This window comes from Manis javanica, chromosome 7, assembly GCF_040802235.1.
Source record: "Manis javanica isolate MJ-LG chromosome 7, MJ_LKY, whole genome shotgun sequence".
In the NCBI taxonomy this organism is placed as follows: domain Eukaryota; kingdom Metazoa; phylum Chordata; class Mammalia; order Pholidota; family Manidae; genus Manis; species Manis javanica.
In genome coordinates, this window is record NC_133162.1 from 12,828,555 (window position 1) to 12,962,826 (window position 134,272).

At 41.6% G+C, this 134,272-nt stretch overlaps 2 protein-coding genes across 7 annotated transcripts; one reads left to right on the forward strand and one right to left on the reverse strand.

The window, feature by feature from the left end:
* Positions 1-20,802: 20,802 nt before the first annotated feature.
* On the forward strand, positions 20,803-86,574 carry PDZD8 (PDZ domain containing 8). 3 transcript variants are annotated; one of them, XR_005059370.2, is made up of 6 exons: positions 20,805-21,971; positions 43,026-43,151; positions 52,573-52,675; positions 74,779-74,941; positions 79,062-81,405; positions 86,458-86,574. XR_005059370.2 is itself a non-coding variant. In XM_017639758.3 (5 exons), exons 1-5 carry the CDS (start codon positions 21,100-21,102, stop codon positions 81,263-81,265), a joined length of 3,468 nt encoding a protein of 1,155 aa, XP_017495247.3. In that variant the 5' UTR covers positions 20,805-21,099; the 3' UTR covers positions 81,266-81,567. The 3 variants fall into 3 exon arrangements, 2 of the variants coding, with proteins under 2 accessions (XP_017495326.3, XP_017495247.3); XM_017639758.3 differs by lacking the exon at positions 86,458-86,574 and having other exon boundaries at positions 79,062-81,567; XM_017639837.3 differs by lacking the exons at positions 43,026-43,151; positions 86,458-86,574 and having other exon boundaries at positions 20,803-21,971; positions 79,062-81,567.
* Positions 86,575-86,676: 102 nt separating this feature from the next.
* Positions 86,677-118,463, reverse strand: SLC18A2 (solute carrier family 18 member A2). Of its 4 annotated transcripts, XM_037011095.2 has the most exons (15): positions 118,211-118,463; positions 116,458-116,809; positions 108,572-108,630; positions 108,218-108,301; positions 107,818-107,910; positions 106,970-107,059; positions 106,833-106,876; positions 106,698-106,758; positions 104,117-104,212; positions 95,636-95,714; positions 95,396-95,447; positions 94,681-94,744; positions 92,901-93,020; positions 92,627-92,760; positions 86,677-87,003 (listed from the first exon to the last, which is right to left on the reverse strand). In XM_037011095.2, the coding sequence occupies exons 1-15, from the start codon at positions 118,329-118,331 to the stop codon at positions 86,899-86,901; spliced, it is 1,554 nt and encodes a 517-aa protein (XP_036866990.1). In that variant the 5' UTR covers positions 118,332-118,463; the 3' UTR covers positions 86,677-86,898. The 4 variants fall into 4 exon arrangements, with proteins under 4 accessions (XP_036866990.1, XP_073096430.1, XP_073096432.1 ...); XM_073240329.1 differs by lacking the exon at positions 106,970-107,059; XM_073240331.1 differs by lacking the exon at positions 92,627-92,760.
* Positions 118,464-134,272: the final 15,809 nt, after the last annotated feature.

The window sequence follows — 134,272 nt, forward strand, 5'->3', positions numbered from 1 at the left end:
CCCTGCCCTCAAGAGTTACTGTCTAGTTAGAGAGACAGACATATTAGCAAAGGACTCTGGAGTCAGAGTCAAGAATGGAATTATGTACTAGAACAGTGAGGTCCAAGGAAGGAGTGTCAGAGCTCTTAGGAAGATGATACAGAATCTTCAAGAATAAGGGGGAGTCTGGCAGGAAGGCAAGGGCATTCCATTATGAAAACTGCTTATGCCAAGGCCCTGTAGCATAAAGTCTCAGTATTCAGGGAACTGCTGATGTAACGTTAGGCATGGTGAGTATAAGAGCAGAGAGGGAAGACATGTAAGATGAAGGGGAGGAAATATAGGGAGAGGTCAGATCTCACTCATTAATTCAGATAGTATTCCTGAGAACCTGTTATGTTCCAGGCAGGGGGTGTTTGATACAGCAGTGAACGAGACAGATACTGTTCCTGCCCTCATGGAGTTTTCAGTCTGGTAGAAGAGACAGAGAAAAACAAATTAATAAACATAATTTCAGATAGTGATGAGTGCTATGAAAGAAATAATCAGGGAGGTAAGACAGAGAAATGGCTTTGGAGAGCACCTTCGAAACCATGGTGTGGGAAGGCCACTCTGAGATAATAGCTTTTGAAGACCTGAAGGATGAAAAGGCCAGAGATGAGGACTGAGGGCCAAAATCTGGAGGTTCCTATCATTTAGGGGACAGAGAGGAAAAGAGGAGGCAGAAAAGAAAACCAAAATAAATAGAGATTTAAGATATAAGTTGGGAGAAGACAGAGTAATGGCATCCAAAGCAAAAAGGAATCTGAGAAGACATCCATTCACCTTTTTATCTGGTATTTTTTAAATAGATGGTTACCGATTCCCAAGTAATGATAGTGGATGAATAGTCTAAGATTCTAATTCTCCCTCCCTTAAAACCTCACTTAAAACTACATTAAGGGAATTTTTTGTAAGACCTAAACCCACAAGGACTGGGAAACTAGGGTAGGAAACAGTATCAAAAGTCTAGAAAGCGGATGGATGAGTGTTAATTGATTTAAAAGACACAAGGAAGCCAAATCCTAAACTGGCAATGGGGAAAGGTGAGAGCCAACATGATGTAGTGGGATGTGGAGAAAATTCAAGAGTCAGGACGTGGAGGCACCAAGTACCTTTAAAATGAGGGAGGAGGGAAGAGATGGAAATGAGGCCTGGTTGAAAGCTGTTTGTGAAATAGATCACCTTCTCCCACTCCACATCACCAGTGACTGCCCCTCTCTCCCCCTGGCAGAAGATGAGAAGTTCAATCCACAAAATTGCTTCGCTGAGCAAGTGCTTCTTTTTCCATGTTCTTTAGTCACCTCAAACATCTGGGCTGGATCCCTTTCTTAAGGAGCCAGTTGTCTTTGACCAAGGACAATTTCCCGCCATGACATTTCATATTCCATTCATGTACTGTAATAAACAAAACAGCTGAGGGCAGAAGTGCTGCAGCAAAAACATGGAAAATTCATAAACGTATGCCTACCAGTGTATGAGATCCTTCCTGATTTCTGTCCTCATACAGTTTCCAGAACCCTGACATTCTGGTCTTTACCTTCAAGGCAGGAGAATCAAAGGCATTCTGTGATAAATCTGACTTGCTCAAGAGGAAATATCTAAAGGTACAATATAAGCAATTACCCTAAGACTCAGACCATTCTACAGCAAAGCTCAAAATCTACAAGCCCACCAACATACAGAAAGATCCCATTTGGGGGCTCTTTTAGTGGATTTCTTATGATTTTGGCCCGCCTCTCTTAAATATGTGCAGATAACTGACTACTTTCATATAAAAGTAGAGACCAAAACAAAATCAGTAAAGAAGCAGCTGAGAAGAAACTATGCAGAGAGAAGACAATTTCAAAAATTATCCTAACTCAGAGACTTAGCAGATACTGAATCCATGATACAAGAACCGGATTCTGTTAAAGTGGTGGAGGAGGAACATTCCAAGAACAAAAAAAGAAAATCTCTCGGAAATTAAAAGCATTGCATCAGAAATTAAAAACTTAGCAGAATGTAAAATAAAATTTTAAGGAACAACTCCTAGGACACAAAGCAAAAAAAAAAAAATGGAAAGTTATAAAAAAGGGGGAAGAAAATTAGCAGAGTAAACAAGGTGATCCAACCTCGGATTAATAGGAGTGCCAGGAAGAGAAACAGAAGGTCAAGAAGCAGCCAACTGAAGGCTATGCTTTTGTTTGAAAGCCTATGAGTAATGAGCACAGGGTGAAAACAGACTCTTACTGAGGACCATCACTGTGACATTCCAGAACTTCAGGAACAATGAGAGGATACTACAAGCTAGTAAGGGGGGCATGCAGGCCACATGACCTCAGACTTCCAAATATCACTACAAGGCAGTGGAGCAATATCTTCAAAATTCTGAAGGAATATTTCTCTACCCAGTGGAATTATTAATCAAGTATGAGAACAAAATAAGGACATTTTCATACAATCAAGTGCTCAAAATTTTTACCTCCCACACACTCTTTTTTGGAAGATACTAGAAAATGCTTCATCAAAATGGGGGAATAAATAGGAAAAAGGAAGACATGAAAGATAGGGAAAAGGAGATCCAAAGTAGGAAAGAGGTGAAGGGATTCCAAGATGGTGGTGGAGGGAGGATCTGGATACCCAAGTACCAGAGGCAGTGAGTGACTAGTTCAGATCAGAGGTCATCAGAAGACTCTGGAGGAGATACTTGCAAGGAGACAATGGGAATGAATGTATTGAGAGGCAATGGAGACAACTGGCAGGGAGACTGGGGTTGTATTAGTATTAAACGCTTAGAAAACCAAGAAAATGATAAAACAAAGACCTCTAAAAACATAAAAGTTATACAGAAAAGGAAAAATGATCTTAGTTTACTACACAACTCTGAACACACATTATCTCAGTAATATTAAAACTGAATATTGACCTAATCAAAAGTAGAGTATGACTTTAATGTGTCAATAGGAATGTGGGGGAAGAAAAGAGCTAACTCCTCTTCTTGCATATTAAGACCTTAAAGGATAATGCCTAACTGAAAAAATTAAAAGTAGCAGTATAAACACATTCCTAGAGATATGGAAGTGAATACTAAAGGTTTAAACACACTAGTAATAGAAATTAACTTCCTCAGTCTGATAAAGGGAAGCTACCAAAAACCCACAACTAACATACTTAATGGGGAACGACTAACTGCTTTCTCCAAAGATCAGAAAGAAAAAAAGGATGCCTGCTCTTGTCACATCTATTCAACAGTGTACTAGATATTCTAGCCCAAGCAAGTAGGCAACAAAAAGTAATAAAAGCCATCAAGACTGGAAAGGAAGAAGTAAAACTATCCCTATTTGCAACTGACATGATTGCATATATAGCAAATCACAATGAATCTACTAAAAACCATTTGAATTAATAAACAAGTTCATCAGTATAGGAGGATACAAAATCAATATAGAAAAATCAGAAGACACCATCATTGGGATAGTAGTACAGCACAGAGAATACAGCTAATGACTCTATAACACTTTAACATCCCGTGCTCATGGATAGGAGGAATACTATTGTCAAAATAGCCATCCTCCCCAAAGCAATCTACAGATTCAGTGCAATCCCCATCAAAATACCAACAGCATTCTTCAATGAACTAGAACAAATAGTTCTAAAATTCTTGTGGAACCACAAAAGATCCCAAATAGCCAAAGCAATCCTGAGAAAGAAGAACAAAGTTGGGGCTGGGGGTGGGCAAAGTAATTGAATAGACATTTTTCCAAAGAAGATCATCATTAGATATTAGGGAAATGCATATCAACACCACACTGAGATACTACTTCACACCCATTAGGATGACTAAAATCAAGACAAGTGTTGGCGAACAAATGGAAAAATTGGAACCCTCATACACTGCTGTTGGGAATGTAAAATGGTGCAACTGCTTTGAAACAACTCTAGCAGTTTCCTCAAAAGGTTAAACATGAGTTACCTCCCTGACTTCAAGCACTGCTACAAAGCCACCGTAATCAAAACAATTTGGCACTGGCACAAGAAGAGGCCCATAGATAATGAAACAGAATAGAGAGCCCAAATATAAACCCACATATATATGGTTAATTAATATACAATAAAAGAGCCATGAATACACAATGGGGAAATGACAGCCTCTTCAACAACTGGTGTTGGCAAAACTGGACAGCTACATGTAAGAGAATGAAACTGGATTATTGTCTAACTCCATGTACAAAAGTAAACTCAAAATGGATTAAAGACATGAATGTAAGTCATGAAACCATAAAAAACATAGGCAAAAATCTCTTGAATATAAACATGAGCAACTTTTTCCTGAACACATCTCTTTGGGCAAGGGAAACAAAATTAAAAATGAATTAAGTGGTGCTATGTCAAACTAAAAAGTTTCTTCTGTACAGCAAAGGACACCATTAGCAGGACAAAAAGGCATCCTACAGAATGGGAGAATATATTTGTCAACGATTTATCTGATAAGGGGTTAACATCTAAAATATATAAAGAATTCATATGCCTCAACACCCAAAAAACAAATAACCCAATTAAAATATGGGCAGAGGACCTGAACTTCTCCAAAGAACAAATACGGATGGCCATCAGACACATGAAAAGATGCTCCACATCACTAATCATCAGGGAAATGCAAATTAAAACCACAATGAGGGTCACACCTGTTAGTATGGCCATTTTCCAAAAGACCAGAAACAACAAATACCATTGAGGATGCAGAGAAAAGGGAACCCTCCTACACTGTTGGTGGGAATGTAAATTAGTTCAACCATTGTGGAAAGCAACATGGAAGTTCCTCAAAAAACTAAAAATAGAAATAACATTTGACCCAGGTATTCCACGCCTAGGAATTTACCCAAAGAAAACAAGATCTCTGATTTGAAAAGACATATGCACCCCTATGTTTATTGCTGTGCTACTTACAATAGCCAAGATATGGAAGCAACCTAAATGCCCATCAGTAGAGGAATAGATAAAGAAGATGTGGTACATATACAAAATGGGATATTATTCAGCCATAAAAAGAAAATAAATCCTGCCATTTACAACAGCATAGATGGATCTAGAGGGTATTGTGCTCAGTGAAATAAGTCAGGTAGAGAAAGACAAATACCAAATGATTTCACTCATTTGTGGAGAATAAAAACAAAGTGAAACAGGAGGGATGAAAAAAGCAGTAGACTCATAGACACCAAGAAGGGACTAGTGGTTACCAAAGGGGAAGGGTTGGGGAGGATGGCTGGAGAGGGAAAAGTGGATTAAGAGGCACTATAATTCGCAATCACAACACAGGCTGGTCATTGGGATGGTAGTACAACACAGAGAATACAGCCAGTGACTCTATAACATTGATAGATAGCGACCGCAATGGAGGGGGTGAAGTCTTGATAATATGGGTGAATGTTGAACCACTGCTTTGTGTATGTGAAACCATCATAAAATTGTGTATCAATGATACTACAATAAAAAAAAATCAGTTGTATCTCTGTATGCTAGTAATGAGTAACCTCAAAGTAAAATAAAGAAAACAATTCCATTTATAATAGCACAGAAGTAATATAATACTTAGGAAAATTTTAACAAAGAACAAGACTCATACCCTGAAAAGTACAAAGCATTACTGAAATAAATCAAAGATCTAAATAAATGGGAAACCATCCCATATCCATGGATCAATAGACTTAACATTGAAAAGGTGTCAATTCTCCCCAAATTGATCTACAAATTCAGTGAAATCCCTATCAAGATCCCAGTTGCCTTTTTGGCAGAAATTGACAAGCCAATCCTAAAATTCACATGAAAATGCCAGGGACCCAGAATAACCAAAACGATCTTGAAAGAGATCAAAGCTGGAGGACTCACACTTCTGATTTCAAAATCTACTGCAAAGCTACAGTAATTAAGACAGGGTAGTATGAGCATAAGGATGGACAAATAGATTGATAGAATAGAATTTAGAGTCCAGAAATAAATTCACACATTTGTAGTCAATTGATTTTTGAAGTGAGCAAAAGAGAATTCTGTGGTAAAGGACAATCTTTTCAACAAATGGTCTGACAATTGGATATCTGCATGCAAAAGAACAAAGTTGTCACACCATACACAAAAATCAATTCAAGATGGATTGTAGACCTAAACTAAGAGCTCAAACTATAAATTCATGGAAGAAAACAAGTGTAAGTCTTTATGAACTTGGGTTAGACAATGGTTTCTTAGCTATGACACCAAAAGCACAAGCAACAAAAGAAAAACAGATACATTTGACTTCATCAAAATTAAAAACTTTTGTGCTTCAAAAGACACCATCAAGAAAGTGAAAAGACAACTCACAGAATGGGAGAAAATACTTGCAAATCATATACCTGAGAAAGGACTTTGGAATATACAAAGAACACTTAGAATTTAGTAATAAAAAGACAAATGGCCCAATTTGAAAATAGGCAAAGTAATTGAATAGACATTTCTCCAAAGAAGATCATCATTAGATATTAGGGAAATGCACATCAAAACCACACTGAGATACTACTTCACACCCATTATGATGACTAAAATTAAGACGAGTGTTGGTAAACAAATGGAAAAATTGGAACCCTCATACACTACTGTTGGGAATGTAAAAAGGTGCAACTGCTTTGAAACAACTCTAGCAGTTTCCTCAAAAGGTTAAACACGAGTTACCACATGACCCAGCAATTGTACACCTAGATATATATCCAAGAGAAGTGAAAACATATGTCCACATGAAAACTTGTACACAAATGTTCATAGCAGCAATATTCATCATAGCTAAAAAGTGGAAACCACCTAAATGTCTAACACTGATAAAGGCATAAACAAATTATAGATCCATACGATAGAACATCATTTGGCCACAAACAAGTACTGATACATATTATAACATGGATGAACCTGGAAAACATGCAACGTGCAAGAAGCCAGTAACAAAAGATCACATATTATGTGATTCTTTTTACACAAACTATCCAGATAGGGCAAATACAGAGACAGACAGTGATCAGTGCTTACCTGAGGCAGGGTGGGAGGAAATGGGGAGCGACTGCTAATGGGTATGGGTTTCTTTTTAGGGTGATTAAAATTAGACGGTGATACCACTTCAGCATTTTATTAAAAATAAAAATAATAATAATAATAGGAGAAATGTGGGATCAACATATAAATCAAGTACAAAAATCAAATGAATATTCATATTTGACCTGATGGTTTATAGGTCATATTGCATGATCAAAACCGAAAGTTTCTGTGATGAATGCCCTTGTACTGTTCACCATGTAAGAATTTATTCACTCTGTAAGAATTCATTCACCATGTAAGAACTTGTTCGTTATGCTTCAGAAGATTGGAGACTGACGAGAATTAGGCTTGAGATGGATTAATGATTGTACATTGAGCATTGACCCCCCTATACTGAATTTTATTGTTGTTAACAACCATTTGATCAATAAATATGAGAGATGCCCTCTCAAAAAAAAAAAAAAAAATTAATATAATATGTAAATTGTAAAAAAAAAAAAAAAAAAAAAATTAGACGGTGATGATGGTGACACAACTTTGAATATATTAAAAACTAGTCAACAGTATACTTTTTTTAATGTTATGGAATGGAATGGAGTGAAATTTTATGGCGTGTGAAAAATATCTCAATAAATTCTTAAAAAATCTCATTAATTGTAAAGACATTCACAAAACAAAGATATTGCCAGTATCTTCATAGCACTACGATATGTTGTGTCAAAGCCCTGCTGGCACTTTTTCAGCTTGCAATAACCTTGTAAAACTTTTTCGTCTTCAAAAGTAAGATGAAGCAAGTCTGCATTTCGTAATTAGGGGGAAGAAGGACTCCGAAGTTCAGTGGTCAGGCTTTTACCCAATAGGAAGTGGTAGGTCAGTAAGTGTTGCTTTGCAACATCTTATAACCCAAGACTTAACACATGCTTATTAACTGCACAGTTTTAATAAGGCTTGTATTTTGGAGGAGCCTGAGGAGTAAGAAGAAGAAAGATGTTCAGCCAGGGATCCTACTAAGTTTTTCTTTGCTAATGTTGAATATATGGTTCTCTGGATATGAGGTGGCAGGAAGCAAAGGGCCAGTAAGCCATGGTGCTCACCAGGTCAGAATCTGGACACAGATGAACCTGGCTTGGAATACACACTACTTAGCAGCTATGTAACCTTGTGCAAGCTGCTTAGCCTTTCTGTGCCTCCAATTCCTCTCTGTAAAATGGGAATTTTATACCTGCCTCCATTTTTATTTGAGGGCTTATCCCATAATAGGGTGCCCATTAATTATACCTCTATTTTAAAAAGAGGTAACACTTATGAGCAATATATCCTGGTGATATTTTTCCTGATGTTTAAAGAATAGTGTTGGCATTTTCTGCAGTTCTGTATCTTATTCTTCTTTCATTATTCTGTTTTATTTTGATATGTTTATTGTCAGGTTACTTGGCAAAGTATGTCCCTGAAACTCTGCTATCAATTGGGAAATAAAGAATTAAAATATTTGATTGCTAAGTATTTTGTTATTTAACGATTATGGTTGTACCGCTGCTTAGCAAAAGTGTGTAGTCAGAATGCATATGTCTAGCTAAGGAATCTCACTCTTTTGATGAAGGGACAGTATAGTAAAGAGGCGTTGTACATTTCCTCAGCTCAAAATTGCCTTCCAAGTTCCCATTCATCCCAGGGATTACTTGGGAGTTAAGCAGAAGTTCATGTCACAGTGCAAATACCCCAATTAAGCATCAGTCAACCATACAGGGACTTCTTTCCATACTGTTCTTAGACCTGGGGGAGCGAAGAGAGTCCCCTGCCCTAGAGGACCTCACATTATCACGTGTGTGTGTGTGTGTGTGTTTGTGCATGTGCACACACACACATTAACGAACACATGTGCCTCTGTCACTTGAGATCTGATGCTCAGCACTGGCATATCACTACCCCTAATCTTAAATATCCACTCTTGGGACCAACACTGCTCAGGTCCCAGGGAAATCTTTTCCACATTTTTTTTTTTTTTTTGCCTTTTATCCTCAAACTGAAGACTATGGGTCCCAAATGCATGAAGGTTTCTAAGTTGCTGCTGTCAACATCAGAGATGGACACTGCTTCAGAGCGCAGAGAGGACTGAAGCGGTAGGAGCCCTTAGGAACAGAAAAGGTGAGTTAATTAACTTGTCAATTCCTGCTCAACATGAATTGGATTTTTGTATAGCACAGCACCATTCCTTCTAATGCTGAGCATCTTTTTTCTTTGTGCTCCATTTCTAGCTCCTAAGGTACTCATAAATCAGCATAATTATTTTAAAAAAGTACACATGGGCAGTGAGAAACACCCTATAATATTAAACAACTCTTACTATCTTAAATGTATTTATAAGTCTAGGCATAACATGTGTTAACATTCTTCATGCTTTAAAAAGTAAATTTTCTATGGCAGCAGCCTCAGAGACTCCAAGAAGGAACTAGTGGTTACCACAGGGGAGGGGTGTGGGAGGGCGGGGGGTAGGGAGAAGGGGACGGAGGGGTATTATGTTTAGTACACACAGTGTGAGGGGTCACGGGGAGAACAGTGTAGCACAGAGAAGGGACATAGCGCATCTCTGGCAACTTGCTGCACTGATGGACAGTGACTGCATTGGGGTGTGGGGGGGACTTGATAATATAGATAACTGCAGTAACCACATTGTTTTTTCATGTGAAACCTCCATAAGAGTGTATATCAATCATACCTTAATAAAAAAAATTTCTAATGGGCCATTGTAAGACCACCTGTGTAAATGAAGTGAAAGCTACAAAAAAAAAAAAAAAAGTAAATTTTCTTCTGAAATAGTCCATTCTTAATTTATACATTTACTTCCATTTACATTTTTGAAGGACCTATATTCAAGTTTGATATTCTTTGAATATGATTACATGTTATTTTTAACCCTTTAGATCATTATTATCAGTGGCACATAAATTATATGTACGTTTTGATTATAATCACATAACTGGTGGTTTTTTGCTGGCATGAAAGCAAAAAAATAAATTTTATGGAATATATGATAATTTATAACATAAGCCTTTATTTTGTCACTCATCCAAATGTTTCCGGGCCATCAGTAGCACATGCACAATAATAATTAAATTCAATTGTCTTTGATATTTTGCCAATTTTCAGTCATAAAAGGCTATAGTTTTCCAATTTAAAACATTTTTGCCATTAAGAAGCTACATTTGTCAGTGCAGAGGCAGAAGACAAATTTCGTTTAACATCTTCATTTATAATTTTTAAACATTTAGACTGTACTCTGGCTCTGACCCCACATATCTTAAGCTTCTGCAGCCCTTGAACTAGGGCCTCACCATTTCAAGAACCATCTCTCTGTTCACTTCTCATCTTTTCTTGATTCTGCTTAGGGTCCTACACAAACAAGCATTCTCCACTGGGCAACTCCAGATTCATGCTCTCCCAAGGTTAACCACTCCAGCAGAAAGACAGTCTGCTTCCTACAGTCCATATATTCTTCTTGGGGTTAGATTCTGATGCACCCTATTCAGTGTCATGTCTGCTCTTTCTAGAACAATCATTGTTGTCAAAACTATTGGTTACTATAAATTGGCCAGGCAGGGGTCACACGCATATCTGTGAGGCTTGGGGTTGGCACCTGGAATTGAAAACCCCAGGAGAATAACTTAGAGGGGGAGTTCCCAAAAGAAAGGAGTGGTAGGCAGACAAAAACTCCCAACAACCTCTTAGGCCTGCTTTACCTGCCAGGCTAATACCCACAGCTTTTCAGGGGATGCCATCTCTGGGCTCATGGTGGCCGTCAGAGCTGACCGGAGCAGCTATCAGTCCCAGAGCAGCCTAGAGCACATATCAGCTGGACACAAGGGAGGCTAAGCAGCTCTGAGGTGACTCAGTGCAGATGTCCCATGAAGGCCCTCCACTGAGTGACTGAAAGCTAACCAATCAAACTTTCTCATTTGGAAACATAAATGCCAGGTCAGCAAGGAATGGGAGGCCGTCTACACTCAGATTGATGTTGCCAACAGTGCTTAGCAGTGTGTCCAGGTTTGGGTGTGGCTTGCTCTACCACCGAAGTTATAAACAGGAATCCAAAGAGTAAATCTCCTTGATGAAGGAAAGCCAGGCCTGTTCTTCCCCCTGAGGAATTTGCCTGTCTTGATCAGTACAATCAATGTCCTGGAAATTTCTGCCTCTGCCTTTTAAAGGGAAAATGTTCCTGTCATTGTGTTTTACACGTCAAGAAACAAGCTACTCTTCTGGGATGGAATAATGTGGTCAACATGAAGTTCTGTCATTGGAAGGGAATTTAAACACTCTGGTAGGTGGCCAGATTTAACCACAAGACTTTATTGGGGAAGAAGCTGAAGGGAGAGCTCAGCACTAGAGAAATAGGAACCTACTGGTAGCCAGGGGGCAGAAGGCCTGAATTCAAGTCCCTGCTGGAGGGTCAGGGACAAGTCACCTCTCTTCTCTTCCATCTGGAAAATTCAGTTTTAAAATCATGCATTCATTCTACAAACCTGTGTGGCTGAAGCAGGGGAGTGATGTGGCTGAAGAGTGAATGAGGAGAAAGTGGGAATGAGGCCTGAGAAGTAACAGGCCATTTGGAACCTTGTACTTCACTGTTGGACTTTGGCTTTTGTCTTGCCTAAGAAGAGGACCTGCATTAGTCTCTGTGGCTTCTATAACAAATTACAAATTACCAAATTTAATTACTTAGTGGCTTAAAAACAACACACATTTATTATCCTACAGTTCTGGAGGTCAAAAGCCCAACTTCTAGCAGATCTTACTAGATTGAAATCAAGGTGTTGGCAGGGCTGCATGCCTTTCTAGAAACTCTAGGGGAAAATTCATCTCTTGGCCTTCACCAGCTTCTAGAGGCTGCCCACATTACTTGCTCTTAGCCCCTCCATCTTCAGAGCCTGCACCAGTGGGTTGAGTCTTTCTCACATCGCATCTCTATGATCATCCTTTGCCTTCCTCCTCCACTTTTAAGTACTCTAGTACCTGTATTGGACACAACTGGATCCAGAATAATCTTCCTATCTTAAGGTCAGTTGATTAGCGACCTTATATCCATCTGCAATATTAATCCCGCTCTGCCATGAAACGTAACATACTCACAGGTTCTGGGGATTAGGACGTGGACATCTTGGGATGGGGACACTATTCTGCCCTCCACAGGAACCCCTGGTGGTTTTGCGCAGATGACTGACATGATCAGACTTGTGCTTTTACACAACCTCTGTGGTTTCTGTGCCAGAAAAGACATTGTGGCAGCAAGGACAGAAGCAGACAGGCTACTTAAGAGACCATTCAACTAATCCAGGCCGAAACAGGATGGTGAATGTGGTAAGAAGTAAACTCCAAATATATTTAAAACATAGAGACAATGGGATTTGTTGATAGAATGAATGTAGATAAGAGAGAAAGGAAGGAGTCAAGGACAGAACAAGCAACTGGAAGACCAGAGGTGCCATTAACTAATGCAGAGAACTGCCCTGGAAACTAGGGAGGGGCGAATATCAGCTCAGTTTTGACCATGGTTACGTCCTTTTACACCCAAGTGGAGGCGTCTGATCAGTTGTTGGATATATGGGTTTCCTGGAGGAGTTCAGGGGAGAGGTCCAGACTGAATACATTTGGAAGCATAAGCATGTGGATAAAATTTAAAGCCATGAGGCTCGATTAGATCACCTAAGAAGTGTGTATAAATGGAGAAGAGAAGTGGTGAGTGTGCCCTGAGACCCCAACAGATAACTGATGTCCACAGAGTAGGTCCAGATCACTAGCAGATCTTACTGTTTCCAAGCCCCTTGCTGCTGAAATTTGTTATTCTCCCCCACACTTACCTTTCCCTGCTTCACTGGGAGCACAGACAACAGGAGCGCCTCTTCCCCCAGCCCAGGGCATTCTGGCGCCAGCTCTCCCTCTTCCCTAGGCTCTTCAAACATGTAATTGCAAAGGTTCAGGAGAAGAATAAGGTGCCTCTTTCTCATCAAAAGTGGAGAATATATTATGTAAATATATTCATTCATGGAATAAATTTCAGTTGGGTTTACTATGTGCCAAGACCTGTGCTGAGGACTGAGAAACACTGTAGTTTACAAGACACACGTTGTTCAAGTAATGACAAAAAGTGTGATGAATATATATATCAGGACTGCATTTGGCTGCTAGTAACAGAGACCTGAGAAATAGCTTGACAGCTTAAGAGACATTTTTCTCTAATGTAAAATAACTCCAGAGGTAGGGATTGCAAGGTTGTGGGCACCTACAATGTCATCAGCATCCCAAGCTTCTTTTTCTAAATAACCATCTTTATTGTGTGATATCTATCCTCAATATTACCACATGATTATAAGATGGCCAGTGTAGCTCCAGCAATCACATCTGTATTCCAGGAAGAGAGGAGGGTGAGGCAAGGACAACAAAGAAATAGAGCATGATAAGAATCCTTTAGAGAGCTCCCACACAACAACTTCCACTTATATTTCATTGGCGACTCTCATCTGCAAGTCTGGTTGGGAAATGTTGCTTTTCTTTAGGCTCAAGAACTTGCTTTTCTCAGATTCTTCTGAAGGATAGTGGTTGCTGCAAAGAGAAGGCAGGGGGAATTTCAAGTGGAAGAAATAGCAGGTGCACAGGTCTGAAGATAAGAGAAATAGGAACCCAAAGGAGGAACCATAAGAAGTTCAGGAAGCTTGGAGCTCAGCCATGAGCAGCAAGAGCATTGAATGATGGAGTGAGAGTTAGGCAAGGGTTAGATGTCACAGGCGGAGGGATTGTGCTAAGGAATTAGCACTTTATTCACAAGCCAATGGGATAAGATTTCAAGCAGGAAGTGGCTTAATTTGCCTTGGCTGCAGAGTGGTGAAAAGTAAGAAGAGGAAAGTTGGAGGTGGTTAGACTAGTTAGGAGGCAGTGGCAGGAATTAGTAAGAGATGACATTGGAGACTAGAGTAAGGTCAGGGTAAAGAGGAAGTGGAATGGCTTAGAGAACAATTCTGGAGGAATGGAAATGCTAATTAAGGCCTCACCTGTCTAGTTAGAATCAGATATCGGTATCCTCTACCTTCTTTGGGTCAATGCCCAGGGGCGGGTGATGGGCCTACAGTTTGCCTTCTTCTCTTTGTTCACAGAACCCCTCTCTGCAAAGCCTCAGTTGCCTTTGAGTTCTTCACCATCCATTTAATTTCCAACACATTTCATTGATTTTTTTCCTCTAAATATCTCTTAAATCCAACCTACAGCCACTGCCTTAGTTTAGTCCCTGAGCAGCTCTTGCCTGGATTCTAGCAATTTCCTTAGAAGTCTCGCTCTTCTTCTCTGCAGACTCCCTTTGCAGTTGACTGCCTTAACACAGGTCTCATCCACTCCTCCATCCAGCCATCCTATGCACACGCTCCCTAGCAGGTGCTTTGGGGACTGAGGAATCAGACAAGAAAGCCATGGTCTTTGCTGTCGAAGAGCTCTTAGGACTTGTGATTCAGAGAAAGTAACAGAGAACCTTAGCACATGGTAAGAAATGCTATTTCCAAGGTGACCTGAGAGGTCCCAGAGAACAATGGAGAAGCTCCTAACCCATGCTTAGAGGAGGTCAGGAGAGACAAGGGCATGGACAGTCAGGGGAAGCTTCCTGGTAGAGGTGACACTCCAGTCTTTAAAAAAAAACTAGTAGCAGTTCAGGCCATGATGGGGGGAGGGGGAGGGACCAAAGGGTGTCAAGGTCTGAAGGAAAGCATTCATTAACAAAAATCCACAGATATTTATGGAGTACCCACCATGTGCTAGGCAAGAATGACAAAAACAAGGAAAGTAAGACAGCTCATTTTGTGTTCAGGGAGCTGCAAATGGTTCCATATGGTTGATGGGCAGAGCTGGGATTAGGGTAAAGTGAGTGAGGCCCTTACCCTGGGCACAAAATTTAAGGGGGCGCCAAAAGCCCCATTATCAAAACAACATTTAATGTAACATATAAAAAAATTAACATAAAATATATGATACACAAAATATCAAGATTTTAAACAAAGACAGGTTCTGACAGTGCCATGCCAAGAAATATTGGAACCTGAGACAGAAAGGAACACTGAATCCCTATATCTACATTTTAATATTTTTTAGTGCCTAATTTATTTCAGAACATTAAGGCAGTTGAAAATTTGAAAAATAAGTACATTAAAGTTCACCTTTAGTTTAAATATTTTTTGTATCCCAAATAGGGTTTATTGTAATTTTACTTCCCTGGTTTTAATAGGAGCAAATCATCAATAATTATCATCAAAATCTCCTTCTGGAGTAGTGAGAGAAGAGGCTGAATTGTAAGCAAAGCCCAGATCACAAAAGGTATAGTTTGTCATGATTAGCAGTTTGGATGGTATCTTAAAGGAATATTGTTCTGAAATGAGAGGCTTTGGGGTTAGAGCTTTTTCAATGGCTGCTCCTTCACTTATTAACTCAGTGGCCTGTGGCAAGTTATTTATCTGCATTAAATGTCTATTTCCTTATCTATAAAATGGAGAGGATAGTACCTACCCCAAAGGACAACTGTGAGAATGTAAATGCTTCTCAAGTGCTTACCACAGCGCTTCCCATTGGGCTCTTGATGTATGATAGCCATTATTATTGATAGAGTTGTGGGTGCCACTGAAGAATTTTTAGCAATGAAGCGACAAGATCAGATTTGTACTAAAGAAAGATCACTCCATCAACAGTGTGGAGAATGATAATAGAGGCAAGACAGGCAGGGTGACTAGGTAGGAGATAACTGAAGATTTAAGTCATTGCAAGAGAAAAGAAGAGGGCCTGAAATAAGGCTTTAAGTGATAGGGATAGCATTAAAAGAATGTGGAGAAGTAAGGAGGGCAAGCAAAGTTTGGAGAGCTGGGAGAACAATTGGGAATACAGAGAGGAGGAGCCAGTTTGATAAGGATGGTTGTACAGTGAAACAATTAGGATTAGATTTGACTGAATATACCAGAAAACCCAGGACTCCTAATGGTAGCTCTAAGAAGTCATCAGGGATCCAGGTGTCTGTCTGTTCTGCCATCCTCAGCATATGACTTCCATCATCAAAGTTACTTCAAAGCCCAAAATAGCTGCTGGAGCTCCAAAAATCTGGACTGTATTCCAGACAGCTGGAAGGAGGAACAAGAGGGGAGAGCAAAATAGTGTAGCTGCCAGCTGAGTCCATTTCCTTTAACAGACTTTCTAAAGGTCTTATACAGTACTTCTTATAAATCAGAAAGCCATCATGTGGACTCACCTAAGCATAAGGGAGACTGGAGAATAAGAGTATTTTATCTAGGTTCATTGCTGTTTGTGACAAAATGGGAGTTCTCTTATTAAGGAAGAAGGTGAGAATGCTGGAGAGGTGTGTGTTGAAGCCTTTGGAATGGATGTCATTATCCAGGTAAAGGATGTAAAGTAAAAAAAGAGAAGGGCCAAGAATCATGGGATCACTCCAAGTTGTATGGGCTAGTAGAGGAATACTAGCCAGAAAAAACAAGTAAAAACAAGAAAGGGAAGCACAAAGAATAAACTGTTTTAATACTGTTTAGTTACTTAGGCATACAAAATAATGTAGAGATTTGTAGAGATTAATCAGTAACATTCCTCTTCCTTATCTGAGTTCTAAACCAATTAAGAGAGCATTGGCATCAGTAGATACTGGCTATGGTGATGAAGAAAAATGTTTCTCCTTGAGGGCCCAAATGAAAACAAAGACCATGAATTTATAAAAGCAGAAGGGAGGAGGTAGATAGCTGGACTCATCCAGGGCTTAGGTTTTGTAGGAGGTGTTAATGGAAGCAAAAGGGTTAATGCCATGCCTGGTCTTGGCTTAAAAACCTTTGGAGGCTCTACAACAACTACAAAATAGAATCCAAACGTGCCTAGACATTCAGACCCTCCTTTGAGGGTGTGAATTCAAGCCTACTTTATTGCCTTCCCTTCATCTCTCTTACCTCCTCCCTGCACTGACCCTATTTATACCACCTTTATGTCATCCTAGTTCCCTCATATTTCGGTAAACTATTAGATTTCCAACTTCTAAGCTTTGGCCTCCTCCTAGAATGCTGTTCTAATCATCAAAGGCCAATGAAAAATTGCTTTTGCCCCAAGAAGCTTCCAGCCTTCTCCAGTCAGAATTAACCCTTCAGGTCCTGTTGAACTAGAATTGGCCATCTATGCTCTTTCTCAATCGTCTCCCCTTCCTTGGAGAGGTTGCCTCACTCACTAACAGCCACAAGAGGCAAGCTCTTTGGGCGCACATGATTAGATTAGTTGAGTCGGTCCTGGGTTTCTCTCCCAGCACTTGCAATTGAAATAGTAGGTCACATTAGGCCCCAGAAACATGGGACTCGAGATATGGGTGCAGAGCTGATGCCTTCCAAAGCCGCCTGCATGCTGAGGTTACAGGGGGATAGGAACCAAGAGTCTTATGGAGGAAAATGGCAGTTTGGCAGAGAGAGGTAGTAACAGGATACTGGGTGGGAGCAGGGCCAGAGGGAATGAGAAACAGTCCCCCCAGTTACAGGTTTCTGAAAGTTCCGCAGCTGAATGTTAGCTGAGTTCCTGGAGATAGCCCAGTGTCCTTAACATGAGTCCAATTTCAGTTAAATTCACTTGAAGCAGTTTCTGTTCCTTGCAATCAACTGTCCCTGCCCCCAAACAGGCTCTGTTCCCACAGTACATCAGGTATTATCTTAACATCAATCACGTAGGTATGTGTCTGTCTCCACCTGTGCCTGGCACTCCTGAGGGCAGGAACTGTGCTATTCATTCAGTATCTCTGGAGCCTGGCACACACTGGATGCTCAAAACTAGTTGCTGGACCTGAATTCTGACAATTCACAAAAAAGGCAATCATTCTAAACTTCTCCCTACTTTTCCCCATATTTTGTGATATTTGCATCATTGCATATAATTTTTACCAAATTTGTTTCATGGTACTCACAAACTCTCCAAATTCACATGGCTTTTGGCTTTCTCATCTTATCTGGTGATCACCAAGAAAGATTCAGACTTTAACTGCAGAAGTGATCCATGCCTCTCTCTGGTTGGTGAGAATGCTAGTCTTACATGCACCCCATCTTCCAGTAGTTAACTGTCTTTTCCTTTGAAATGGGTACTTCCCATGAAGACTGTTGGGGCAGCTTAATTTTGATGATGTCACTTAAAACTCATTAAGAGGTCAACAGGCAGGCTAAGTACAACTTCTTCCTTCTGAAACCTTGCAAAATCATGCATTTTCATAGTTGGGGTCAAAGGTTCACAGACTTTTGAGTTTCTATGAAGCAGCACTAATAATTTTTTAAAGGTTGCTAAATTTATATTCCTCCAGGAAATGCCATTAAAAACGACAAGCTTCTATTAACACAGAATCACCCCCTGCAGTGCACAGCCTCCCCCCACCCCCCACCCCCATATCAAGGAATTTTCCAACTCCAAGTGGCTATAGTGCTGAGGAAGAAGCCTGGGTTAGCTCAGTGACCCAGAGAAAGGCAGAAGAAGCAAATCCCCCCAGGCCCAGGGATATTTGCAGGTTGAAACTCAGAGTGAATTGGCCAAGGGGGCTGTGATGGGGTCAGCCAGCTGGGGGCTGGAATGGCTACCCCAGGCCTGGGCAAGGTGGAGGGACAGAACTAACACGAACATTTTGGTTTTTAAATGGGATAAGGCACCCAAAATGCTTAACACTGTGCCTGGCACATAATCAATTCTCTCTAAATATTATTGTTATTATTGTAAGTGTTCAATAAATGTTAGCCATTTTTAACATAAGGGAAAATATTTTTATCTTCCCAAAAAGGTGTGCCGGTCATCTTTCATGGATTTGGGGTGTGTGGCTGAAAGGATGGGCTTTTCTAGGGAACCGAAGGACTGTATAATGAATTGAGAAGATTTGCGATGCCTAGAGTGATCTGAGGAGTAGGGAAAAGGCATGAGGACAGCCCCAGAGGGAGGGGGCCTCAAAGTGGAGCATGACACTGAGGACTCACTCCCCTAAAGATCACTCTTCCTTGTGGGGAGGAGAGTTGGTTGAACATTATTTTAAGAGAAAGGATGGGTCAATATACAGTTTGAGGAATTGTACTAGTAATGTGAGGAACTATTCCTTTGCTGCACCTCACTTCCAGCTTCTGTGACATATACTATAATGGTGCATGCGAGTTATGTAAAGGTTTTTGGGGAAAATTCAGAAAGGCTCTCCATTTCCCATTTGGGTTGAAATAGTGTGGAACTGAGCCCCAGAAGCAGAGGCCAGGAGCCAGAGGGGATCACAAGAAAAATTTCCAGGATTGCCAGAAATCCTGGCTGGGCTTTGGTCTTCCACAGGATGTAGAATATGGGATTTGAGCCTGGTTCCTCAGTAGGCATCTGTCTAACGTTTTCATAAGACAGGTCCATTCTGGTCTGGGCATGAGTAAGTAAGATCAGATAGACCTGGTTGCAAAGTTCTGCACCTGCTCCAGGAGGGTCAGAATGGGGCCGAACTGTTTTTGTTCTAGAATCACCCAGATTCAAGACAATCATTGGTTTGCAGGTCTTTCAGGGCTAAAGACGAGCCCTGCCTTGGTCCCTTAGGGCCAGCCAGAATCAGCCTGACTTTGACTTGGGGAATATGTGACCTCTGTAATGCTGGGGACAGAACTGTTGTGGTGTCCATGTGGTTGATGGGACATAAGCATTTATGATGTATCAACCAAGTATCAAGAGGGCATGAGGAGTAGCATTGTTGCTGGGCAGCCTGGCCTACTCAATGCTATAGCTTTGGTTAAAGTGCTACCCTGTGCAAAATTCCCTGAAGTCTTTCCTGACTGCCCTTTCCAACTCCTCTTTCTTGTGCACCAGGGCACCAGTAGGCCCCCTTCCAACTCTAGCAATCTAGGTATCATGGTACAGGGCAGTGACCCAGAGCTTGGGGCTTCGTTTTAGACAAATCAGGCTCCACGGTGTGACCCTAGACAACTTCCTTTGCCTCTCTGCGCCACTGTTTGCATCTGTAAAATGGGTGGGAGCTAACAATAACTGCCTTTCAGACGTTATGTGGTAATACAGGGGCTTAACTCACTTAAGAGTTTTGACAGTGAGCCACTATTCATCTTAGGATCATTTGGCAAATTCATTTCACTCATCAATCCTTGACCCGGCTCTTTTACTTACTTCTCATTTAAATCTCGAATACCCACGTAGGTGGTAAAGTTAGTCCGCATTTTGACGCCTTTTTTCTCTGTACCTCCTTCCCAGGGCCCACCCTCCGCGGAAGCAGAGCCTCTGTCTGTCGGATGGATGGTCGGCAACGGCGGTCTCTTTGGCAGTTCAGTCCTGTCTCAGCTTGGGAAGTCACCGAACGGCCAGCTCTTGTCCTCTGCCTCGCTGCCCCGCGGGGAAAGCCGCCGCCCGCCCATCTCTCGGGGGCGCGGTGGAGGAGCCACACTGCAGCAGAGGTAACAAACGCCGACGGCGGCCAGTGAGGGCGGGTGGGCTCACTAGAAGGTAACGGGATGACTGGGATCAAGAACGCGCCACGCTATCTCCTCCCGGTGTCCCCAGTTATCCTCCCAGATCCCAACAGAAGTGACAGCCACGTGGACCGCCGGGGAGTGGAATATAGGCGTGGGGGGCGGGGCTGGAAGGGCGCCCAGGACGTGAATGAGGACCCGCGTACTCGCGCTCGGGCCTCGGCTGCCAGGCGTCGCCGCCGGGAGCGAGTACGCTCGTGACGTCACTCGCCGTTCGCCCAATGAGCGAAGGCCAGAGTGAGTGAGAGACGCGCTGTTCCGCCCCCTCGGCCGCCGCCGCCGCCGCTGCCGCCACAGCAGCTACCTTCGCGATTGTCGGTGCAGCCTCGGGCCGCCGCAGGCTCCTGTGCCGCATCGAGCCGGCCGGAGCAGCCAGACCAGGCCCGGGGTGCCGCTCGCCGTGATCCCGTCGCCCGATGTCCTCAAGATGGAGGCAGCGGAGGCGACGGCGTGAAGAAAGCGGCGCCGTAGGCTAGGGTGCAGGGGTCGGGGCGGCCCGGGCGGAGGCGGTGGCGGGATGGGGCTGCTGCTCATGATCCTGGCGTCGGCGGTGCTGGGTTCCTTCCTCACGCTCCTCGCCCAGTTCTTGCTGCTCTACCGCAAACAGCCGGAGCCCCCGCTAGAAGAGGCAGCCAGCTCGGGCGACGACTTCCGCTACATCGAGCCGGTGCCGGGCCTGGCGCTGAGGGAGTACCTTTATGGCGGAGGCGGGGGTGAGGAGCCCTCCGGCGGGTCCCCCGAGGGCGGCGCGACTCCGACCCCGGCCCCCGAGACCCCCGCCCCGCCGACGCGGGAGACCTGCTACTTCCTCAACGCCACCATCCTGTTCCTGTTCCGGGAGCTGCGGGACACCGCGCTGGCCCGCCGCTGGGTCACCAAGAAGATCAAGGTGGAATTCGAGGAGCTGCTGCAGACCAAGACGGCCGGGCGCCTGCTGGAGGGGCTGAGCCTGCGGGACGTGTTCCTGGGCGAGGCTGTGCCCTTTATCAAGACCGTCCGGCTCGTTCGGCCGGTGGTGCCCTCGGCCAACGGGGAGCCCGACGGCCCCGAGGGGGAGGCGCTGCCCGCCACCTCCCCGGAGGAGCTGGCCTTCGAGGCGGAGGTGGAATACAACGGGGGCTTCCACTTGGCCATAGACGTGGACTTGGTCTTCGGCAAGTCCGCCTACCTGTTCGTCAAGCTGTCCCGGGTGGTGGGGAGGCTGCGTTTGGTCTTCACTCGTGTGCCCTTCACCCACTGGTTCTTCTCCTTCGTGGAGGACCCGCTGATTGACTTCGAAGTGCGCTCCCAGTTTGAAGGACGACCCATGCCCCAGCTCACCTCCATCATTGTCAACCAGCTCAAGAAAGTCATCAAGCGCAAGCACACCCTTCCGAGTTACAAGATCAGGTGAGAGGGAGGTGGGGGAAGGGTATCCCACAGGCGCAGGGGCCTAGGTGCTGGGAATCCGGGCCTGGGCGGGATGCTGCAGCCTGCGTGGAGTGGGGAAGGGCAAAGGCTTATCCCCAGCCCCCGCTTGTCCAGGGCTCTCCCAACCCTGGACAGGGCTCTAGATACAGGCAAGTAGTGCACACCTTCTTTGCTTCCAAAGGGCATTAACATGAGCTACAAACCTTTTCGTGTGTTGGGGGCTCTCACGGTGCTGTCAGCCTGGGTAGAAACCGCATTGAAAATGGAAGGGAAGTCCACACTAATCCCCAGCAGACGGCTCTGGGACTGTTGGGAAACTATTCCTACATATGGTTGCTGCATTGAGGACAGCTTTGCCGCATCACCTTGGCCACGGTGAGAAATTGTTCCTGAACTCAAAGTACAGGCATGGAAAGTGCTAATAGCCCAAAGCTGTTCTGTTTCGCAGCTGCCGGCCACTTTTGCTGTGTTGCCTTGGCAACTTTCAGGGCACAGTTTATATCTGTTGCAGAGGAATACTTCTCCACAGCAAAGTATTAAGTATAAAGGGAAGGAGTTGGGAGCCTATACATACTGTAGTTCTCTATACATTTTGTGTTAATGTCATCTGCCCTTTGGGGGCAGGTTCTGTAGCACAGCCCCAGACCATGTGCCTCATGTGTCAACCCTCTGTGGCTGTAAGGTCATCGCACAGTACCTGAAATCGCCCTGCAAATAGTATTTTAATGATATGTACTGTTTTGATTAATACAGGATTTTTTTTTAATATCACAGAAGAAGTGGAAAGGGAAAGGAAAGGCTAGAGGCATCAGCCACTTTGATCTGGGAAGACTTGTTGCAGTGGAAAGGGTCATACATGGCTATTTCTTCTAAAACAGCTGAATTTTTAACTTCACTTCCCTGCCTGCTTTTAATTTTGTGTTCCTTAAAATGTTTGACCCTTTTGAATTTTGTCCTTTATTATAAAATTATGTCACTCTGGTATTTGCCTTACCTAGTGCCCTTTAGTGGAAGTTGTTTATTTCTAGATCACTCTTTTCTACCACAGTCTCAGGCATCAGTGACCCAGATAATCCAGAAATACTTTACATTTGGATTTGGGATGGATTATTGACTTGGGTATGTGGCAGATTTACCTTCCTAATTATGTTTCATTTAAGCTAACAGCACAGAGTGACAGCTTAAAACTGCTGAGTGGCAGGAGAATTTTACTTTATAATGGAAATATTTCCATAGATTTGCAGAGGATGATGACCTGGTTGTTCACTGTGTTTGGTTTCCTGTTCTGTGAAGTAGAACATACTTTATGAAACCTACTATTTAAGCTCTGGACTATAAGTGACTAAATTATAAGTGAGATCCAGTGTTTTAGCAGTGAGATATTTATTTATAGTGTGTTAGAAAGTCATGAAAAAAAGTTGTTACAGATTTTGATATTCTGTCGTAACTTCAATTCTGATGTTTTTGGGGTAACTTTCAGATTTAAAAAAGGTGGCCAAGTTAATTTGGAGGCGTTGTTTGCAAAATAGCTAGTGGCACTTTGAGAGTTTTTTTTTTAAATGTAGACTTGGAATTCAGGTAAATCTGAACGAAAGCATGCGTAGGAGTTATGGAGGAATTAATAGGTTTATTTCTTTGAAGGAACTTTATCATCTGTATCACTGACCATCACCACCATTTAAAATACAGCAAAATTGCTTTCATTTACTATATACCAAGGAATTTTTTAAATAACATAGCATGGGTTTATGTGTGCTATTTCAGCCTTTTAACCTTAAACATAAATGATGACCTCTATAAATGTACACATTTGTGCTCTTTATATTAGAAGGCATTTCAGTGATCGGTCAGTAAATATTTCACACAATGTAGCACTCAATCTTCAAATATCTGTTGTACACCTACTATGTGCTTATCATCCTTCTGTGCTTTGGAGCTTCAATACTAACAGTCCTAACCCTCTTGGACCTTAGAGTGCAGTGAGAATTGAGTTACCTGTACTTAGTAAAATTTAAACTAGGATGTCGTCAGTGGGATTGACGTAAATAGGAAGCTGATTTTAGTTTAGTGGTGGAAATGCGAGGATGAAAAGGGCTGCTTTGCAAAGTGTTGAGTTCTCTTGTCAGTGTAGCTACACTGACAAGAGAGTTTTAAACTACTGAAGTTTTAAACTACTGAGTTTAAACCACAAGAGTTTTAAACTACTGAAGTTGTAGGGTAGATTCAGGTTTCAGCTAAGAGAGTGAATTTAAGATGTATCAACAATTCTCATAAAGAGAAAGTAGTTTACCCTTTTTTATAGAAGAGGGAGTAGTGCTCAGAGGAGTTAAATAACTTGCTTAATGTCACACAGCTCTCAAGTGGTTAAATACTGCTCTGATAAAGCCAGGCTAGCCTTTTTCTTAAACTATACCTCGTTCTTAAGGGATTTTTTTTTTAAGTATGCCATCGATATAAATATATATATATATATATATATATATATATATATATATATATATATATGTGTGTGTGTGTGTGTGTGTGGAGTTATCTTTCCAAATTAACTGAGAGTCCAAATTAACTGAGAGTCAGAACTCTGAGAAGAATGTGACTAGACAGATTTTTTTTTTCTTAAATTGGGAATTGTGAGAGAGGATCCTTTAAAGTTAAATCATAAGGTTAAATCTTTCGGTGCTGCCTTCCATAGCATTTCATTTTTAATCCAGCAGATTGTGTTCCCTAGTAGGTCTTGTTAATTTGTCCCTTTTAGCCATCTATGCTACTTAGTAGGACAAAAGCAGTAAAGAAAATTGTACTGAGTCTTGGGATCCTTTGGCACTTTTGATTATTATATAACAAATATTTTGCCAATTTACATTGTCACTTCCTTCTCCCTTCATTTGTTTTTCCATTTTCTTGTTGCTAAAATGAAGGTGAGCAGTCAGGACTGCCTGATGTCTCATCTAGAGATTTGCAGGAGTTCAGCTGTTTGCTTTCTAAGGATCCAGCTGACTGACATTTCATTTTCTCCAATGAACACAGTTTGTAAAAAACATTACAATATATTTTTTAAATGAAGTATAATATGTATGCATTTTCTACATATTATTATTCTAATTTTACTAATGTAATTCTAAATTTGGCCACCTCAGGGTTGTTTTGATTTTTTTCTTAAAATGTATACTTTAAAATAGTAAACTAAGAGTATTTTTAAAAATTTAGCCCCAAAATTAGTCTCCAAGAGTAGCACTAATGTTATTGACTACATGGAGAATCCATCTTCAGCATGAAATGTATTTAATAGTCCTGGTGGGTTAGGTTTGAGACTCTTACTAACCCTGCTGTCTCTGGAGTGTATACTGATGTGTAGCTAGCACTGGTTACAAACTCAAAGGCCAAATTCAGTTTGCAGGTACTTTTTATTTGGCCTGCACTGTGGGTTGTTCTTTTGTTTGTTTGTCTTTTAGCTGCCAACATTTAAAACAGAAGATTTTGCATGATTTGGGTTTCTGACTTCTTTTAGGAAAAATTGGAAGATCTTGTATTACCAGGCCTGCATTTCTTCATAGCAGTGATAGGATGAAGAGATGGAGTCTAGTAGCAGCTGCAGGAAGCTCTTAGGCATAGTTTATAGTCTGCATCTACTTGCTACACTTCCTAATGGTATTTGCCTGTCTGGCAGCATATGAATTTCAGAGACCTTTACTATGTGGGGAACATTACTGTAATCATTGAAAATAGGAAGAGTTAATAGCTGGATAGTAGAGGGTGATAATTTTTAAACCTCTTTAAACATTGTATTCCTTGAAGGGACTTTCATTAAGCAACTTTATTTTATGAAAGACATTGTCAAGATAACATTGAATTTTACAAAAACATTCTTTACCAGAAAAATTTTAAAAATCCCTTGGAATGTTTTCCATTTCTCTGCAGTATAGTGATAGTAAGTAAATAGTGGCTGCGTTCCACTTCAGTTTGGTGGATTTTTGCTTTAGTGTGAGGTGGGTCATTAATTAACTGAACATTTACTTCTCTCATCTGCAAATAAGGGATCATCTGCTTATTGACACTATTTGAATTTATGAGTGAGTATGGGAATATTTGGGGGAAAGTTCACTTTTCAGTTTCATGGAATGTCTTCTGAACATGACTATTTTTGTCATAACTGTTTTATTCTTTTACTCCTGAAAAACATTCTTATATATATTCATGGAGATTTTCAAATATTATTAGTGCCTGGAGATCAAGGAGGATCACACTATTCCTACTAAGGTCAAGGACAGGGATGTATCTAGTTAGGTAGAGCCTTTTAGCATCTTCATGTTTATCTCTATCTTTTCTAGATATACCATTAATTTCAGAAAACTAACTTAGGCTTTGTCTGGAAAATCTCATACTCTATACTGTGGTTTGTGAGTGAGTTATTTCTTCCTTGGTCTTCTGAGATGAGAGATGGAATTTAACATTTACTCGTAATGTTAATTATATTATAGCTTTTTAATTTTACTGATTATTTGAGGTAAAGATGGTTTTGAGTAATCCATGTCTTAAAAACTTTAAAAGTAAATTTGCTGAAAGGTGACAAAATCAGTTGTAAAGTTAAATGTAATACACTGTATTCACTTATTTTTTTTTATACTTCTCTTTCTATACGTGGACATCTTTTAAAAGATGTCTTTACTTAGCTGGGAAATACTTTAAAAGAGCTACTAGAATTCCTTAGTGACGGTAGGAATCAGTTTGACTTACTAATGTTAGTAAGAAATGTAACCTTTGATACTTCAGGAGAGTAGAGACAGGGACATTAGTGTATGTCTCTAGCTGTTTTGGAGTAACAATGTAATAAAGTAGCTAAGATAAATAAGTTATTTTTTAAATAGTCATTTATTTTCAATAACTGTTTTCTGAAGACTGTCATCCCTAGTCTTGTGGAAGCATGGTGAAGGTGATAAAAATACTTATAACATAGTTCAAGCTGCTTCATCTTTCTGGGGAAGAACAGTTAAAACTCATTATATGGCATTTGGATATATTAAAACCAGTTTTGTGAGAAGCAGGAAAAAAGAGATCAGTATATCTGCCAAGGCAAACACCTGATTACTTTGTGTTGTGTAGCATTTTTGACCTTAGGTTCCTTGGTACACTTAAGTATACTCCAGTTTAGTGCTAGTTCTATTTCAAGTTGGGTTTTCTTACGCTGCTTTGAATTACTGTGGTTTGGCATTTAAAACACTTTAGATGTGTTGGTAAATTAAACTTTTGCTCTAGAAATTCAGTTTACATATTGAAGGGAGAAGAATCCAATTATGAGGAGACTGTTAAGATTCCTTTTTTTTTAAGGTGTATTTTTTTACCGAAGTATAGTTGATACATAATATTATATTGGTTTCAAGTATACAACACAGTGGTTCAGCAATTACCCACCCACCCCAACCACTTCTGCATGGTAACCACCAGTCACTTCTCAATGTTTGTGAGTCTGCTGCTATTTTGTTTTTAGTTTCCACATATAAGTGAAATTATATGGTATTTCTTTCTTCACCTGACTTATTTCACCTAGCTTAATACTCTGTAGGTCCGTCCGTGTTGTTACAAATGACAAGAATTCTTTTTTTGCGGCCGAATAATATTCCATTGTGTATATGTATCACATCTTCTTTTTCTATTCATTTATTGCTGGACATTTTGGTTGTTTCCATATCTTGGCTATTGTGAACAATATGGCAGTAAACGTAGGGGTGCATATATCTTTTCAAATTATTGATTCTGTTTTCTTTGGGTAAATTCCTTGAAGTGGAATTACTGGATTGTATGGTATTTCTGTTTTTAGTTTTTGAGGAACCTCCATACTGCTTTCCACAGTGGCTACACCAATTTACATTCCCATCAACAGTACAGAGGGTTCCCTTTTCTCCACATCCTCACCAACACTTGTTATTTCTTGTCTTTTGCATAGTGGCCATTCTGACTGGTATGAGGTGATATCTCATTGTGGTTTTCATTTGCATTTTCGTGATGATTAACAGTGTGGAGCATCTTTTCATCTGCCTGTTGGCCATCTATATTTCTTTTTTTGGAAAAATGTCTATTTGGATCCTCTGCCTGTTTATTAATTGGGTTGTTTTTTGGTGTTGAGGTGTATGAGTTCTTTATATATTTTGGATGTTAACCCCTTATTGGATAAATCATTTATAAACATATTTTCCCACACTGTAACTTGCCTTTTTTGTTTTGTTGATTGTGTCCTTTGCTGTACAGAAGCTTTTTAGTTTGATGCAATCCCACTAGTTCATGTTTTTTGTTTCCCTTGCCAGGGCAGATATCCAGAAAACAATTGCTCGTGCTTATGGTCTAGAGATTTTTGCCTCTCTTTTCTTCTAAGAGTTTTATGGTTTCATGTCTTAGATTTAGGTATTTAATCCATTTCGAGTTTACTTTTATATGTGGAGTTAAACAGTGATCCAATTTCATTCTCTTGCATGTAGCTGTCCAGTTTTCCTAACACCGTTTATTGAAGAGATTGTCTTTTCCCCATTGTATATTCATGGCTCCTTTGTCATTATTTATTTACACTTATATTGCTTTATGTTCATTTTTATTTATATAAATTGACCATATGTGTGTGAGCTTATTTCTGAGCTCTCTGTTCTGTTCCATTTATCTATGGGTCTGTTCTTGTGCCAGAGACTGTTAGATTCTAATCAGTAATGTACAGGTCTGTTGGCTGTCAGGGAGAGACCCAGTTTGTTACTGGAAATAGCCAAAGCAGATCATTATAATGTAGATTGTATTGGAGGAGCATGCCTGATCAAACACTTAATATTGACTTACAGATACTAACGATGTATCATATGAGGCAGAGGCAAGGATAATAAACTCAGTTTGCTGACTATATATGCCAGGTACTGTATGGGCAGTTCCATACACTTGCTATTTCACTTAATGGTTAAAACTATTGTGTGGGAGAGGTTGGCATCTCATTGTTGCATATGTGAAAACTTGAGATTCAGAGGGGGTTAGTCAGTTTGTCAAAGTCCTTAAAAAAAACCAAAAAACTCCCAAAGCCTATGCTGTGTTATTTCTGCAGAGATAAACCAACTATTACTCTAACCCAGGGGTTTGCAAACAAGCTGGTATCCATCCTATAATATAAGAATGGTTTTTATATTTTTAAACTTTAAGGTTGTTAAAAAAAATATGCAGCACACCATATGCATCCACAGATTCTAAAGTATTTATTATCTGTCCCATTATAAAAAAGGCTTGCTAGCCCCTGCTCTAAACTGTTAAATAAAAAAACAAAAAACTATGCTTAAATGCCTACCAAAAAAGGAGCATGTATAAATTTACATTGAAAGTACTTCTAAACCTTCTTTGAGGGTCTTATCTTTTTTGAAAGCTATGCAGAAAAATGCGTGAACAAATTTTCCTTTAGTTTCTTGAAATTTGCAGTCCCCTCAAAACCCTTCTTAGAGTCCTTAAACTCCAGATTGACTAGTAAACACAGACAGAAGGATACAACTTTGTTGCCATAAATATAACTAATCCTAATATGCTAAAATAAATATTAAGTGGTTTATAATGTTGCTGGCCTTCTTAGAATGTATGTAGGATTTGCATGTCTCAAAGACATTTCTAAAAAACCTCTCGTAACCTATCTCTCTCTTCCTCTCTCTTTTTCTTTTAGTAAGATTCCCTACAGCAGGCTGAGATTTACTGAATCTGTTGTTCACTAATATCTGACATTTCAAGTTAGAGTTTCTACCACTAAATATATTGTTTAGAAGTTAAATACTGACCCAACATTTCTTCTCATCATGGGCTCCATTTTCTCAGAAAACAGTGGCCCTAGGAAACAAGTGCTCTTAAATCCCTTTTTTCCTTCTTAGAGTCATATGACCTCCGAGTGCTTTTGGTATGACTTTAAAAGACATCATACTTCACTGCAAAGTCATAAAGCAACTACCTGGTAGTTAGCATAGGTTTTATAGGGTGGTCTCAAAATCTCTCATGCCAAATAACTCAGACTTGAATAAAACCACATACTTACTATATTTGTCCCAGGGAAAAAGGAGATATGTGTTAATTAATATATCTTTAGATTAGTAGAATTGTAGGTGCTAAGCAGAGCTTCCCAGTTTCCATATCTGTAAAATGGAACTGGAAGTATTATCTATTTAATAGGAGGTAATAAATGTCACATATATGATACCTATTGAATAAATATATCTTTACTTTGGTAACTAATTGAATATGCACGCTTATTGATTATCTTACAATTAGACATTTTGCTAGAGTTATGTCACATACTTTACTAGATGTATGTCAGACATTTGCTCGGTGACCCAATAAAAATTTTAAGCCTTTCACATGATCAGTAAGCTCATTTTAAAAATTCAAACAAAATATGAAATATCAAAGTGAAAAATCTCCTGTAATATCTTTTTCTTACAGAAAAGTGTTAAATTTGGGAACTATTCTTTCATTTTTTTTTCCTAAATGTATTCATGTTATTTATAAGAACAGGATCATAGGTGGTTACCCCTCTGTTAGCATCTTGTTTTTTTTGCTTTTGCTTACTATATCTTCTCTGGAGTGTCCAAGAAGGTTTTTAATTTCACATGGAAAGGTCAGTATCAATCAACTAGATTATCCTTTTCCTTGGACTGAAATAGAAAACATTAAAACTTAATCTCACTGATCTGGTGCATAATTAACAATTTTTGTGAAATCAGCAGAGTGCTTTAGAACATGTGTTTCTTTCTTCTCTAACCAGCACATTGGATATTTATGCCCATGAATTCTTCATGTATTGTAGGGAGAATGGAGCAGATGATATGGTGGGTGGAGTACTGATATATCTGTGCTTTGATTTGCATAACTTAACAAAAGAGCTAGAAAATTTCCCATTGGGCAGCACAATTAGTTCTAGTTGGTATGTACTGAACAACAAAAATGCTGTGATTAGCACAGTAAAAATGTTTTAGTTGGGTTCTTTTGTGTTAAGTACCTGTTAAGTGTACTTGGTTCATTAGTAAGGTACGTGCCAGTTAAACAAGAATTTGTGGTCTAAGTATGTTTAGAAATGGTGTTTCTGCTAGGATCAACTCCATAGCCTACCTGTATAATCTGCAATTATAACTGACTCTTATTTTTTGTGGCAAATTTTTAAGTAGCAATAATATTTCTTAAGGTACCAATTTCTGCTTACTAGCTGGCTGCAAGAATCTGTTATTTTGAAAAATGACTGTTCTGTTTATAGATTTGACTGTTTCATGCAGACATCAGTATCTACTAAATAGTGCATCTGGAGTTTGTGTTATATGCGAACTTGTCCTTTTCACATAATAGTCCTTCATGCATACTAGATTATATCATACTTATTACTGAGGAAGATTGTGATTGCTGACTACAGTGTCTTCCTACCCTCGTTATTTGGGCAAGCAAATAAATAATTCACAATTTTCAGTTCTGTGAAACTTTGTAGGGCTGAAATAAGAGCTGTTCTGTTATAGTTAATTTCATTGTATGGTAATTATTTTTATAATGCAATAAAAATCTTATGTTTGTCTCACCATTATTAAGTATAATTGTGGAAAATCTAGGACAGGTGATGTCTGGTCTTTTAATATTTGGAGATGTTATTGTTCTCAGTATTTAACTTTGGATTTTAATCAGGACTAGATTTGCAAACTTGACATGGGAAGAGTTTAAATGTTTGTATCAAAATATATGTCCATTTGTTTACCAATGTTGAAGTTGTAGATAGTACAGATGAAATTAGTTTAGATATTTTGAGATGAGTGAAGTGTAATTCATGACAGTGTTAGTCTGTGCATAAAGCCCATGAATATGATTTATCTAAATTATAGGCCAATTTTAAGTAAATTGCTTACTTAAAATATTTGAGTAAATTATTCAAAATATTTGAATTTTTTCTGTAGAGTTAGAATTTGGACTCAGTTATTCTGATAATTCATACCAGCCAACACGCATGGGTTAAACCAGACTCTATAGTAATAGTTTTTGCAGCCTTGGGGATACTCTATGCTCATAAGGTTTCTCTTGAAAGTAACTCAGCCTCTTGCCCTGAAATAATACGATTAAATGGTGAGGAATTTTTCTTATTTTTGGAATTATTATTGCTTTGTTGATTTAGTATATCCTTGGGTAAGTCATGTAAATTGTTATTTTTGAAACTGAGTGAAATAAAAATTAAAGTTTTTAAAGTTCTTGGAAAAGAATTATGTAAATGTAAGGTAGCATTATTATTCACTTCTCTGCATAGACCTAAAACCTAATGTAGGGATTTCTTTCAAATGTGCAGGCATAAATCATCTTGAAAATATTTTCATTTAATACGTTCCAGTTTCAGTTAAGTAATTATGAACTGAGAGAAGCAGAGACACACATAATATTAAAATAATTTAAACTTAAGATACATTGTTCCTTTTATCTGGGTAGAGAAAAATGAGAAAGCTAGACAGTTACAACCTTAAAGTATTAACTTTCTCCTTATTTCTCTTGTTCATGATCTTTTGCTGTTCCTTACTTTGCGTGTGCTGTGGATTTTTTTGTCTGTCTAATATATCTAACCGATTATCCTTTTCCGTGGACTGAAATAGAAAATATTAAAACTTAATCTCACTGATCTGGTGCATAATTAACAATTATAGACCAGACCTCTGTATTATATATTCCCTTGTTAGCTCTTTACCGTAGTAGGGAGGTGATGATTTTGCCTTAAGATATTTTCTCTTCCCCCATCCACTAGACCTCAGAAGAGATTCAGTTTACTCAGTAAATGTTTGATGCCATCTCTGACCAGGGCACTATGTACTGCAAAGAGAATTAGTGCTAAGAGGGAATAAATAATAAAAGTCCTTCATTCAAGATTTTTGAAATTTCATAGTGAGAAAGAGTGTGCTTAGAGTAAAATAATGGGTTACAACTTAGAATTTTTAAATTGCCATGAGATTTGTTATTGTCTAACTCAGTTTTCAAAATGTGATTTGGGGATTCCTTTGAATCTCCAAGACGCTTGGAGGATGTATCTACCAAGTCAAAACTATTTTCAAAATATTACAGAAATGTTATTTGCCTTTTTCACTCTCATTGTCTCATGCATATATAATGGTGTTTTCCTGGAGTTACATGATGTGTGATGACATCACCACCCTGGCTGTTAAAGAAATGTGAGCTCCTGTATTCTTCTGTATAAAAGTGTTACCATTTTTAATCTCTAACATGGTAACTATCAATAGATATAACACACATAACCAACAACTCTTTGGAGTCCTTAGTGACTTTTAAAAATGTATAGGGGTCCTATGAACAAAACATTTGAGAACTGCTTGTCTAACCTGGAGTTTATTTATTTTTGCCACATGTAAAGGAGGTAACCCTATTGCCTCACTTTCTGAGTCAACTTTATTGAATATCAGATACATACATTATTTACAGTTGATTTATAGTATTGCTTGTACACCTTGGTGTTGTAAGGGGCATAGGGTTAAGTGGATATGTTGCAGTTTTGATTGTACCATTTACCATGTGATCATAGATAGCCACTTGAACTTACTCATCCTTGATTCTTCATGTATACAATAAGATTTAATAATGACATACATGGTTTTGAGTCATGAGAGTCAAGGATGTATATGAAAGTATTATGTAATTTACAGATGTGCTAGAAACATATAAAGTAATTTTTATATTCTCTTATTCAAAGGCATGTATTGGGGGAACTGGTAGAGAGGAATAGGTGTTAGGATTTGTGGATAGCTTAAACTGTTTTTTTTTTTAAGCTTTGTAGAAGTTGAGAATTTCAGTTCGATTGATTATAGGCCTCTTACAATATAAGGGACTTCGTGTTGTGAGTTGTGATGAACATAGAAAGATAAGAGATTTATTCGACACGGTCAAGATTGTACTTTGGTTCCTAGAGCATCTTGTCTTATTCGATACTTTCTCTCTGAGTGTATCAATTAACATTGACTCACCTTTGAGTCACCAGCTATTGAGTTCTATTATGAAGGGCATGCAACCTCTGCTATCACTCTTCTGTTCAGTGGATATACAGAACTGCTTCAGAAAACCATGAAGCATTTTAGATCTTGATTATTCTATGCAGAATTAGGGGTTTAGATAAAAGTGAACATTTCATATTAGGTAGAGGGCATATAGATGAGGATGAAAGTTTGTTAACAGTATTGGTTATTCTTATTCTTTTTAGTAACTATTCAGGAGTCCTTTTTTCTCCTTTGGAATACAGAAATTAAAATCATTTTCTCAAGGATAGACTTTGTCAGCATAGTGCATACCAAGGAATTCCATAAACAGAACAATTCTCTATGGGTTTCCTTAGGTCAGTTTCTTATTTTATTCAGTTTAATGCAAACCTTAGTTATAAAGCTTAATGACGCAGACAGGTAGAAAAGTGATACCTAAGGTAGAGAGGCATACTCTGCTCTAAAGCACACCGCTCTACTACCTGTCATGTGTATTCTTTTCCTCAGGCAACTCACAATTTAGTTGGGAGAAAGGCATGGTGTGGGGAGAACTAGAGAGAGACAGCTATGTAAACAGCGTGATTAGTGGCATAATAGCAATATGTATAAAGAGCTTTATACATATTCCCAGATGAGGAAGGAATACCAGATGGTGGAGGAAGGGGAACAGGTTAGAGAGGAGGTGACTTTGCGGTAGAACTTGAATAGTGAGAAGGAACTTAACCAGGTGGGGCTGCTTCTGAGATCAGAACATTACCAGCAGGCTCTCAGGAGAAATAATAAGGCATTACTAACCTTGGTTAAGTGTGGAGGAGCTTGGTGAATGAATTGTCTTTTTAATGTAATACTAATTGGTTTGAGTAAAATTGAAAATTTGAAATTTAGGTTCATGGTTCACCAATATAGAAAATTAAGATGACATTTGAGGTGACAGCTAAAGGGCTGTGTGGCTTTAGACGCAGGGGGATGAGAAGGAAGTACAGAATAGGTAGAAAAAGTAGTAAAGGAACAGAACTAGGACATTACATTGTGTGATATCTTGAGGGATTCAATGAGGAAGCCAGTTTGGTAAGATTTGATTGTACAGAGGAAGCAAATCACCATGTGTGTGCCTATTACATTCCAGGAAATCTACTAGGTGCTTCACACATGCAAATTCCCTCTATCTTTGTAATAGTCCTGAGAGGTAACTTTTTATTAAAGAAAAAACAAGACGGAGGCTTTTTTCATTTAAAGACTCTTCTTGAGGAAACTATTTCAGAAATCACAGCACTCTCATAATCAATGAAAACCTGAGCCAGGCCAATAGAGAACACAGAAGAACAGAAAAAGAGACTTTTTGCACTATGATGGAGGGGAATGAAGGTAGGACTGACAGCTTATGGGAAGGGGAGGCATAAAAGGTTAACTTTGGGTTCCAAGTGTCTGTGAAATTGGTGGTGCCAATAAGAGAATACAGGAGAGGAGGAGCCAGTTTGAAGAAAAGGTGTTTAATTTACTTTAGGCATCAATATATGGGACTTGCAGAAGCAGTGAGAGCAAATGATGTTGCTAAAGAAAGTATAGAAGAGAAAGGAAACAGGAAGAGAGAACCGAAGTTGTTTTTGTAGAGAACAAACCTCTTCTAATTCTTCATTAGGGAAAATTTCAAACTTACTCTGAAGAGAATAGTCAGTGAACCCCCATTATCTGTAGCCAGACAATCATTAACTTGTGGCCACTTTTGAGCATCTCTGTCTCCCCACACTCCCCTCTGCTGATAATTTTGAAACAGATCTCTAGGAATTGGGATAATCTGTATAATTCTCAATTTTGTGTTCTTTTTACAAAACTACCCTTTCCTTGACAAAGCCTCACCTAACCTCTGCCTGAGTATTTGTACAGGTAGAGGGCAATGACTGAGATGGCTATGTCCTTTTTTTTACTACATGTAATTGTTAGAAAGCTTTCCCTTTCATTGCTGAAAACTCTAGCGGATGTATTACTTTGTTGACAACACATAAGCCAGTGCTGAAGTCAAGAGTACATTTTGACTCAGAATATTTTTCCATTGGGTTTGTAGTAAACCCTTTTTCTCTAAAGATCACAGTGTTTGCAAACAGTTTTACTGCTGTCATGTGATAGAGATGTCACCAACTGGCATTCAGGGTGCTTATAGAGCAGTCTTGAAGAAACATCTCAGTCAGAGCAAAACATATTTTAGATGCTAAAAAAGATTTGCTCAGATCCACATATGAGAAGAAGGCTTGGCTTCTCTTGTAGGTGTGAAATTTAAATATATCTATTTAAAATATTACCAAAGTAATGCACATTTTTAAGTTAAACATTTTTTTAAAGCTTCTACCAAATATAACTCACCACTTAAAAAGTGCACAAAGCATAAAAATTCAGTTCAGTGAATTTTTACAAAGTGACAGAACAGCATTCAGAACAAGCAATAGAATACCAGCAACAAGGAAGTCCCTTTTGTGCCACCCAGTCACCACCCTCCCTGCTCTGAATAACAGTAACTACCATCCTGACTTCTACCACCATTGTGTTTTGGGAATTTTTGCCCTTCTTTGAACTTTGTATAAATTGAGCCATACAGTATGACACTCATTGTTTTGGCTTAACAGTGTGTTTGTGAGATTAATCCATGTTACTGTGTATAGTTGTAGTTCATCGTGTTTGCTGTGGAATATTCCACCATGTGAACATACCTCATTTATCCCTTCTATTGATGGGCAGTTGGATAGTGCTGTTATGAATATTCTTACACATGTCTTTTGGTGAATGCTTATGCACATTTCTATTGGATACATCTAAGACTAGGATTGCTAGGTCATAGATTACACATCTGTTCAGGTTTAGTAAATACTGAGGTAACACCATAATTTATTAGCATAGCTTGATTGTGTTCTTACCCTGTAAAAGGCATTACATTTATTAATTCTAACAGTTCTATGAGATAGGTACTGTAATTAATCTCCATTTTGAAGATGGGGAAACTGAGACACAGAGAGGTTAAATAACTTGCTCAGGTTAACAGCTTAGTTAAGTGGTAGACCCAAGATAAGAATCTAAACTGTCAGTCTCCAAAATGTGTTCTTAATCACTGCCTCTTAAAAATGGTTAAAAGCAAGGATTTATAAATGGTCACACAGTTTTCAAAGTAATTATAATAGTCCACACTAGTAGTTTTATATCCTCTTCAATATTTGATATTGTCTGTCTTTTCATTTTAGTTAATGTACATAATTTAAAAATCAACTATAACATTTTAGTGAAAATTAGCAGTTACTTCCCTAGACCTTCTACTTTCCTCCCATAAGTCACACTCTTCAGAAGCAACCATTTATAAATCCTTGCTTTTAATCATTTTTAAGAGGCAGTGATTAAGAACACAAATTTTGGAGACTAACAGTTTAGATTCTTGGGTCTACCACTTAACTAAGCTGTTAACCTGAGCAAGTTATTTAACCTCTCTGTGTCTACCTATCTCATAGAATTGTTAGAATTAATAAATGTAATGCCTTTTACAGGGTAAGAACACAATCAAGCTATGCTAATAAATTATGGTGTTACCTCTGTATTTCTCAACAGTGTCCTACAGCTATCTGTTCTTGATTCAGCTATTTTACATATCATTTATTGATGACTTCCTACTCAACTAGATGAGGCTTTAGCAAAGTGATACCTTCTCTCACTTTACCTTTTGCTTTTTCTCAATCTCTCTCAATCTCCCTATATCACTTTCAATCCATTCATTGAACTACTTCCTTATTTATATATAATTGATAACATTCATGTTCTATTCAGAGTTAAGTCTTCCTTGATTGGTCTGTGTATTTACATTGTTATTATGTATACATATTTTTTTTTATTGCAGAGCTCCCTAATATGCAGGTTTATGTTTCCTTCTCTAGAATCTAGTTTCAAAATTTTTGTGCCATTCAAAGCAGTATGTCCCTAGAGTCAAGTTTGAATTATTATTTATTTGCTTACCTAGTTGCCTTAACCAAATTTTCAAGATTTAATTGAAAAATTACCTCTCCCTTCTCATTCCTTATGCTTATCCTATTACCTTATTTCTTGGAGATCTCCTCTTTCATCACCTGCTCCAAACTGGACCCCTCTCTTGGCTTGCCACACACCTGTATTGCCTCTGTGACTTGAATCCACTATTTTCTGGCTCCCTTTTTCTTTCTTGCTTTATGCCTATTTTGTTGGCATATATCTCCATGTGACTGTGTAATAACGGATGCAGTCTCCAACAGGCTGTTTGTTATCTTTGAACTTATTTCCTTATCTGTGTGAAATGAATTGTGTGAAAATAAAATTCATTTTTTGACCACCCAGTCTGTGGTATTCTGTTATGGCAGCCCCAGCAGACTAACACAGGTTCCAATTTTGGCTTCAGTTTATACTACTTGTGAGACTTCTAAAACTGTCTACATATGGTGTGCTAATGCCCAGTTTTGGGGTTATTCTAAGTATTACAAAAACAAAGAAGTGCTTTATAGTCATGTTAAAAACAAAATTTAACAGAAAATTTGAAGATCTAATTGGCTTTATTAAGGGATTCATGAATCTACCCAGCATCCCACCTAGCAAGTAGAGAGATGCCACAAGGAGTTGCAGAAAATGGAAGATTTTTGTAGGCTGGAGAGTTGGGGAAGGAATATTATTAGCAAAAGAAAACAAAGGATTGTTTCAGGCCTAGTCACCTTCCCTTAGGGGGAAGAGCAAGTGGTTTTATCATGAGAATTATCTCATCTTCTTTTTAGGGTGGGGGGTGCAGGATGGAGAAGGGCCCATGTGACAGAGTACCTCATTGGTACTGACCAGAAAATTCCTGACTGACCTGTTACGACTGCATTTCTGAGAGAGGTGGAAGAAAACCCTCTATACCCTTCTATCATCTTCCTAATCCATGTACTGCCTCCAAACCCAAGCAGCAGCCACTAATCTACTTTGTCTCTGTGCATTTCTCTATTCTGGATATCTTAAGAATAGAATCAGATAATTTGTGATTTGGGGGTTTCAATTATTTCTTTGAATATTTTTCTGCTCCTTTTTCCTCTCATCCCCTCTTTCTCCTCCCACTGACTTTCCCATTATGTGTGTGTTGGTAAACATAAGAATCCCACGTTTCTCTAAGGCTCAGTTCATTTTTCTTCATTCTTTTTCCTGTCTGTTTTTTTTGGCTGGCATGACCTCTGTTACTCTGTCTTCAAAAATTCACTAACTCTTTTCTTCTGCTGTTTCCTACCTACAGTTGAGAGCCCTTTTGGTGAATTTCTTATTTCAGTTATACTTTTCAACTACAGAATTCCCACTTGGTTCTCTTTTTATAATCCTGTATCTTTACCCTTATTCTCAATTTGATATGACATTACCATAATACCTCCTTTTACTTCTTTAATCATGCTTTTAAACAGTTTTTGTGAATATATTGATAATGGCTATTTTAAAATCTGTTCTGTTAAATCGGCGCCTGGTCACTCTCACTGGCAGCATGCTGCCTGCTTTCTTTCTGCTCTTTGGGTCATGCTTTCCTGTTTCTTTCTGTCACTCATAATTTTTGTTGGAATCCAGATATTTTAGATAATATATGGTAACTCTGGTTACTCGTCCCCCTCTCCCAGGGCTTATTATTTTTTTGTTTTTTAGTGATTGTCCAGATTATTTCAGTGAAGTCTACCTCCCTGACATTGTATCTGTGGTTTTCAGCAAGTCCCTGGGGCCCATATTGTTCTCCCAACTATTCCAATTAAATTATGGCTCATTTTGAAGGAAGAGTTTCTGAAGTCAGTGTTTAATATTTGTTCTAACCCCAGGAGAGCTCCTCCCACTTGCCTTATGTCCTGGTTCTCTGTTGTAAACTAGGCTGCCTTTATTGTAGGCTGTGTCTTCATCATATCATGACTCTCCTCCAGTTGGCTTCTAGCACGACCTCCACTGTTCCGGAGAGCACCCTTGGATTTGAGCTTCTCATATTCTATTGTAAATGAAGTTAATTCCTTTGAGAAGAGATTAGGGGCTGTTTTATGGCCTGACTTTTCCTCTCTTTCCACCCTCTTAACAAAATCTTTGAGCCAGGGCTAGGGGTGGGGACATTGGCTAGCTTCTCTGTGAGTCACTCCTACTCCGGGAGCTGGGCAGTAGGTGGGATAGGAAGTGGCAGCAGCGTGAGGTCCTCTTGGCTTGCCTCTCTTGGTATAGAACCGCTGCACCATGAGCCAGGATGATCCGGGCCCCGGGATTCTAGTTCTCTGTGCCCAAGTTTCCACGAGTGGGGGCTGGGAGTTCTCATCTCTTGACTGCACTTACCCAGAATTTAGACTCTGATGGGTAGCTGAGGGCTGAATGACAAACACTGATGTCCTTTTCCTCCCAAGGAAAAAAACCCCTCTGACTGGGAACTGAGAGTAAGGCAGCCGGTGTTCCTAGAAGCAGCAGGCTGGAGTGAAATCTCTTCCTTGGTGACCTTGCTGGAGGGAGTGATCTTGGTTCACATACCACAGACTCTTACCTTTCTTACCAAATGTTTATAGATTTTCTTGATTAGAAGTTTCTTCATATGCTGTTTGTCCTTAGGACCATTTCACAAGCTTTAAATGTTGTATTTCTGTTTTGTTTTTGTTCTAATATTTTTCACCAGCTTCCCCACGGAGTGTGGATCAGTGGAGTTCCTCATGCTGTCATCCTAGAATTCAATCTTCCTGGATTGGTTTTTTTTAAGTTTTCTATGGTTGAAAGTACAGGTAGCTTGTTAAAGAAGCCTAGTTTTCTGGGAATTTGAATGAGAAAACATAACATTTCTAAGTTGATAGGCTAGCAGAAGGTAAAGGCTAATAAATTCTGAGGAAGGATAATGTGGTAGGACAGGAAGATAAAAGGAAGGGATAAAAATACACTGCATTGTTTGGATTCATTTATGGGTTGGGGATACTTAAAGGCTTGGATTTGGAAGTTTTGAAAAACCAAGTGTTCTTAGAGAATGTGAATGTGTGGGTTCTATTTATTAGTTTGCTGAACAAATAGCTTTATCCCTGTTTCATGTGTTAGTTTTCAATGGAACACATTTTTCTGATTTTAAGATATTTTTGGGCATAAACACTTTTAGCAACCTCCCTTCAAAGCATTAATAACCCAAGTTAGATCTGTTCCATAACGTGGAAGTCACACACCTGTGAGACTTTTTTTTAGTGAATTTTAACTTTATACTTAACAGGAGTTGATCAGAGAGCAGCTGTGATTTAGCAAACTTAGATTCTTCTTCTCAAAGTTGCTTGTATATATAGTATAGTGATATTTGTAATTTTTTACAGAGTGACAGTTACATATTCTTCAGGAGCCATAAGGGTGTGTCTGTTATAAGCACTCAGCTACAACATTGTATTAGCATGACAGATTTATTTCCTAATTTTTTCTTTTCAAAAATGTGGTGCCAATTTGTCTGAAATCAAATGACTTTAAATACAAACTAAGGAACTGAAGGGGGCTTTCTGTTTTCCATCTAGTTCAGAAGCTGGAAAAAGCAGTGAGTATTGTCTGTATATCTGCTGATCTTTCCCTAAAGGTTTTTCCTTTCATCCTGTTCACTGGGAAACCAAAAACAGTATTTCTGTCTATTAGTATAAATTGTAGTTGGCTGTTAGTATTTTCTAAGTGATTATTTCATTTTTAGTGTTGAATTTTTATAAATCATCTCAACACATACTTCAGTCCTGTTAGTGTGTGAGAGGGGTTCAGTCAGTTGTGGGACCTAGTCACATTTGAGATTTCAAAAGCATACATGCACAGGAATTTAAGTGACTGCAAGATAAAGAAGAGTGAAAGCAGTGTGTGTGGTCTGCTATGATCTAGGACCTAAAGTCGAATATGGAAAGTGTTCAGGATTTGGGTTGGCTTTGAGGAGTAGGGTAAACCTCCAATTGGTGCAAAAGGCCTGAAAGCAGGAACATGCATGGTATCTTCTTGGTACATGAGGTGACTGTGTATACATCTTAGGAAGGTTTCTGACAAAAAAATACCATTGAAAAATTAATTATGGTGGACCTTAATGTGAAATCAAGAATTTATGACTGTCTTTTTGTGTGTGTGGTTAGTGAGAAGCCTTTAAAGCTCTTTGAGCAGACAAATGTTATGTCTAGTGACAGACAGTATATACTATGAATTGAAAACTGTAGGCCTTCAGGCCCAATTTTCTCTCATTTTCTTTGTCCTTTGCTTTAATGGAAGATATGAATTGTGGCTCATATTAAAACTTTTTAAAGCTTGCAGTTGATAGTCAGCGCAAGCTTTTCTATGAAAACCAGGGTATTAACGATGAGCACATAAAGGCCTGAATAATTCATAGGTAACCAAAGTGTTATGTAGTTTGGGCTTTGATGGAGTCAAACTATGTTGAATTCAGGTTTTGCCGCTCACTGTGTCAAGTTAAACAAATTCTTTAACATTTCTAAGCCTCATTCTCTTAATCTGGAAAGGGAAGCTAGTAAATACTACCCTCTCAGGATTGTGAGCATTAAATACTACAAAGCGGTATAAACCTTTCAGCACACTGTCCAGCAAAAAGTAAATAACTCTGATGAATATTTGCTGATGTTAATTGTTATTGATGTTAGTGCTATTGTTATTATTATCATTATCATGCCCTAATCACTGTCAATTAGATTGTTTCCATAAAAAGTACATCTGCATTTGATCTTGTACTGTAGGAACACTCTTTCCCATATTGTCCAGAAAGATTGTGTGTCCTGCCCCACCCGTTTCAGGGCATACTTGTGGTCTCCAGGTTTTCGTTTTCTTTGTTCTAAGTGTCCTGTCTTGTCAGGGAGGGCATGCCAAAAAAACAGGAGGTGTGGGTGTCATAGAGAAGGTGCCATTTGCTGCCAGTCATGGGGGAGTGTGGTAAGCTTTGGTTGTATAGGGCACATGCAGTATTAGGTGTTTTTGTTTTGTGGTGTTTTTCTATAGCTAATTTTGTTATTATGCTTTAAGCTATGTTGCTTATTATTCATAAATTTAGACTTATTTTTACTTTTGTTAGGTTTAAGCCATTTTTTCCATTCCAAACCTTGCACGGATTTGAAGAAGATGAAGAAGAACATATCCATATACAACAATGGGCACTTACTGAAGGTCGCCTTAAAGTTACGTTGTTAGAATGTAGCAGGTATGTTCTTTGTTTTTTTCATTACTACATTATGGGAAAGAAAGTGCAGTGAAGCACACTCAATCAGTATTTGTGTGTGTTCTCACTTTGTGTTAATTTATATTGTTCTGTAAGTTTTTTAATAGTAAATTTCATAAAATAGTTCTTTCCAGCTTGCAAAACATTCTAATGGTGGGGATGGGGTGTGTGCATGTGTATGCTTGTGTGAGATTTACTTCAGTGATTCCCAAACTTTTTAGATGCATGATGTTCTGTTGGGCATATTTCTGATTTACTGCCTATTAGAGAGATGTTCATATCATACAACATTTTTGAGAATTGTTTGTGGTAATTGGAAATAACTGGAAAGTTGCAAAACCAGGCTTGGAAACCCCTGTGGTTCTTCAGATTTTAGAGCTGGAAAGGACCTCAGAAATCATATTGCCCATCCTCCTCATTTAGTTTGCCAGCCCCCCATAGTCTAAGCTGTGTTCATACTTTCCTTGAACTACTTACTTACCTCCTAAAACTGTTACCAATATAACAACCATAATGAGCTTTTCAAACTGCAAATCTATTTGTCACTTTCCTAGCCTACTCTAAATTCTTTAAGGGCCTTCCCATTACTCTTAGGACCCAAATCCTTGCTATGGCTACATGCCACTCTTACCTCTCTAGCTTCTTTCTCGGTCCAGCCCCTCACTCACAGTGCTTCAGCCACTTAGGCCTTCATAAGGGAAGAAGCTGGCAAACTCTCTCTGAAGGGCCAGATAGTAAATGTTTCAGGCTTTATGAATCACATCATCTCCATTGCAGCTACTCAACTCTGTCGCCTAGTGTGAAGGCAATTGTAGATAGACAATAGGTAAATGAATGGGCATGGCTATGTGCCCATAAAACTTAGACAATATGAATTTCATAATTTTCCTGTGTCATGAAATATTCTTCTTTTTATTTTTTTCAACTATTTAAAAATGTAAAAACTATCAGTGGCTGATGGGTCATACAGAAACAAGCAGTGGGCTGGATTTGGACCATGGACCACAGTTCACCATTCCCTACCTTAACTATGTTAAAGTACCAAGCTCTTCGTGTTTACTACCCACTGTTTTCCAGGCTGAAGGCCCTATCCCATTTTCTGCTCCTGAAACCCAGCCTTCTGGTTTACCTCAAAAGCTACCTCTTTAACATGCCTCATCATCATTCCAAGTACAAGGATATTGTCCTTGGGCTTCATTTCTGCGACACTTGTTTGTACCACTTATTAGGTACTTATCATTTCTAGCTCATAATAAAAGTTCTGAAGTAGACAGGTTATATATTATACCTAATATATTTGTGTCTTTGCTAATAGGTTAATTTTGAGTATATTAATAATATGATAAATATTTTTTTAAGTCTTGGAGTGACTCAATATTGTGCACCATTATGTCAGAAAGTCTGGTTGAAAAGGAATTATTTTATCAAAGAAAGATTAAATGTACTATAAATTTTGTAGAAGGTATTGTCCAGTAAAATGACATATAAAATAAAACATGGCTCTACACAAGTATAAATTTGACATGGCTAAGCTAATATGCTATGGTAAACATGAGTATTAAATATCTAATTATAATTTGGGCTTGTCATGTTAATATTCAGAAGGATATTTTTCAGATGGCCTGTGTCTAAGGAAATCTTGAACTGATGCTTTCTTTCTTTCTTTCAGTGAATTTTTTTTGTAGATTCACAGGTATCAGAATCATGCTGTTGAATTGCCTTTTCCAAAATAATCATAGCAACTTTCAAACCTTTGAAGGGCAGCTTTGGGCAAAATTTCTTGACTCTCCTCTTGTTAATTCCTATCCACCTATTCATCCATTCATCCCCAAACCTGCAAAGGTAGCCTTGAGAGAGATTCATTGATTCATTCCTTCAACAGATATTTGTTTAATAGGATGTTTATGATGTTAATAAAGAGGTACTTGTGCTAGGAATTTTAAAAACTAATTATTTTGCCTTAGTGTTGCTGGTGAGGCTATGTATTTGATTATATGTCTGTCTTTTCTAATTATCTGAAATACAATTTTGAATCTCCCAGTTAAAAGCTTAGCGGTGAAGACATGATTTCATTTTTAAAAATTGGTTCTAACACTTTTCTTTTGTCACATTTTTTAAAAACACAGTCATTCTGGACAGTTGCATTTTCTTTTGCATTGACTAAAGCTGATTTTTTAACCACGGATGAACTCAATTGCTGTATTTGTAGTACTGCCATTAAAAGCCTAAATCATTTCACATTAGTGTTGCAAACACATTAAGATTATTATTTTTAAATTTATATAGTCCATCTTCTGTCTTAAAGGATTTGAGGTATTTTGAGGAAAATATATGCCCATATACAGTTAGAGAAGATAAATTAGATCAAAAGCAACTATATAAATAAAAGATCAGTTTTCTAGCAGCAAAGGAAACGTGATAGATTACTTAGCTTTTATTTTCTGATAAACTGTACATGGTCTTCAGTGGTGAAGAAATTCTGGTACCAAATTGGGATTTGTTATATACATCTTTATATAAAAGACCCTAAATGGTGTCATGGATGAATTTTCATTTGTGTGTGTATGTGGCTGGTTTTATCTTCCAGTTACATAAGAAAACAAAGATTGTCGTCAGTGAAAGCAAAGTTCGTAAAGTTTTGTTGTGTGAGAGTTCCGTACCCTAAAGTAGTATATTTAGGATGGTCTGTCCTAAATACAGATGGAAGAAGATTCAAATTAAGGTCTTTTCTTCACTGAGTCACACTGTTCTAAAGTCTGTGTTTTCTCAGCAGCTTTTGGTGTGTTGTTTTGCTTTCCCAGGTTCCAAAAATATCTTACTCAAAACATTTTTAAATGTTAACACAAATAGAAAAAACCGCAGCAGCTGATCTCCTACGTCCTACTCTATTACCAAAAGTCTTCTTGTTCCCCAATTGTCTGTTATCAACATGGACTCTTGGATTCCTATTTTTTTCCAATGGTTATAATTCTTTATTATCCTCAATTATTTTGTTGCCTAAATTGTCCCTGATTTGGCCACTAGGAACCCCTTCAAACTGACTCCTATATCCTTGGGATGTAACCTTGCCTTTCTTTTCTTTTCTTTTTTTGAGGTCTTCATTCTTATCATAGGTTCACTAATGAACCTATAACAGGCTGTTCCAGATTCATTTTGTACCTTCTCTGCCACAGTCCTAGCATCAGCTGCTTTTCTAAAGGGCCTGGTTCCTTTTAGTAGAAAATGATACTAGAAATTAAGATCTGTGTTTTGGATGTGTCCATTGCTTCTTCATATATTTATAGGCCCCTCCAGTGTACAGATAGGAAATACATATATGTATAGGCATTTATACATATATAAATACATACAACACATACATAATTTAGAAATCACAAGTTCACCCAATTCTTCCAATTCAAATCCATCTTCCTAGGGTTGTTCCTTGCCTTGGTTCTTTCCCTCTTCATAGTTTTATGTCCCTTGGACCCTGCCTCCCAATAACATCAGCTTTTTTAATCATTTGCTCAATCCTGTAATACATCTCAGTTTCAGAATTGCTTTGTCCATACAAGTACATAAAACATACTGACTAAAGGGAATTCAGGATTTATTTGCAGTTTCCTCCTGCTCTGCCTAACACTGAGGGCATATGGTCAAGTACTACATTCATAAATTAGATTAATTTGTCCTCTGTGTGATTACATGACTCATCTGAATTATAGTTGGCTTTGTTTTACTTCATTTTCAGTGTCAGTCTCCCTACCACCCCTGCCTTTCCATCCTTAATTGAATTTTATTTTTGACTGTGCACAGCATTAACATGCTTCCAAAACCCAAGACTGTACAAAATAAATACAGGCAGTCCTTACTCCCCAATGCACTGTGCTAACCAAAACCTTGCATTATCAGAACAGTACAAAGTTGGGACATGATACTGGTAAACAGTTGACACAAAGTAAAGTCTGCCTTGTTGTCCAAAAATCTTCTGGACCTTTACTGATTTTTTTGGTCTGGTTAGTTTACTGTATATTCTCCATTTCTGTTGCTCTTCATTCCTTCCCGTAATTCAAAATTGTCATCTGGTATCCTTTCCCTTCAGCCTAAAGAACTTCTTTTAGCATTTCTTGTTATTTAGGTCTGGCAACAAAATCAGTTTTTGTTTATTTGGAAATTTACTTTTCTTTTAGTTTTGAAGGATAGTTTTCCTGACAGAGAAGTCTAGGTTGACAGTTATTTTCCACCAGCACTTTATTATGTTAATCCCGTATTCTGTTGGGAAGTCAACAGTTAGTCTCATTATTCCTTGTCCAGGTGTAGCATGTCATTATTCTGTAGCTGCTTTCCAAGTTCTGACTTTATCTCTGGCTTTCGGCTCTTTGGCTATGCCTAGAGGTGGTTTTCTTTGTCTTTTGTTTTTTTTTAATCTTCATATCCTTTTTTTTTTTTTACTTTTTTAACTTACGAAGAAAATTTTGTTTCTGAAAGGTTTCATATTATGTTAGAATTATATACATATTGGAAATTGGTTTTTACCTATTTGAAGGTGAGTCATTCATTCTTTTAAACATGAATCTTGGGATGTAGAAATTAATAATGAAGTATCATTTTGATGACTAAATGCAACAGTTTTTTTCAAATTGTTGCAGTAAATAGGGTCAGCCCCTCTTCCCTAAGGTCGTCATCTGGCATATAGTGCTGTTTCTTTTGTAATTGTGCACCTCCACTGCCATTTCACAAAGCAGCACAACTGGTTCAATTCTCCTGGTGTTTGAATTGTAAAAGAATTGAAACAAACTAAGTAGGAACCAAGCTGACATAAAACCAAAGCTCTGCTTTAAAATGCCAAACTCCAAAATGTTTTCCGTTGTGATGCTGGCATGTTACATACTTACATATAATGCCCGCAACAAAGTGAACTGTGAAATGAACTGTGGTCAGAAGATAAGCATTCAAAAACCTTACTGTATCTTTAAGTTTCCCCATTTGCTCCATTATGCTGTAGCTTGCCAGGCAGGCTTCTTGGGTATTTTATCTGTAGGTGGAGGTGGGACTCCTGATTTTAACCAAAACGTAGCTACCTTTTTCCTTTTCCTGTCAAACTTCGTGAACTCATTGTCTCAGTTTATGTAGCCTAGACTCTTCGTTCACTACTTCTGTGATCTTGGGCAGATGACCCAACCAGTTTTCTGGTCTAAAAACTAGGGTAATATTACCTGTGTCTTAGAGTACTTGTGAGAATTGAGGGAGCTAATAAATGTAGAGCCATCGGGTGGGAAATGTCAGCTGCCCCTGCTGCTGCTGCTGCTGTCACTGCTGGTGCTGCTGCTACTGTCACCACTGCTACTGCTGCTGCCACCACTGCTGCAGCCACTGCCACCCGACCATCCTGCAGCCTCCAACAGCAAAGGCAGTCGGTGCTGTGGCAAACACAGAGGAGTGTGATGTCCAACACCTGTGCTTTAGGTTTAATTGTATTTGGGGCTAACAGATGAAAGCAAATGCATAAACAAGCCAGCTGTGCAGGGGTGTCTGATTTTCAATGAGACCCAGTAAGTAGAGTTGAGCCTTGAATAACCCGGGGCTTAGGCTGCACTTGAAATGCATGTGTAATTTCTGGTTCCCCAAACTAACTACTGGTAGCCTGCATTGACCGAAGCCTTACCAATAACAAAGAGTCAGCACACATTTATGTGTGTGTTATATACTGTGTTCTTACAGCAAAGTGAGCTAGAGAAAATAAAATGGTTTTTCAAATTGTTACATCAAAGAATTTTTTGGAGACTTGCATTTATCAGAAAAAATTTGTGTAAAAGTAGACCCACAGTTCAGACATGTTGTTTGAGGTCAGCAGTACTGTGGGAATCAGTGTGAGGAGAGAGTGTTTTGGAGATGAAGCTGCTGTGGACGCTTCATGAATAGGAGTGTATCTTCTAGTACAAGTACACAAATGAGTGGCAGACTTTAGATAATTAGAAAAAGAGCCAGTAAGATTAACCTGAGAATTTGTCAGGTATTTTCAGGGACCTTATCTGAATGAAGTGTAGCTGTGTATGTGAAAATTTAGAGCCAAATTTAAATTTGCTGGCAGAAGGCAAGATTCTTTTAATCAGAGGGAAGTTGTTGAAAAGTGTCTGAAGGTGACATTAAGAAACACTTGTTTTCAGAAGATTGCTATTTATAGAGTGGATTCACCAAGAAAGAGTGAAGCCCCAGAGACTAATTATTGTAGGTAAGAGGTAAGGAGGTAAGAGGAGATTAAGTGCTTGAAAGGCATGAATTAGTAGGAACTGGAAGGAAGGCATAAATGGTAAGTAGGACAAGGTTCTGTGAGTGACGGAATATGTGGATGGGTGTAGGTGGGGGAGGCAAAGGATGTTAAGGATTTGAGTCTAGGAGAATTGTGGTATCATTGCCTTTGGTCATCAAGTACTGATTATTTTTTATATATTGGAGGATAGAAAGGGTAAAACATAGCTTCTGCCTTTCAGGACTAAAGGGAGAAATAGAGGTGCTTGTTGCAGAGGGAGATGGATTTGATTTATGTATCTTAAGTAGTAGGGCATGGTTAGATTTCCCTGTAGAAGTGTTATGGGAACTTGGGCTTTCAGAACTAGAGCAGGACAAAGACAAAGACTAGAGATTAAGTTTGGAAGTCTTTGTCATGGGCAGAAAGCTGAGTCCTGGGTGGGGATGGTTTCTGAGGGGGAGGAATATAGACAGGAGTTTAATATACTGCCTCTTTTTTTATTAGCCATCTAGTGGGTGTGAAGTAGTATCTGTACCTCATTGTAGTTTTGATTTGCATTTCCCTGATGGCTAATGACATTGAGCATATTTTCATGTGCTTATTGGATCTTTGCATATATTCTTTGGAGAAACGTCTACTCATATCCTTTATCCATTTTTTAATTGGATATACTAGACCCTCAGGGGATATATGATTTGCAAATATTCTCTCGCATTCTGTGGATGTCTTTTCAATTACCTGATGGTGTCCTTTGAAACACAAAGGTTGTATTGTCAGTGAAGTCCCATTTATCTGTTTTTTTTTTCTTTTGGTACTTACGCTTTGGTATGTCCTGTCCTTAGCAAACCAAGGTCACATGATGTTCTCTTCTCTTAGATTTAGGTGTGTGACTCATTCATTGTGAATTAAGTTTTGTTAAATCTTACTTAATGTTTTTTAACAACATAGAAGAGTTGTTATGAAAAATATGGAATAACTTATGATCTCAGGGGAGGATTTTAAGAATTGTGCTTTCTTATTCCTAAATCCTGAGAGTGTGTATCTGTTAGGAGTTTGGGAACACTAGTTAGTTTTTAGCCTTTTCTGCCTGACAGTAAAGGCCCTAAGTAGTTTGCTCTTTTGAACAGATGGTGGCAGCAGAGCTTTGATGAATGAAAACTCTATCTAAACCTAGTATTTTATAAGTATGAATCTTCTAATGTTTTTGGCAACAGGTTGTTAAGCACTAAGATTATATTTCCTTTTAATAAAACCACAATGAGATATCACCTCACACCAGTAAGGATCACCACCATCCAAAAGGCAAACAACAACAAATGTTGGCGAGGTTGTGGAGTAAGGGGAACCCTCCTTCCTATACTGCTGGTGGGAATGTAAATTAGTTCAACCATTGTGGAAAGCAATATGGAGGTTCCTCAAAAAACTCAAAATAGAAATACTATTTGACCCAGGAATTCCACTCTTAGGAATTTACCCTAAGAATGCAGCAACGCAGTTTGAAAAAGACAGATGCACCCCTATGTTTATCGCAGCACTATTTACAATAGCCAAGAAATGGAAGCAACCTAAGTGTCCATCAGTAGATGAATGGATAAAAAAGATGTGGTACAAATCCACAATGGAATATTATTCAGCCATAAGAAGAAAATAAATCCTACCATTTGCAACAACATGGATGGAGCTAGAGGGTATTATGCTCAGTGAAATAAGCTAGGTGGAGAAAGATAAGTATCAAATGATTTCACTCATCTGTGGAGTATAAGAACAAAGAGAAAACTGAAGGAGCAAAACAGCAGCAGACTCACAGAACCCAAGAATGAACCAACAGTTACCAAGGGGAAAAGGACTGGGGAGGATGGGTGGGAAGGGAGGGATAAGGTTGGGGGGAAAGACATGGGGCATTATGATTAGCATGTATAATGTGGGGGAGGGGGCACGGGGAGGGCTGTGCAACACAGAGAAGACAAGTAGTGATTCTACAGCACCTTACTACACTGATGGACAGTGACTGCAATGGGGTATGTGGGGGGAACTTAGTGATGGGGGGAGTCTAGTAAACATAATGCTCCTCATGTAATTGTAGACTAATGATACCAAAATAAAAAAAATTTCCTTTTGACATTAAAAATTATTTAAGCTTGAGGATTTTTCTTATCAGTTTACTCAGGATTTTCAGTTTGTGAGGTATGGACATGATTTGCTTGAGGTCTCCAACCTTAGGGCGTAATTTTCTCATATTAGTCTAATATGGTTTATCTACTTTTCTTTCATTATCTCACTCCTACCCCCATAATCTTCCCATAGAGATAATAGAGTAGCAGAAAAAAATGTTGATTAATGTTAAAGCTATTCTTAAGCTTACCCCTCCTAAATAAAACATACTGTCAGACTTGTGTTTCAATTTAGAAGATAGGTAATATAAAAGTTGGACATGTGGGCAACATTTTTTCCCTTCAGTGATATAACTGCTTTATATCATCTTAAGATGGGATCTGAAGTTTCCTTTTCAGTTAAACAGCAAAATAAGGTGATGCAGTTATTCCTTGACAATCGTTTTCAGACAGTAGAAATAACAGATATTGAGCACTTACCATTTGCTAGGTACTGTGCCAAGTGACTTGTATGTATTGTCTTTTCACAACAGTTCTAAGAGGTAAGTACTATTTTTGCTGTGAATTTTCCAAAAGAAGAGATAGGTTTAGAGAAGTTAAATAATTTGCCTAAAGTCACATTAGTAGATGAGAAGTGTGTGTTTATTCATAAGCAACTATTTTGTACTATTTTATTATGTTCATGTACTTTTTATAGTGATGGTACCATACTATGTGTATCGACTCTGCAGCTTATTTTTTAAATTCAGTAGTCTGATTTGAAGCTCTAGCTCTTGATATTATACTATGTATGGATATCTGATCAATTTGTTTACCTTATGAATAGGTATTACTTTCTATTTGATTTAGCTGCTGAAAAATAGCTTGTTCTTGAACTTCACCTAATTTTAGCTTTACTTCACTTTTCCACTAGAGGGTGTACCAAGTGTTTAATTTTTTTTTCTGTTACCAAAATTATAATAGTAATATAAAAATTTACTACTTCTTGGTATAATGACCAGAAAGAAAAATTTAGTGCATATAACTGATGTAATAGTCTCCTTGTTTTGTTTTTATACTGCAGGTTACTCATTTTTGGATCCTATGACAGAGAGGCAACTATTCATTGTACACTTGAGTTGAGCAGTGGTGTTTGGGAAGAAAAACAGCGAAGTTCTATTAAGACGGTAAAATGGATTTGCAGTTTTATATCTATGTAATGTTTTTATTCTATAAGCATGTTTTTATTAATACTTCTATATTCCTAGAGTTATTTTTGGCCATGTGCAAATAATTATGAACAGCTCTTACTTGTCTTGTTGCAGTACAACATTAATAATTAAATGAATCACATAAAACTATAGTATTCAGATGGCTTGCTTGCATGAGAAACCTAGTCTGACTAGTCTTCCTTCCAGAACTTTAACATTATTTCTGTTGCGGAGTCAGAATGAAATAATACTAAACACCTTAGAAAGTATTTAAATTGAGAGCATTCATTCATTCAATAGATATTTTATGGGCATTTATTTTGTACTAGGCACCGTGTTAGGTGCTGGGGAAACTTCAAAGACAAGAAAAGACTGTGTTTGTGGTGCTAACGTGGGATAGAAGTTTGGTGTGAGGGATAGAAGGCGGGGGAGGTGAACTACACGTTACAGGATGGAGGTCGGACAGACATAGCAGTGAGTGAGGAAACCAAAGAAGTGAATGAAGTAATTTCCAGAGGTTGACAGGTGCTATGAAGAAACAAGGTTATGGTGAAGAAGTTACAAGTTATAGCAAAGGAGACTTTAGTTCTGGTGATCATAGGGAAAGCCCCTAAAGAGAGGACACTGGAGCAGGCTTGTCAGCTCATGATGCTGGAGCAGGATGCCCAGTTAAATTTCAATTTCCAATAAGCAGTGAATAATTTTTTTAGTATAAGTAATGTCCCCTGTTTTTATTTGCTAAATCTGATACCTTACACTGGACATGACATTTGCATGATGAAGATGAGTGAATCATGTGGAGAGTTTGGGGACTTGATGGTGTGGAAGGCATTTCATACAAAGAGAACGGCAGATGTGTGAAGGCAAGTGAGAGGAATGCACTTGGTGTGTTTGAGGAACAGAATGAAAGCTAATGTCACAGGAGCATGATAAAAGTCAAGTGTCATGCTTAATCTTGTATGGCATGATAAGGAGTTTGAATTTTATTATTTGTGGTGGAAGAGCTTTAAGATGAAGAGTGACGTGATCTTGTGAACATTTTGTAAAAAATGTTCTGCCTGTATAGAAAAAGGATTATAGGAGGACAAAAGTAAACCTAAAGATAGATGAGTGAGGAAGCATTTAGGAGAAGGTTACCTAGGTGGTGTATAGGGAAATGGAAAACCAAGAATGGATTTGGGATATACTTTTGGTATTAAAGGACATAGAATTCTAGTTTCTTGTTTTGATATGTCTTAAAAGAGACTCATCTAAATTGCAAGACTTTGGGAAAAAAACATAAAGACTTTTAAAATATTTTAAATGCTACATTTAAAAATAAAACCAGTGCTTCTCTCAATGTTTTAACTGGACTTGCTGGGTTCTTTGGGTTCTTAAGTGAATAAAAATGGTCAGTTGTTATTGTTTCCATAATTGAGATTTTCTGAATATTACGCCTAGCAGTTTTAATAGCAATTAGTACATGCTTCTTGGAATTTGCATTAATCTATTGCATTAAAGATCTAGATGATGTATCAAAATGTTGTCAACAGGGTTTCTTTATTAAACCTGTGCAGTTTCACAATGGAAATAGGATCTCAGAATTTTATGGCTGAAATAGAAAAAAAGGCCTATGCCCCAAAGGAACATACAACCTTTTGTTTTTATTTAAAAAAAATTATTTCATTTACTAAGCATATACTGAAATATAGGTTTGATAATAATAAATAAAATTCCAAGAGTGCTTCCTGGAACTTTCCAAACCTCTCTGGAGTTACTTCTGCTCTTTTAAAGATAAGATCTACTTAGCACGTTACTAGTGTTTTGAAGGAATAAATTATAGTTGTATGTATTCTTTTAAAATGTATTTAATAGCTTAGGTATTTAGCTGTTTCTGTCACATATAACTCTTGGTGGCAGTATAGCCGATCTTGTGATTATTATTTATAGCCAATATTTAAGAAAACCATTTCTCCAATGTCTTCATAATACTGATAAATAGGTACTTTCAAAATGGACTACCTAGCTGTTCTATATTAGTAGTAGGTTATTTCTAGAATAGCCTATTTTTCTCTGTAGCATTTTTAAAATAGTAACAATTCTCACTTTTAAAAGTATATTCATTAACATATCACCATGCTCTTGAAGAATATGACTTTTAATGGTTATGTGGTATTTTTATGGATGTTTCTTTGACTTCTAAATTCTTTTGAATTTCTTTATGTAATAACTGTTGTGACTGTCATTGCGTAAAACTTGAGCAGTGTGAAACTCTTCAAATAGAGTACTTTTGATCAGAGTGGGAAAATAAGGAGAAGTAAAGCTGAAGAGGGAAGATGGGTTGAACCCACAGAGTCTGAATTTGTGAAAGTAGTAAGGAGCTATTGAAGATTTTGAGCATGGGAATAAAATGTCAAAATAATGGTTTTTAGAAAGAAAGACCCCTGCTTTCTTTGGTGGTTGTTTGTGCCCTTTCTTTTAAGTTAAGCCTCAAGCAATTTGAAACAACTTCTCAGAGGAAGAAAATAAGAAGTTTTATAGTTCTGAAAAACATAAATACATGAAAAAGCATTGTTTTTTCTGGTTATGAAATGTTCATAACTAGCCATTGCTATTGGCATTTTCAGTTTCCTTTATTATATTTTCAAAGATATGAGGTTAGACAGCTTTAATATTTTATAATAAAGGTTAGTAAGACTTTAATCTTGAGTTATAATTTTAGATCTTAGCATATGTCATAGGTAGTTTTGGAGAAAGAATTCTGCGTTACTAATTACATCTGGTGTCAAAAATGTCAGCAGCAGTGAAGTGTCTCCAGACATTGAATTAAGCGTGTCTGAAATAACTCTAGGGAAGAGAATAAGAATGTTTTTCAAGACTACATAAAATATTGCAGAATAGGATTTGATAATTTGGGATATATTGCAAATTTGGATAGAAAAGGCATCATTAAAAAATGAGTATGCTAAAATATTTGATGAGTTTAGAAGCCATCTGTATAAATATAATCCAGGCTTAAATCCATTTTTTAAATGCTAAAATTTATTCAGTGATGTTATCCAGTAATTTCAATGATTATGCAGAATGAACTTTATTCCTTCCATATTTTAAATGTGCCTTTGAGTAATAGCATGTACCATATCATGCTGTTAATGGGGGAAGATCAATAATAGAAAACTTTAGATTTGTAATATTTACACAAACGTTGGTGGGTGGGCATGGAATAATTATAATGCTGAACTGCAAGTATTAGCAAAATCTAACGAATAAGACTTAACTTGCCTCGTCGACAAGCCCTTGTGTGTCTCAGTATGGCAGCTCAACAATACTGTAATCAAGTAGCCTGGCTTTCTGTTTGCTTTTTCCTCCACATCCTTAGAGTGGGGTTTTTGTCCTTACAGTTGGAAGATGTCTATGCACCCTTAGTATCCACCTCTCATTAAAAAGGGTGAAGTCTAGGACATGCCAAAGGCACATGTCAGCCAAGTTTTGTCCTTTTTGAATGCTTTCCTGTAATCTCCTCCCAGGGACCTCCACTTAGATCTCATTAGCTAGAAGTGAGTTACATGGTCCCCCAGTAGCTAGGCAGTATGGGGAATCATTTTAGTTTTTCAGACTCTAGAGAAGTAAAAGGCAAGGGAAAAGAGTTATGAATGCCTTTTAGGCAGCCAGTCCCAAGAAAAAATTCAAGTCTATTTGATGACTTTTTATTTTTAGAGGGAGTTTTCTTAAATTGGGATATAAGGGAATAATTGAAAAGAATAATTTAACAAATAGCCTGTGTAGAGCCTACTTTCTACTTTATTAAAGATCCAAGGAACTTTGGAGCAAAATCAGACATTCAGATCAGTGCCTGCTTATTAGCTTATTTGCTATTAGCTTATTTGCAGAATAAAAGAGCTCATAGGAGAAATTGGGTACTTGTGGTGGTGGTCTTTAAAAATAAGAAATAAGGAAAGATTCCTCATCAGAATCTCATGAAATATGATAGCTGAGGTGCAAATAAATAAGATATTAGGCTTAAACAAAAACTAGGGAAACATCTGGAAGAGATGACAGAGTCAGTACTAAAACTATGTTAACCTACACCAACAGAGATAAGACAGTCTGTGATTTATTTCAGCCTGTTGCAGTATGCAGCTATGTGACGATTTGCTTCCCCTTCACTAAGGAACACATTTATGGAGTTTTCAGAGTTAAAAAAGTTTCAGGTCATGATATTTCAGTAGGAAACTATGAAAACAATGATATATCCCTGGAATTTATAGTGCTTATCAAATAAAATTCACAATAAAATTAATCTGACATATATTAAGCCTACTAAAGTGCACATAATCATTATTATGTACATGGTAAAGCAAACAGACCACATAAGTGTCACATAAACACATGGTTTTAAAGAGAGCTGCTGAGTTTCAGTCTCCCACAGTAGGAGTTCCCTCCCCACTGACCACCCACGGCTTTGACTTTCCTGACACAAAATAGGTTATCAGTAAGTGACCCTCTCTTTGCCTATTTGAATTATCCTGCCTGTGCCATCCATGTCTTTTCTTCTATCATTTATCCATACATTGGATACTCGATGTTTACTCTTTGTGCAACGTGGAGTGCTGAGGGTATTTGGGAGGAGAGGAGGCACCAGGAAAATGAACTGTGGTACCTCTGAACTGGGGAGTTCTGGGATAGAGCAAAAGTTAGTGGGGCCAGTTGGCACCCAGCTGTTTTGTCAAGTCCTCTCCCTGTTTTCTATTCTGAACGGAAGGATGAAAGGAGTTTTAATTTTTAAAACAATCTTTTTAATGTACATTTCCTGTTGCTGACCCTACTCCTTCGCCTTCCAGCCTACCACACTCTGCATTCAGACATTTGATAGCAGTTGTCCTTCTAAAGAGAGAAGTCTTTTCTTATGAAATTTGGGATAGAAGGTTAAAAATCCAAGTAACTGTTAAGTCAGTGCATTGGCATAAATATGTCACTATTAGAGGAAGTAAGAGGAAGCATTTCTGTTTTGAAATGGAGAAGGCATTAGAAAAGAATCTTCTGGGACCCTGGATATATAGTAGATGGGCAGGAGAGATGCTAAAACAGTCATGTGTTCAGTATAAATAGAAGCAGAAGCACATCATGTCTTATGTAGCCTAATATGCAGGTACCAGAGGGAACTGGTTAAAGGAATAAGGATATGTCATGGTATTTCAGATTTTCCTGAAAAATAAGAAGTAATAAATCCCTGAAGAGCATTCAGGTAACAATTGGGAAGAATCCATAAATGATCATTTGGAGCTCTTAATCAGAATGAGTATATTCCTTTCAGAGTTACGTGGTGTCAGCTGGCAACTTGGAATCAGCAGCTACTATGAGAAGAGCTTTCAATAGGGTCAGCCATACTCACAATTATGAAGTCAGAAAAATTCATCTTCTGTATTCTGAACTTTATCCTTCTGTTTGACTTAAGTGGGACTTTTCCTTCCCCCCCTGCTGCTTCCCTATTGAAATCTCCTTTTTGGAAAGGATTTGGTTCTGAAAGATAATTTTTATCAGTTGCCCTTCAATTTTCTTTTTAAACATACCCTTACAATTAAAAAGACAGTTGAGGAAATGATGGCTATTCTCTAAGAACTACTGTCAGTGTAGGAAGAGACATACAAACCAAGTATGTAACATTACGTAATGCTTTCGAGTCTACAAAGTACTTTTCCCATATACAAAGAGCCAGTCTTTTGCATATAGAATCTATAATTACTCCATTAAATTCCACTACCTCTAACAAAAACTGGTCTATGAATGGTATTTTAATAATTAAGAGACAGTTTGGGAGTAATAAGAGTGGAATCATTTTAGAGCAGAGGCAAGGAGTGCTCTGAAATTGTGGGAAGACGAGATTTGAATGGAAGGGCTTGGTTTATATTAAGATCACGCATGTTCAGTTGCCCAACACTGACCTGGTTCAGAGGCAATCCATCTTATTATAGAGCCTAGTGAACTTTCTTGTACTTTTAGAGTAAAGATTAGAGCAACTGAATATAGGAAACACTTGGTAGAAGGAGGGTAGTCAGTTGGAAAAAAATATAGTATATAGGGAAATTGTTCACGTCTAGTGTGGCAATGCTAACCAAGCATATGGAGGAAATGGAAATAGTATAAATGCACTTTCAACTTTCAGAAGGCTTTCGATGAAGGTCATACCAAACGTTCCCAAATCATCTAATTACTAGAGTATTTTGTCACAGATAGGGTATGAGAAACCGGGTAAAGATGACCAGGTGTAATATCCTGGATGACTTTGTCCAGGACTTTGATCTGTTTCCACGAATAATCTAAAAGCAGCACTACCCAGTAGAAGTAAAATGTACACCACTTAGGTAATTGTAAATTTTATGGTAGCCATGTTTTGAAGAGTAAAAATACACAAATGAACTTAATTTTATAATGTTTTATTTGACCCATATACCCAAAACTGTCATTTCGACATGTAATCAACATAAAAATTCAGGAGTTTTTGGTTTTAAACCACATAAAGTCTTTGAAATCTGGTGCATATTTACAGTTACAGCATCACAAGTCATGCAGCCACATTAGAAGTACTCAGCAGCCACAGGTGGCTGGTAGGTACTGTATTAGACAGTACAGTCCTAGAAGAAGGAATATACAATACTCAGATTTGCGCACAGTACTAATCTTTTCTAAGTTGTGCCAAGTTAAGAGGAACAAAACAAAGAGCTCTCAGGAAAGTACATAAGAAAGAATTCCAAACTATGCTTAAAACAATATGAGATGTAGGATCCTTAAAGAAATAGACAATATGTCATTGTGACTGCAAAACAAGAAATTCAGCTTTTCATGAGAGTGGATGTCACAAAAAGAATACACTTACTTAAAAACCATGAAATCCTCACAGAGAAACTTCACTATTTGTGCATTTCTGGTTTCTATAATATAAGAAGTTTATAAACAGCTGGATAAGATAGAAACTAAAACTAACATGGAAGTGAGATAGCCATATAAAGATAAATGGATGGGAAAAAATAAAGTGTTCTTCAGCTGAAAAGACAAAGGTGGGTGAATGATTAATGGAAGCATATAAATACAAAAAGTAAACAATAGGATGGTCAACAAATGCACTGAGCATGGAACTAAGTCTGTGAGGCTGTTAACATAAATCTTATATCCCTGACGATAATGCGATAAATGCTGCAAGAGGGATACTAAAAGGTTTTTAATGGTAATGCCTCACACTGCATACTTGCTGCTAGACTCTGCAGGGGCACATGTACGCTAAATTCTTTTCATTCTCTGTCTCCTACACCTGGTAGAATTCCTGGCATGTTACTATTGTTCAGTCAATGTCCTGGGAGGAGTAGGGAGTATAAGTGATGGTTTTGAAATACAAATCTGATCCTATCAATTGCATCCTTAAATCTCTCAATGGTTTCTTATAGTTCTTAAAATAAGGACAGATTCCTTGATGTGGCCTGCAAAGCCGTCTCTGGCCTGGCCTCTGTCTGTTTCTCAAGCCCTCCCTTCTACCTTCCCATCCTACTTCAGGCTGGCCATCTTTTAGTCCTTCACACTTGCCGTACTGTGTTCGCTATACAACCTTGTCTGTGTGTCCTCTTCCCCAGCACATTTCTCCCCATGCATACCTGTACCTGTCACCATTCTTCACATCTCTGCTCCTGCCAGACCTTAGCTTGTTTGCTCTCAGATACATTCTTGGGCCCTTCCCCTGCACTATGTCATGAGAGCCTGACCTTTGCTGGCTGGATTTCCAAGACTTTGTGTCAGCTGACTTGTAGCTGGGTTTGACCAGTGTGACACTCTGGTGGGAAGTGGAAGTGGACTGGGGAGACCAGGGTATTCTTCCTCTTCTCTGCTTTAGACAGCATGTGTGGCAGCTAGCATTTCCCCTCCTTGGCTCCATGCTGCTCACAGGACAGGCCCACTCTGCTTCCAGCTTAGGCTTGATGCTCCAGCCCCTGGCTTCTAGGAAAGCCACTTCTTCCCTCTGTCCTTCAGCCTAAGGTTGGTGGTAACTTCTGACTGTTGCTAATGTCTGGGTTGCTTTACTGTCTCCTGTCTGGTTCTCAGTCCATCCATCAATGAGTAGCCATTCCCCCGTTTTAAAAGTCCCTGTGTTTCAAATACTTAGGCATTTCCTGTTCTTTATCAGACCCTTACTGATATACCAACCAATCATCATTCTTTGGGGAAACCTTCTGTAATGAGCATGAAACTCCTTGGTAATAGTTATCACAGTTGGGAATTCACATTTGTATTTGCATCATCATTTGGTGGGTATTATCTCCACCCCTACCTTCCTTTTCAATAGCAGATACCATGGATGTTTTTGCCCACAACAACATCCTTTCCATTTAGTGGATATTCACTAGATGTTTCTGGGAAGACTGAACCTGGCTGTCTGGCCATGAATCTTCATTTACCTTCAGTCCTTTTTTCTTCTAGACTTGCAGGTTGCAGTGTTCTTAATCACATGCCTATCTCTTTTCTTCCTTCAGGGCTATCTCTGATGTATATTTTAACCAAATAAAAATGTTTAGGTTGAAGGGGTCCACAAAATGAGATTTACTGCTCAATACTTCTGTAAAAAGCCAGGTTTGAATGGTACATAGTGGTATAATGGCCTTATTAAAAACACCAAAAGAATTTCTTAGTCTATTTATATAATTCAGTATACCTAACTAAAATGACTAATCTAAAATTTTGCTTGTGTCACTTTCCTTTTAGTTTTGGAAAATTTTAGAAGTCTTGCTGAATGCTATCTGTCAAGATCTATCCATGAATTGTTGAATGTAGATGCAAAGAATTTAAAAGAGCTCCCTAAAGACCTGTGTTTTCCAGTAAAAACATCTGAGGCAGATAAATTTATAAATACATTAGGCTAGATGCTTCAGAGTTGGCATTCAGGTGTGTTTGTTTAAGGCCAGATGCCTTGCAGATAATATTTTGGTGCTCCTATTTAACCATTTGCCATTTGCTGTCCTAACCTTATCAAAAGGAAGAAAAAGATTAAAGCCTTTTTGAAAATGTCAGTTTTTATGAAAGCTCTGGCTTAGTTAAATTTGATAATATTTGCAAATACAGTAGGGACTCAATGAAATTTTAACCATAAACAATGTTCCATAATTTGGCTTCTTAAGCTAAATAACTGAGGTTTACTAGTGAATCCTGTGTGGCATTTCAACTCTTAAAGTTCATCTTCATTAAAAATAAGGGATGCAGCTCTGTGTCTCACATTTTCTAGGTGCGATTAATGATTGTGAAATACTGTGAAAAGAGCAGGACCCTAGGTTAGAACATAGAAACACCAACTTTCCAAATTAAATCAGTGTAAGGCACTGTGCCCGTGAGAAAGAGGAAACTGAGTATGAAGTGTAAGGCAATGAGAGGATGGTCCTTTCTTTCAAAGAAGAAAAGCAGTGAGAAAATTAGTTCAACAGTATGATGAGCATCAATCTATTGGCATATGAATGTTCTACAAGAGTTTCAGAATAAAGTACTGTGAGGGTCTGTTGAAAGTAAGATCACAGTCTTTTTGGAAACTGGGAAAGGATATGTTAAGGAGGTGACATTTGAACCAAGCCTCAGAGTATATGCAGGATTTTAAGATGATAGGGAGGGCATTTCCATGTGGAAGATATGGGGTAAACCCAAATAAAGAGTGAGCAATGTTTGAGTATGTTTAGCATAAGTGAGTTGTCCGTGTTGGCTCAAGGATGTGGTAATGTAGGAAGACTAAGCGTAACAAGAATAAAAGGGTTGGGCCATGTAATAAAAATGCTTTAAATACAGGCCTAAGAAGCTTGGCTGTTACTATCCAAAACAGTACGAGAATGAAAGTGATCTCATCAGAAATCTTACTTTAGACAAACTTGGCTCTGAATTTGAGTCACTTACTGGGAGCATGATCTTACTCAAGATCCTATCTCATCCACAAGTATTTTATTCCTCTATAAAATGGGACTAATAGTGCTTCACATGGTTCTTTGAAGGATAAATGAGATTCTGTATATTAAAATGTCTAGCACAGTACCCAGCATATAATAGGTAGTAAGTAATATGTTTACTAAATCTGGCAGCAAATAGGTAAAGACAAGGAAGATTTGACAAGAATAAGACTTGAAACAGTAGAGATGAAGGGTAAAGAAAGTCTGAACCATAGTGGTGTCATTGAAAATGGAAAATAGAAGCACTGTGGCTTGGATAGCACTGGAAGTGGAGAGGTTTTTGGAAAGAGAGAGAGAGAAAGCCAGAAAGACCAGAGCCGTGAGGCAGGGGGAGGAAGAAGAGAGAGATCTCATTCCAGACAGGTTGGGCTTGAGGTACAGTGATTATCAAAGGTCAGGCAAGAGATGGAATTTTTCCATGTGCTGCTTTGATCTACTCTTTTTGTTTTTGCTGTTATATTTGCAGTGCTGTTACTTAAAGTTTTAACATCTTACCTGATAAGTTGAACACTTTATTGGGGTATATGCTCTGTTTTTTAGGTCTCTTTCTTCAAATAGGATAGAGAAGCAGAATGTTGTCACGAAAAAGTAGTCAGAATAAATTTTTTTTTAAAAAAAGCATCTGAGAACAAGTTAGGGAAATATGTTTAGTAAAACTTAAGCATTGGTTTTGGATTCTGTTTCTCCGGACTCTCCAGTTTACTGTGACTCTAAGTAAAACTGACTCACTCCATCCTTACTTTGTCATGAACTGGAACATCCTACTCAAGGCAAAGTAGCACCTTCTCATAGAAACCCACTGAGTTCATTCTCTGAGCCATATATTCAGTGGCAGGATGCAGAACAAGGAAGTGCACAATTCAGGGAAAGTGCTAGAGAAGTGTTATCAGAAATCCTGCAATAAGATAGAACTACCTGTCCCCACACATTCAGTCCAGTGGTACTTAGGAGCACTAACAAGATAATGAGCAATTTCTTTGTGCCAGTCATGATTTTAGGACTTTATATGCTTTAACCATTTAATTCTCATAACAACCCCATGAGAAGAGGCACTGTTAGCATCTCCATTTCATATATGAGGAAACTGAGGCACAAAGAGGGAAAGTAATTTAACCTAATTTATCCAGCCTGCAGGTGGTAAAGAGAGTCTACATATCCAGGCAATGTGACTGCAGAGCTGGTGTTCTTAATTACTATATCATTGCCACCACTAGTGGGTTCAATCCAAAGTTCTCCCACTCTCGTTCTCTGCCTATAAGCCAGTTACTTCATAATTTCTAAAACAGAGATAACATAACAGCATAAGAGGTAAGTGTCTGTAAAACACTTCCCACAGTATCTGGCACCTAATAACTCTAATGGTAACTATTACTGTTGAAGTTGACCTAGATGCCACCCCCTTTGCTCCTAGGCTTTCAGTGCTATCTGGTATTTTGCATTTCCTTATAAATCCCCTGTTCCCCAAACTCTTTTAAATCCATGCTGTAACACGGGTGAGGACGACAGGGGAGTAGCTTCTTCAGCCATGGGATGTTTTTTTTTTTTTTAAGACAGGAAGGCCAAATAGTGACTTTTAAGTACATGAGCAAGTATATTAAGGGCTCTTATAAGAAGGGTGGAGATCACGTAGGTATTGCCCATCTCATCTGAGGATAAAGCATGGACAAACATTTAAAGTGCAGAATACTTAAGATGATTAAGAACTTCTTTGGAATAAAGAATGTTAATGTCATAGCATAGAAAAAAAGTCTAGATATCTGTAATTAATAAAAGTTTCAGAACATTTAGGAAGTAGTTCCTGCTACTAAACTACTTGAGATCTCTGGGTACTCACTTTTGCATTTTACTGTAAATGAAGTCCCATTCAGTTAAACTGAAGGTACTTTAAAATGAATAGGCTAAAAGTAAAACTAGCCTCAAAGTTTTATTATCTTCAGACAGACAAGTGGAAAGAGTGGCAACAACACAATTCATATGTCCTGTTAAATCAATCGATTTAGTATTTCTATAAGGTATGTTTTTCCACATAAATATTGAACATGAATAGAGTTAAAAGTGGGTTTGAGGACAGCTGTGTTTCCCATTGTTGATTTACATTGATACTGGATTGTACTAGACAAATAGGTGGTTATATTTGAAAGCTGTTTATATATAAATAGTATGTTCTGTACTGGAAAAGATAAGAATGTTTTATTAATCACTGTAAATTAGACAACTTCTGGGTAACTCACTTTATTTCATTAAAGGTTATCAAGCAGTTCTTAGAATATGAACAGGTAGCTTATTTTCCAGATGAATGATGTGTGAATTCTCTTTTATAAATTGGTCAACACTGAGAATGTTGTCAGAAGCCTAAGTATAGGAAACCAGTGAGAAGTAGAGAATCATGCAGTTTTAATTTTTGTGATGATATAATTGTTTGTGAAATTTAAGGAATGTGCATATTTTAACAATAAAAGCAGTTGTTATAAGATAAAAATGGTGTATGTTCGGAAATTAGTGTGAGCTATATATTTTTTTGCCCATGTATTTTTTTTTAATTCAGAAAGCTATAAAGAAAACTGCAAAAGTCAACCCTAATTCCACTAACCCAGGGAAACTACTGTTAACTTTTTAGAACTTTGTAGACATAAGCATATATACTATTCATAGGGTATGTTTATGGTTTTTTACAGAGTAAAATGAGGTCATGTATTTTATAACCTGCCTTTTTTCCTACTTAACAATATACTAAGGCCATATTTTTATCTCCATATACATTTCATCATTTTTATGTCTGCATGATATTCTACTGTGGAGCATAATTTATTTAACCAATCACATTAATGAACATTTAGACATTTTTCAATTTTTTGATGTAAAGATCTATGTCAGTGTGTGTATATTCATGCTCATGTATTAAGTTCTGGTTGGCACAGTTTTTCTATAAAGGGCCAGAAAGCAAATATTTTAGACTTTATGGGCCAGTCTCTGTCACAGCTACTCAACTCTGCTGTTTTAACTCTAAAGCAGCCAGAGACAATACATGAACAATTGAGCGTCACTCTTTTCCAGTAAAACTTCTTTAAAAACGGCCCACAGGCTATAGTTTACTGACCCCTGCTGATCTAAGTAAGTCCTTGCAAAATATGCAAGAGTAAGTCTGTCCGTACCTATTTCATAATTACATTCCAGCTAGAATAAAGTCTGTAGATTAGATAATAGTATAAATATCAGTGTTAATTTTCTGACTGATAATTGTACTATAGTTATATAAGAAAGTGTCCTTTTAGAAAAATCACAGATATTTAGGGGTAAGGTGGTATTTTGGCTGCAACTTGTTTTCATGTTGTTTAGAAAACTATGCACACAGAAAGAAACAAATACAGCAAAGTGTTAACAGTTGAGAACTCTGGATTCAGGATACATAGAAATCCTTTATACTATTTTTGCAACTTGTGTAAGTTTGAAATTATTTCAAGATAAAAAGTTATGAAAAACAAATAATTTATCCCTAAGGTCTCCCACTTCCTTAGTAAGATGTAAATCACCCTGTAGAAGTGAGGTGATAATCTATGGAGCTGAGGGTTGACTTCACGACTCAGAATCAGTTTCTGTTTGACAAATTAAAAAGGGCAAGAGTGTTCCACAACCACCTCAGACTTTGCATACTTTTCAGAGCTTTTTATTTCATTGGAATGGTTGTATAAAATTTAAATTAGTTTCAAATCAAAACATTAATGGAGACTTCAATCAGATTTGAGAAGAGAAAGAGAAGAAGAAACCTAAGTGTATTGCAGGGTAATCATTTAGATATGATTACTTTCCTAGTAGCCTTTGAACCTGGGCAATGGTCCTTTTTTTTTTATTCTTTAGATCTCTTAGTTAAGTTGTATTCATATAATGGACCTTACTTTTTCAGCAAAATTTCTAGATTTTTGTTGTGTCTTAGATGAGGCAACCAAAGGATGCAGTCCTAATTTATCATGCAGTTGCTTCAGACACCAGGTGGCCAGAAGTCCAGGCCTGCACTGTTTTTTGCAGATTATGAGACCTCACTTTTATTTCACTCAAGAAGTCTTCCTAATCCACGGAGGAGAAAGAACAGAAATGCCTGGATTGTGGTAGACATTTATTCCTATAATTTTTCATTAAATCTTGACAACAACCCAGTGTTGTAGATATTAGTATTATCTCCCTTTTATAGATAAAGCTCACAGAGGCTAAACCACCTGCCTAAGATCACAAAATTAGTAAACATTATAGTCATAATTCAAACTGAACACTTAAGACAAGGCATCCCAGCTATGACATTTTTTCTTCAATAAAGAGTTTTAAAAATGCCCTCATGCTGAGGAGAGGCTGATTTCATTGTTTTTTAACTATCCATTAAGAGGTGATGATTGAAAATGTAGGCATTCTGCTGACAAAATATTTACATGTAAAGTCCATTAAGGAGAATTTGGGACTTAACTTCCTATATTCAAATATGACACTTTAAGAATTGTTTTTTTTTTAAAAATAATTTTGTCATCATTTGGAATGGGAGGTGTGAAAATTTACTTCAGCAGGAGCACTTTTCTTAACCTGACAGTCTTTTTCATTTATCTGCCTTACATGTTTAAGATTTAAACCTGTTTGATTTAAACCTTTATGAACTGGTTAAACTTTAATGACAGGTCTTTGAAAAATTCTGTGAGAGTTGATAATTTTTATGTCAAGAGATAAAACAAGACATTTACCATATGTTTGTTTTAAGAGTTATACTTTCTATGAAAAAGACTGTGTGATCATGTATATCCAAATTGTGAGACAGTTTCAAAGAAAACAGGTAATAAATAATAGTACCTTCTTTTTTCTGTTAGAATGATGGACCTGAAGGGAAGATGATTGAGGGTTTGAGTCCTTGGAATCAACATGTATGATTATCAGTAGTTTAAGGGTCCCATGAAATACTTGAGTTTGTTACTTCTGGGCTGTCCAAACTACCTATGCTTTAAAAGTAGGTTAGATCTCTACAGTGATCCTTCAGATACTCAGTATTTTCTTTCTTTTCATATGTTTCCTTTTTCCTTCTAGAACCTATAAAGATTGTTTTATTAATGTCTCAGAGTCATAATTTATTGAAATGTGTTTTATAAGCAGAAATTGAGTAATAGTGCTCTGGTTCTGAACTCACCTCAGAATTGAGCTAAATGTTTCTTGTGTTACTTTACACTCAAGTGTGTTTGTGTGTGTGCGGGAAAGAAAGAGAGAAAGGGGAGGAATGAGTAAAACAACATATGCTTCTCCTTGTGAGTGTTTAGCATGGCAATAACAGAGTTAGTGGGATCATTGATTTAAGTTGTGATTTTTAAAGGTAATAGATTGGAAAATATGAAAAATGGCCCTATATCTTCAACAGCCTTGTTGCTTCTAATTGAGGTGGACAGTAAGCTGGTGCTTCCTGGCCTGTCAGTAATTTGTGCCATGTAACCATAAACAGAGTGACCTGGCATCTGGTATTCAATGAAATCACCAGAAAGTTTCTTGTGAGAAAGGAGAAGTTATTCCATGATGATTGTTGAAATGGACTGAAGGCCTCCCCTCCTGTATGTTATCACAGACTTTGCCTTTACTTTCATTCCCTCTTTTTCTTTTTAAATACCAAGATTTCATGATCAGCAACCCAAAGGAAAATATAATGTTGTTCCTTGTACATTTTTTCTTCACTGTGCTTTAATTTGTCCTTAAGAAACAATTTTTCTCTCCCTGCTGTTTCTTTCTTGGCTCCTTCCTTTTTCCTCTCATTTGATAGGCCTAGTCTGCTGCATAGAGGTTACTTTCTAATGGTGAAAACTGAAAATTTTGTGAAAAAGTAGATATTTGCCACATCAAAATAATTTCCACTCTGGAAGTAAAGACCATGCTTGAGCCCATTATACTTCTGGTGGGCTTGAACTGGCTGTTGTTCTTTCTCTAAATGTGAATTGACATCAGGCACTGTCTTTGTCTTTTCTAGTACCCTTTTTAAAATCATATAGTCATAAAATTATTTTAGCTTTTCAGTTTTGATCCTGTAAAAGTAAATTAATGTTGAAATGATATAAGGTAATCAAATTTAAATCTCCTAATGTCCTGAATTGATGCTTGTTTTGTAATGTTTACCTTGTTTCCTCAGCTGAAGAATAGCTTATAAATCTCCTTTTCATCCCTGTTTTTAACATCCCTGTGCTAAGTCTTACTAATAACAATAAAAATAAATTGAACCTTTTCATAGCTCCACATCTAGGTTGGGTATCATTTTAACAATGACATTCAAAGAAGTTAACATGGCCTAAAGTCATAGGCAAGGGTATTTCATTCCTAAATATTTCAGTATGACATGAACATTTATACAACACTTTACATTTTACGTAACACAAAACCTTTAACACATGTAAGAAAATTAATATTTGCGTAATTTCACCTAATTTTCAGTCTGTATTAAAATGTCCCTAATGTCCCATAGATATTTTTTGTAGCATCTCCTTTTTCCTAATCTACAGTCTGATCAAGATTCATGCATTACCTTGGTTTGTTACATTTCTTTAGTCTTTCTTTGTCTTGGTTTTTCTTTTTTTAAATCTAAACAGTCCCTCTTTTTGGGGGAATTACAAGAGGGAGATTTTTCTAATGCAATCATTTTACATTTTCTAACTGGCTTCTTTTTGACAGGAGATAAAGGGTGGAATAAGAAAAACTTCCTCTGAACTGGGCAATAAATAATTTAATAGATAAGCAAATGGATAGATTAATTAAGAGCTAGTTGCAGAAGCACTACTTATATAAATCCTACATTTAAAGTGAAAGGTATATTGTTGAAAGAAGAAAAAATCTCCAAGAGAAACAAGTCTATACAAGATAGAAAATAAAACAGTGCCCAGGTTTGCAATAAATATTTACACAGTCACAATATTGTAAAGCTGATTTTTAGCTTTTAGAATCAAACTTGATAGCTTAATATTATAAGAAAATAGATAATAATAGTTATCAGCTTTGATGGTAGAGTTCAGAAAGCAGAAGGTGTAAAGAAAAAAGGTGAAGGGAAGGATAGAAGTCCTAATACCAAGAGAGATGTCTGTATTTGCTGAAATAAAAAATAGGTGTGTATGTGTATTGATTAAAGTTATAAAAAGGTAATGCAGAGGAACTAAAAATAGTGGTGTAACTATTTAGGAGAAGAAGAAAGGACTAACATCCTTGTCTATTTTGATTGGAAGTCAACAAATTGTCTTAAATTTGATATATTAAGAAATAATGATCTATTATCTAGAGAAAAAAGGTAATTCCTGCACAACTAAACACAAAGAGTTTAAAGAGATGCTTGCTATAGTGAGAAGCTTGGAAAGACAGAAGATTGTTGCTCTTTATGTCCTATGTATTTGATTTTTTTTAACCACATGGAAGTAATACATACAAATTTTAAAGTTTTATTCTTATTCTTTTTTATTTAACAGTAAATAAAAACTTGGGTTACATTTTTCAAGTATTCTTTTCCTTTCATACACACCATTCTTGCTGCTTATATCTGGTTTAATCCTCTATCTGAGTCTAGTGTTTCCAGTTACCTGTAGTTAAGAGTCAGTATGCATTTCATTGACATAAGTTAAATGGAAAAACTGTCTAAATGCTGCTCTCCTTCCTGATTGATTTAAAGGCCATCAAAATTCATCCCACATTGTTAAGTAAATTGGAAAACTAAGGCCTATCTGAATGAATGATCAGTGATCTGTATATTTAAGTATCTTTAGACAAAAATGGCATATTTGGAGGTTTTGTCTTCACTATTTTTAATTGCTTTATTAAGGTATAACTTAAATGTAATAAATTAACAAAGTGTACAGTTAGTGAATGTTGGTAATTGTATACCGCCCTATAACCCTCACCCTGATCAACATACAGAGTTTTTTTCCCATCACCTTGAAAATTTTCCTTGTACTACTTGCCTTCAGTCTACAGCTCATGGCCCCCAGTCATTGGCAAATACCAGTCTGCTTTCTGTCACTTTTGTAATTTTGTCTTTCTTAGAATTTCATATAATTGAATCACAGAGCATAAAATCTTTTGTGTTTGACTTCTCTCACTCACTTTTCTTTGAGAATTATGTTGTATTGATATTTTTTGTTGTTGTTGAGTAGTTTTCCAGTGGTTATACCTTCCCTTTTTCTTATGTTTTTACCCTTACTCTACTATACAATATATATTATTTGTATTTTACAATATAATACATATACATATATATTTATAATATACAGTATTGAAGTGGTAAGAGCAGAAATCCTTGCTTCATTCTGGGTCTTAGGTAGAAAACATTGAGTATTTCCCTTTGAGTATTTATGTTACTTGTAGATTTTTTGTAGATGCCCATAATCAGGCTTAGGATCTTTCCTTATATTAGTAGTTTACTAAGGGCTTTTTATCATGAGCAGATGTTGAATTTTTTTTCTTTTTTGCAGCTGTTGAAATGTTTATGTCATTTTTCCTTTGTTTTCTTAATATGGTGAATTGTATTGATTGATTCCTGGGAGCTTGAATCAATCTTGAATTCTTAGAATCAAATCTCCTTGGTTATGATTATTATCCCTTTTATATATTGCTGGATGGGAGGTGTTCCCTTTTCCTTTATTTTGAAAAGATTCCAGGTAAGATTGTTATTTCTTCCTTAAGAATTCACCAATGGAGCAATCTAGACCTACAGGGTTTTTTAATTTTGTGTGTGTGTGTGTGTATGTGTGTGTGTGTGGTTGGTGAGGGACTGGGTGGGGGGAGGTTTGTAAATTTGTTGTATTAGATATAAAGGTATTCAAAATTTTCATCTTTTGGGGTCAGTTTTTGTCATTTGTATCTGTCAAGGAAATTTGTCCCATTCCTGTAGGTTATCAGATGTCATTGGCACAAACTTGTCCATAATATTGCCTTATTCTTTTCATTTCTGTAGCTTCTGTAGAGATACTCATCTCTTATTTTGACTTTGGTACTATATGTCTTTTCTTCTTTTCATCCTCAGTCTAGCCTCGAGGCTTATCAGTTTTACTGATCATTTCATTGAGTCAGCTTTCATGATTTTTCTGTTTTACTTTCTATTTCATTTGATTTCTGCTCTTTTTCTTATCTGCTACTTTAAGGTTTCTGATTTTTTAAGGTAGGAACTAAGATCATTAATTTTAGAGTTTTTTCACAACATAAGCATTTAAAGCTGTGAATTCTCCAAACAATGCTTTAGTTGCATCCTATACATTTTTTCAATTTTTTGATAGCTTGAATTTTCATCATTAGTCCATTCAGAATATTTTGAAATTTTCCTTCTGATTTCTTTGTTATTTATTTAGAAGTGTTTTGTTTCATTTACCAAATATTTGGGCTTTACCTGATTATCTTACTGTTCACTTCTAATTTAATTCCATTCAGAGAAGATATCTTGAATTTCAGTCATTACATTTAGTAACAATTGTTTTATAACATAGCACATCCTCATGAACTTACCATGTGCACTTCAAAAGAATGTGTATTCTGCCATGGTTGGCAGAACATTTATAATGTTCTATAAATGCCATTTAAGTCATGGCTGATAATGTTCAGGCCGTCTGTGGCTTTGCTTATTTTTTCTAGTTAGACTGGTTGCTGAGAGGTGGGTAGAGAGCAGGTTCTACCTCTAATGGCAGGTTCGAAAAATAATAATTGCAAAGGATACACATAATGAGGATAGGAGTAATTTTATGACTGTATTTTATTACCTGCCACAGGGTTCATTTTACACTCTCTGTGCTTTTGTATATATTAAACATTTTTAAATTTTTCATAATCTTATTATGAAACCAAAACCCCTCGGGTAATAATGTCATGTTTTAGGGAGAGCATCTTAGATTAGATGTTCCACCAGCCACAGGGAAAATATTTAGGATTTCTATTTATTTTTACCTCTTCATTTTAGAAGGTTCTGTTTTGGCATGCATTTTATAGTACATGGTACATCTAATAGTCATATATATAATTTTAAAAATACAGATAATTGTGTATGGAGAATTATATAATGTAATGTATTTTTTACTATTGTTTAAAAATAGGTGGAGATGTGAGTTTGTTCCAAAACTTATGGTACCTTTTATATTTTATTTATATTTTTTGCTCTTACCACTTCAATAGTGTATATTATATATGTATATATATATATTATATTGTTAAATATAAATAAGGTGAAATAACTTACAGTAAATAAGAGTCTTATAAACCTTATATAAATTGTACATTAAAATGAAATTTTATAGGACACTCATTTTTAAATGCTTTGTTTTGTCAGGTTTTTAATTAATAGGTGTTCTTACACTGTTTAAACTAATCACTGTCAGAATTTAAAGTTTTAAGTTTCTGTTTTAGAGAAGGCTGAAACTATAATTCCAAAATTAGGCCAGCAGTGTGAGTTCAAAGGAAAACAAAACAAGCTTTTAACAAGAGGTGAAAGAAACAGTGTATTAAGTTCTGTTCCCTCTGTAAGTATGAAATTAATAGCAAATACTAATAGTAAAAATTGGGTGGAAAATGAAGTAATTTAGTATTTTTCCCTATTAATTACTCCTATTGAAAACCTCTTTTTCCATTCTGGAATGTCCACCTCAAGGATCAAGTGCTTTTGCTTATTTTTGAAATAAGCAAAACAAAGGAAATAATATGATTGGTAGACCAAAAATAGCTCAGTTCCCTTCTCATCCCCATCCCCCAACCTCTGTTACACTTTAGGAACAAAAATACAAAAAAAATTCCAAATTTAAGTGTTAGTTTTTCAAATTTGTAGGACTCAGACTCATACAGTGTAGCTTTCTTGCCCATTTGCTACCATTAGCTTTCTGATACAAGAAATGTTTACCTTTTAAATTTTAGCTTTGGCATTCTGTATATTAAGAATATATTTATGATCATGGATTTGAGGCAATGTATTCTTAAGAGCTTTTATTACCTGAACAACACTTTTAACATTATAAGGTGATTATTTACTGTAAGATAAGAGTTGGACAAATGTTTTTGGAGGTTTAAACCCAAATAATGTTCTTTGGAAAAATGTTTCTGTTTATAAAAATTTAGGTAATCAAAAACTTGACTAGACTACCTTTCCCATTTCTTAAACATGATTTCTTGAATTATGATTAAGATTTTTCCTTAATTTAAAAGCAACTTTACAAAATTGATTAACACCCATATTAACCGCTTCCAGTAAGAGCTCTTTTACCAGCCAGCATCATTAGGTAGAATTAAATTTCAAGTTTTTAAGTGGAGTTTGTTTATTAAAGCAATACCAAGAGTGATATATTTATCAAATGTTCTTTGTCAAAGTCCCTCATGAAAAACCTTGAAGAAGAACTAAGAAATGTGGGCTGAATGATAATATAATCAGAATGATGTGTAATTCATCTTAATAAACACATGTTGAATTCTTGCTAGAGGAATATACCATGCTATCCTTTTTTTTAAAATCAGTGATTTGAATAAGGATGGATAGCATGTATTGTTTTTTTAATTCACAGGTGACAAGAATCTGCAATACATACTCCTAGTAAATTAGATGCATTCCTCTAGAAAACAAAATGATCCTTATCAGTTAAAACAGGATATCTCATTAATAACTCTTAATAAAACATAAAGGTGAACTTTTCCCTCTCCCTCAAAAAGAAAATTTAATGATGCACTATAAAATGGAGGTTCCAAAGCTTATCTAATAATATACAAGATTATTTATGTGATATCTCAGAAAAGCAAGATTCAGAATTATATTCACTGTGAGATCTCAATTTTGTGTTAAAATATATATATATTAGAAAATACAAAACATTGACAGTAGTTCAGATAGTATCATTAGGAGTGGTTTTCTTTTCAGTTTCCCTTTCTGTTTTCAAACCTTCTGCAATGAGCATGGACGCTAGAAAGACACACAGCAGATGAGGAAGCACTTGATCCTCCTGATGGCCCAGACGTGCAGCCTGTGCATGTTGATCTGTTGTGTCACAATAATGATTTCCTCCTGCTCTATTTTTCTGTAATAGACACCATGGTACAAAAATCAGTGCTCCTCAGTGTTTTAATGTTTTCTCACTCCACTACTCTAAACCCACTGAATCTGTTTTCATTTTCTTCTCTTTATCAAAGGTTGAATTAATAAAGGGGAATTTACAAAGCGTTGGACTTACACTTCGTCTTGTCCAGTCAACTGACGGGTATGCTGGGCATGTCGTAATTGAGACTGTGGCTCCAAACTCGCCTGCTGCAATTGCAGACCTTCAACGGGGAGATCGACTGATTGCTATTGGAGGTAACTACACTGTTGTGCAGTATACTTCACGATTACTGAAAAACCAGAGAGTAGATGTGGGGGTTTTCCTCTCTTCCTTTTTCTTTATAAGACTTTACTTGAATCATAGAGAGAAATAACTTAACAGTAAATAAAAATCTGAAGGAAGCCTTAAAATTTTAAACATATATACCATTTTAATCCTAATTTATAGATCTTTAAAATGCTTCATCTCTAGTAGACCATTTTTCTATAACCTGATTTTCCTTTCCTTCTCACCTAGTCCTGTTTTTTTACTGAATGTGATAGAAAGGGCAAATCAACTGTTGCTTTTGTGTGTGACCATCAGCATTACTACTCTGAGCCTAAACCTGACAGTGTTAGCACTAGTGTCCCCATCTCTTAGGGTTAGATAATGAACAGAAGAGAGACTTAATAATCCTCGTTCAGTAACTCAACTATCCTGTGGCTCCATATTGTCCCTGATTGGCCAGCCATTTGTTAATATGTTGTCATTCAGAGTGCAGCCAAATGACTACGGCTAGCAGAAGAATGTGTCACCCACTTGGCTTCCTATCAGTTGGATTGATAACAACAGAAACTCTGTTGAAGGCAGATTATTTGCTTGGATATTTCTGAATAAGCAGTAGGATTCACTGTGCACACCAACGAAGGAAATCTTTTCAGACCTTTGTAGTACCTGCCCACCCATTTTTGGCTTGTTAAGAGACTTCTTGAACATATGTTGGTCACAGTTGAGGTTTTAAAAGCAATATGGTTTTAAAAAACAGCTAAGACAGCAATGACATGATAGATGAGCTTATAAATCAAGGAGCAGTTATGCTTGGTTGCATATCAAAGAAACTCTGCCTTTGATTCACATCCATCATGAAAATAAAAATTATTTAGTTAAATACCTGGCAGCCTAACTCAGTCAGTATTTTCACATGGAAATCACATGGATCATGTCACATAAACAGTGCTTCTCAAACTTTCTGGTGTTTTCCAGTCACTCAGAATGTGGGTTCTAGTTCAGTAGACTAGAGGGGATCCCAAATTCTGTATTTCTGACAAGCTCCAAGATGCTACTGCTGGTCCATTGACACTTAGGATAGCAAGGCCGGAAAGAAGACCTCATCTATTCGATGGTTATTTTAATAGAAATGTAGCGGTTACTCTCCCTCAGCCAAAAACTACTATTTATTATAAGCTTTTATATCCACATATATCCTACATTAGTTTTACCTACACAACAGAATTGATTTTTTTCTTTTTCATGTTTTTTAAGGAAAGGTTACTGTTTTCAGTTACACAAGTAGTACATACCTACTATCAAAAATCAGTATAAATGTATGCAGAGTGAGAAAGCAGAAGTCATCCTTTCATATCTAAAAATTTTTTTAAATTGAGATAAGGGGTAGGTATAATACATTTTTATAGCTATAGTTCATTTATATGGTTATACATTAATTTTTTAAATATTTAGTAACAGGATTGGTGATAGCTGAGTTAAGATTGGCAAAATGTTTTCTATTTGGAACTCTATGATGAGAGTTCATTTTACTGTTTCTTCTACTTTTGCATATATTTGAAGTATTCCAAAGAAAAGGGATCCAGATTTGGCCAGCCAGTCCTAAGAGACACACAGTGGCCATCTGCACAAAGTGCCTGGTGGTGGGGAAAAGATGACATGAGGTCAGGTGTTAGGTCACAAATAAGTCACAAAATTAAGTTTTTGACTATAGATCATTAGATGGACTTTTCATGTATGCATATGTCAAACTACAGTTTTACTGGGACATGAATGTGGTTAGAGGGAAACAGTAGAAGTTAAGTCTGGATGAATCATGAAAAGCCACATTAGGAAGTTCTGGATTTCAGCATGATGAGTTTGTAGGCTAAAGGTTTTTGAGCCGCAGCTTTAGGAAAACTGGGGAGCAGTATGTTTGGTGATTAAAATAGGCAAGGTCTGAGTGAGGGATCAGAGTAAAGAGCTATTTATTACTATAGTTGAAGCTGGTGATCAGGAGTATCCGAACAAGGGATGAAAATGAACTGTAACGCTGATGGAATTGACAGTGGAATATATCTAGGGAGTCGGGTATTTCCAGGATTCAAATTGGATTAACAGGGAGGGTGGCAAGTTGATTGGCATAGTGGTGAAGACAGGAGGATGAGAAAGCCAAAGAGCGGTTTTTACTGCACTGAGTTTGTAGTGTGGCACGTCTGGGTGGTCATGTGTGGAAGTTGTTGGGAATGTAGGACTACAGTGAAGAGGGGAGACCAACCCAGGAGAAAGTTCATAGGTGAAATTACTGAAGTGGTTGTCATCCAGGGAGAGAGCAAAAAGGCAGAGAAAACTAATGACAGAACCATGGGAACTTTTGCCTACAAGGGGCAGGTATAGGTGGACAAAAGAAAGCAGAGGAGAGAGGATCAGAACTAAATTAGCACAAAACCAAGGAAAAGGAAGATTTTAAAGGAGAAAGAGGGGAATGAAAATATGAGCAAATGTAACTGCTTGAACAGAGTCCTGAAGGAAATGGAAAATAGAGTCCAATACAAGTGAGAGGGCCTTCCTCCTGAGATCAGTTACTACCAGAAATGATTGGCAGGGAGAAAAGGTGGCTTGTTGATCTTTTCAGTAAACGAGGTGATACCATCTACAGGGTAAAAGAGTAGGAAGGGTGGGTATCCGGGGAATAGGAAAGGTTGGAGGCTGGTGTTGCAGAGACTCAGTTGTTTGTAGAGACCAGAGGAGCACTGCAGGAGCACTGACTCTTCGCTGGAGACGGATAGCCTAGCATGGGGCTAGAACCAGGTGGTGAGTTCAGGAGCAGAAGAGGGAGGTGGTGGGGCTAGCAAAGCTGGTGATCAAAGGCACGGTAGGTACAGTTGAAGAGGAAAGGGCAGGGGCAAAAGCATCAAAAATCTTCATGTGAACATCACTGAAATCTTGAGGCTAAGGTTGGGGAGAAAAGCAAGTGGTACCAGAGCAGCCAGACCATGAGAATAAATGAGGAATGACTGGACCTGGAAATCACCACCAAACAGATGTAGTTACCAGACAGGATTGGGAGAGGTGGAAAATAGGAGACCGTGGTCAGAGATTAATTTCAAGTGAAAGAATGTTGATGTGGAAAAGTTCCAAGTGATGACCAGGTCTAAAGCATAGCCTTGCTTGGGCAGCTGAAGTAGGAGAGGCTATAGGTTGGGGAGCTCTGGAGTCAGGTTATTAGATGGGGCTGATATTACTTTGATTTATTTAGGATGGCCCTAAGACCTTTGGAAAGCAAAGACCCCTTCTCACCTATCTCTAAGTCCTACAGAAAGGGATAGCTTGGGTAAGTACTATTTGGGGAGGGTGGGAAAAGGGCAGGAAACAAATAAAGCCTTTAAATGATACACCTACAGTATCTCTAGAAGAATACACCAGAAGCTGTAGCCTCGACTGCCTTAGGGAAGGGACAGTATGGCTGGGGGAGATAGAGGTGGAAGGGAGATTTTGCAGTGTACATCTTTCTGTAGTTCTGAACTATGATCAACATAGAAGTAGATAATAACTGACCAGTTTATGTCTACCTTGTTCTTTCTGATCCTAAAAAGGATTAGGTTGATGGATAAGGCTAATAAAAAGAATCTGTACAAAGAATCTACTATTCAGAATATAGTATTTTGCTAACTTTACTTTAAGCATTAGTCTCTTGACTTGAATCCTTTACCACAAAGCTTTAAAAATTCCTTTGGTAGAATCACTTGCCCATCACCTTAAGTCTGGTTTAACCATTAATTCCTTTTCAGTAGATTTCTGCTCACTTCCTCAATTCAAACTGAGAAATAATGTCATTTAAACCTAGGAAGGAATGGGAAGCAATTAGGAGTTAGCAGCTTGACACCCTTCTCAGGACTTTGTGTCATCATTTGGTTTCTAGAAAAGGTAATTATTTCTAGGACATTAGCACACTCAGGGTTTGTGAATCAGTACACTGATGCATCCTAAAGCCAGTAATGTATTTTGGAGGTTTCCCTATTACTTTTCCATTAGTTAAATAATCATGAATTAATAGTAATTACATTTATCAAATTTATGTAATTTTTATTGTAGTGATTCACAAGCTTTCCCTTTTAAAATCCTAAACAGGTGTGAAAATCACATCTACGCTGCAAGTGTTGAGGCTTATCAAGCAGGCTGGTGGCCGGGTGCTGGTTTTTTATGAAAGGCCCGTTGGCCAGAGAAGTCAGGGTGCAGGGCTGCAAGATAACTTTGGACAGTTGGAGGAAAACTTTCTGTCCAGTTCCTGCCAACCAAATTATGAAGAGGAAACAGCTGGGTTGGCAGCAGATGCTGAAAATAGAGACCTGGATTCTGAATTTGAAGACTTGGCAAGTGATGTCAGAGTACAAAATGAGTTCAGAGATGAGGGCCAGGCATTAAGTCACAGCCCCAAGCGTACTCCAACGACACTTTCTCTTAAGCCTGTTGGAACTGTATCACCAGTTTTAAATCGTAAATTACTTGCAGGCAGTCACCCACCACCACCAAAACTTCCACCCAAAGAAGGAAATAAACCCTCAGTCCTAAAACCTTCTGATGCCACAGATCCAGCACCAGTGTCAAAACCCACCCAGGGATCCACTGTCAAACCACCCGTGCCACCACGGCCACAAGTCAAAGTTCCTCTGCCTTCTGCTGACGCCCCAAACCAGGCAGAACTAGATGTTCTCACTGAGAAGCCAGAAAAGGTGCTGCCTCTTCCTCCTGCAGATAAACCTGCTGAAAAGCAAGCGAAAAATATGGATCACCTGGAAGATGCAGCTGCATCTAAGCCATCTTTAGCAAAGCAAGAATTTGCAAAAGATTTTACTTCAGAAAGTTCCTGCCCTCCTAAGGACAGTTCGGATGAGCCTCAGACATGGGAATCATCTGAAATTCCATATCGTAATAAGCTAGGAAAATGGACAAGAACCAAAGCAACCTGTGTCTTTGACATAGAAGCCTGCCACCAATACTTAAACATTGCACTGTGGTGCAGGGACCCTTTTAAGTTAGGGGGTCTCATCTGTTTGGGTCACGTCAGCCTAAAGCTGGAAGAGGTGGCTCTAGGATGCCTAGCCACATCAAATATGGAATACCTTTCAAAATTCAGACTGGAAGCCCCGTCACCTAAGGCTATGGTCACGAGAACCGCGCTGCGCAATCTGAGTATGCAAAAGGGATTCAATGACAAGTTTTGCTTCGGTGACATTACTGTTCACTTCAAATATTTGAAAGAAGGCGAACCAGACCACCATACAGTTACTAACTTAGAGAAAGAAAAAGAACTCCATTTGGTTGAAGAGGTGTCTGCCCTGCCTAAAGAGGAGCACTTTGTTGGACAGATGAGTCTAACAGAAAACAAACATAGTTTCCAGGATACTCAGTTCCAGAACCCAACTTGGTGTGATTACTGTAAGAAAAAAGTCTGGACTAAAGCTGCTTCCCAGTGTATGTTCTGTGCCTATGTTTGCCATAAAAAATGTCAGGAAAAGTGTCTAGCCGAGACTCCTCTTTGTGGAGCAGCTGACAGGCGGATAGACCAGAGCCTGAAAAACCTCAGGCTGGAAGGACAAGAAACTTTCTTAGGCCTGCCTCCTCGCGTTGATGCCGAAGCTAGCAAGTCAGTCAATAAAACAACAGGTTTGACGAGGCATATTATCAACACTAGCTCTCGTTTGTTAAATTTGCGTCAAGTCTCTAAAACTCGTCTTTCTGAACCAGGAACTGATCTCGTAGAACCTTCACCAAAACACACGCCTAACACATCTGACAATGAAGGCAGTGACACAGAGGTCTGTGGCCCAAACAGTCCTTCTAAGCGGGGAAACAACGCAGGAATAAAGTTAGTGAGAAAAGAGGGTGGTCTGGATGACAGTGTGTTCATTGCAGTTAAGGAAATCGGTCGTGATCTGTATAGGGGTTTGCCTACAGAAGAAAGGATCCAGAAACTAGAGTTCATGCTGGATAAACTACAGAATGAAATTGATCAGGAGCTGGAACATAATAATTCCCTTGTGAGAGAAGAGAAAGAGACAACTGATACGAGGAAAAAATCACTTCTTTCTGCTGCTTTGGCCAAATCAGGTGAAAGACTACAAGCTCTAACCCTTCTTATGATCCATTACAGAGCAGGCATTGAAGATATTGAATCTTTAGAAAGTCTGTCTTTAGACCAGCACTCCAAAAAAATGAACAAGTACACAGATGATACAGAAGAAGACCTTGATAATGAAATAACCCAACTGATAGACTCTCAACCATTCAGCAGCATGTCAGATGACTTATTTGGCCCATCTGAGTCTGTGTAACAGCCTATTTAACTTACAAGTGATATGGGGAGAGTTGTACCTACAGTACCACAGATACAACCATGTTTAAGCCCTCTTAGAACGCACTTTGGCCTGCTTCTCCACAGTGATTTGCTTGTGTAAGGACAAGAATGAAAAAGGTGATTTTCCGGCAAAATCATGACCAGCTCACTGATTGGTTGTTTCTGATTGCATTGATAGCTATGCCTTTTGGGTTTATACTGGGAATTTATTTTTACTAATTTATTTTTAACTTTTTCTATTTATGTCATTAGGTAAGCTAACTTTTCGTGTTTATGTGTGATGTCTCATTGTGTTATTTTCCTTCCTTAGTTTGTGAATTAGTGTTAAATAAGATACTGCCCAGACTCCTCAAATAATTTCATTTCCATCATGGTTGTAACAACAGATTTGCTGCATGCCCAAAGTGACAAAAGCAAGCATCAAGGAAACAGGTTTTGAATCTTTGCGTGATAAAGTTGTGTCTACTTGCTTGATATTTTGTTATTTTGGGGTGTTTTTGTTTTGTTTTTGCCAAATGTAACTCACACAAACGCAATGCTGCAGCTCTAGACAGTTATGCTGGCTTAGTAGAAAAAAAAATACTGCCTGCTTCTGTGAAATTTCTTTCTAGTTTTGGTGCAGTTTTAATAAGAATCTAATGATTAATTTGAGGAGCTTATACTGAAAAACAAAATGGAATTAGAGAATGCAGTTTATCAAGAATTTCATAGAGGATAACTAGATTACTAAAAAGATGTAATCAGTAGAATTTTGAAATAGAATCTTTCAAAATGTTGATGTTTTCCTTTTAAATGGAAGTTCTGAACATTACAGTGATCATTCATCTTAGTTCTCCCAAAGGAAATAAAGCTTGTGCAAGGGTACAGTTCCAGAGGCCTGTTCTTAAAGTGCCCATGTTGATAACTGGTTTTGGCTTTTTTGGAAACATTTTCATGCAGGACAATGTTGTGAAGGAGAAGAACATGGCAAATGGATGTACTGCTTTGCCTGACATCCTGCAAGCTTAAAGGAGTAGTGATTGTTCCGAATCCTTCTGTATCTGACTATCTTCACTGGTTAAAAAAAAAATTTTTTTTAGTAGTATAGTACATAGGAATTGGGACCAGTTCTGTGAAAATGAAGATTTACTCTGATACTCAGTCCATCTTGTGGATCCCAGTAACACCTGACTGAGGGAAATTATGTAAGTGTGGCCTCTTTTAGTATACTGTGCAAGTTTTGGCCTTGTGGATGCCTATAAGATAGACTTGTATGTTTTTTCCTATTGTAGGTAACTGCTATGATAACTGATACATAGTAAAACTGACATGAATTTTAAACTAGTGGGAACAGCTTTCATGGCTGGCAGGAAAAGGCACAGTATAACAGTAAGGATTCTGGCCCAGGTCTGTAACCAGGATTCTACACAAGAGTGTTTTAATTCAAGCTCTTTCCCTGGCCATTAATGAACTGTGTAGCCATGGCCAAGCCACAGAAGGGCTTGTGTGCCATCGTCTCCCCTGCTCTGAAGTAGGAATAAACAATACCTATTCCTAACTACCTACCTACCTCACAGGACTGTGAGGAAAACAATATCGCAGCTGTGAAAGTCCTCGGAAAAGTAAAAAGCTATTCAACTAAATCAAAGGACTTAACTGGGTGATAACAGCATATTCTGAGGGTAGAAAAGTTAATAGCCAATTCTCATTCCTATTTTATTAAGTGAAATACTAGGAAACCAAATACCTTTCCTGACCAAGTTTATAACAAATATATATATGTATATATCCCCCTTTTTATTAGTTATTTAAGCATGCTTTGCATTTTAAAACAGACTGCTATAGAAGTCTTTATATACCAGATTCACTGAAAGCTAACATATTCTGTAACATACGCTTGAAACAGTTTGCCCATTGTAATAACCAACTTTCATAACTTACCATTGATAACCTGGAAGGCGGAATGTCTGTAAGTGGCTGGTGTTATGGATTGTACCATGGACGTTTTAGTGACATCCAAGCGTGCTGCTGAAACTGATGCATTTGAAAGAGCTGTAGAAATAATGCAAAGCTTTGGTTTCATAAAAATCTACTCATGTTTTTAAAGTATTTAACTCTGTAGAACTACGATGATGGAAAACTCAGTAATGCTGCTAATAATATTTGTAAAATATACCTTCAATGTAGTGCAATATTTTTATATATACTGGGAGAGGCAGTAGAGGCGTCACAGTTGTGCTTTAGTGTGAGTGGGAAGCCCTCCAGTAGCCTAGGAGACTGAGGTACAGTGAGGCCTCGATGGAAACAGCTGTATTATATTACATTCCTGATGTAATCCTGCTGCCATGCTATGTTATCAATAGCTTTAAAATAAGATGAATAAATAAAAACTACCACAGAAAACAAGAATATCTTCATTTGATGACATCTGAAAAAGGTGTTTACTACATTTCATTGGGACTGTTACCTGGTATAGTTTGGCCATGCAAATAAGCGTAACAAAGTCCACTTTTGCTAGCAAAATCACTATTTTGAAAATTTTCTAAACATTAAATTTTGTTTTTACTGTTGTTTTAAGCTGTGAAATATAAGACTTATAGATTTGTGTCTATCGTCTATTAGCAGTTAGACTATATAGAGTGCTTTCTATATTGCTATTTAGGTAAATGGCCGGGTTAGACAAGCTGAGCAACATGTTATTGTTTTGGAATCAGAATGTGCTACATTTCTTAAAAATCAAGCCTGATTTCTTCAATATCAGAACTAGTTAGAACAGAACTAGTGCAAACTATGGGGACATTTTGTGATTTTGAGAGAAGAAAACATAAGCTAAAAATTTGAGGCTACTGTCAAGGTCTAAATTTAAATGTATCAATTTTTTTAAAAGACTGAACATACTTGGCTCTTACTAATAGTAAGGTAATAAAAATAGTAGTCTTAAGTTCCCTAAAAATGAATAAATTTAAAATCATTTTAATTTTAAGAAGTATTTCTAAATTCAGGTAATAGCTTTCCTCTAAAAAGGAGGCTGAGGGAGGTTCTCCTTTAAGGTCTGATTAACATGTGGGCTCTAATCCCTGAAAGATGACACTCATACACACCATAAGTTTTTTGGAACTTCCAGGGGCCCTTCACTGTGTCAAAGGGCTGGATATTACAGTTTGTTTCATCAGACATAGTTATTTGTTCACAACAGTCAGGAAAATAACTTTGAAGATGCAAAAATAACTTACTGTTTTTTTCCACATTGACATATGTCTAGTTACATATTGCAATTTAAAACAAATTTTGCAAAGCCATGAAGTACAGTTCAAACTGACATGGAGTGGATTTTACCTGATGCCAGCAAGCAGAGAACAATATCTTTTAATATAATATTCACAGTCAAAACAGTACCCTCTGATGTATTTTACCCTAACAATGTCTGGTTTATAAAGGAATACAGACAGGCACAGTAATGTTCAGAATGTTTATTAACTAGCTAAAACATGACAGAGGCAGATACACTTAGCAGTCAGAAGGAATTAATACTCATTGCTACCTCATTCAATTTTTTTATCTGTTTTACCAGGTACAGACTTAAAACCCACCTCTGCTCAAGAAAATGAATGTTCAGAGAGCTGTATGTTATTTGCTCTAATACACACATTAAAGGAAAAAAGCCTATCTTTTCACAGTCTCACTAACCCCAGAGTATTAGTCATAGAGGAGACCTTACAATTACTGATACCTTTTGCTCCCAAAACAGTTCTGAAAAACTTACATCATCTATGATGTTTTGTCTAGAGTTCAACAGCAGGCATGCCTTTGCCAGTCATTCCTGAAGACTGAAGCCTTAAAGGCAAAAATAGGAATAAATTATATGGGGGGTGCGGGGAAAGCCACAAACCCTCTTAAGAGAATGAGTTTGTAGCATGTTATTTTTTAAGGCTTTCCCTTGTGAAGGTAGAGAACAATCCCACCTTTTTACCTTAGCCATACAAGAGCACTCCAGAGCCACCTTTCAAAGTACTGGGCTTGGGCAAGTTGCCCAGTGCAAATAACTTGAGTAGGAAGCTTCTTGCTTCTAACACCCTGCACTTGAAATCCAGGGTGCAAATCATTCAAAGCCCCACAGAAAAGCTTCATAAGGCAAATAGAAAAGAAGTATTAGCTACTGCTAGAAAATAAGGAGGTGAGGAGTCCTTATTCTAAAGTTCTTTGCTCCTTGTCCAAGTTAACAGAAACACAATTTTGCTGAAGAACTGACATGAGATACTTTTTGTTTATGATTACAGATCAACAATTCACAAGTAGTATTTCAGACATTCTGCACTATCTTCACACTCCATATCTCATACAAAGCTTGATAAAAACCGACAAAGTTCACTAACACAGTATTTGCTGTTAAATTAAAAGGCACATCAATATTGTCATGATGGGAAAAACTACATTGCACAGCAAGAGACAGAGTAGCAGAAGTTTTTAGGTATTTGGTTTATTTCCTGCCTCAAAGGGGTGTGTCCTGACCACCCTGTTATTTTCACCTGTTATTCCTAACATGATTCAAGACAATTTTGTTCCTTCATCTTTTAAAATGTGTTTTCACATTGATGTGAACTTTTAACAGAGGTCTATGAAATAATAGTTTCAGACGACTCAAAACAGATACCTAAAAAATCACTCGGATGCCCTCCAGACAGGTCAAAGATAACAAGTCTGATTTTTTACTTCATAAGAGCTCTTCACCTCTTAAATTTCATTTCTAAAACTCAAACTAGATGTTGATATATCTTATGCTTAAACCTTGACAAGTATAAGGTACATCTATCCCCAGTTTCTTTCATCCAGTAAGACAAGTATATATTTCATAGGCAAAGCTAGTTGTTCATAACCATACGTTTGGGTGCTTTTCTCTGCTTTCAGAACATTTACTGTTTTTTCACTTACTGGCTTTACTGCTTGCTGCCAACCACAGGACAGGTAAACATAATTTTTAACCATCTGTTTCCAGGTAGGTGGACATGAAGATGACATAGAAAACTAATGCTAGCTAAGATTTACAGATAAATTCAAAAGAGTGACTCAAGTCCTTGTCCTCTGCATTTGAAATAACTAGCTTTTAAATCATAAATATATTGATAATAATTACAAGTTAAATAACAGTGTCACTACAAAATATATGCTGTCTAATTTGATTCTGTTTTTCAGACTTCCTTCTAGTTTTTCTCATGGTTGGAAGTGCCTTGGATATAACGTGTGCTTTAGTTTTAAACACTCATTACCAATCTTCAGAAAAAATACAAGACTCTTTTGCCCAAGTGTTCATGAATGTAAGTTTAAAAATTATATTTCATTTGGATTCAAATATTTATAGATTTACACTATATCTATTTCTTCAAAATATATTGTATAATTAATAAAACCAAATACATAAAATAAAGTTTTAAACACTATTTATACAAAACCCCTAGAAAAGCTGCTTTTTCTTTATAAGGCTATTGGCAATCGATCATAACCTTGGAAAAGAAATGATAACCTTTGGTCGTTTTACTTTTTCACCAGGGATGGATGGTATGACTAAGTTCAGGAGGAGTCATTTCACTAGAAACACCTTTATACAATTAAATACTTAAGTGACTTTTGAGGGTCTCAGTCACTTTCAGATTCTTCATCATCATCAATCGGATATGACTGGATGTTACTCTGAGTGTACATTTTTGTTTTAACGGGGCAGTTGTGATCCATGAGAATAGCCTAAAAAAGAACAAAGTACAGATATATTAACTTGTTTCATAAAGATAAATGGTTTTAGCCTGCCATTTTTAATGATTACTTGTTTACCATAGTACCAACCACTATTAACCAGTCATCTGGTGCAACTGCCAGGGTGCGTGCGTGCGTGCGTGTGCGTGCGTGCGTGCGTGTGTGTGTGTGTGTGTGTGTGTGTGTGTGTGTTTAGAATCTTGGAGTCAGGCTCGGGGATCCTGGAGGTCACCCAGTCCAACTTCTATTCATAGACTTCATTGTGGCAACAGCCTTAATAAGGATGTTCTCTGTTTAATGAGACAAGCCCTCTTGTTAGAAATATACTTGAGGCTGTACCGTCTACATTATTTCTGTTGTGGATCCAGCTCTGATTCCTGCTGTCCTCACAGACTGACTGCCCTTATAATGGTTTAAAACCATTACCATGGCCCCTTAGATTTCCAGAGTAAATACCACAAGGCCCTTTATCTTTTCATAAATGGTATTTTCAGAGCACCTTTCCTCAAATCCTGGCTATATTCTTGCTGAAATGTATTTTAAAAAAACATTCTATGAACATAAAAATCTTGTCCCCTGCCTTATTAAAACTGAAAATTTTTAAAGCCAATTGACCCTCAGTTGATAAGCACTCAGAATCATTATTCATCCTGAAAGTATGCAGACCAAGCACACAGCCTGATAATACGACTGCCAGGATCATGCAAAGCATTTTCAGTGCCATACCTCAGCTTCCCAACAGCCCCGGGTGGTAGGCTGATAACCCTCTGTATAGACTCAGAGAGTGCACAACAGCTGGAATGGGGCAGATGTGAGGCCAGGCAGCCTTATGCCAAAGTCAGCTCCTGGAGTGCCACGGGGTAGGCAGAGGAGCACAGAGGGCATGGATTCTCTCATCCAGTATGTCCTTTGGAGTTTTCCTCCATGTAAACTATGCCCCCAATAACTTTGTGCGATTTGAAACTCTAAATGGCAACATTTCTCTGGATTAAAGTTTATCTTATGTTGGCCCATTGCAACCTATCTTGTGTCTGTCAGCTATTCCTCCCAGTCCTTGTCCCACAGATTTGATAAGCTTCTATGACTCCACTCAGTGCTTAAACCCATTTATCATTTTCTAAGAAATTCTAAAATGATCTGCCTGTGTGACATGTTAAGATAAGGACTTCCTTGACCTAAGGCTGCCAGCTCAAATTGTCAATGGCATTTTTAACTCCATTTTGTATTATGCTTCTTGCCAAGTGAATTGATGCACATATATAAGAAAGAGCACAGTTTCTAAAAAGTAACTGAAGCAATAGACATGGTACACCAGGACCATTCTCCCATGTGGGTATGTCCTTGTTGCACAGAAGCTTAACCCCAGAGAGCTCAACATCTCTTCTCCCTAGATTAATGATCCTCAAAGAAACATGCCCCAGAATCATAACCTGGAGGGGTACAGGTGAAAGGTGGACTTCCAGGTCCTTACCCTTACCTGACAGTGGTATCAGTGTGCTACAAGAAACTGCCCGAGTTACATGGCATCAGCTAGGATTACAAGAGTCACAACTGGCGACAGCTTCCTGGACACCTACGGGCGTGTGTGTCAGTGCCCTAGGGTCCTGTACAAGCAACTTCGTTACCTTACTGCTGAGGACTGACAGGCACCACAGGGTCACAGGAGGAATGCTCACTATGGGCTAAGTGCTCAGGGAAAGCTGTATGGAAGAGACGGGGTTGAGATGAACCTTGGATGATGGAAGGATTTGCAAAGCAAGGGAGCTGGGAAAGAGCACAACATGGATTATTTACCAAGTGGGACAGTAAGAAAGGCAGGACACTAAGCAAGCCAGCCTGGCCACCACAGAGATCCAAGGATGAGGCACAATGAGACTAACTGGAAAGACCAACTCATAGGCCAGACTGCAAGGTCGTGAACGCCAGCTAAGAGGCCGTGACCCTCGGCCCATGGGCAGCAAGGTGGGGAGGGTGGCCTCAACTCCTCGTTCACAACTGCCGTCTGTCTCAGTTCACCCGACTCTGCCTACATGCAGATGTAACCACCACCCCGAACCAGACCCTGGACATGGAATGTGGACTCGAAAAAGTGCAGTCAGGCCGATTGTCTGACATCATAGTTTTTCTTGGAATATTGTTTTGCTGCTTTTAAAACCTAGCTTACTAGCTTCTGACTCCCCTTTAAAAGATTTACTTTTTACAATTGTTTTACTTTTGTAAAAAGTTACACGTGATTAAGCCGGATGGCACGGTAATATTCCAAACATGTCAAGAAAAGAGACATGAATAGCACCAAGTGGGTACATCTGGTGCATGGGGACACACAGAGGGGCCTGGAGAGCAGCCAGCAGCAGCCCGTGCACTGCAGAGAGGGAACTTTGTTCAACTCTCCACTGAAAAGGAGATAAAGAGGGGGCTGCTGTCTGAATTCAGAGCAAGGCCCAGTTACTGGGCATTGAACCCCAGCCCCTGCCAAGTGCCTGCTCTCACTTCAGATAGTTAGGATCTCCCAAGAAGTGAAAACACGTCAGACCAAAAGAAATGTAAAAGTAATGCAAATACAAATCTGGGATATTCAAACAGCAAAAGCACTTAAAGGTAAGAGCTCCAGTCTTTGAGACTTTGAAAGATACCAGGCCTGCAAGCTAGAGAAGTTTTAACACACCTTTAAAATAGTGATGGTTTTGCACATTCACAACATAAATGCCTTGCAAAGGGACACGTTTCCATTAATATATTAGAATATGCAGAGCATAATTAGTCTCCTTAGCTTGAGGCCCTGGGATCCTTGCCCGACCCACGACATCCAGAAACACAGTAGCTGAAAGCACTCTACAGAGCAACTACCAGAGCTAGGAGTCACCCAGGAAAAGCAAGCTGCAGTCCTAAGCCATTTACTTGCCTGTCGGCAACAACCGGAAACTCTTTTAAGAGTGAGGTCTAAGAAATGTGCCCTATTCTTAAAATCAGTTCTTCAACCTAAAAAAAAACATCCACACCATAACACAACTATGCTCAACAGGGTATTTTGAGAATTATGGGCTGCATATAATTATAATGAACACAGTTTTTCTCAAGTGACAGTGTCGCTATTTCCTATACTTGCAACGAAAACAAGTAACAAACAGGTTTTTTCTCTACCTGAATCGTAACACTAATTATGAAAGAAACAGAAATGTAGTATACCAGATGAAAGAAGAGTTCAAGTACTCACAAGTTTATGACTCTAGGATTTGGGATCTGTAAGAACAGCATTGGATTTTTCGGTATAAAATAGGCTAAATCCGAACACCTCGGTATCAGAATGCTGCCTGCTGAGAGGCTAATTTGCTAAGGTTTGTAGGCCTTATTCCGGCTCCCAGGCCCCACTGCATTTGGTCCCTGTTACTCTTGGATGCCGGCACTTGTCTGGACGGGGCTTTTCAAACGAGCAGCATGGCACACTACTGTCCTGCCCCTATCATCGTGAACGATCCGTTGCCCCAGTTCCTTCCTGCCCTGCCTGTGGTAAGGAGGCAGCAGCTGCCGGCCGCCACCCACACACCACCGCTCTGCCAGTCAAATGGCATCCAGCGTGATGCCTGCGATTATGGGCAGCAAGGTGCACAATTTCTCAAGTTTTAAATGATTCATCTTGCTAGGCACTTAAGTATTTTGGCATTTTATAGTGAAAGTGGCTTTCGGGAAGCTTGTAATTCTTACTGCTTTGCCTCTCAGGATCATCTCTTCCACTTCCTTTGGCATTTTTCTTTTTAAATGAATTAAAGCATTGGTTTGAATGGGGAAAGAGGGACTGAGGTCTATACATTCGACCAGGCCTTTTGGGGATTGCATTGCCAGCCAGCCATGCTCATTCCCGCTCATCCTCCGACCTCGCCCCGTTCCTCTGGCACCACAGATAAGCCATCGTGCTGCTGCCAACAGACGGGTACACGAGCCGCTACCGCCTGCCGCGGGAAGCCTGGCCAGCAGATCTCGGGGCTGAGTGGCAAAGGGAGTGCTTGCCTCACAGAAAGAAGAAAGGGAGGGCACTGGGGGACCACGGGCCTGACAGAGCAAGTCAGAGGGTTAGTAAAAGCAAGAAAGAAGAGCGGGTGGTATTGGAAATAGTAACAACTGGGAATTTCCTGTGCGCCAGCCGGCCGCAGGGCTTAGCACTGTGGGGATCCCTTTAATCTTCACAAACACCCAGTGAGGCAAATGCAGTCATTTCCCCCAGCGCCAGGTCAGCTCTCAGAGGCCCACGCTAGCTCCTCTATCTCCCCAGGGTCCTAAACAGTCTCCTGGGGAACAGAAGCATTTGGAGGGGTGTTTGTTTTGGAGAAGGTTTTTTGGTCAGCAAGGGTTGGAAATAGCCTTCATTCAGCCTTAATCAAATTGACATGCTGCTAACAGGTTGCCAGTTTCCAGCTGCTGCACTGAGAATTTTCTGACCCTGATTTGGTGAAGGTACTGCTCTGGGGTCAGCCAAACAACAATGGACAGGGAATTTACACACCAGGCTGGGAATAGCTAAAGCCCCTACCAGGCACCACGACAAAGTCCTATGGCTGCTCAAGGCTGGAGGGTGTCCAAGCAAGAGAAAGGAAGGAAGCGGTGGCTTCCGTCAGAGTATTTCCACTGCACCTTCCACTCCTCTAAGTTAAATGGGTCATGAGTAACTCAAGATTATCTAGTTCAGTCCTATCTAGTAAAGGGCACAAGCCCAGTGCTCAATGCTGGATACAGTTCTTAAATATATTAAATAAATGAATGCAAAAACTGCACATAACGTTAGGGTCTGTGTCTGTCTTTAAATCCACCCTCTGGGGAAAATCATAAAGGGCAGTACGAAATGCCAAAAAAAGATACATTTCAGTTCAACTGTAAGAACTTGTGACGTATTCCCAAGAGAACATCACAGGGGCACCTCAGTCCCATTCACAAACACAAAAATACCATTTCCCCTTGCCTTCTGCATCCTATTTGTTTTTAATCTAAGGCACTCTTCTTTCTGCTGGATGAGTATCTCACCACTTAATGTTTAAAAAATCAGCACCACCACTGCCACCAGCACCACTAGGTATAAATGCTTATCAGAAAAGTTAGAATGACTGACGCATTTCAAAAATCAAATTACAATCAATAGGTTTAAACTTCAGAAAAGCAACACTTTACACTCAATTCTGTATCTCTGATTGTGAAGTTATGAATTTAAAGGTTACACATGTTCATGAGCTGGTAGGATTGGGAGAAAAGCAAACAACACTCAGAATGGCTAATCTTAAGGAAAGCACAAGAAGTAAAAAATTTATGTTCAAGATTTTTCAAGAACTGCAGAAAATTAAAATGAACTATCCCACATTTATTTTTGGTTTATGTAAGAGCGATACTGACTACTCATCTATGTACCAAAATAATTTATTCTTCACATTTGTAAACCTAATGCTCGATACAGTAAAAGAAGTAGCTGCCCTATGTGGTACAGACTAAAAAGGAGCTCTTACCATTTATGTTTGGAGAGTTCTGCCCAAAAGGTGCAGATATATTTTAGAATTAAGCCACGAAGAAACTATCCAGAAGACCAAGCTACAATGATCAAGAAACATTTCATTGCATCCTAAGATCTTCTTACCATTTTTTCTTCGTTGGCAGGTGGACTTCGAAGAAAAAAGCAGAGAGGAGCAAAAAGAATATCAATTATTCCAATAATTGTCATGAGCCAGGGAAATCCAATTGCTTTTGCAATAGCCCCACCAATGGAAGGACCTTTCAGGAAACAGAGAATAAGATCAAGCTCTCTCCAAACATCTCATTGGCAGAAAAATGCAAAGGTATAATACTTTTCAGTAGGCATCATCTATCATGCATTGAGACAAAAGGTTGTTGTGAAAAACCAGTATCCTTACCTATAGCATATCCCATACAAAATGCCACGTCTGCAATGGCATACACACTCCCATAGACAGACACGTGTCGCAGGTCAACCAGGTAGCCCATGATGGGCATCATTGATGAGTCTACCATTCCTGTGGACAGGTAGGGAACACAGTCTATAGAAAACTGATGGAAACCAAACATGGGCTGAATGGCAGGGACCATGTCCTAATTTCACAACCCTGCCACTTCCTCCCTTTTGTTGTCGCCACTTGCAAGTCTTGAGGAAGACCCTCTACCCCATTCCTTTCACTGAGGACACACTGAAGGCTGCTGAGGCTGGGAACGGAGCCCAGGCCACCGTCTTCCTGCTCTCTGCCTTGCCTTGCCTCCTCTGCTGTCCGAATGGCCTACCTTCTGGGGGGGCACCCCATCCTCTGGTCTCCATCTGCCATCAGCTAGCCACCCCAGGTTGCTGGTCACTGGCTGTGTGGGCCCCTCACCTGCTTGCTGTTGGTGTTTCGCTGATTCTCTATGGTTTGGTCCACTCCTGCCTTGCCCCCAACGAGAGGCACAGTCTCCTCCCACCCACACCGTGGCCTCACACTTAGACTCTGCGAACTCAAGTTGGAAAGTACAAGGGAGGGCCAGAAGGAACCAGAACGAGAAGGCATCTGAGGGATCACCTGGCCATGCTCAGGAAGTGAAAATGATAAAATATCACCAATTACCGGTCCAGTCTCTTGAACAGTCAAGGTCAGGTAGCAGAGAGACGAGTACCTGTGTTCAGAGTTCAGGGTTCGAATCCCTGGCTGGGGGAGCAGTCACACCTTCTCTCTCTCAGCACCAGTTTCCCATGTAGGAAAAGGGGCTGCTAATGACTGGCTAAAATGAGACACTGTCTGTGAGCACAGCAGCAGGGCACCCAAATGTCAGTACCTTCTGCACCTCAAGTACAAAGGTGGAAAGTTAAGGGAAATTTATTTCACTCAACTAGTATCTGCTGATCATCTAATGTGTGCAGTGCCAGGGATGTGGGTGAACAAAACAAACGTTAAGAGTTGGATGGTAAGCAAAGAGTTGAAAAATGGATTACAATTGTGACTGAAGCCTTGAAGGCTCTGAGAGGACCTACATATCCTAGGAGACCCTAACCCAGTCTGGGTGGGTGCAGAAAAGGCCCCTTCGTCCTACTGTACCACTCAATTAAATTCCTGCCTTTATCCAGTGGTAAGATTTGGTATTTATGACCAACCTGTATATCATAAATGAGAAATAAGTGTATACCATCCATCCCCAATACTAACAAGACTGTTCCTAAGTTATTATGAGTTAATGTTCCTCACATTACAAAGACTGGTCTCCTTTGCCCATGAGAATTCCTGCAGCACAGGTGGTCATCAGTATATCTGCCCACCTTTTCTGAACCAAATCTTACAAAACCTTCATGTGAAGCCTTGTGCCCCAGTCTCATATGAGAAGGTCTGTTCACAGATCTGAGCCCAAACAAACGTACTCTGAGTGTGGGATTCTCCTGTTTGCCAAGTGCAGCAGTAAAGTATCCATTTGCTTCTGTAAATATCAGGCTTTTAAAAAACCAGTTTTCGGGAAATAAATGACTATTATATGGAAGCCAGTATCTTTCCACAGATGATCTATATAGGCTGTACTTGCACTGGGCTGTCCACAGCCTCCTCTCAAGCTTCTAGGAATCCTAGGTTGAGTTACTATAGTCTACTCAAGTAAGAGAAAATCTTTCTTAGTAATGGGGAAACAAAGTTTTAAATTTAGGCATAAGGCTGTGTGACTTACCAATTGCAAAACCGACTCCAAAGTTGGGAGCTATGAGTCCATAAATGTTTTTTGCAAGTGGAATCTGTAAGAGAACATAAACGTTATGCTAAAATAACATGATATCCAACTCTAAATCATCTTAGAAAGCCTTAAAATATGTTTTCTCTAGCCTGGTATTTGTGTTCCATTCTGAAGGTAATAGGAGGAAGGGGGAAAATGGGATTTGAGGAGAACTGGACCGTCCAAATCTTTAAAAGTTGAAGCTGAAATGTGTTTTCTGAGCCTCCCCGCCCCAAGAAGCTAGTCAACTGCCACAGAAAACCATGGAGGATCAGCCAGGTCCACACTCCATTTTTTGACAAGGACCAGAAGGCTTCATCTGGGGTAGATACTGGCCATGGTATAAGATGTTTTATTCTAGAAAAATAGCTTACTTCTGTTTCAGGCTAGTTGTCCTAAAGTGTTCAAGACATTATAATGTTTAATATGATGGAGGTGGGTGGGGGATTGAAATCTAAACCATGTAGTAAAGCATTCTAAATAACTTTCATGTAAAATGAAAATACATATTCTTTGGAGAGTCGTGTCCCAAATTTTTAAGATGATACAAAGAGGACAATGGAAGATGTGATAAAACTAAATATCAACAACTCTCAAACTGCCACCAAATATTTTTTAGCAATTCTTGTCCAAAGCAAAAGTTTCCACTTGTGAAATAGTTTCTTTTACTCACACATAAAATGCTGATTCCAACAATTATCATTCCTAGAAGAGAACAAAGCCACCTACCAAAAAATTAAAAAAAAGCATGTTCAATAAATTACCATTCCATCTTTTTCCCAGCCCCAATTTTCCACAGAAACTAAAACAGTTATTTGTCATAGCTAAGTGGGATTAGAATTTTTTAATTAGAATTTTCTTAAGAGAATTACATCATTAGAACAGCACAAGTGTTGTTTTCATTCTGTCTTACCTCCCCATTTTGTGTGCGAGTATCCCAAAAACATTGGTTCCAATGAGATAAGAGATACTAGCCGGCAAGAAAGCAACGCCTGTAAATTTATGAAAAGGACATCTTATCAGGACTGACATCAGTCAAATGTTAGAAAAACTAATAATTGTTAGGCACCACAATGGTGATCAGAGCAGAGGAAAGGAAGCCCGGCGGCCCGCACGCAGGCTGCTAATATCCGGCAGCTGATGGATCCAGTCTGGACCCCACACGGCTTATCCATCCTCACAAAGCTGCTCAGACACTCCAGGCATGAAATTCATTCCTCTATCGACTGTGTTATCTCGCCTCCACCTCTGCCTGGTGGCAAGCTTCCCACGTGGACCAACACGGGCAACTGCAATCCCGCACGTGCTCTGAGCAGGGGGCACCTGCCCCGACCTCTCCCCTTTGCTATTTTGTATGACAGAAGACAAAGGCATTGAAAAAATTGGGGAACACTAAGATAAAGACAAAGAAAAAAGTTAAAATTATCCCACCCTTCAGATAATGACCAGTCTATGCTGTAAGCTTATATATACATATAATAAATGTGTACGCACAGGGTTTTGTTTTTTCCCCAAAATGGGATTATACCCACTGTTCTACATCCTGCTTTTTTCAGTGAGCTTTATGAACATCTCTCTATGTTAAAAAGAAGTCTGTCTATGTGGCTATTTTTTGTGGTCAAGTCATACGTGACTGACACGTTCCTGGCCGAAGTGTAAAGTTCTCCCAGGAGAGGCAGCTTCTAAGCCCAGGGAAAGCCTGAGCTCATTTCCAGCTCTTGGTGGCAAGTGCTTGCTTGACCTTCTGACTGCTCTGAGTCAGGGCAGGATCAGGGATCTGCCCACATTGGCTCTCTCTGGTCCCCACCCATTCCGAGGACACCAGGACAATCTCTTTTGAAAGACAGCTTTTCATACTTTTAATACTTTTCGTGTTTTTTTATTGAAATCAGATCTACCAGGTTGGATTCTAAGCTTGCCCACAAATGGTGAAAATTACTTTGTTCTCAATCACGTGACTGGGTAAGTCAGACAGGCATGGCAGGGGCTAGGTGGTCAAGCAGGTGTGCCCTCCGCTCAGATGCACAGGCCCAGGGGCCTGTCTTGTCCAGGCAGGTCACCAGCGCACAGACAAGCATGATCCTGCTTCTTCTAGGACAGGCCAGCCTTCCACTGCACCCTGTCAACACTAATGCGAGCCATCCAACTCCAGAAAGTCTAAGCCTTCCAGCACAATAGAGACTTCAAAATGACTGGCTCCAGGAGCTAAATCTAAAACCAAATTATTCTCGACTGTTGATCTGGGAAATAATAATAAAGAATAATCTCATTTCATGTTCTAGGAAACCATGTCTGTCACACTTAGCAATATTGCTGGCCAAATAATTGATGGATGTAATTGGACCCAGCAGATGTGACAGGAGGAGCACAGCTCTGCGCTGCAGTAGAGACAATGACCACATCGTGGGTCTGGTCTCGAGAGTGTCTTCAAAGGAAGGAATCAGATGGATGACGTCTGACTGGTGGCATGGCCATGTGAGGGAGGTGACAAAGGCTCAAGTGCTCTGGGAACCCAGAGCCTACAGTTGGCAAAGCTCCTCAAAGCAGCTGGTATTTAAGCCTGACCTTGGAAGTCAGTCTGAAGACATAAGAAATCATGAACACCTTGTCTCAGGATGAGTGTCTATGGGGGAGCCAGGGAGGCATAAATGAATGAAGCAAGCAAAGTGTGTGCGTGTGTGTGTGTGTTATATAAAGTAACAGCACAAGTACCATAACAAACAGCCATCGAAGTTGACCCTCAGTGTCAGAAAAAACAAGGAAAATGGAGAGGGAGGTCCAGACCCCATCTAAGAAGGCAGCTGCCATTCTCCATGACAATTATGGCCCTGGAGGAGTGAAGTCCCAGATTGGAAGATCTAGTTTTTCTAGAAGAGCTGAACTCCAGATTCTTATGTGAATTCTTTTGCCTTTTAAATATTGGCAATTTAAAAATTTTAAACATAAACCCCCTGCAGGCCAACCGTGTGCCAGCCAACCAAAACCTATTCATGGGCTGAACTCTACCCACAGATTCCCATTATAATCTTGGGACAAAGGAAGGGGTCACAGAGGACCTGGCCAGATTCCTGCTCCCTGAGGGCCCTCACACCGGGAGCCAAGCACGGGGTGATGCATCTCTGAAGGCAAAGCTTCAAAGTGGGAATGCGTACATGCTCCAGAGGAAACCATGGGTCAGCCATGTCCTCTGACCGCGAGTGGGGTGCTGAGCTCACGTGTGACCCGGGAGTCAGTGCACCTTATTTTCTATGGACAGGAAATAGTCACGATCGTCAAGCAAAAAGCACTGGATTACGAGGCATGAAATAAAGGATACATTTCAGCTTCACTTACTGGCTGAGGCTTGCGTGGGTCACTTTAACCTCTCAGAGCCAAAGAAAGAAGGACAGTTCCTATGACACACACCTCACAGGCAGGCTTTGAGGCTCACATGGCACTCTGCATGCACACAGGGGGCTCTTGGCAAATAGCCCTCCCAGGCTGACCTATGCCCTGTCCCTCATACAAGCCCCACCTGACTCTCTCTTCTTACCTGGCCCGCTGGCCATCCCCAAATCACAGTAAGCTCCAAGTGGACACAGGCCACCGCATCTGCCTCCCCACAGCCCGGTGGCACACAGAAGGTGCCGAGAACATGGCTGGCTGTTCTATAGATAAAAGATCTGGGTGAGAACATTCATCTCACAGAACTACAAGTGTTGCGGTAAGCTACCATCCCAAGAAGGCAGGCCCTACCGTCCAGCAGGCGTCCCCATGGGGTAAGGACGGCAGTGCGGTCCAGAGCCCAGAGCCCTCCTTTCTTGACTTCCAAGGTGGACACAGGGCCACGAGCTCGTCAGACCTCAGACTCTGAGTTACCAATTCCTAGTCAGACCCTGCTTCCACACCCTCTGCCTTACCTGGCCGCATGCCACCTATGGAGCCAAGAGCGGAACTCAGCCTCAGCCTGTCTTACACACCAGCCCGCCTGGTGCCCCAAGGGGAGACCATCTACCTTTGCTCAGAGACCCGGGACTGGGAAGCCCACCACTCTGCCAGAGTGCCCTTTTGGGGATGGCCCCTCCTACAGGGCAGGTGTTTACACAAAGCTCTAGGCCTCCCCATCACTGCCTCCCACTAATCCTGGTTTGCATTTAGCAGCCAAGAGCAGCTGGCTTCAACCCCCTCCCCTAGCCCAGCAACCAGCATGACAAGAGCAAGACGCATCCCACTCACAGCTTGGCTTTTTCCAAGCTGTGAAACACTGCCAGGGCCTGGGAGTTCCCCAGTGATAAGGCGACTACCGTCACCCCTCTGTACAAGTTCAAGTTATTTCTGTCTTGAAACATGGTGCCCAGAAGGGGCCCGCTCCAGCTCCATACTGGGTGCAGAGCACGTGACTACTGGCTTCTGGAAGGAAAGGGTCGAATGACTGAAGGACTTGCTCTAGTCTGGCCCGTCAGCCACACCTCTGCTCCCAGGACAACCCACACCCGAGCCAGCATCTCTGGAGCCCCAGTTCCCACTGAACCTCACGGGACTTGGAGGGCCAGACCGGTGCTTCTACCACAGTCCCCACCTCATCTTCACCCAGCCATTTTCAATCCTAGGGCAGAGCTGTACATCCTCACCAGAGCCATTTCACCCTATCTTCTTCAGGCCTTGTTTCTGCCTCTGGGAAGCTTTTAGAATCTGCAATAAACTAGATGACTATCCCCCACCAAATTCATATCACCTGCAAATGGGAGCTGATGCCAGACACACAGCCCAGTGGTGACTGTGGGAAGTCCCTGGGCTCCTCCCAGTTCTGGATAAAGCCCCACCAGGGCTGGCCAGGAACCCACATGGGACAATGGTCCCTGTGTGTCCTGTCCTAGGGGAGCTTGAGGGCTGAAGGCCTGACATCCCGCAATCACATCTTGTCTTTTGATACCCAGCCAGGCTGACACAGGACATGCCCCGGGTCACAGCTGGCCAGGAACAGAATGGTCCCCTGCCAAGCAGGTAGTGTCCTGTCCTCCACCTGCACGGTGTTACCACATCCCCAGAAGAAAGAGTGTTGCTTCACTCTTGTTGGGGGCCTGTTCCCCCAGAGTTGAAGCCTCCCTTTTGGGGTTTGCAGGCCTTACCAGGAACTCTGAGTCCCTGTGCCTCCAGGCATCATGGAGAGGTCATGTGACCCAGGACTTGCAGTAAAGAGAGACTTGATTCTCTCTCCACAAACCCGAATGCAGGGATCCCCTCCCCCCAGGTGGCAGCACAGTGAGTTTGGGGAGATGGGCTTACAAGGAAGCCCTCTGTAATATGATGGGCCATCCTCCACCTCCCCTAATAGTTATGGTGCGTTCAACAAGAGCAATCACATGTCACCCAAAGCAAAGGAGGCTGTTCTGCTTTGATGTCAAATTTTATGGTTTTTCTCCAGAAGCAATCAGGGAAGCACAGGGGCAGACGGCCTCCCTCTTCCTGCTGTACTGGACAGAGCTCACGCCGGACCCCGAGCAGGAAGCCTCTGGGGCCTTCCAGGGGAGGTGGGCCCTGGGCTGCAGAGACCACAGAAGGTGGGGGGTCACCCCCACACTGGAGATAACACAGCAAATAGGTATAGAAATGTGATTCTCTTGAAGAAACACCAGTCTGCCTTTGAGGTAAGGAAGGACGTCCTCACCAGTAGTGTGGTTAGGGGGTTGGGTTAACACCTGGCTGGGGTGATAAGCCCCAGAAGATGATCTGAGGAAATCTAGGCAGCCTGAGGCCTCCTCTCTAACCCAGATGGCCCACAGTCTCTGAATGGCTGTGAAGACTTACAAAGAAAGCCTCAGGCTATGTCTGGAGAGGAAGAAAAAGATAACTTTCAGTGCCCTGCACACACCAGGACGCATGCAGTTAGCACTGTGCAGACACCAGAAATGCCAGAGGCATGTCTCAGCCCAGGAGCTCCCTTGTAGCACATTGGGACCAGGCACCTCCTGAAAACATCTCAAAGCCCCAACCACCACAGGGGCCAGCAGGAAAGAAAGTCTGGAAAAACAGCTTCTGCAGGGCTAAGAGCATCTCCTCTCCCGCTAACTCAGGGCTGGAGAAAGTCCGTCCCCCTGCCACTTGGTGTGCTTTCTTTAGGAGTTTGAGAGCCTGTGGGTTGCCTCTGTTGTCCCCACTGAGAGGAGGCTCAGAGCTAAATTCTCTAAGAACTAGCCTTGGTTTAGTTCCAAGAATCTTCCCTCCTCCCCTGAATGACTTTCGTTGTATGGGACTTGTTCTTGCTTTTTGTTTTGTGACCTAATTCACAAAACATAGAATTGGGCCTTTTGAGGTCTTTAGCACTGCCCAGTGGCTTTTCGTACATTCACGGGGCTGTGCATCCATCACCACTATCTAATTCCAGAATGCTTCATCTCCCCAGAAAGAAAACTCATACCCTTTATCCCCAACCACCATCAGGGGCTTTTAATGAAGGATTACTTGGTGAAAGAGCAGAGCAATTCCACGCAGACCCAAAAGGACTGGGGTCCAGGCCAGGCCAACCACACCGAGGCAGGACTAAGAGGACAAGTCCGAACTCGGAGGCTGCGTCGGAAACACGCCACCACACAGGGACTATAACGCTGCCCAAGGAAGGATGGCGCACTAAGAATGGCAGCTTAATTCAGAACTGAGAGTCTCCATCTGAAGACATCAATATGTAAGTTGAAAGAACTATGAAAAGAAAATAAATCTCTAGGAAGCATAATCAATAAATTCTCAAAGAATAAGGTGTGTGTGCAGGGACTAGCTTCCCAGATATTAAACAACATTGTTCTAACGTGACACTAAGTGAACAGGAGGGTATCAACCCAGGAATGCAAGCAGACAAATGGACCAGAAAAGAAAAACCCAGAAATAGACTCAAGCGCACACAGTCACCCCAAGCATGATGGAGGTGGGGAAAATCAGATGGACTCGGAGGACTACAGGTCTGAGGACAAGTGGCTTAGCATACAGAACCCAGATCCCTGCCGTATGCCTTAGAACAAAAATAACTTCATGTAAATCCAAGATTTTAATGTAAACAACAAATCAGAAATTTCTTAAAATGAGAACACAGGTGAAAAAGTAATCTTGGCATGGGAAAGGCCTTCCTGAGCTTGACCTGATAGGACAGTGACATAAAGGAAGACCACTAATCCTGGCCAGTGGCATTTTGGTATTCTGAGTAGCAAAAAAAAAAAATCAAAAGACATAAAGCAACAACAATAGTTGCAGAACATCTGATAAATGATTAATGCCTTAATATACAAAGAACACTTAAAATCAACAAGAGAAGAACTCCATAGAAAAAAAATGGGCCAAGCATATTAGTAAGAAATTCATAGTACAGGAAATAGTTATGGCTAATAAACATATGAAAAGATGCTCAATTTCACTCATAAATAACTTATAAAAATAAATCAAAATGAGACTCCCTTTCCCACACTCAGTTGGGAAAGACTGAGAGACCAATAATAGCTGTATTGGTGCAATGCTACCAAATACCAAACACCCACTTAAATTTTAGGAATTTGCCCTACAGATATACTTCTGAACATGAATGGGAATACATGTAAAGGGCATTTCACTGCAGTGTGGTTTCTAATGGCAAAAACCGGAACTAACCCAAATGTCCATTAATAGGGACTGGTTGAAAGTGTGTGGTATAACCTATAAGTAGAACAATGTGCAGTAATCTAATGCTTCCAGTTCAACAAGGTGGATTGAATCTACAGGTTTTTCTCCATTCCCACCTCACATTTCACTTAAATTTTAATAAAAGAAGAAAACTGTAGACCCTCTCCTCTGTATCAAAGATGACAAAATGAGAGCAAAAGCAGTAAGAGGGAGGGAGGAGCAAGGCAAGGGAGAGCAGCGGGGACACAGTGGGGACGCCTGCACATGGACGGGGCAGCAGGAGGCAAGACCTTCTGTGCCTCACACCCCAGAAGGTCTGGGGACTGAAGGCTGCAAGTCTGCGGGATGTCAGGCTGAGGGCTGAGGCTGTCAACAGGGAAGAGCGCTGACAGGCAACTGCACCCCCAGCCCTCGGTTGCTCACCCCTGCAGAAGAGTTTCCTTACAGAAACTAAACTAAAAAGGCCCAGGCACCAAAGGTAGCGTGAAGACCAGGGAGGACGGAGAGGCTGAAACGGGGAGTGAACCGGAGTCTTCCTACTAAGTGTGGGAGGGTGTTATTTCAACAACCCCCAGGCCCCCTCCAGAAACATACAAAACCACTCGCAGTAAATAGGAAGGGGCTCTTGAAATTTGAGATATGATGACAGCAATGATAAAAATTCAACAGACATTTTAGAAAATGGCGAAATCAATGAAACTAAGAAAAGGCCAGATAAGAAATTGAAAAGATAAAATGTACAGGTCCAACCTCCAACCAACCAGACCCCCAGTAAAAGAGGTTTAGGAAAACAGGTGAAAAGTCATGTGAGCTGTCTGACATTTTCAGGTGGAGTCCTAGTGGCATTAAATCCTCAGCTACTACATTAGGAAGCTGGTGGCCAATATTGGAAATGGGAAAATTTTAAATTAAACATATTATTTAGAGACATAAAAAGATTAGCAGAAAAATAACAAAGAATTGAAGGTGATCAAGTCTGAGGAAGGGTGCTGGAGGTGGGAGGTAAGAGGCAAGAACTTCTTTTTTTCCATTATGATTCTTATGATGCTGTTTAAGTTAAAAATTAAATGTAACTTTGATAAAAATACTTAAAATTTAATTAATTTTGAAAAGTAGATCTACCCATTCTGACATGGAAACACAGAAAATCAAGAGGTTACACAATGATGTAAATAGCATGTTTCCACTTGTTGGGTTTTCAAGCCTTTCTCACAGAATGATAAATGCAGAACCATCTGGAAAAAGACACACAGAACTGTTAACAATGAATATCAGAGAGGACTGGGCTGGGAGAGGAGAAAAGATGAGCATGAGAGTTTTTAAATGTTTACTTCCTCAATCTGTATACTTTCCTTTGTTTATAATAAGCATGTACCATTTTCTAAATGAAAAATACTTTAAAAAACGCATTCTCTTAAAAACTAAGTTTGTTGTTAGCCTCTTTCACATAAAGGTAATTGCTATCCACAGATACTTGATGTAACTAGTCCAGTTCAGAAACATGGGGAGATGTTGACTGCGTTTTTCCTTTCTCATTGCTGTCCAGGTCTGAAGCCTAGACAGCTAATTCTGCATCCCTGAGGAATGATAGGAAAACTGGAGCCAAAATAGACCCCAAAGCTCATTGCTACGCTCACCATTGACCCTTGAAGTGTCAAACAGAAATGATCACTTTATCATCCCAATACCTACACCTTGGCAAGTCTCCAAAGACATACCCCATCCTGGGAACAAAAGTTCTAGAATCAGAAGCACCTGCCCCAGTCCTTACCCAGCTGCCACTTGCGGGAACACATGGTCTCCATCATCCAGATGGGCAGGGCTGGCTCCAGCATGGCAATCCCCATGTTTGCAAAGCAGATGGACCCTTCAAGGGAGGCAGAGGGTTAGTGTGCTTTTGGTTTGGGTCTCGAGTGTCCCCTACCATTGTCAAACACAGCTAAACCCCAAGTGCTCACAGCCAGAACAATCAGCTCAGACACACAGAGCTTCTACTTCTGTAAGAAAAAGATTAATAACAGGTCAAGGGGGCTGTGAGGAGGGTTGGGGTTTTCTTTGTGATTATTGTTCTTAGTATTATTTGAACCACCAGAACCCCAGAGTCATAAAGTTTGGAACTAGAGGGAGTCTTAGGATCGTTTGGTTTAACCTTTCCAGTTTATTAATAAAGTAACTTTCTCTGGGCCACCCAGCCACACAGGCCACTTCCAGGCTGCACACAGACTGGGTGAGGCTCCCGCCCCTCTGTCTTACTGTGCTGTGAACACACATTCTGATGATGCCCTGGGATGCCCCCAGATCCAGGGCATTCAGCACAGATGTTCTGTTGAGGGATTTTTTTAAATCAACTATACATATAGGGCATCTTCGCAAATATCCATGATCACTCTGTTAACCAAAACCCTCAGTAAAAGGAGAACTATCTGGAAAATGACACACAGTTGTTCTCCATTGATCTGGGAGCTTCCTGTGCTGTGCTCTCTGGAACCTCGAATTTGCTAGAATCCCAATTTGAAGAACATAGTGAGTCATAATTAAGGGGCCCATGTAGTGAAGAAAGGTCTCTTCATTCCCTGTGACATTTAAAGGTAGAATAGAGAAATGGCGCTGAAATGCCTGGGGTCCCCTTACCCACCTGCTGTTTTCTTAACTCTGGAGTTTGTCTATTTGCCATCTATTAATTAGGGCCAAACAACAGCCAAGGTGGCTTACGCTTCCCCTGCGATCAAGGGCCTGTACTCTGGACTCCCTCCTTCTCTAACTCTCAGTGCCACCCAGTACCCGTCAGCTCTGGGTCCATACAGAGCCAGGTACTAGCAAGGGGCACAAGCCTCAGGCCCCAAGCCTGCCGGAATTCCTTAAACTAGCCGGTCCTCAGCTGTTCATTCTGCCCCGCCTGGCCTTTCCGTGGAAACCCCAACAAAGACTCTGGCCTAAGCCTTCCCCCAGCCCCTTTCTGCCTCCTGACCAAACCTGGTGCTTCTCCATGGGGCCCTGGGTGACGTGGCGTGCCCCTTTTCTTGGGAAATATAACAAAATCTTTCCAAAGCATTGACACCTTCATGTCATCACTCAGTCACCTTCATAAATTACGGTCCCACCAGAACAAATGAGACACTGCCTGGTCCCCAACTCTCCAAGTGGAGGCTACCTGGAACTGCTGATGGCCTGGCCTTCAGGGCTGGGTGGGTCTTCATATTTCCCCCCAGGAGTCAGGGTAAGAGAGTTAGGGTCCAAGAAAGCCTGAGCAGGGGGGCCAGGCTGCCCAGCTTGCCCAAATGTCTGCCCTGTGGGGCAGGGAGGCGCATCTCTCACTGCACCGCTCCTCACACCCACCTCACACAGCTCTGGAAGGCTCTGGGAGGCTCTGGGAGGCTCCTTGCATCTCGCTGGGGGCACAGAGAGGTCCCCTGCATGAAGGGGGTTTACAATCCTTTGGCCAACAGGCAGGAGTCTAGACCAGGGCTACACAGGGGCTTTCCTGGGCAGATCCAGCTGCTGAGCAGAGGCTTAAACAAAACCAGCCTTGGTTTTGGAGGAGTGAATCTGAATGCTCTCAGGCGGCCCATGAGCCCAGCTCCCTCAGGCTCGCCCGCCCTCCTAGGGTCGGTGACCCCGCTTAGACAAATCTAACCCTAGCTGGGTCTGATGCCACACTTCAGGGCTGCCCTCTCCCAGCTTGACCACAGCCTCCGGGCCCAGGCAGCACAAGGCTGGTCCTGTTGGGCAGCCCCAGGCCTATGACTCTGGAACCGTGTTGGGGGTGCCAGTCCCTGGGATGAACGTAGCCCATTACCCTCCCCAAGGACTACAGGACCTCAGGGCTCCCTTGGAGCCCATCTAGGCCAAGAACCCAAAAGAATGACTCCTTTAGCCGAAGGGTATTTTCCAGCTGGCCTTTCTGCTGCTGCAGAAAATGCCCTCTCCACAGGAAAGGAGGCCCCTGCCAGCCCCTGGCCCTCTGCTGTCAGTCCCTATTCATACACGCCAAGGTGACTCAGCCTGCCCAGCTAAGATGCCGGCAGTGAGGCCACGGATCTTCCCAGAAGTTCAAGACCAAACATTGGTGGCCTCTGATACAAACACAGAGGGCAAGCTCAGCCCGGAACAAACCTCTGCGGTGGGGCATCTCCGTGACCCGGACTGCTTTGTCCCAAATGAAATACAACAAAGGGATGATTGAGAGTCAGAAACTACCAAAGGAAGGAAACCATTTCTCACGACAGGTAACCTCTTTGTCTTTATGTTTTTCTACAGCCCAGGGCTTCCAGCAGCAAAATGAACGTTGCCCCTCACCACCCACCTCAACAACCCTTGGCTAAGAAGAACCAGAATCCTGGAAGGAGCCCCACCTGCAGCAATGAGGATGTATGGGTCCTTCAGCAGGGTGGTGAGCGGCGTCCCCTTCTGGCTCTGTCCAGCGAAAAACAGGGATTAGAAGAGTCCACATGGCCACCGAGCAAGCTCCCTCCTCTCCCATGGCTTACCTCGGGCTGTATGCGGGATGGCTGGAGCACAAAGAGCTGAATGGCTGCAAGACAGAAAAAAGGCCTTGAACACCTGCCGGCATGGATGCTGAGGCCCCAGCTGAGGCCACAGCCCAGGTGCCCACGTGGACACTCACCTCCATCCAAAAGCACCAGGGCAGCGAGCACCAGGAACGGAGCTGTCTTCCCAACGAACTCATACAGCACACTCCCAAAGGGGGGGCCCACTGCACGGCAGAGACAGAAGGGCCAGTACCAGGCCTCAGGACTAAGTGGCCTCTCCCCACTGGAGGTGCTCAGGTGTTTCTCACATTTCTCTACTTTGTTGGGATAGCCATTCTATGCAGTAGTGCTAAGTCACCCTGGCACCTCCAGGCCATTTTACACCCAGAGACATGGTTAAGAGTCCCTACGGGTCACCCCAGAAGTAAGAATCAGAGAGAAATAGGACCCAGGCCCCAGAACTGCACATGGAGTGCAGGAAAACGGGTCAGTGAGGACTTCATTCCCAACCAGCTGGCCCAGACAGCAGGTGAGGGCTCCCAGACGAAGGCCAGGGCTGGAACGCAGAAGGGAGAGCACCGGAGTCTCCTCTCGGCAAGATATCTGCCCCCTGGCCGGGAAGTGAGCAGGGCGGTGGGGGGCCAACCCGCACGAGGGAAGGTGCCTGGGTGTTACGGCAGCTCAGAGAATGTTTGAGAGGGACATTTTGGCAGACCATCCTGTTTAAGCCTTCATTTTACATCTGGGCCTGGGGAGGCCTGGGTTTGTCTGTCCAGGGTCACCCAGCACGTCGGGGGGTACAGGCGGGGCCCACCTCCTCCCCCATCAGAAAGGTCCCACCACTTTTCAAAGGCTCCATGAAAGCAGGTGACATTAGGGGGAGAGCTGAGGGGTGTGTGGGCATGAAGTGGACACAGGGAAGACAATCCCTCTCCAAACTGGCTCCTCCCCCCAGTTCGCCTGCACGGCGGACCTCACCCACCTAAGACCCCCATGGCCAGGCCTCCCAGGGCGATCCCCATGGCATGGCCTCGCTCTTGGTCATCCGTGTACACGCTGGCCAGCATGCCCATCCCTAAACAGGAAAAGAAACAGTGGAGAGCCAAGCTCCAGGAGCACCAAAGGAATAATGCAGGACCCATCTTCCCTCCCCAGCCAAGGCCCATGATCTTCCAAACCTGTCAAATGAACAAAAATACAAGACCAAGCAGAATCCAAGGTGGCACCTGCTCCGAGAACCCACCACCAGCGACCATCAACAATCCCCGGATTCCCTAAATTATTCCATCTTACTGTGTAACCGGCCAGGGTAATGCTGGCAGCTGCTCCGACAGACCGAATTCCCCAGCAGACTGACTTAACTCGGGTATTTCCACACCTACCAGCCACGGACGAGCAGGAGGAACCGATGCCCTGCAGTGACCTGGCGATCAGCAGGAACGCGTAACTGCTGGAGAAGGCAAACACTGCGGAGAGAAGAGGGCCCGGGCCGCATGAGTGCAGGCCTGCTGCCGCTGTGACTGAACCCGGGGCATTCCTGAAGCCCTCCTTTCACTCAGTGGTGCATTTCCATATTAACCATGAAGATCTCTGTAGACTCCTTCCTGTCAGTTGTTGCCAATACACAACCCCTCCCCCGCCCAACCCCCGCTCAGACTGTATTCTCCATTGCCAGCTCCGGGTCATTAGAGCCCACCCCACGATCTACATGCAGAAGGAAAACATCAGACACTTACTAATTGTCGAGATAAACATGATGCAGAATCCTGTAAACATTGGAATTGGATAGCCGATTCTGCAAAACAGAACCACGCGGAGAATCTGGTGACTGCTTTCTATTTTCGCAAGGCTTTCTGCTGCGTGTCTCTCGATTACCCTTTGGGATTAGGCGGATTAGTATTTGGCCAGCTTTTCTAAAAAATTCATATAGTTGGTGCTTCCTACATGACCTTTTGGTGTTTGACTGTCTTAGAAAGTGAATACAATTATGGATTGCCATTCTGAAAGGAAATTTCCCTGCAATAAATGTTAACACAATATTGGCAAACAACCCAGAACACATCCAAGACGCATGGTCCCTGTTTCTATCATTTTTTAAAGATTATTTCTTTAATTATAGTCTTTGCAAGAGCTTCCCCAAAGGGACAACTGCAATCCAGTGATTCTAGTAAAAGGTCATCCAGTGACTGAACCGGCAGCAGAGCCCACTACACTACATCTAAGACACATTAGGAAGCAAGATTTCGAGTTTGTCTTGTTGACCCCAATGAGGCCAGCCTAGAGAGACCCCTTTTTCTGTGCAAAAATTCAATATGCTAAGGCCACTGTCCATACATGGGTCTGTCGCCAAGCAGACAGGGGTGGTGGGAAGACCCTGGCCTTCTGACTGAACACCCAGCCCTGCCCTTAATCTGAGCAAGTTTCTCCTTCACCCCCCAGAGAGATCACTGCCCACCTCCCAGAATTGGAGTGAGTATAAAATGAGATCAAATGGTGAACTATGACCAGGGTACCTATAACATAGAATGTAGCTCAAAAATTGCATTTCCTCCCTCCTCTGAACCTTCTTTCCTGTTTCTGCAGCTTAAAGAGACAGATTGGTCCCTGTCATAGGGATGGGACATGAGAATAAAGGCAGCTTCCTGCCCCCATGACGCTGGCTGAGCTATTGCCCTCTAGGAGGGCTGCGTCAACCCAGAGCACTTCTGATTATCTCCAGGTTTTGTCTCCCTGCAGCCCTAGACCCTCTGGATCCTGGAGAGAGAGAAGTGAGAACCACGAGTCCTGAATCCCCGTAGTTCAGCCTGAAAGGGCTCTGGTATTCCAGGCTTGAATTTTAAAAAACCACAATAACAATACCTTCATTGAAAGTTACACTCAATTCTCCAAGCACTTCCATCCATCAGCTCAATGACTTCATGAGGGCACACAACCACATCCCCATTTTACAGATGAGGAAAGTAAGGTACAAAAAATTAACATGTCAAAAGTCCTAGGGTTAATTTCACTTGGGGCCCCTCTGTGCAGTCCTGGTGGCTTTCAGTAGAACTTTTACATCCCGGTCATTCTCTTTGTTTTTAAACTGCTTCAAGTGCCTCCAGAAATCAAGAACCAAAGATACAGACAGCATCTCAAAATCATGAGACTCTGCAGGCAGTCGCTTTCCCACAAACCCAGGCAAAGATTCCTCTTCTGTGACCTGAGATGAGCTTGTAATTCACGTGGGACTCAAAGCCAACCAGGTAAGCCAGGAAAGATACTGGGGCTCTAAGACAGCCCTCAAATGGCAGCTTCTCTTGTCTCAACTAGCTTGGAGCTGACTGCTCTGTGCTTTTCCTTCATTTAGGCAAAAGAAATCCATTCACAACACCAGGTCCTGCACAGCACTGCTGGATACTGAATAGGGAAACTTCCAGAAGGCCCAGAAAAGAGAAGCCACAGGCAGTTTATTTTTCTCAGCAACTATGGCACATACATGTAGGGGAAGAACAGACATATGACAAACTTGTAGCTATCTTGGAATAAGCATAGGCATCTCACCCCTTTCAACATACTACTTGGAAAACAATGCATTTACCAAGCTCTTAGAATACCAGCAACACTGTGCCCAGTCTGCAGTCCAGCCACTGGCCAAGGTCACCTGGTAGGACACAGCTGGGGTGGGTCTCTTCTTGCCAAGAGGCTCTGGCTTTCCCTGAGATTGTCAGTAGGAAACTAGTATGCAGGGACACCTGCAATTCTCATGGCACCTCCATGAGGTAGTGGCTTTATCCCTATTTTTCAGATGGCTGCACTGAGACTCAGGAAATTTAACTTTCCCTAAATTCAGGGTAATGGGCATATCCTCAGTGCTGAACATGAACATAGCGCACACCTTGGCAGGGATGCCAGTCACAGGAACAGAGGTTCACATGGGGTGAGTGCAATGAATGGTCTACAATTTCATTTAAAGCCAGAGGGCTCCATACCCAGAGGGCTGTGTGCTTATGGAAAATTCTTTTTGGATCAAACCCAAGTGCTGTGTTTTCTTTAAAAGCAATGCAGCCACAGTTTAATTCCTTTGAGATTTGGAAAAAAACATATATAGAATAACCAAATGGCAAAGCTAGCCAGTCCGAACCCTCATGCTGGACGAAGGAGCTGAGGCTGAGAGATGAAGAGGCTCAGCCATGGTTGCAGGGCAAGCCCATCGCTTTGGATACCACTGGGCTCATGCAGCTTCCTCCGCATTACCAGACACCTGGGTGCCCTGCACTTTCCAGTGCCCGCCACACCCCTGGGCAGCACCTTCCCCTGGGGCTCAGCCCCATGGCAGGCAAGGACGGCACAAGGGCAGCTTCTGGCTCCTGAACACCCACCTCAGGAGGAGGATGTTCCATGCTCAGGGTCACTGAGTGGTGGGCAGGTCACCAACACCCTTTCTCCTGCCCAACAGTCTGAGTCGGCCTCTTATCTCAATACAATGCCATCTCACTTAAAGTATTGCTAAGCAGAGCTAGATATGGGGTGGCAAACCTTTAACCACCCATTATCATCCTCTTGTGAGTCATCCCGGCCCATGGTCCTCCTCCAAAGAACATCAGGGAACAGTTAATCCAATTAGAATAAGATTTAGAAAATCATATATTGAATCCCTAGAAAAAAGTGCAAAGCCGTAAAAGTTATGTTCATTATATTTACCTACAAAGTCAGTGGAGAAACCCCTGTGTCCCTAAATCATCACTGACCCCCACCACCAAGCCATACTTTCTCTTTAATGCTAATAGCTCATTTATCTTTGCCACAGAGATGAATGCAAGCTCCACCTCCAAGCTTGTTAAGACCTGTTCCCTCTGCCTAGTAAATGATGAAAGCAAGGAACAGAACAACGGATCCAGTAGGGTACAAACTTTCAGCAGGTAAGAGGTGACATCTCCTTTTTCAATTATCTCAACACATCCCTAAAAAGTGACACAATAAGTGAACATCGGTGAATGGAATATTTTTAATTTACCAGAATATACTAGGAAGTTTGTTGTTGATCATTTCATAAATAAAACAAAATGCATAGGCTTAGCCCTTATATCTGTATTCTTCAGCAGTCAGCTGCATGCAGGGCATCATGTAACCAATGGATTTCTTACTTTCCTGGGTGTGACCCCTGTTCCCTGACACACAGCTCGAGTAGGGACTTTGCTCCCAGGAGACATGACCATTTCCACAGCCAGTTTCTTCTAATTTCACAAGTGAAGACTGTGTCACACCATCCCAGCCTCATCTAGGACGAGTGACCCCTTTCCACAAGAGCTGGTTTCCCTGTTCCCAGAGAAGCTGAAAAGGTCACTGCTTATTCCTACAAAGCCCAACCCGCTGAAGCTTGAGAAAAAAATAACCACAGTAGATTCTGTAGAGATTTCATGCCCTGTGGCTTCCTCCTTGTCATTCAGATGTTAGCTAAGATTTGTGAGAGAAAATAACTGGCTTTCAAATATGCTAGGTAACTATGGAAATAAATTAAGCCACTGACACTGGCTTGATATAAAGCAGACCACTGAGACAATGACAAGCTAAGAAGGAAGCCAGGGGAGCTGGCCCCCAGCACCCAGACTGAACCCTCTCCCCAGCCACCCCGTTTGCTTGGAATATCTTTTGGTTCTTAGCGATGCAACTACTATGTGAGCCTCACATGAAGCGAAGATGCCACATTCTTGACGTGTAAGGGTGTTTTCACTTTGTTTACCTGCCTGGAACATTCCTTTTCTGTGTACATTTGTCTAAAATTCCCTTCCTGGGTCAAATGGTAACAGATATTGCCAGTCTTTCCTTCTACTCCCTTCTACATGCAAGTGCAGTCAGGAAACCGATAAACTCAAATTGTAAAGACACACAAGCCTCAAAGACAGAAAGCAAGTTGACGATGGTGCCCCACAGGCTTTGGAAACCATTATCTGGGTATTGATCACCATACTTGCCAAAATCAAGAGTCCTTTGCCCCTTACTTGGTTTTTCACATTTTTTTTTTTAGTAAAAATATAGTACCAGAGGAGTAAATGAAACAGGAATTGTTTGTGTCACATTAGCAGCCAAATGAGCATGTACATGCTTCATAAGGATTATGTTCATTTTCAGGATTCGGCATGAGATCTCTTATTAGATATTTAAAACAACAGACAGGCAGCCTGTGTCAATCATCCTCTCACGCTGCAGCACTGTGGCCATGAATAGGAGGGTCCGGGTTCGACTTATGGGGGTTCAGACGCCATAATGTGGGATGGCCCACTTCAAAGTGGTCCCCCTTATGGCAAGAGATCTTAGAAAGGAGTGGCTCCAATAAGCCTGTCTTTGGAAGCTATGCCATGACTCTGGGAGGCGTGGGAGGCCTTCCTGTTTCCCACTGTCAGAAGCCACAGAGATGCTGGGAAGCTAGACCAGCTCACATAAGGGGCTGGAGAAAGACATTTTTTCTGGGGCTACGGAGGTGAAGGAGGGTCCATGTCCAAACCACCAGACTATTCTTTTTTTTTAAACTCCCTGCCCACTGATTAGAAATGGCCATCAACAAGTCACTGTTTGGACCTTTCCTTGCTCAGCCAGGTACAACCAGAGAGAGCCAGGTAGGTGCAAGAAAGGCAGATTTGACTTCCATTATTGATTCCTAGTAACCAGAGGTAAAAACTGTGTTTTGGAAAGGGAGGAAGACACTGGACGGAGAGTCTGTACGCACGGCTTTAGTCCTGCCACTGCTGTCAGCAAATAAACGAATTCCCCTCCTGAGCAGCAAACGCCTTTGCCTACAAAATACTAGGACTGGCCCAAAAGCCTTTGCTAAAGTCTTTTCAAGTGCTCAGCTCCATGTTCTTAACTACTGTTTAATCAGAAACATATTAACCAGCTGTAAATGCTGCTGTAAACACACTTGTTTACAACACTGAAAACCTGAGTCACGTGAGGTTTTAACTACTCTTTGATCAGAAACATATTAACCAACTGTAAAATGCTGTTTTTAAACTGTGGCTTGTTTACAACACTGAAAATGTGAGTCACACATCTTGTTGTTAATTGAAGATGTGATTGGCACAAATTACATCAAAAGACCATTTGGCGATGGCTTACAAGGGAAGATTCTGTAGAGGGAAATGGAATGTATTTGTCGTTTCTCTGAGCAGAGCTGTGGAGTACCCAGAAATGCTGTTCAGTCCCCAAGTTCATATGTCCTAGGCTTGGGAAATACTAGAAAAATTACAAACCATGATAATTTAGAACAACAGAGTTCACTCCATTATTCTACCTACATCGGTAGCAAAGTTCTAATTTCCACGTTACAAGGCCACACTAAAAGATGAAGATGATTTTGAAATTTGCTAGGTAGCTAGGGGGACCAGAGAGGGATTAAAATTTCATTCTAGGTAAGTCCCCAAGTGGATTACTCATCATAAGGACAGACTAAATTTCACAAACCACAGAACAAAAGTAGGTTTCTCTTGGAAGATGACTTTTTTGGGAGACCCCCAAACATGACTCTTGGGTGGCCGCAACATCAAAGCTTTCAGAGTATTTAAGAGGGACAGGTCACACTGGCTTTGAACAAGTGTCTTCCCTGTGGTGTAAGCAAAACATTAAAAACAAGGATGGGATTTCGTGAAAGCTTTTCGTTTGCCATGTGCATTTGGAAGCTTGGAATACTCAACATCATTTCAGCTGAGTTTCTAAGTATTTCAACTGTATACACCTAGTAAATTAACACTCAACAGATTGGCAAGGCATTATTACAATAATGTCTTCAATTTTCCCATGTAGTAGTTGAGCAGTTGGCTTTCTCAGAAGACAAAACCCTGAGCCGTTTTCTGTAATTATACCAGATGCGCTTTAAGAAGCTCTCTCAGTCTGAAAAAAGAAAGAAAACCCTGCAGCTATTGAGGTCTGTTTAGTTTTCCTCTTTAAGAACAGAGGAACTGCTGAATGTCACCTTGACAGTGGTGCTTCTGGGTGGGCTCACAGTCAGCCCATCATTGCTGGGTTAATTTGCTTAGCATATCTCATGCAGCCACTTTATAATATTGCCTGATACAGAACTGGAAGGCTAGATTGTTAAAACTGACCCTGTGGCATTATTAAGTATAGAAAATCAAATTGCAAAGTTTAAAATGGGCTTGAACTTCCACAGGTACAGTTACCAGCAACCTCTGGGTGTCCGAGGGCAGCTGGTACTGGAGGAGGGCTTGGTCTGCTGTGCCCTCCAAGCCTCGGCCACCTCCCTAGGCCTCATCACTCTGGACCCCCAGCCCGGAACGCATCCCATGCTCAGTTTTATGTTCTGTTGTCACCGTCTTGAAATGCTTAATGACATTTAAACAAAGGGCCCCCACAAGTTAGGAAGCCAGACCTGTTGGCCTTTCTTAAGGCCAAAGCCTGCATAAAGATAAAGATGTCCCTGCTCCCAGCCTACAATAACCTGCTTATAACTGTGGTTGGCTCCCTGACCTTCAACCTGGCTTTGGAACCTCTAATGGCTCCCAACTGCTCCTGCAACAGAACCTCACTCCTCTCCCAGCCTAGCACTTGGAGCCTCTTGCAGCCTAGCCCCGTCCAGCCCCCTGCCCTGGCCCCCTCCTACATCCTCTCTTCCATCTCTAATCCTTGTCTCTGTTCATGCTTCTAGGCTTGTTTGCTAGTAGGACTCTGGCGCTCCCCTCTCTCCCTTTTTTTCCACTTCTGCCTTTGGGGCTACACCATTGGTATGGCAACTCACTGCCGCCGCTCACCCTGCTCCAGCTCCCCTTTGCAGCTGACACCTTCAGGGACTGCCTCTTCCCCTTCACTGCAAGCCCCCTGTCCTATGCTTTGAGCCCCCACACACAAGGCAGTGCTGGGCCACCTGAGCTGCAGAACAACAAATACTTGTTGGATGGCCACCAAAATGAAGATGTAGACAATCATTTAAAATAATGTGTGCCCAAAAATACCCACAACATCCAGATGGACATAAAACTAGTTTGGGCACTATTGGCTAGTTTGAATTATCCAGAAAAGTTTCAGTTCTCCTTTTGTGCATATGGGCCCGGATCCCTAACTGGCCGGAGAAGAACTGTTCTACTGCCCATGACCTGAGCATCAGCTAAGAGTTTCTTCTGCACAGCAGGGCAACGGGTCTTTTCCCACGTCCCCCACCTAGCCATCTACCTGAGCCTTTACTGCACCAGTTCTAAAGGAAACTGCACGGGTTTCCCTCCGGGAGTGCACAACCAGGGGTGGAAGAGGAGAGAAAGCAACAAGGCCCGTGGGAGCCAGTGGTGAAGGCCCCGGTGGCTGCAGCGGGCTTGCTGCCCGAAGGTGATGCTGACAAATGTACTTAGGAAATCTGGTATTTAGACAGAATCCAAGTTCTCCCTCTTCAGGTTTTTTTTTTTTTTTTAGTATCTCCTTACTTTTTAAGCAACAGAGGAGGCAATGAAAAGGTGGAACAAATGGGAAACCATGATTAACAAAGGGCAGAAATGATAGGAGAAGGAAATCAGATTTTCCCCAGCTCACCCACCCTTGTTTTTCCAGTTTCTGATAGATGCATGAGAAACAAAACCCCAGGGGGAAGTGACTTTGGAACAATTTAAATATAAAACTCTTTGGCCAAAATAATACAACCTACCTGTTGGTCAAGAGTCCTATGAATGGGTTGGTAAGGAGCTGGACGGTGGCTTTGGAGGCAAACAGCAGGCCAACCTGCACATTTTCATTCAGGAGGTCTTTGTCCTCACTGGGACAGTCAGGAGGTGCAGAGGACACGTTAGTGACCATGTGCTGTGTGGTGGCCTTCTGCAGCAGCCCCTCCCGAAGGTCTCTGGTGGTGTTCCCGGTGACCATGGTGGAGTTGTCATAATAGGAGAAGATGCTCTGGAAGCTGCCTGAAGGGGAGGCTGTGAGCCCTAGCGTGGCAGTCTGAGTTTCTGTAGCATTTTCCTCATGCTCAATGCTGTACAAGTAACTTGGGATGATGGGGACTACAGACAAGAGCAGACAGAAGGTTGTGGTTGCACTGAAACCCTCCCCAGGACAAATACTAGCAAATCGATGGTCACATCAGTGCCAAACAAGGCCCAGAGAGATGGTGTGTCTACCCTAGGAGTGGGAGCCCTGCGCCATGTGTCCACACTGACACTGGAACAATTTCCTATTGCTCAGCTCACTAGAGAGAACAAAGCCCCAGGAGGCTGGGAGAGCTCCACCCGCTCTCAGGGTCAGCTACTGTTCAGAACTGACCAGCCCCAGACCCTTGTCCTTGGCAGGAATATTTCAGGAAAACAAAATATGATCTGAAGTCTAGTCAGTGCTGATCTGGGGTCAAACCAGGGCTTCTCAGAGACTCAGACCTTTAAACGAATGAATCAAAGAAACAGCTCAATTTCATTACATGTCTTAGAAAAAAATATACCTGCAGGAAGTAATAATTTGAAAACTCTGCAACAGACTCACTTCATTTTTCTATTGAAGGGGAAGGCACACTGTTCCATACAACCTGGAAGATCAAGAACTCCTGAGATGTTCATACAGGCAAAGAAAACCTGTTTAATGTAATAGAAGCATTGGACATGTGTGTAGCAATAGAGCATTCAACAGAAAGGAGAAGTGAGGCCCTTATTACTGAACTCTGATGAACCCAAATCTGATAATCCTGGGCTGAAAACCTATTTGCTGCTCAGAAAGCTGGCAGAGAGAGAAACCTGCAAATGGAGGAAAGGGAACCCAACTCTGATGGGTCAGGTTAAAAAAAAAATTGTATTCATCAAAAATTTGGATATGTTTAAGGAAACGTATGCCAAATACTTTGCTGTTAAAGGGCTAATTAAGAGCCGTGGGTTTCAATTATTTCGTTTTTTAAAAACCCATTAATTACAGGAAAAAGGCTAAAACCAACGCTGTTCAAATTGCTCTTGAAATGGTCCTGACATATTTCCATCTCAGGTCATTCACTGATACGATATATTCAATGTCATTCATTTATTTATTTATTTTTGGAGAGAGGTACGTTGACTTGTTCCTTTAGATGTTACACTCAATTATTACCCCACCTTTTCAGGGAGCATAATGATTATTATAACATTATTTTCAACTCTCGGAATTGCTAGTCTTTAATACAAATCTTTTTCATCTCGGTGAAACAGGGCAGGGGAAGCAGGAAATTATCAGGAGGAAACACAAGTTGTGGGTCTTATCGGATGTCACATTTTTTGACGAAGCCACAAATGCGGCTCCTACTAGCCCAGGCGCGGCCGTCTTGGGGTGGGGGCGGGTGGTGTGGGGCGTTTGCAAAGTGTATTTGTTTACTCCCCTGGACGCGCTCGGGAAAGTGGGGCGCCCGGGGACGGGGTGCCTAGGGAGGGGGAACGCCCAGTCGTACGTACCCACCACGGTGAGCAGCATGTTGTCCAGCAGCAGCGCGAGGAACACGATGAACAGGATGAGCTTCCGCGAGTGGCGGCTGTCCAGCAGCCGGCGGCACAGCGCCAGCTCGCCCAGGGCCATGGCTCCGGGCTCGGCTCGGGCGCGGGCTCCCCGGCCCGCAGAGCTCCGTGTGCGCCCGGCCACAGAAGGGGCGGTCTGTCCGCCGCGCGCCCGGGAAGCGGAGGAAGGACCCGGCGGCCCGCCCTAGGCTCACCTGCGGCGGGGGCGTCCTCGTGAGCACCTGGGCCCCTGGTAACTCCGCCGAGCGCCGTCGGGGCGCGAACCTGGGGCCCGCGGGGTGCTGCTCCGCTCTCCGCCGCCCCCAGAATCCCTCTTCTCCGACTGGGCGCTCGGAAGGCGCCGCCCCGCGCACTGCGCGTCCCGCACCCCGGGTTCCCCGGCCGCCCCGGAGCCCCGCGCAGTGTTTGGGGGCGCCGCAGCCTCCCGCCGGTCCCCGCTCTGCCCCAGCTCCGTGCCCGGCCCTACCTCGGGGTCTCCGAGGCCGCCTGCCCTGGCCGCTGGGGCTCCGCCGTCTGGGCGGCTCCGGGTTGCAGTCTCCACCCCAGCGCCCGCAGCCGCCGCTGTTTAGCGGGTCCGGCTCTGACGTCACGGCCGGCGCGGAGTGGGGTGGGGTAGGGTGGGGGCGCTGGAGCGCCCACGCCGCGGGAGGGGCCATCGCCGCGCCGGCCTGCCCAGCCCTGCGTGCCACCCCGGCCCGTCCAAAGCCTCGGGGCGCAGCGCAGCGCCTCGCCGCCCGTGCACTTGGCCTCACGCCCTGGAGATCTGGGTGCCTGTGAAGCGCGGGTGCAGAGGATGGAACTAGAGGCTCCAGGGCGAGGGGTTAAGGGTCTCGCGGTGAAGGGTCAGGGACGGAGGTGAACAGTCAGGGATTAGTGCTTTCATCTGGGCCCAAGGAGGGGCTGGGGCTGCTTTTTGAGCCTCCCGGCCCTGAAATTGGCCCTGGGATCAGGATACTGGAAAAGGGCCGTAGGGTGTTGGGCGGCAGGGACAGACCTCTCTTTCCCAGGGAAGCCACTCTATGCCCCGCCACCCCTACCTGCTCCCACCTCTGAAGCCTGATTGCAGGGTGCCACTTGGAGTCCCTGACTCTCAGGTCCTTGGGTACCCTCAAGCTGGTGATGTGGACACAGGCGACAGGGAGGCACATCTCAGTGTCACCCCACGGTGGGAGAAGGGATGTGAGGGTCCCAGGCCCTTGAGTGCAGGACCCAGAAAGTAAGAGCCATGAGCCTGGGTCTTTGGAGCCATCAGGAGCCCATCACCCTGGGCAAGGGACGCTGGAGACTAGATGAATGCTTGGTGCCTTAGTAAAAGGGCTCAGGAGGTAGCCCCCCAGGCCGTGTGCGCCGCAGTCTTCTCCGCTGCATGCTGCATGGGGAGCTGGTTAAGAGACAATTTAAACAGATAGAGTGCCTGTTTGTGCCGATCTACACCATAATCCTCACTACCAAGGGGCAAGAGCCGCCTTTGATTTCCAAATCCCTTCATTTTTTTTTAGCAAAAGAGAAACAGACGTGCCCCTGATATAACTGGAGCTTTAGAGACCTTTCTAGTGGGTGGGAGGAACAGACGCTATTTTCTTGAAAAGTCACAATAAATGTGTCCCTGCTTCAGTCTCCTAGCAGAGGAGGCCAGCCTTGTTTCATTAATATTTGCTTTTTGTCAGCTGAAGGCTGCTTAGAGCAGGGGGGTGATGTGTGGGGTGCCCACTCCCTCCACCTCCTTACTCCCTCCAGACACCCCCTGTGCTTCCCATTGCTGCCCCTGATGTGTGAGAAAGATGGTTGGATATGTAAGCTGGCCAGTAACACAGGGACTCCAGGATGTCCCAGGATGTGTGCAACTTAAATATTAAGCAGGGAGGAGAGAAGGAAGGCCACTTAGGAGAGAGCAGATGGCAGGGAGCTCTTTCAGATGGCTGTGAAGGGTATCACCTTCCAAATGCCCCAGAGTGCCTGGAGTTTCATGGCCCGAGGACACAGGCCCTGCCCTTGTGCTCCCCGGGGTCCAGAGGCATCATGGTTGAGGGCTCTTGTCAGGATGCTTGCACCCAGTCAGCTTCCTCCTTCATCAGCGACCTTGGCGGATCATGTATCCTCTGTGCCTGAGTTTCCCCATCTCTGAAATGGGGATGCTGATTGGACTTATGCCAGGATTGTTGCAAGGATTAAAAGAGAAGAGACACAGGTATCCCTTAGCACAGTGCCTGGCACAAAGTGAAAGCTCAGTGAGTGTCCACCATTCACTCATCCAACAAACACCTGCTGAGTTCTTCTTACATGCCAGGAGCTATGGTTGATGCTAGGGGGACAGTAATGATCCAAACAAAATCTCGTTCTCAGGTCAGTTGCACATTCGTGTAGCAAAGCCACAGTAGTGACCAGAGGAAACCACACAACTCAGGCTCAGCCAGCGAGTTGAGTATGGTGCCAGGCAAATTGCCAGTTCCTGCATTTCATCCTGATCTCTGCCACCACTCCTGGAGCACCATGGCCTTCAGCAGTATCTTCCAGCTGTCTGTTGACAACCCCAAGAAGAATTTTTTTTTTTGGGGGGTGAAAGGGTTATACCCAACTTTATTTCCATGGTGGCAGGTCAATCACTAACATCCCATCCACTCAGAGCAAGTCTGCATGCAGCAAGCTGGTCTCTGCCTCTGGGGCCTCTCTGCCGGCACAGCCATCCTCTGGGCCTCTGTCCTCGGTGCTGCCACCACTTCAGCCTCTGCTCTGCTCTCCTGCAGCCTTGCAGCCGTGCCACCATGTCACCCACAGCACTGGTCAGAGCTCCCAAGAAGAATTTTTTAAAAATATTTTTGCCTTCTTAGGTGTTCAAGTTGGCGTGAAAAATGTTTTTTTATTATAAATTTAAATAGTTTGGGTATATTGTCTTTTATATATAAAACCATTATAAGTCTCTTTTTAATGTACCCAGTGGAATATAAGAATGTGAAGGCACCATATTACACTTAAAAATGCATACTAGTTTCTCTTTAACAGCCAGAAAATTCACATTGTTCCCTTCATGCCTCCAAAGTATGTTTTCATTCCACTTCCAACAGAATTTTATCCCACTGTAATGTTTTTACCATTTAAATTCTTTATTTAGTGGTTTATCTGTTATATGAATTGCAACAAATACATCAATATGCATTAGTTTTTTAAAATTTTCTTATGGCTGTAAGGTTCTAAGTTTTAAAATTCTCTTTAGGATTGTGTTATGATTATCATTAGTATATATATGATAAAGGCATCATACATATATGAATTTTGGTAAATAATTATTAAACAAAAAAGAAAAATTATATTAGGAGTACATTCTTTAATTATATGGGTGGGAGAAGATTTTTGGGGTCTTTATAGAAGACACCAATATCACCTCTGGATGTTTTATGCCTCAGGACAATGTAATACAGTAAGATGATAAAAGTCAGATTGGGTGAGAGGTGAGCCTCTCCTCTGTCAGTGGGAGACAGGAGACTGTTGAAAGGGGAGATGATAAAAGACGTCCTCATGTCTGTACCTGGGTCCATCTCAGCCAGACTGATTTTTAAATGAAGGACATAGAGAAATGGAGGTTCTCCATTGGCTTGGGAAGTCATCTACACGCAGGGTCCCAGTGTTCCAGGTTGAAGAGCCAGCCCGGGAGGCCCTGCCTGGTCTGGGTCTTTGGGATTCCACAGCCTTCTCGCACCCTCCTCAGCCCCTGCCTTCCTCCTTCCCCCCTCCCCAGCCAGTTTTCTCTGCCTCAGGGCCTGGGAATGTGCTCATGCCTGAAAAGTTTTTCCTCCTCTCTGCTTATGTCCTTCTCATTCTTCATTACCAGCCTTGTCACTCCTTAGGGACAGCCATCCTTTGTGGACCCCACTCCCAGTATAAGACAGGCCCTTCTGTTATAAACTCTCACAGAGCCATTACTTCCTCCAGAACATGTCTATCCCAGAGGAACAACACTCCGTGAGTGTAGTCAGTTATTTCTACCTCTTCAGGTGTCAGCAGTGGGATATTCCTTTTGCTCATCCCTGGAATTCCACAACACAGTCAGTGCCCATTAAATACCTGCAAAGAGGATGTGCTCTGGAAGGTAGGGGTCCCTTCTGATACAGAGCCATGGGAGCCAGAGAGAAAACCACCTTTGCCAGGAGAGGAAGGTCCTGTTCTGTCTCTTTTCCCAGCAGGAGGCCACCAAGCTTTAAGGAAGCCCCCCAGTGAACACAATATTTATCTGTCACCCTGGGACTCACACTGGTAAGCTCAGCCACCCAGCCCTGTGCCTTGCCCTGCTCCCACGCTTTTCAAACACTGGGGCCTGGGAAAATACAAAGGTACCACCAACATTGACTTTTTTCACTGAATTTCAGTATTTAGGAATGATAAGGCATGGAGCCATCTGGAACATAGCAGTCATTTGAAACAGGCATTATTTGAGACAAACTATCATGGGTTTAAGCTATAGACATCATCCTGATTCAGTCACGTTTACAAGTTATGTGACTTTGGGCATGTATGTTACACTACATCTTTGTGCCTCAGTTTCCCATCTGTCACTCAAGCGTGCTAAGGGGCACCCCTCACAGATTCATTGTGGGGCTTAAGGGCAATAATCCTCACATAGCAGATGCTCACACTCTGTAAGTGTTCTCCGGCATTGGGAAAACCCAAGTGCTGAATACATGGAAGGCATAGGTGGTCCCTGAGGAATTCTCAGGTGCTGCCCCCAACCGGAGAACTTGGAAGTAAGGAAAACAAGCCCCCGCAGGCATTAAGTTTATGAAATGAAAATAATAGAGCAGAAATAAACAAAGGCATCCTGAAGATGTACAGTGGTTCCTAGACTAGTAAAACCTGATATACTAGTTAATACATAGGTAGAGAAAGGAGCTGGAGCAGCCAGTGGGCAGCCGGGTACAGGGTGGAGCCGGCCACTCATAGAGGCGGCGGCTGAATGGCTCTCAAGTGCAGGAAGAGACACTCAGTGTCTCACACGCTGGTGATCAGAGGAATCCCAGTTCAAACAACAGTGAGACACAGCCCTGCATCCTCCAGACTGGCAGGAATTAGAAAGCTGGGTAAATGCCACTTACTGGTCAAGATCTCAAGAACTGGAGCCCCTTTCCTTGGGGGTGGAGTGTGGCTGGTGCAGCCTCTCCGGAAAGCACCCAGGAGTGCTTGGTGGCATTGAGTGAGTGCACCCTCTGATACAGCGGTCTCTCTCCCTGTCTGGGTGTCAGGCAAATGCGCTGCAGTAACGAGGTGGAGGCAACCTCGATTCTCATGACTAGGGGATGAGTAAGTGACATGTGGAGGGGCACCATGCAGCCATTAGAAGCCACCCACTGGGTTACCTGCATTCTGTGCACAGATGCCACAAAGTCTTGAGCACAAAAGGAGAAAGAAAAGAGCACGTTCTATCGAATGATTCCGTGTGGGTTCAGTAACAGCACACAGAGCACCACTACATGTTTGGGAGGCTTCATTCCTGTTCAAGGGGACTTATTAAGCACATCAGAGTGGATGCCTTTGTGGAGGAGCATCTGGGAATGGGGATCTGGGATGAAGAGAGAAGTGAAAAAAGTGGAAATAAACCATGAGATGGGCCTTGACATAGTATGTCGCAGTATGACCTAGAGGGACCAGTGACATAGTATGCTCAGAACTGAGACAGATGATCAACTCAGCAATCTGTACATGAGGTTCCTCCCCAAAGGGGCTGTCAGCCATGGATGGCCTGGAAAAGGCAAAGGTTTTCAATACACAGCTGGCTGAGCTAAGCCCCTAGGCCATCCATGGGCCAGTGTCCCCAGTGCAGGCCGGGCTGTGCTCAGTCTCAGGTCAGACTGAATGGGAATGAGAGCAGATGGAATCCCAGATCCTCAGAATCTCAAGAATTGGAGACCCTTTTCTTGGGTGTGTATGTCTGTGTGCATTCCCAGGGTCGCAGCATTACATCCTGAGGGGCCTTGGCCTGGAAGGCCCTGCCCAGCCTGGGCCAGGCAGCGGCCACACTCTGAGGCCACTCAGCTCCTGCCTTCCTCCTCCAGCCACACAGGGCTCCTTCCAGCCCAGGTTCTCTGCCTGGGGGCCCCCCATGCTCTGCGGAGCCATTCCTCTCCCTCTGGTTGTCTTTCTCCCTCCTAGTCTCCCATCTGTTTGTACACCCTGTGCTCCTCAGCCAGGAGCCTTTGCTCAGGCCGTTGCTGCTGCCCCGAATTCCCTTCCCTTGCTCCCTGTACCTAGTGAATTCCCCCTTAGTCTTTGTGTCTCAGGCTAAGACACAGGAAGGCTGAAAGTAAATGGATGGAAAAGTATTTATTCTTAGGGAGGTCTTCGCTGATGCCTATACGTATGTCCCCCACACTGTATTGATAGGTCCCTAAACCTGCCTCCAGGGTGAGGCTCCATGTGTATGAACAGACGGGAGACTAGGAAGGAGAAAGATAACCGAAGGAGAGGAACAGCTCCATGGGCAGAAGGAACAGAGCATGATGGGCCCCCAGGCAGAAAACCTGGGCTGGAAGGAGCCCTCTGCGGCCGGAGGAGGAAGGCAGGGGCTCTGTGACCTCAGAGTGTGGCCGCTGCCTGGCCCAGGCTGGGCAGGGCCTTCCAGGCCAAGGCCCCTCAGGCTGTAATGCTGGGACCCTGGGAATGCATAGAGGCATCTGAAACCATGTGAGAGCCCAGATAAGAATAGGGAACTCGATTTTAGATAAGAGGCAAGGGCAACATGGCGCACCATTGTAATTACCATTTTACTAAAGTGACTGTGATTAATGTCTGACTTCTGCATCTTTCCCCCATGCAACCTGAGGCCGGGGCAGGGTCTCTGGGGTCTTCTCACAATATCATCCCCCCAGAGCCTCATACTGCCTGGCACAGAGTAAGTACTGAATAATGCTGTGGTTGACTCAATTTCCCTGGCCACATAAGCAGTGGGCGGCATCCGATGGTAGCTCACTGAGTTGCCTTGCACCCTAACGGGCTGTCTCCTCTCCAGCCTCGTGGTGTTATACGACCAGCCTGGCCTCCATGCCTTGACAAAAGTGACTTCCTCCACCTGCAGTGCCCACCCTCTTCCTTCTACCGGTCTGAGCCTCCTACCTGGTCTGGCTTGAAACACCCTTTCCTACCATTCCGCTCACTAAAATACCCACTTAGTTCATGATGCCAGCCATAAGGGATTGCTGTCTCTGCTTGTCAAAGCCTCAAATAACGGGATCATTCATGCCCCTTCCCCCAGCGGCTACCTGCAGCTACCCCAGTGCCCCAGCCCCAGGCTCTGCTCCTTCCTGGAGCAGAGTCTTTCCTTAGGCAGATCCATCCACCTAGAATGACCTTCCAGCTCCCTTGCAGGGGGCCCAGCAAGAAGAAAATGCCGAGATGTCGTCATATCTCCAGGTTTTCGCCATCAAAGCTGCAGACCCACGGCCACAGCACAGGCTTCCCCCAGTTCCACAGACTGGCTCCTCCTTCCTCTCTAATCCCCATCACCACCTCCTGCTCCAACAGCTTCCTCACCATCCTGCCTGGTGCCAGGAGATGCCTCCAACCCACAGTGACTCTCCATGAACTGCTGCTTCCAGTGAGCCCCTCCCCAGCTCAAGAATCCAAGGTGGCTCCCTACTGCCCACATCTAAACCCTCCTACCTAGCTTTTAGGGTCATCTAAAATCCAGTTCCTGCCCTCTGCTCTAATCAGACTGGCCTTCTTACTGCCCCAGCAACAGACTTTATTCACATTTTCCTCATCCCTCTGACTTGCCAAGTCTTGCTCCAGGCCCCAGAGCCCACCTCAAGCTCTCTCAGGCCCAGCATAACCACTGCAGCCCACCCTGGGTTTTTCTACCTCCAAGAGCCCAGAAGGCCCGGATAGCTTGTTCCCACTTAAGCATCTGCCAGCCTGCACGCTCCCCCAGCAGGTTCATTTCCAGGGCTCATTCTTTTATTTTTTTTCAACTGGACCATCCCCCTAATGGCAAAGGCAGTGATTTATTCCTCCCCTGTCTCCCCAAGGCAGTTTGCACAGTGCTACTCAGAGTAGGTCCACAGGACCCACATCAGATGCACGGTAAGGAGCCCCAGGGCCAATCCTGCCCCAGTCGGCTGGGCCTCAGTTGCCTCCTCTGGATGGACAGTGGATAGGCCAAGCAGACCTTGCTGTCCAATCCAGTAGCCACTGGCCCCATGTGGCCATGGAGCCCTTGAAATGCAACCTGGACAAGTTGGGGTGCACTGTAAGTATAAAATGCACACTGAATTTCAAAGACTTAGTACAAAAAATGTGAAATATTTCACTAATAATTTTCTGTATTTTTTACATGCTGCAGTAATGCTACTTTAGATACATTGGGTTAAATAAAATATGTTGTTAAAACTAATTCCATCTGTTGCTTTTTTTTTTTAATGTGGCTGCTAGAAAGTTTTAAATTGTCTATGCGGCTCAAGGTTGCGGCTCTCACTGTATCCCCATTGGACAGCGCTAGGATACAACATCAGCGCTGGAAGGGGCCCTGGAGGTTGTTGAGTCTATTGCGTTTTTCACATAAGAAAGCACCCAGAGAGGGACAGAGCTTAGCCCAAGTCACACATGTGTGAGGACTTGAACTCTGGGGGTGCCCATGGTGGTCCTCAGCAGCAGAGGATGCTGGGAGGGACCAGGAACTTGGGGTACAGTTCTGTGGAGGCTCCCATATCCCCCTGCTCAGAGCTGTCTTCGCCCACTTGCTATGCCAACCGCAAACCCAGACATCCTCAAGGCAGGAGCTGTTAGTGGATAATCAATAGCCCAATAGGGCAGGCTGCAAAGACCCAAACCTAATTATTTTGTTCAGAAACTTGTCTGTAACTAAAAAGCGTCTGAGAAATCATTGTCACCATCTCTATGGGGGGAGAGAAATCCAGTCATTATCTCCAATTGGATTTCTATTGACTCCTGTCTTGTTGTAGAAGATGCTGTCTCCTTACAAAACAAGTGTTTGGATGCCTTAGGGAGACACGTGCATTCATGCACATGTGCACACACATACACACACAGGAGAGCTTTCCCCTTTCTAGCAGCCTTTGAGAAGGTTCTGGTCCATGCTTTTCACACAGGTAGGCTGAGTGTCTATCACCAGAATGATTTCTGGGTCTTATTTTTGAAGTTCCAGATTTTGCACCCCTAATTCCTCTTCAGAGAGCAGAAAATGAACTCCTTTAAAATGGTAGTATGGAGAGACAGTGTCTTCTGCAACCCCAGACATTTGCCACCGCACCCCTGCCCCAACCCCACCATATGGGAGGAGAGCCGCAATGACGAGAAATCATTTGGAAATCAGTTGAGACATTTATATATCAAGTCACTTGCGTGACTTCAGAATTGCAATGGAAAAGTCTGGAAATCTCCTGAGTGTCTGCACGTTGGGGTCTATGAAAGTAAGTGGTGGTCACCCTTGCAATGAAAAGCAAGTACCTGCTTTAGAAAATTAGATAGTATAGTGTTTCCCACAGAGAAATGTTCAAGAGATATTATTCTTTAGTGAAATCAAAGGTCATAGGACAGCAGGTCTCTTTTGATCCAATTTAGGAAAACAAGCAAATTTATTTAAAAAGCTACACATACATGTGTTGATGTAAAATGCAGACAAATCACATCTGGTTGTGTGTTGGTTAACCCACGAGGGTGTTGACAGTAATCAGTTCCAGGGTGTGAAAACAATTGGGGGAAGGGAGCATAGGAGACCGAAGATTATTTTCCACCTGTAATTGTATGCCCTTCCGTATTTTTTGAAGTGTTATTTACCACACGGTTCTATTGCTGCTTTCTCATATTTTTATTATAAAATGTACATACAGAAGAGGGTGCAAAACATACTTTTAAGGTGTAAAGAATAATTGTACAGTAACCTCCAGCACTAGCCCTGTCCTGGCCCTGACCCAGGTCCAGATCAAAAATCCCGCCGGAAGCCCCTGAGCCGCAGGGTGCCCCTTCCCAGTCACGATCCCTTCCCTTCTCCTGGCTTCTCTGATTATCTTTTCCTTGTTCTTCTTCATAATTTTACCACTATGGTGCTCTCCTAAAAGTACAGTTGAGGTCTGCCTATTTCTTTTTGTAAGTGGACTCATTCTGTGGGCGTTCTTTCTCTATCTGGTTCCTTTTATACAATATTGGTGGGATTCATTCATATTATGTACAATTGATGGTCATTCATGTTCACTGCTGCCTAGTATTCCCTTCTGTGACTGTATCACAATTTCTATGTTCATTCTATGGATGGAGAGTGGGCTGTGTCCCATTTGGGGCTATTATTAGCAATTCTGCCATGAAGATGGGCATCCCAACCCCTCCAGGGTCCGCATATAGGTGGGGAACTGCCAGGTCATGGGGTACACACAACTTCACTCTTCCCAGGCAATGCCAAAATGCTTTCCAATATAGTTGTGTGAGTATCTATTGCTTATTCTGAAGGTTTTTCAAAGGCCTTCATGCACATAAAAAGGAAGGAGGAAGGGAAGAGAGACGAGGGTGTGGTCTTTGGATGGACATGTGTGTTGTTGGTCTATGATAAATAACACCACAGGGAACAGTCCCTACCTCACACCTTCTCATACCTGTGCGGTTACCACCTTCAGGAAAACCCTTAGGAGCAGCACACTGGGACCAAGAACAGCAAGTTTTCCCTTGTTGGTAAATCCCATTTCAACATTCCATAGGGGTTTCCTGCAGAGGGCAGTGGTTGGGAGGGTTTCGATGGATTCACCTCTTACATACATCGGCTGTAAGACCGTGGTCACTACCCCTCATCCCCTGAGTCTGGGTGCTTCCTCCCCTAAACAAGAGATGATAACTCCCACTGTCCTGCCTCAACTGGTACAGTGCCCAGAAGAAGGTACTGGAATCCTCACAGCAATAGGGCTGGTTCCCACCGTCAGTGTCCTGACCACCTGTCCGTGGTCATGAGGCTTGGTCAACATTGCCTCGAAGGTTCTGAAAGCACCCTAGGTGAACAGAAATGGTAGATGTGTAATCACCCTGTTCTCCTCCAGTCTCACCCCATCCACTCCTGCCTCTAACCCCACACTCTGCTGTTGTCTCACAGACTCAGATCTTGGCCTGGAACACCCCTTTCTCCTTAGAAAATAAATTTTATTTCTTTTAAAAATCCAAAATCTTGTTGTTTTCCTCAGAGAGAAACACGTTTTTATTTTCTGCCCTCCATTGAACTTTGCTCCAATTCAGAAGCAGCCAGTGTTGTCTAAAAGTTTGTGTAGGAGAGACAAAAGAAAAGAATCTTTGAAGAAACTAGAGAAAGCAGGACAAGACCTCTGGGCGTGGCACTACTCAGAGCAGTAGAATCAGCCTGGACAGCGGTGATAAGACGCCCCTTCCCCAGGCTTCAGGCAGGTTCCTCGGAGCCCTCTTGGCAATGATGCATTGCTTCTGGGCCTGCCTAGTAAAGCTGTGGCAAGAATCTAAGTCAGGTTAACAAAAACTTCTCCCATCCTTGTTATCTGATCAAATTCCTCACCCTTCTTTCTTGAAAACCCATCAGCCTGATGTGCTTCCAGCAGGAATCCTGTCAAGCAGGTTTATCAAGAATCCCTCCACCCATATCTCCTCTAAGTGACTTTCCGTTCACTGACCGCTCACTCTGCTCCTTGGCTATAAATCCTTGGCTCTCTGTGCAGTATTTGGGACTGAGGTGGATCTCTCTCCTATTGCAATAGTCTTGAAAAAGTCTTTCTTACTGTTTTGCCAATTGCCAGAATATTCTTTTCTTTAACCTCAGTCAATGCCCTGTGCTACAAAACAAATGTCTGCTGAACTGAACAGTGTGCCTGGCAGTGACATTCGACCGCAGGCTCCTAGTTCCATTAGAGAGAAGTGCACGCCGCATCCACTGCTCTGCAAAGCAGCTGGGGTTTTCTGCGGATTTTTCTCATGGGGTGGGGAGAACATCCACACTGACCCTCCACCTGGGACCCCAGGCAGCCCCCGTTCACATGACCACCAAGCCGGGGCAGAGATAGTGGGGGGCCAACCAAACAGGCCTCTGACCCCTGCCCCAGGGCCCGATCCTACTGGTGTCTGGGCAGCAGGTGGGGAGAGAGCAGGTCAGTCCCTCTGAGTCTCCCTCAGCAAATACTAGCTTAGGGGCTCCTGCGTGCTGGCCTCAGTGATGACACTGTGTGGCAGAGTCCACGAGGCAAGCCTGGGCCCTGCGTGTCAGGGGCTGACCCTGCATCAGGGCCCAGATCACGGGCAAGGGCCAAAGGCATGTACGATTACAGCCAGCAGGAGTGCTTTCCTTGATTTCTGAAAGGAGACAGTGAGGACACAGCAATAACAGACAGATTCCTTGTCCACCTAAGGGTGCAGGTGCTCGGCCCCATCACAGCGGCACCTGCAGCCAAGCCCTGTAGCCGCAGAAGACAGAGCAGTACCTGTGCCGTGCGCTCAAGTCACAACAAAGCTCCAAAGACAAACTGTCTGACTGCATCCCTTTCTGGCTCTGTCACTCACTCCGCCCTGACCTCAGGTGTGTAAGTCACTTCACCTCCTGGCCCCTCAGTTTCCTCATCAGTGAAATGGGGAGAATAACAGCACCTTCCCCAGATGGCAGAGTGCCCGGCACAGAGTGGGGGCTCTCCTGACTGGAGTCTCCTCTCCGCTCTGGTAGGCCTTCCTGCGTCCTGTCATCTGGGCCCATAATTAAGGCCCATCTTGTGTTCATGCATTCATTTTTACTGGGTACCCGCTGTGTGCCTGGGGTCATGCTGGGCTCTGAGGACGCAACGGGGGCAAGCCAGTTGTCCTCTGCTGCTGTCCTAATGGGGATGGCAGTACAGTGGGGGCTGGGCACCAGTCAGTATACCGTTGGAACTGGGAGAAATCCCACAGAGCTCCACGGTGGTCTGGGCGCATGTGAGAAGCTTCTGAGCAGAGGATGGGACGCTGGGATATGGGGGCATGACGCGGCAGGGTGGGCTGGTCAGAGCCAGGGAAGGAGAATCAGCTGCCACGACAAAGCTCAGGCTTGAGGAGGACGGGGATAGACTCATGGAGGGTGTGAAAGGGGGACTGTCTGGCCTCAGCATTAGTGAAATGGGGCCAGCACCAAGGGAAGCCATCCACAGTGGCCTGAGGCACAGGGACACCCTGCAGCCAGGGGGCCCACTGCCCACCCATGCAGAAGGGCAGAGCTGTCTGCCTTGCACAGCACCCTGCCCCAGCCACCAGCACCCTGGGGACCCATCTGGGTGGCCACCCCCTCAGCAGGACCGCCTGCATCTGGAGGATGGTGTCTGCTCCCCTCTGAAGCTGGGGACTTCCAGGAGGAGCAGACACCTGAAAAGGCCCTGTGGCAATGGGATTCACAGAAACCTGCCCTTTCACTGGTTGTTTGAAGACTTCTCAGGGGCAAACGTGGCCCCTGATGAAAACCATTTGTGTCGAGATTCATAGGCAAAGATGCATTTCCTCCAAATGTGTCACTAGCAGTTCCAGCTTCTGGGGTGCATCCTTGGGCCATGGCAGCTGGATAAGAAGGTGAGGTGGGCTGTAAAGGGTGTGCCCACCCACCAGCACGTGGCAGATCTTCACAGGGTCCTTTCCCTCCTCCCCCCACCCCCCGCAGCTCACATCGCCCCAAGGGGGGAGCGCTGGGAAGGCAGCCCTGGAATGCTTGTGACACCCAACTCCACACGTCCCCAGAAGTATGGGGCTCCCCAGCGGTGGTGAGACCGAGAGGCCGCTGATCCTACCCGCCCGGTAGCAGTTGGTCCACCCTCCTGTCTCTACTGCAGGCCCACTGTGCGCCGGGACGATGCGGATCTCAGTGGGAGACGTGGCCTCCGCTCCCTGGGAGCCTCTGATCTCTGGCTGGAACCCATGATGTTGAGGCAAGAGAGCAAAGTTCCAACAGCGCCACCCAATGGGGGCGACCTTATCAAGGCCTGGGGGTCCTGATGGAAGCTGTTCCTCAGTCCAGAATCTCTGTGCGCTGCATCAGTCTGACTTCCAGGGAGAAAGGTAACAAGCGTCCTAAAGAAGTAAACACAAGAACCCTCAGGCTAGCTGTGAAAATGTCGGCTGGAGCCCTGAGTGGGCTCAGGCGGGGCAGCGGCCCTAAATGAGACTGTCTGGTTTTGCCATGTCCACAGCTGCTCAAGACAAGGGACAGTCAATAACACACCCTCTCTCCATCTGCTTCCCAGACAGTGTATAAATGGCTTTTGGGAAAGACTCAGGTTGCCTTGGGAATCAGGGCCTGCTGTCATTGGTCACTGGTTGGGAAGGAAGGCACCTGTGCTGCCAGGGGAGGGGACAAAGGGGCAGGAGGTCACTCTGCATGCCACCCACTAGGCGCTGCTGTGTCTCAGGAGAAGCCCAGGAAAGGCATAGGGTGGGGGGCAGGAGCCAGGCCCAGCTGGGCTCCCGGCACCTCATCTAATACCATTTCCCCAACAAACATCACCTTCTGAGACCACACAGTCCAGCTGGGCAGAGACAACAGGCCCCCAGTCATCACAGGGCAGCTGTGCAGAGGCCGCAGTGGGGCAGGGGGCTCAGAGGACGGCGCCGCCCCTGCAGGCTGCTGGCCGAGCCGAACTTCCGTGAGGAGACAGGGTGAGGGCAGGGCCTGGAGGCCAGGTGGGGTCCAGAGTCAGAGAAGAGCAGATGCCTCAGAAGTGAAGCCCTGGGTCTAAAAGGAGGATTTTCTCTCTTTCCTCATTTTAAGGTTTATTGCTTTATTTCAAATGCAGGCAGGATGTGCTTCATCCAGGCAGGGGCACATCCTAAATGCAACTTACCGTGTGAGGTGTGAATCAGTCTCCATATGGCCCAGCACCCAGAAACCCTGCAGTCTCCTTGGCTGTACAGAACACCCCACCAGCAAAAGCCTTAGGGGATCCTTGGCCAGTGGTTCTCATCCCCAACCCACCCTCTTTTTTGTTTGTTGTTTTTAAGTTACGAACTTCTTTCTTCCAACAGAATGTTACAGGAAAGCAGAATATATAAAGCAAAGCAAAGCTACTCAGGCCAAAACAGAGGTAAGTTATTGGGATCTTCACTGGGTTTCAGGAAGCACCCTGTGAAAACCCCTGGGCTACTTCAGCCACCTGGTTGTGCACTGGGAAGACTGAGGCATGGAGCAGGGGTCCTGACCAGAAGCTCTGGGAGAGAATGGACCTGGTCGGCTTTGTGCCACACTGAATCCCCAGTGCCCCCCTGGGTATTGGGACATAGTAGGGGCTCAATAAATCTTGGCTGGGTAATAACATACGGGCGATGCTGACCACCTTTGCATGGGTATCTCTGTTTTTCTACAGTTGCTTTTTAAAGAGATTAATGGGGCTTGAAACTCAGAGAGGTCCCTTAATTGCCTATGCTTTGAAATTACAGCAATGAAAGGGTTTTATTCCCTGATCTAAATGGCAAGAACAAAAGCAGAGCAATAAAGGGCCAAAGAAGATGAAAAGAAGCCACAATTTGCATCCAAGATGGAGGTGCCCTTTGTTGTCCCGCATTCAGGTCAGTTCCAAAGTTCTCTGTTGAACAGATGTGAATCGGTCACCGCAGTAACAACGATGCCGCTCTGCCTCCCAACCCTGCACAGCCCACTGACAGCCAGGGTGCGTCCTGGCTTCAAGGCAGCTGGGTGTGGGGAGGTCGCAGGGGCTGAGGAGGTGGGAGTCTGAGGACCCGGTCAGCCCAGCCTCTTTGTCATGCGGCTGTCATACTGGTTTCCTGTAGGAAGGAGAGGGTCTGGGTCACCACCTCGAATGGACGTACCTTCACCCAGCACATCAGAAGCACTCTCCTTACAGCTATGGCGCTAGTGCCTGGCACACAGTGGCCTGAAGTTCAACACTCCCCTGCCCCCCACCTCAGGACAGTGATTCTCAGCCCCACCAGGTGGGAAATGCTGGGCAGCAGCGTTAAAAACAGAAACAACACAGACATTCCTGGGCTTCACTCCCAGGGCCTCCAACCCAGCGGATTTCAGGCGGAACAGAGCATCTG

What these genes read in the sequence shown, in the direction of transcription:
- SLC18A2 (XM_037011095.2), bottom strand. Translation starts at nt 118,331, where the DNA reads ATGGCCCTGGGCGAGCTGGCGCTGTGCCGCCGGCTGCTGGACAGCCGC. An exon ending in CATGCTGCTCACCGTGGTGG is followed by an intron (nt 116,810 to 118,210) that starts GTACGTACGACT and finishes TCTTGTCTGTAG; the next exon opens with TCCCCATCATCCCAAGTTAC. An exon ending in ATACATCCTCATTGCTGCAG is followed by an intron (nt 104,213 to 106,697) that starts GTGGGGCTCCTT and finishes CCTCCCTTGAAG; the next exon opens with GGTCCATCTGCTTTGCAAAC.
- PDZD8 (XM_017639758.3), top strand. Translation starts at nt 21,100, where the DNA reads ATGGGGCTGCTGCTCATGATCCTGGCGTCGGCGGTGCTGGGTTCCTTC. An exon ending in AGCGAAGTTCTATTAAGACG is followed by an intron (nt 52,676 to 74,778) that starts GTAAAATGGATT and finishes TCTTTATCAAAG; the next exon opens with GTTGAATTAATAAAGGGGAA. An exon ending in TCGACTGATTGCTATTGGAG is followed by an intron (nt 74,942 to 79,061) that starts GTAACTACACTG and finishes AATCCTAAACAG; the next exon opens with GTGTGAAAATCACATCTACG.